Source organism: Dryobates pubescens, chromosome 10, assembly GCF_014839835.1.
Source record: "Dryobates pubescens isolate bDryPub1 chromosome 10, bDryPub1.pri, whole genome shotgun sequence".
Classification (NCBI taxonomy): Eukaryota; Metazoa; Chordata; class Aves; order Piciformes; family Picidae; genus Dryobates; species Dryobates pubescens.
Genome location: NC_071621.1, coordinates 26,130,270 through 26,274,448, shown reverse-complemented (window position 1 = coordinate 26,274,448; position 144,179 = coordinate 26,130,270). Strand labels below are relative to the sequence as shown.

At 40.2% G+C, this 144,179-nt stretch overlaps 1 protein-coding gene across 1 annotated transcript; it reads left to right on the top strand.

Moving 5' to 3' along the window:
- Positions 1-28,004: 28,004 nt before the first annotated feature.
- Positions 28,005-122,513, top strand: ZMYM2 (zinc finger MYM-type containing 2). The gene is made up of 26 exons (XM_054164568.1): positions 28,005-28,074; positions 29,087-29,144; positions 33,453-33,509; positions 48,317-48,410; positions 49,764-50,623; positions 57,930-58,215; positions 62,728-62,893; positions 63,734-63,946; positions 75,224-75,374; positions 76,143-76,258; positions 82,279-82,395; positions 82,990-83,140; positions 96,381-96,553; positions 102,108-102,273; positions 103,145-103,179; positions 105,804-105,933; positions 106,102-106,217; positions 107,067-107,238; positions 108,928-109,035; positions 110,864-110,958; positions 111,927-112,095; positions 112,993-113,144; positions 117,268-117,382; positions 118,472-118,723; positions 119,081-119,201; positions 122,103-122,513. The coding sequence occupies exons 5-26, from the start codon at positions 49,774-49,776 to the stop codon at positions 122,293-122,295; spliced, it is 4,047 nt and encodes a 1,348-aa protein (XP_054020543.1). The 5' UTR covers positions 28,005-28,074; positions 29,087-29,144; positions 33,453-33,509; positions 48,317-48,410; positions 49,764-49,773; the 3' UTR covers positions 122,296-122,513.
- Positions 122,514-144,179: the final 21,666 nt, after the last annotated feature.

Sequence of the window (144,179 nt, the reverse complement as noted above, 5' to 3'; positions counted from 1 at the left end):
GCTCTTCATCTGTTGCCATTAAAGACACTGTTTGTTTGCAGTATTAATCATGGCAATATCTGGAAAATTCATCTTGGGGTAGATTTTGGTCTCTACTACTCAGCTTTTCTTACAAAGTTAAACTGACTATGAATATTTAAAACACTAGCTGTCACATCTGTGCCAGCAGACCTGATGGTATAAACATAACAGTGTGGAGAAAAAGGTGCTTAATGCAATGCGAAGAAGTGATGCGTATTTGTAATCATCCGAGGATGACCTCCTCGTGCGCTTAAAGTGGTTACACGCTCATGTCATTGCACTGCCATCTGGTGGCAAACACTGGAATCACAACTAGAAATTCAATAGAATAAATCGAGTGAAAACTAAAGATGGAAAACCTATAATAAAATCATCCCAGAATTGTTTGGATTGGAAGGTATCTCTGGTTTCCAATGGGTTTTATATTTTTATACTTGGGGGGCAAACCTCCTTATTCTGATCTCCTCAATATTAGCAGAATTCATCAAGATACACATGGAGATAAATGTGTGTTAATCACACTTATAAAATAATTTGTAAAACATGATCTGACATGGTTAGTATTCACCTCCATGCAAGCCTATTAGCAGATTTTTTTCATGTGACTGATAACAAGTGTTTCAGAATATGTTAAGTTAGTATTCAATTAACACTGATTTCAAGGAAACAAGGTCTGAAAATATCAGAAAATATATTTGTCTGTGAAAGTGTGCAGTGTAGATGGACATATAGGCTAGACAAAAGTTGCCTAGCTTATCCAAAACTACATTCCCCACTAACATAACTGGTGCTTACAATACACTTCAGTTTTAATATTTTTCATCACAGTGTCTTTTGCCTATTCTGTAGAAGAATTACAGTTCAAGCATTAATTTATCTCTAAACAATCATTCGGTGTACTGTCAGCACATCAGGCAGTAGAGCTTCCTGACTGACAGGGATTAGGTTAGGAAGAAGAGGCATCTTATCTGGAACACTTAAACTGGCTGGCAAAGACCCGGAAGGGATGATCTAGCTCTGAAAACGAGTAGTGCCACAAATGCATTGTATTCAGGTAATGTTCTTCTGAGCTGTTTAACACAAACTTGAGCGTTTGCAATTTGCCACCAAGATGGGCCATTAGCTCAACCAAAACACCCCACCGGCCCCCGAGGCTTTCCTGTTTGCACTTTAGGAGTCTTTCTCTGGCCCCAGGAAGCCTCTCCATTCCTCTGAAATCCTACTGTGATTCAAGGTGTGCAGGCAAACTTAAACCAGCTTTGATACTTTAACACTGATGTGAGATGTACTGTACTGCCAAATCATAGAACCACCTGCTACTCTTCATCCCATACTTTGCATACCATGAAGAAGAACCCCCATCAGTCTGCTCATGATTATGGCCTCCACATAGCAGCTACCATCCAAATAAACACACTAAGGTAATGGAAGAAATCTTTGCAGTGCAATCACTCAGAATTGAAGCATACCATTGATACAATGCTAGGTAATTAAAAATACTAACCCCATATCCATAAGGTATTTTCTTCCTTAGTACTTGTGACACCATTTATGATGCAAGAAGAATTTGCTGTTGGGATCACATGAGTAGAGAAAGAGCACTGTGAAGATAAGTAGGCTGTGAACTGTTGAGAATAAAACCTGTTAATTAGCACAAATCCTGATGCAGAGCTAACACCTCTCCTCTGCTCTAGGGAAAATTTATGTACAGGTAGTAGGGAGATTGTAACCTACGTCTGGAGCATGGGTTCAGAGTAGGAGAGGGCTGTGGCATCACACGGAGGAAGTGTGATAAACAGATGTTGGTCGAAGACACTTATGAGAGTATCACAGTAAACATAGAACCATGGAATCATAGAATCAATAAGGTTGGAAAAGACCTCAGATCATCAAGTCCAACCTATTACCCAGCACCTCATGCCTAACTAAACCATGGCTTCAAGTGCCACATCCAGTCCCTTTTTGAACACCCTCAGGGACGGTGACTCCACCACCTCCCTGGTCAGCACATTCCACTGGCCAATAACTCTTTCTGTGAAGAACTTTATCCTCACCTCGAGCCTATTATGTAAGACTTACAATAGCTGGAAGCATGGGACAGCTTGCAAATGCTGTTAACATCTAATTCTCAATAACTAGATAAGCAGGAGACATGCCTAGCTATTACACCATTGATTTGGAAGTAATGGGGTTCCAAGCAGTGACAATCTTAGTTTCTTTTCATGGAGACGTTTTTTTTTTTGCCATAATGGGCCATTCTTTTCAGTGATTCCCTGTTGCCCTAATGATTTTGAGCAAGAGATTTCACTGCATTACCAGGTAAGAAAGAAGCTGGAGTTTGAATGAGTGTCCTGTCCCCATAACAATCCAACCTGAGGAATTTGAGGAAGAAGCCTAGCAGATCCTGCTGCAGTTTAAAATTTTTGCATCTGTGTCAGCTGTCTCTTTTCTAAGTCTTGCCAGTTTTTCAGTACACTGCTCACCAAAGTGGATTTGAGCTAAAACAGGAGGCTGAACTGGAATAAATAAGACATGGACACACATTTCTTGCTCCTAGCCCTTTTGGGGAGTAAGGTAAAGTTAACTTGGCAAGGAGGTAGCTCATCTACCAGACATGCAGCTGAGAAATGTAACACACTGAATTGTGATAGTAAAATTAACCTAAACTTTTACCCTAGTGAAAACATTAAATGTCATAGTCCATGTAATAGTCCAGTATGGTCCATTTTACCTCTTTTCAGACCAGAAAAAAAGAAGGCCACAGGCTCCCCAGTTAATCTCTCAAACAAATTTTAATCCCCAAATAAATGAGTTTAGCTCATTCATCAAACAAATACAATAAACTATTCTACATGCCTGCAGGTCAGGCAGCTTTGCAGTGATAGCTTGGTGTCAAAGAAAACCTCTTGCACTTAAAGACAACTCTTCTGTAACCAACTAGCTTCTAGTTCTGCTGAGACCCCACCTTAGCCTAGTAGTAGGGAACTGTTGCCCTGAGCACTTCCCTGCATCAGTGAACTGATTAGTTACAGGCAAAATAAGCTGCTCCCAAAAGTCCTCATGGTGCTACTTACACTGTATGATAATTACTGCAAGTCACTGGTTAAATCTGTAGCATAGCAAGATTGCTTCGTTGCCCAGCAATGAAGAAATCTGTTAGGAATTGTGCTGTTTCGTACAGAAATCTAAAACATAGCTTTCCCATCTTGCCAGCTTCTAGATAAGACTAAATATAAGAGCCTTCTTTGGTTGGGGGTTTTTTTTTTGGTGTTTCTTTGTGTTTGGTTTGTGTTTGGTTTTGGTTTCTCCTGATATTAAAGACTGTAATAGGGACTAAAGTTGGGGTTTTATCTGAATGTCAGACCAAGCAAAGGCAGATACTTCCTGTGAACACATTTAATGCATGACCCTATGACCCAGGGCAATTTATTTAAGTCAGTATTTTCAAAAGCAGGTGAGCAAAAACAGAGGCTAAAATCAGTGGAAGTGGTAAGTACTTATGTAGTGGTTTGAGCCTTAACTGGGAGTTAAGAGCTCAGATGGGGGCAAGGCTGAGAATCTCTCCCCTGCTCCCCCCCTAGGGAGGGGAGGTCATTCTGCCCCTGTACACTGCACTGGTTAGGCTGCACCTCGAGTACTATGTCCAGTCCTGGGTCCCTCAGTTTAGGAAGGATGTTGACTTGCTGGAATGTGTCCAGAGAAGGGCAACAAAGTTGGTGAGGGGTTTGGAACACAAGATTTCAGAATGGGCGTTAACCCACCACAACTTACTACCTCCAAAAATAAATCCATTTCTATATAGTTGTCTATGGGACATACAGTTTACCAAAATCTTGATCTTCTTAATATCTCAGTTGCTGCACTGGGGGAACTGTTTATTTGCTTCGCAAGGGTAATGTAATATGAATTAACTTTTAAGCACTGTGAATCCTCAAAGGAGAAGAACTCTTCAAGTATCAATTCCCAAGATTAATAGCATATTATCACACACAGAATCCCCGTTATCCTATGGTGTAAATGTGAGCAGGACAAATCCCCAAAGCAAGTGATGTTCATTAGATGTTCCAATTCTGAGAAAAATTAGGACACTGTGGTAATTTCTTTTATCAGACAAAAGACTTAATGTATTCCTTGTAGGAATAGGACTGGAAAAAGTTAAAAAAAAATATATAAATTAAAGCCAGATTCTCCTACTACAACTCTGCAAATCAGCTTACATGATCATCTGATGCCTTACAGAGTCATCCTCCATACAACCTACTTTGCCATGTACAATGTACAAAGCAAGACATGTGGAAAAACAACAACCTGAACAACCTGTACTGTTTGCATGGTAGGACACACACATGCCTAAGCTAAGGGTGTGTGTCTAGTGGCTGAGCATGAATGCCTCAGCTGGTCTCCGGGGGAAGTGAAATTTGACAGTAATGTGATGATTCAGAAGCACCTGATACCCAGTGAGATTCCATGGTCCTGGAATGTCTGAAGTCCTGTTTCCAATTCCTTTGGACATAGTCAAACCAAATTGGAACTATATAGTCACAGAAAGTTACTAACTCAGCTATTTTGCGGAAGAAATTAGTTGGTTCACACTCAAGGAAAAACTGTGACCAGAAGACAGCCCAATCCTGACAAACTGCTGGTAAGATTCAGAAAGCTGCAAGGAGAGTCTCCTCAGATATGTGCACAGACATTCTAAGGTATGTCAGACCTCAATGAAGACTAAAATAGAGAGGCTAACTTAGCTGGTGAGTAGGAAGAATAGACTTTTTGGCATCCAGGTGCGATGGGATACTGCTATCTCTGAACCTGTGTATGGAAAATAGGTCTGGTAAGAGAAGGTTGCTCTATTTGGCTACTAATAACTTGATGAGTTCTGCCTAAGCTCTCTGAGGCAACATGTTTGTTTTTTTTCTTCAGTATTTGTCATGGCTCAAAATAAATTAAGAAATAATTGTGTTTATTTTGAGTTTTGCTTTCTCACATCACCGGGTGGAATTTCTGTATGAGATGATCCTGGCCTAGGTCACCTAAATCTGGCTGGTAGCCATACTCTGGCAACGTACAACTACACACCACAGCAGAATTTAAATCATAGAATGGTCTGAGTTGGTCTGACCAGACTGCTCAAGATCTCATCCAATCTGACTTTGAACTCTTTCAGGGTTGGAGCCTCCACAACTTCTCTGGGCAGCATGTTCCAGTGTCTCATCACTCTCACTGTAAAGAATTTCTTCCTAATGTCTAATCTAAATCAATCTTCTTCCAGTTTGAAGCCATCAGTCTTCAACCCATCACTGGAAGACTGCTTTAAGGTATCCCCAGAGCTTTCTCTTCCCCAGGCTGAACAGCCTCAACTCTTGTAGTCTGGTCCCTTAGGGGAAGTTCTCCAGCCTTCTGATTACCTTTGTGGCCTTCTGTTGGACCTGCTCTAACAGTTCCATGTCCTTCTTGTGTTGTGTGCTTCTTTTGATGTAGCCCATGATACAGTTCTAGGTTGCAAGCACATTCCTGGCTCATGTCGAGCTTCTCATCAGCCAGCATTCCCAAGTCCTTCTCTTCAGGACTGCTCTTTATCTATTCTCCACCCAAGCCTGTGTTTGTGCTTGGGACTTCCCCAACCCAGGTTCAGCACCTTGCACTTGGCTTTATTAAACTTAATGAGGTTGGCATTGGCCCACACCTCAAGCCTGTCAAGTTCCCTCTGGATAGCATCCCTTCCCTCCAGCATGATGACTGCACCACACAGCTTGGTGTCAGTGTCAAACATGCTGTGAGTACACTCTATCCCGCTGTCCATGTTGGTGACAAAGATGTTAAACGGCACTGGTCCCAGTACTGACCCCTGAGGAACACAACTCATCACTTGTCTCCACTTAAACATGGCACCATTGACCATCACTCTTTGAGTGCAATAATCAAGCCTATTCCTTATTCACTGAGTGGTCTACCCATAAATAGGTCTGGTAAGAGAAGGTTGTCCTTCCAGTTTAGAGACTAGGATGTTGTGAGAGACAGTGTCAACCATTTTGCACAAGTCCAGGTAGACAATATCAGTTGCTCTTCCCTTGTCCATCAATGCTGTTACCCTATCACAGAAGACCACCAAATTTGTCAGGCACAATTTGCCCTCAGTGAAAACATGTTAGCTGCCACAAATCACCTCCTCATTTCCCATGTGCCTTAGCAGAGTTTTCAGGAGGATGTGCTCTGTGATCTTGTTGGGCACAGAGGTGAGAATGACTGGCCTATCATTCCTCTTTTCCCTTTCTGAAAATGGGGTTATATTTCCCCTCTTCCAGTCAATGGGAACTTCACCACATTGTCATGACTTTTCAGATATGATGGAAAGTAGCTTAGCAGATTCATACATTGTTTCCTCTAGGGTTTGCCCTGAAAAGAATTTGAACATAGGCAAAATTGGCCATAAAGACAGCTGCAAGACTGAATATCAAAAGCTAAGCAGGGAACTAGAGTGTTGTTAGGCAATTCTTAACCATCAAAATGCATCTTCTTTCTAGTAACAAGTCATGGGACCGGAAAAAATGGCCTCAAGTTGCACCAGGGGAGGTTGGATTGGATATTCAAAGAAACTTCTTCACTGAAAGGTTTACCAAACATTGAAATAGGCTCCCCAGGGAGGTGGCTGAATCAATTCCCTGGATGTGTGTAAAAAATGCGTAGATGTTGTGCTGAGGGACATGGCTTAGCACTAGGTATGGTTGGACTTGAAGATCTTAAAGGTCTTTTCCAACTTAAAGGATTCTATGAGTCCACAATCTTTACAGGAGATAAACATTAGTTTAAATTTGATGATTAGTGGACTGACCAGAGAATGAATTTTCTGCTTTCAATAAGAATAGCAAAAGAATCATGAACAGTATGTTTGAATCAAGATAAGGCAAAGGAGACTCTGCTACCGTCAGAGACAAATACCTAATGCTATTCAATACACACAGATAATCATTTGGTGAGTCCACCTGTCACTTTGTAACACTGAATAGTGGCAAAAGGCATCTTTCCAAGCCCCACTGTCATATGAATCATAGGAGGAAGATATAAATGGGGATAAAATGGAAATAATTGGAGAATGGTGGCATCCAGCACATCTGTCAAAACAGGTAAGACCAAGTGTAGAACATGGACAATAGAGAACATAATGCAACATAATCTTCCCTGGTATGGAAGGAAAGGAGGAAGAAGGTACTTGACCAGTGCATGGAACCATCATGTGCCAACCTGCAGGGCAAGTGCACTGAAAGGATGAAAACCTTAATCTAACAGCATGGCAACATCACCTTCACTTCTTTGTTTTTCTGCTGTTAGTGGGAGATGCCCCAGAGTGCTTGGAGGATGAGGAGACAGATGGTCAAAATACATTGGGGACTGAAATTATTCTCTCTGGCATAGGCTGCGCACTAGTACCCTCCATCCCAAGAAGCAGTGACTGTCACCATAAAAGACATAAAGATTAACAATATAAAGAAAATACACTGCACAGAAACTGTCCAAATGGACAGCAGCATGAGCTTGGGGAAAGAGCTGGGCTACACAAACAGCAATATATCTAGCTGCACGTGCAATAAATGGCTAGCTTGGCTTCCCAAGTGAACCACGTTCATGCAGTTACTCTGTGTATGCTACAAAACACACATATTGTTTTATGTATATGGTAATTCTTTCCTTTATTCCACATCCACATAGACCTGCATCGCATCACACATTTCATATTCCAATCTCTTACCATAGACTGTCTTTTAAAATGCTTTTTTAGCATGGATGGTCTCATTCTTTATTTAATTGCTACCTTTCTTCTCCTGTTAACTGGAAGCTTATCTGTCAGCAGCGGCTGATGTATAAAGTCGCCTGTAAGCAACCTCATGAATAATTTATCCCTTCCACAATGCGGGTGCCTCCCCTTCTTCCCAGTGGGCTGCGATCACTGGCTGATGTGCTTTTCTCTGCCATTTTACAGCCGTGTGCCATTGTTCCTGGCTGCTTGAGCTCACTGCCTGCCGGCCTCGGCGGTGGCCACCCCGAGAAGCCCAACCCACCCGCCAGCCACAAAGCTGCCGCCACAGCTCTCAAAATGGAGGCCCGAGGGCAATGGTGGCTTCGCTCCCATTGAGAACTATGTAAAATGGCCGCCATTTTTAAAGAGGGCGCTCGGCGTGCCAGGGCCTACAGCTTCAGCCTGTGCAGAAGGTGGATGTTTGCATTTGGGAAGAAGAGAAATGGTCATCAATGAAGAACAGGATATGGTGCTGGAGATCTGAGTGGTTTTCAACAGTGCAGGAATCGGAAATATCCTCCTTGTTGCCATATTAGGACAAAATTGATGAGAGTAAGCCTATACATGGTATAAAACACTGAAGATACAACAAGTTTTAACTTTTAATTCACAGACTGCATTGGGCTGGAAAGGACCCTGAATGGTCATCTACACTAAACCCCCCTGCAATGAGTAGGGGCATCTCCAGGCAAGATCAGATCAGGAAGATCAGGCTGCCTAGGGCCACATTGAGTCTGATCTCAAATGTCTCCAGGGATGGCACCCTGTACTCAAGAGCACTGAAATCTTTGGAACTATGCTCTCAGTTTTATATATAAAGAAGTTGGATTTACACTGATATGTGTGTTCATGTCTGGAAACATCAGGGCCAAGTGCTGTCTCCCAAAACAGGATCCTTTCCATCTTAGAGGGAAAGTAAGGAGTGGCCATCACTTACCTTAATGGTGGCTTGGCCAGATTAACCAATGTGTGTTTACTCTTACAAGATATTTCTCCAAAGGGCAATATATTTGAAAGGCAATAATGTAATTTTGCAGATTTCCTTTTAACCTTTCACAGAATCACAGGATCAACCAGTTTGGAAAAGACCTTAGAGATCATCAAGTCCAACCTGTTACCTAATACCTAACACTTCATGACATCTAAACCATGGCTCCATGGCTCCAAGTGCCACATCCAATCCTTTTTCGAACACCTCTAGGGATAGTGACTCCACCACGTCCCTGGGCAGCACATTCCAATGGCCAATTATTCTTTCTGTGAAAAACTTTCTCCTCACCTTGAACCTAAACTTCCTCTGCTGCAGCTTGAGACGCTGTCCCTGGTTGCCTGGGAGAAGAAACCAACCCCTACCTGTCTACAATCTCCTTTCAGGTAGTTGTAGAGAGCAATAAAGTCTCCCCCAAGCCTCCTCTTCTCCAGGCTAAACAACACCAGCTCCCTCAGCCTCTCCTCATAGAGCTTCTGCTCCAGACCTCTTACCAGCCTCATTGCCCTTCTCTGGACACATTCAAGTATCTCAATGTCCTAATTAAATTTCTTACAAGGACTATTCACCATATCCTCAACAGAGGTGTTGCAGTCATCCTTGCCTATCCATCATTGCCTTGTCATGTGTCATATCTCAGCGGATGTGGGTACCTTGCTGGATGTGGCTGTAAGGACAGGTGCCCAGTCAGCCAGTGTCCTGCCTGGTATGCTGGGTGGTCTGGGGAAGATCATGAAAATGCTTCAGATACACCTTCAAACATACCATCATCTCCATGAGGGAATTGGATTTTAGTAACAGTTTTTGGACCAGCTTTCACGGTGCAGTTGTAGGAATATTCAACGCATCTTGCAAGTTAGATGTAGAAGGGTGAAACAAGCAATTTGGTTTTATTCATTTAATAATATCTCTTGTTAAGTACACTGTATTTTTTTAAAGTGTGACTCATCAGAACAACTTCAAAAGGAAATCTTTAAAGGTTTTTATTTAGAAATTAAAATCTGTAAAGTTTCAAAGACAATATAAATTCTAAGGTGCTACATGTGCACTGTTAGTTTTTAGGCAATGAGACTATTTGGAGTGACGTTTTGCAGAAAGGGATAGATTAAAAAAAAATAGCTAAAAACTCTGAAAAATAAATTCATTAAATGTTTCTTAGAAATATTCTTAGGGCAGACCTTATTGCTGTTTACAACTACCTGAAGGGTGGTTGTAGCCAGGAGGGGGTTGGTGTCTCCTCCCAGGCAACCAGCACCAGAATGAGAGGACACAGTCTTAAGAAGCACCAGGGGAAGTTTAGGCTGAAGGTGAGGAGAAAGTTCTTCACAGAGAGAGTTGTTAGCCATTGGAATGTGCTGCCCAGGAAGGTGGTGGAGTCACCGTCCCTGGAGGTGTTCAAGAGGGGACTGGACGTGGCATTTGGTGCCATGGTGTAGTCATGAGGTGTTGAGTGACAGGTTGGACTTGATGATCCTCGAGGTCTTTTCCAACCTTGTTGATTCTATGGTTTATCCAAGTAGCTCATGGAAAGGAATTTTGTTGTTCTTTTTTAAGATTGCCTCAAGCTAATCCTGAGAGTGAAGGAGAAAAGCAATGTGTATGTTGGGGAAGCTAAGTGGAACATTTTTGGTAGATATATATATCCTCAACTAATTGCTTCTTTCTGAATTCTGAGTCAGATATTATGTGAATATACAATTTCTATAATTCAATTTCATTTAAAACTGCAATTGCAACCTACTTGAGAGCAGATGTTGATTGATCTCATGGAACTAATTTTAAATCCAATATTAATTAGTGAATTAAGACTGTATAAAGTTCAACTGAACATATTTAAAATTTAAATACTTTGGAACAGGTATTAAGATGCTTATAAGGAGTATCACTCCTAAGTGATACTACAATGTGAAACATTACACTAAGTATATCAGTATACCACTGTGTTTATCTGTGACCAATACAAGTACTAAGGATTGCATTGTAAGATCTTGTAACATTACACACAATTTTATTTTAATAAATGCAGAAAGATGAGCATTCAATTACACTCTCTTACGCTGACAGAAATTGCTACTTTTTAGTAAGACATCAGTTGCCAGGATGTAGGCTGAAACATGCTGGGTTTAATTTAAAATTTTATTGCCAGATTTCACACTAAGCAAGAACTGTTTCTTGCCAAGTGAACTTTCAGAAGACCATACTGTGTAAGATGGGTGATACTATATTTGAAAAATACACATAAATCTGTGAACACAGACTGCAGTCCATCCAGACAGTGTGAATGTTTAACCTAGAGAAGAGCTGCCTGTGAGAAGCACTGTATTTGCTGTTATAAAACATTCTTTGTGTATTTCAATATCACTTCAGGGAAGCCTATCCCAGCATCCTCAGATGCAAATCATTTTGAGAGTGTGACAGAAATTTTGGTTAACCAGGAATTAAAAATACATATATTCCATATTCTGATATGAATCTCTTTTCCCCAAAGAAATGTTTGAGGATCAGAAGAGCAAACAGTACAAAGAGGAAAACTAAGCACATTGTAGAAGTGTGAGAAAGGCTCTAGGTAGCTTAAATGAATAGATGAATGACACAGAGAGATAAAGCTTGAAGTCTCCTATTCACAGATCACATGGGTCTTCTTGATATGCAAAGTTATTTGATGTAGAATGACAGGAATTGCAGTTAAAAGTAGTTCAGAGATCATCACTATACAATCAGCTAGTTGAGCTACACAGTGAAATAATGAGGAAGGAAGAATATCCATCAGCCTGCTTAGCTGCCACTCCTGGAGACAAGAGCTGCTGCCAAGTTGACATTTTTATAGGAATATGTGTTTTGCCTTTGTATTTTTCTCCACTGAGCAGGTTTAAAGATCTGTGTGGATCCGTTTGGGAACTGGTCGCAAAACTATCTGCCTGCAAAAACACTCAGCTATATCTACTCAGTATTCCAAATACCAGGTGTTCCCAGACAAGGTGGGTTTTAAAGCTACACATTTCTTGTTAGTTACAATTACAGAGCCATTTCTACTGAACTTAGAGACGGAATGGGACTAACTTGAAGTAAAAAGTAAGCGTGGTTACTTAATTGACTGTTAAGTGGCAGAATATTAAATCTTCATTTACTCAGCTGAAGTTGAGACAAATGTCCCAAATTCCTGGTTATTTCACTGGAATATATTATATTTACTGCAGTTAAATATGCCAGTCAGATCAATCTTACCTAAAGAAACTGTGCTGCTACAGTTGTAGAACTGTTGTCAGCACAAAAGCTTCCATTGAGATTCTGCCTTTAGTCCTGTTTTGTTTCATTTCAGTAGGTCTGTTTGAATTGAAAAGTTGGACAGGCTAGTTCTGAATTTCAGATGCTGAAGACAAAGGAAAAAGAAACCTAGTGCTGTGCAATATTGACATGTGCTTTAAAATTGTTTCAACCCAAAATATTCATGTTGTATAGAACTATAGTCACTATAGTCTGATTGCCAAATACTGTGTAGCATCTGGACCTTGGGGATGCAGTAGTTCAAAAGGATCTATTTCTATCTTACTTTGCCTTCCACTCTTACAAATCCTGGGAAAAATAATGAATGGAATGTTTTACATGAACAGAGGTTGTAATTAAGTACCATGAGCACCATAAGCATCCTGGTTGTTTACTGGAATACTTCTGAACTTTTGTTCCAAATTTGTACATGTTGGATCACCTTCCAGTACAGATTTAATCCAGATCAAGCATGAACACAGCACTGCATTTCCATCACACTACCAAAGCACTTTGTGTGACAGTTTTAGGCTGTGCCTTTAAGGAAAGGGTCAGTTACTGAACATTCTGGCTGAATGTTTTGGTGTAAAAAGGAAAACCAAGAGAATTCTAAACGAATTTCATTGGTAGATTGGTAGCAATGTAACTTTGAGGATTTTTAGGTTTAGTTCAGTCTGTGCAGTCTGAGTCTGTTTCAGTCTCAGTCTGGACAGCTATTTTCTTTCTTCTGTGCTTGGTGCTGACATTGGACTAATGAGATATGAAACTAAGTCTTTTCTTCCCTTAACATGCGCTTTGAACTAACAGAATCTCCCTTAATAATTACTTTTCTCTCTAACCCTTTTTGGGAAAAAAGGAGGAAGGGGGAAAAGGGGTTTTGGGGGGGACCCTCCTCCATCGAGGCAGGGGGTGGGTTTCTGTGTTATGTTCTTTCCTGTATATTTTCGTATATACTGTAAATACTGTATATTGTGTATATATTAATTGCATTTCATTCTGCTTGTAAATACAGCTCTTTTCATTTTGCTTCTCTGACTGAGTTAGCAGTGTTGGGGTGGGGGAGAATTGAACTTTCCTCACTACCACAACTTGATAGAGTGTTTCTGTCTTTTTTATGGTGGCTATGCTTTTTTCATACTGTTTATAGGAGAACAAAATATGCTTGATTCAACAAGTTCTCAAAAGTTCCTTGGTGAGACAATACCTCATCTAATATCAAATCCTCTAGGGCAGAGTTAATCTTCACATTCTGACATACACTTGAAGTTCCATGGTGAGTTTATGTGACCTCAGGACTTTGTTTCAGGTGGCTGCAATGTTTTTCATCCGGTACTACTGTATTTCCTAAAAGAGGAGAAAGTTCTTCACTGAGAGAGTTGTTAGCCATTGGAATGGGCTGGCCAGGGAGGTGGTAGAGTCACTGTCCCTGGAGGTATTCAAAAAGGGATTGGACGTGGCACTTGAAGCTATGGTTTAGTTAGTCATGAGGTCTTGGGTGATAGGTTGTACGTGATGATCTTTGAGGTCTTTTTCAACCTTATTGATTCTATGATTCTTTGATTCTATGACCCTGAGAAATCCCTTTCAGCTGTAGCATTCCATGTCTTCTCCCCACCCTAATTAGTTATGATTTCAGCCTAGTGAAGCAGAGGACCAGTCTCTGCCCTCATTACTCCACCTTTCCAAACTGCCTCAGAAATATCTTTTTTATTTTTAACATGAAAATTGCTTGCTCAGATATTTTTAGCTGTCACTATTCAGACATAATATTTATTTTCAGCATCCTTCTTTACTTTAAGGATTAGGACATCCTGGAGAGGTCTTAAATTAACTCCTATAAACAATAGTGCTAAAGCATGTTTCCACAGATAGAAGATTATTGTGTTAACTAGCTTGAACTAGCTGGCTTCATACCACAAAGGAATGGAGCACAGATTGCTTTCTCAAATGGCTGAATGAATCACTTCACTAATCCATTCATGGCAGGAGGGTAAGAGGCAGATGTGTCACTTTGATACCATTTCCTTGAAAATCAGCTGGAACTCTTCATATGTGAACTGAGCCATTGTCACTTATGATCTGTTCAGGGAATTCTTGTTCTTATTACTTTCACTCTTTCCAGTTCTTTGCATGGAATACTTCAGACCACGTTAGACGCCTTTTGCACCTAAAGATGCAGCACAGTAGTCAAAATGGTATTAATTATTCATTTTCCGATCAGTATCTGAAAAGCACCAGAGTATTTCTTTCATGTGCTCAAAAGAGCTGGTATGGCATACTGTCACATGCAGGCCCTTTCTGAGCACTTGGTGTGCACAAACTGCTATGGAGTAATAAGCTGAGCCCAAAGATGTAAGATAGTTTCTTTTGCATGTTTATTATTATTCCACAATTATTATTTGTGAAAGATACTTCACTGTCTGTAGTGATGACTGTCATTTTCACCACTCCCATTGGTAAGTTTCCCAGGAATAACTGTTCTGGTCCTTCACACTATCTTCCAAAGATGGAATAAATTGTTCATTTAAGCAAGTCCTTTTTCTCATTTCTCACACATGCCATGTGTGAGCCGACATTAGCATCTGGTTTCACATTGCATCTTTTTGTTTCCATAGGATTCAGTTTGTGCCATACACAACAGATGAGCTGTTCTAGTTATGTATCTTGATAGTCTTACCTGCCATCACTGATGGCAAATGTGAGAAGTCCGTTAGTCTGCTGGTCATTAGTTTTTATCTCTGCATCTTTATCAGCAAGTATCCAAAAACATTTGTTTCTCCGATTGAACATCTGCGATTCCAGGTGTTCCCTTTTTCAATTGCCATTCAGATTAGAAGGTCTAAGTCGCATCCCTCCTAGTTTAACCTTCAGCCTCTCATTAACACCTCTGCTGAGGTGCACTTTTTCTGTCATGTGGTAGATAAAACAGGGCACCTGGATCCAGCTACCACTCAACACTGGAGCTGTCTCCAGCCTTAGAAACTAAAATTTGTTGGTGTTACCTAGAGGTGAAGTAAGTTGTTCTACATTTCAATACTGGTGATATTTTTCCACTTCTCAGAATTCTTAGCAATGCAAACATGGTTGTGTGCTACAAAGTTAAGAGGTTTAGAGTGAAAAAATCTAAAAGCCTCTAGTATCATTTTAAGATATTTTAAAATGCTGCTTATCTCATCTCCTGAGGAGGATGACAAGGTATATGCAAATATGTACTATGATATGAAAGGATCATTTCAGATTACAAAAACTTAATGACACCTAGGAACTTTGGTTTGCTGAGACCAATTCAATTCCTGTACTGTATAATGTTTCAGGGTGCTTGGTTGCATGGTTTAGTTGATTAGGTGGGCTGGATAATAGGTTGGACGTGATGATCTCGAAGGTCTCTTCCAACCTGGTCTGGTCTATTCTATTCTATTCTATTCTATTCTATTCTATTCTATTCTATTCTATTCTATTCTATTTGTTCTGTCCCATTCTTAGGTAATGGAGCTAGTGCAATGACTAAAATTCCCAGAAACAAACCTAAACAAATCATACCATGTAGTTCAAGATGTCTAAAGACTGCTTTTCATTGATGGAATTAATCTTTATTCGTGCCATAGTACACAGAGCAACTGCTTTGTTATCTTTGAAATCCTTTGGTTTGTTTGCTCTACAACCATACTCAGCTGCAAAATAAATTTTGGAGCTGAGAGGTGCTGTTGCTCACTTGTGCCACTGAGAAATCCAAGTACCATCAACACATTAAGGATTACATCCTGTTAGGTCCTGCAGTCAGATTGCTCTGCACGTCACTTTCTAGCCTAATAGCTCAGTAGGCATCACAGCAAGTCTTCACAAGCCCACAAGTTACAAGGTGGTCTCAGAGCTTTGCCTCCTATATTTAAAGGAGATTTACCCCATACATGTCACCTGCACTGTAATTCTTTCCTGTTCATTGCTTTTTACTTGTAATGATGCTCCTGACTTTTGCTCTCGAGTCCTTACTAATATTCTTGAGATTTGCCTTCTGGTCCTATATTGTTTCCCCTTCTGCTCCAGTAGTGGCACTTGTTTTCAACCACATCTCCCCAACTCTCTGCATATGCTAGAACTTTCTTAGGTTCTTTTGAGCTTTGTCAGTGGACATGCTCATGACTCACTACTTAATTTGACAAATCCTTTGGCAGTTCTGGCTTCCTGAATCCAGCATCTCCATTTACAATGAAAACCTGTGGGTTTTGCTGTGTCCTATTTTGCAGGATCTATTGCTTGTTGTGAAATTGTAGCTGCAAATATTCTCAGGTATTACTACATGAATGATTTAAAGTGTTTTAATTTCAAAATGCTACTTGTAAGTGCTTCAAATATCCACTGGCTTGGGCTAGACTTATCTTGGAATAATGCTTTGACAACAGAAAATAAGCAAAACACATGCAGTATTTTAGGCAAAGAGGGTTGATCTCAAGACAGTATTATTAACCTTGTGTATGAAATGAGAACTCTACAAGTGCTTAACTTTGATGTTTATTTCTCTATAATAAAAAATATACTGGATTAGCTTTGTTCCATATCCAACCAGTATCACCCCCTGCTTTTAAAAGTCCTGTGCTATGCAGAAAAATTCATAGTGTTGTGGTGTTTTTTTAAAGGTTAACTAATTCTGGTTCTCTCTGGAGATATATATATATATATATATATATATATATATATATATATATATATATATATATATATAAATTATGAACACAGTTGGATATTCTTCAATCATTTACTATCAAATAGTACATGATTCCTTCATTTCACAGCAAAGAAGTGTAATCACGGGTCCCTGAGCCAATGCCAAATGTACAAGACTAACACTTTGTCAGCTGGATTATACCTGAGAATATTCAATACTTCTTTCACAGCAGAAAAACCACAAAGAGATGGTAACTCTCCTCCAGAAGTTCCACATTCTGAATTCCTTTCTTTCCAGTTCCTTCTACTCACATCTAAATGAATAGTAACATAAAACTTATGTCTTCATCTGACAAATGGATTAGACCACATGCAGTTTCAGTGTCATAGGATATTCTTCCATTTTTCTGCCTTGATTATGGTTAAGCTACCTGGGCCCCATTAATTAAGGAAAGAATATCCAGGATGGCTGCAGTAACTGGAAAGCCAGGAAGTGCTGTTGTGTCCTCTCCTGAATGATTCTAGATGTGAATGATGTGTGTTGAAAAGTGATTTTGCAGAGCAAAGTTTCCAGCCCAGGATGTTTCCTCACAAGTTTCCTTGTAGCTTTACTTCTGCTCTGTAACTTTACTTCTGTTTTACAAACATAACTTGACATAGAGTCAAACACTCTTAACTTTTTCAGCAAAATGGACCTGTTGACATTTCCCCATTAAACTAAAGGTCTATAAATTACAAAGAGTTAAAATTTATGACATTTGGCTTTGCTGTAATTGGATTTATAATAATGTATTTTTTAAGTTCAGCTGAAGCTTTCTCCTGGTTATAAGCTTGTGTGATATCAAAGTTCTACCTCTCCCTTGTCTAACAATTGGTATCTCACTTCTACCTGAGTAGAGAAAGAAGCCTCAGTGGGTCACTTGTTCTCTAGCAGAACAATGACTTTGGGCTGGTTTGGGTCATTTTGACAATATGGTCAATGTTAGGGATCTTGAAATTCTGAATCTTTAAATGCCTGGCACAAGGATAATTACATTATCCAAAAGTCACAGCAGAACCCACAGAAACCTTGAAATCCATGTATTTAGCTGCTATGATCCATGGTAATATATGCAACTCATTTTCCACCTCTGTCCTTCAGGATTTCTATCCACTAGCCTACATATGCAAAAGTTCAAGTAGTTGGCTGAGAGAATATTCGGGGAGGTATCACGCTATTGCCAGATGCAAGAGAGGGGATCCTGGGCTAAACAGACCTTTAGTTTAACTGCCTTTATGTTTCTATGTTCCTGTAAACTAGAGATTCTGTTACACAACTTAGCTTGTGACTGATAAATTCTTAGCCATAGTGATATGCTCCAGTGCAAGGTGCAGACTCTGTCATTGTTCCTGAACGGTTTGCTGTAATGCCAAGAACTGAAAGCAGGGAAGCAGTGCCAGAATATGGGAAAGTGAAGGGATATGCTTGAGGGGACTCAATGCTTAATGAGATAAGGAAAGGATGGGAGCTGGAACCAGGTTTCAAAAAGACAGGGACCTAGAATGTAAGACTCAGATGTGCCAGAACGTGCATCTTCAGATTGGAAGTTAGAATATATGTGACAAAAAGGAAAGCTGAGATGTAGGCTGTAGGGCAGGCAGTGATGGAGTACACAAAGGAATGCATAGTCCTTCTGAATGCAGATTAGGATCCAGGATTCCTAAGTTAGTTGGTAAAGAGACACCATAAAATATTAGTTTATCTCACTCTAATGACTGAGCTGCACAGAATTCATGATGATAGTTTTCTCCTGCTTTTACTTGCTATTAGCTTATGTCACCAGAACTTACTCTACAAACTCTTAAGTCCTGAAATCTCTGGATGAGCCCTAGGGATGTGTATTTGCTTCAACAAGATAGAACTTCCAATGGTTTGTTTTTTTAGATTGCTTTTTAGGAAGTTATCTCCTAAAATTAATCTGAAGAGTGTTAATGATTACAGAGACTAAAATGTTAAAAACTTAGAAAGCACCAGAACTCAAACTGCTTGTGAAAAGTTAACTCAAACTCCTGGAATATATGGACTATGATACAGTCTTTTATTTAAGAGATCACATACTATTTTTATCACAGGCCATCCCCCCCTTCAGTACACAGGATATGTAGTGCTCAGGATATGAAGTCATGAAGTAGCCTGTTGTTTGTATGACCCTTTCTTCATGTGGTAAGAAAACTACAGAGTACAGCGACTAAGGCAGATTTGAAGAAGGAAAGTTTGGTCATGTGTGTTGTAGAGAAGAGTATCTCCTGAACATCCCTCTCCTTGTCTCATTTCAATGAATTCTTTGTGGAGCTGAAACTGATTTAATTCAGATTTGGGATAGGTAAGAGAGATGTGTTTTTTACTCCCTAGATACCCAGCCTCATGCACTGGAAGCTTCTCAACTGCAAGTGAAGTTTATGTCAGATGCCATTCCCAAATTAAATGTAAATGTTCTATATTTGACAAACGTAGCCACCCAAAACAGGCAGATAAACCAATGGTTTTTTTTGGCACTAATGTAATTATACTTTCGTTCTTTGTGCATAAAATGGGGATAAATGGTCTAATGTTTGTGAAGCTGACATCTGCCAGGGATAGGCATCAAAAGAAACACAGAATATCCTGCGTTGGAAGGGATCTATGAGGCTCTTTCTAGCATGAAAGTTAAACCATGTCTTTAAGAGTGTTGTCCAAATTCTTCTTGAACACTAACAGGCTCAGGTCCATGAGCACTCTCTGGAGAGCTTGTCCCAGTGCTAGATCACTCTTCCAGTGAAGAACTTTTTTCTAATATCCACTCCGAACTTACCTTGATGCAGCTTTAAGCCATCCCCTTACATCCTATTGCCAGATACTAGTGAGTAGAGAGCAGCACACCTATCTCTGCTCCCTCTCATAAGAAAGTTGTAGACAGCAATAAGGTCACCCCTCAGTCCCCTCTTCTCTAAGCTAAACAAACCTAGATCCTCAGCCATTCTTTGTCAGTCATGGCCTCTAGTCTCGTCACTATCTTTGGTGCCCTCCTTTGGATATCTTCAAATATGTGAATATCTTTCTTACGTTGCAGAGCGCACAGTACTCAGGGTGAGGCCACACTAACACTAATAGAAGGGCAGTTGCTTCTTTTGACCAGTTAACTATATGGTGCATAATGCACTCCACAATGCATCTGGCTCTTTTGGCTGCCAGGGCACATTATTGATTGATATTGAGCTTACCATCAACTAAAACCCCCAGAACCCTTTCTGCAGGGCTGTGCTTCCACCCCAGCTTCTTCTGCCCTAGAACATTCATACACCCAGGATTACACAATCCCAAGGACAATTTAGAGAATGAAATAGTGTTTCTTAAAAAATACATGCAATAAATAATATGGGAATAAAAGGAAATGTTGAAGGGTATTCATGGATGTCATTCACCTTATATGCTGAATGAGAGAGGTGATATGAAAATGAGTATTAGTACAATTTGGGAATATGACATAATGCATATGCTCAAATGTACATTGCCAATTAATTACTAGTTCAAGGGGTGGAAAGCATAGGAGCAAGTCTGAAGGTGGAATCACAGGGTGAGGAGTTTGGCTCAGCAGAAGTTGACAGAGTGGGATGAGGAACTGCCTGTTGAGCTGAACACAAGCAGCAGGACTGCTCTAGAAGACAGCAGCTCCGTGGAGTACAGAGCATGGGAGGAATTTCTCTAAAGCCATGTCAAGAACTGGCTGTAATTTTCATAGTTGACTTCTAAGAACTGAATTGAAGTTGCATAGAAATGTTGGGGAATTTCCTAACCTGTAAACATTTGACTTTGCAAACTTACTATTGCTTCAATTACTTTCTTTTTTTTGTGTGTGTGTAAAACATGTTCATTTATAACAGAGAGCAAAAGAATGGTTCAGAACAAAATGAAGTAATTTTTGTGAAATAAGACTACAGTTTAAGGGTAAGAGCAAGAGATTTAAGAGACCTTAAGAGACACTAGAAAGTTAAGAGGGAATGCTGGGGCTTTGGAAGACCACAGAGGTAAAGAGAAGACCATGAAAGATTCAGAACTGGGGGTGGGAGATACACTGGTGAAGGGGCTGAACTTGTGGATCAAGCACTGGTTAATGCAATGAAGAAGGAAGGAAGGAAAGTTTTGGTTATGTGGAAAATACACTGCAATATGATTACAGATGTTTAAAGATCACAGATTTTAGTTTTTGGTACACAAGTAAAAAGTCCCATTTTGCTGTCAATCTAAAGGAAGAAATGGTAAGGTTGGTAAGGACTCTTATGAGAGTCTCATCACACAATCCTGTCTTCATGGAAAGTAGAATTGGATCTTTCCTATTTGCAAGGTTCCATGCAGCACATACTTTGAGTTTTATGGTAAGGGAGAGACTGTGCCCTTTAGCATATTCCCCCATCCAACTTATAATTCAATGAAGCCCTGGTGGAAAGATTCTGTTGTAAATTTCCTGTCTCTTGCCATAAATAATTTTTCCAAATGGCCTTCCAGCATATAAACCAGCAAAGCATTAATCCAGTCTGAAAGTACTGATAGGCATGGCATAGTCCTCATCCAACAGGAATGGAAGAACAAGTTGCCTAAAATGGCAACTTTGTTCACTGCTATAACAGGCTCAGACACTTTGAATGATGCTGAAGAAAAATGGATTTGCTTTGAAAATGAAAAGGTTTGCAAAAATGCATGCTTTTCCCAATTTTTGTCTATGAAGTATGTGTCAAAATATTGTCAAAATTATCATCACAGAGATTTCCAGCAAGAGAGTCTTATTATGATTTTTAATAACTTGATTTTAAAATCAAAATTCCTACAAGACATGTCTTGAAGAACGTTTTCAAAGCTGTCCGATTTCAAGCCTTGTGAAACAGAATTCACAGCTTCATATTGTGCAGTTTGTTGCATTTTGTATGCCTGTTTCTCTCGGCCAGCTCTAACCAATGCTAATAACCAGTTAAAAACTACATAGTGGATTTTACTGGCAGAAGCCAGATTACCAGTCAAAACCTACTCATTCCTTTTCATATATGCAGCATCACTTTGATTTATGCAGGCTAGCACTGCAGTTTCACAAATGGGATACACATTGTTCCCCTGTGCTTCCCACTGCACCCCCTTATTCTGACACTGTCATTTGTCTGATTGCACATGGAGCAAGATCAACATATTTGTCCAGCTGGAAATTCACCAGTTTTAGCCACATGAATGCTCCTGTCAGCACAGAAAGGCAACAGAAATTTACAGCCAGTCATTGAGGGGAAGAGAGGACAGGACCAGGACCGCTACTCTCGGCAGCAGCTTTATCATGTGCAACTTGGCTGTGGTGAAACCACACATTAAACCTCATGGAGCCAGATCTTGTTCAAGCTCCTCAATATGAGAAATATCAGGAAAATAAAGGAACATTATATGCCAGACGTAATTGAAGAAACCAAAGCTGAGGGCTGCTGTATACTGAAGCCCTTTCTTCCAACATTGTTAGAGATGCCACAGGAGATCTCCAATCTGCTAAGTAGGAAGATCCTGTTCAACAGGAGACTAAGAAAGTCTTGATTTACCAAATCCAGTACTCAGTTAAAATGTGTGATCACATAGATTTTGAGAGCCACTAGTGAAAACCTAGAAGGAAACTGGATTTAGAAAAAATAAGGAATTTTCTTTATATATACACGAATACATACACAGATGCTGTTCCAAAGATAGGTTATGGTAAGATGATGCAACAACTCCCTCCTGCTGAAATGGATGGAGTCATTCTGTTCTCCTTCAGGCTGCACACTCTTCTGTGCTATCTTTATGGGTACCTGTCTGACACGTAAAGTCACTTCAACTCAATAAGGTGGCAAAAAGGTATTAGTTTTTTACCTTCATTGGTTTAATAGGTTGGAGAACAAGTTTTTCTAAGGTAGCAAAGCCCCAGATATAGCTGAATGTCATAGCTGACAGCTTTTCTCAACAAAATGTTACTAAACTAATGTGAAATCATGCAATTTTAGACTTGGCCTTACAGTTTGAGGACAGCATAGAAAAGTTAGTTGTAGAAAGTTATCCTAAAGTTGATTTGGTGCAAATTAATTGGAAAGAAAACAAAAGCAAGTCTGTATTTAAATATCTTGATTTTATAAGGCAATTTTTGGTAAACTGAGGGACCTAGTTAATCACATAAACTGAACTGAGAAGGTCAGGAGTTTGAAACAGAAATGATTTGCTGTTTCTTTCTAATACAGTGCACAAAAAGGATAATGGAGATTAAGTAGAGCACTTTCAGGGAAAGGGGGACTCCTTAGCCAAAAAAACCCAAAAAACCCAAACCCCACCAAAGAACCCTGCTACATATTGAGAAAGCACATCATATTTTCCAGAGCAGAATGAAAGTAATGGCAGCAGACAGTACCAAACAGGAGAGCTTCAAGTAGGAGAGTGTCTGCTAGTACTTTTCTTTGAAGTTATTCTTGGGATTGATCATATTTTTTTGCAAAGAAGAGAAAATAAGCTTATTGCATTGGCTGGTTTCACAGGATTCAGCAGTATTGTCAACACAGCTGCAGTGAGATGTCATATGGAAAAACAGTGAATGACCTTGGTTATTAAACTATGTGAAACAAAACAAATGGCTATAATACAAAATGTAAGGTCATGCACTTGGAGGCTAATATTTTGCTGTTAACAGAGAACTTTACCAGTAAATAAGTAGTGTAAAAAAGAACACAGATCCTAATAGAAGAGATGATGGTTATCTAATGTAGCTGTGTAAAAAAAGGCCACTGCACACTCAAGACTACAATATTTCATGGATATGTGAAAATGCTAATGTACACAATGTAGTAATCAGATGTAAAATTAATATTATGGGAATTTGAACCCACATTCAAGACAACTTAATTCAGATTGGGATAGATGGCTAGTAGAATGACCACTGGGATGAAGAGCTGTTGAACAAGAGACTAGGAGATCTTTGTTTAGTCTAGCAAATGGAAGGCTGAGAGGGCATATGATTACTGTCTATAAATATATCAAGGGCACACACCAGGGAGGGAGAAGAGTTATTTAAGCCAAAGGACAAATGCTAGCACAAAAGCGAATGGATTCTTGAATAAACTTAATCTGGAAATTAGAATGTTTCTAACCACCAGAACAATGAAGTTCTGGAATGGTTTTGCAATAGGAGTAGGGGGTAGACATATCAAGCTACCATTAAGATGGAGGTAAAAAAAATTTTGGAAAGGATTGTATGACAGTTTCCTCTAACAGCAAGAAACTGGACTCAGTGATCTAGGAAGTCTCTTTCAGACTTAAGGTATTATATAGTATTTTGCAGTATTATTTCCTCTCCATAAAGACAGTAATTTTTTTCCAACTAAAATCCTGCAAAAATATTTTGCAAGTAAAAATTCTGTTGTAAACTTACTGCAAATGATTTCAGACTAATACCATATTGGGCATTACATTCTTAGTCTTTACTGTATTACAATGTCTTCTGCAGGAAGGTTACCAAGTTTGGAACTCAAGTCATTCTTTCCTTTTTCAAAACTGGAACATGGGATGTCACACAAATACATGTTCATGTGATGGACAGTAGTCTTCCAGGACAGTGTATATTGTCTCATTATTTGACCTTTTGAAAGATCACTTTTGGTTAAATAAGCTGCAAATTAAACAGCTGAATGCAATTCATTTATAGATAGGCATCTATTTGTTTATAAATATTATGAAAAGCATAGGTAGTTCAACCACCATAATGGAAACCACAGGTAATGTTCTGCAGAAAGCATTTTTTCCCCATTTTTTTTTGTAGTATGGGTTCTGTTATGTACAGTACAAACATACATATACAGATGGTATCTTTTCAGTGAGAGCTTTAATCTGCAACAATACCTGTAATGTTTAATAAAACTCAAAAACCAAAACACTGATAGAGTGTTTTGATATATTATAAAATCAATATAATATTGATATAATATTATAAAACCAAATGATCAAGGTCTTACTTACAGGTGACTTAAGATTCTAATTTTTCCTTTGCTAGGTTTGGGTTGTGTTTTTTTTCTAATCCTTTTCCTTCCATTACTATTTCTTGAACCTGTATTGGGCAACCAACTAGTAGACCAAAACTCCATTATTCCACAACCATGAAAACACAACATGTACCATCAAGGAATATAATTTGTCAACTATTCTTCTTTGTGATGGCCAAGGAGGATTAAGCCTAAGTAGACAAAGTAGTGAGATTAAAGGCAAGAAAGAAAGAGAAATATTTGGCAGAAATGATAGGGAAAAGAAGTAAAGAAAATAATACAATTAAGAGGATAAATAAAACTGTGTAAGGTAGAGATTATGAGGTGTGTGGAGTGAGGCAGTATAGAAGCCAACAATGACATTAAATAAACGTTGGGGCCACATACTTTACAAAGGATTACACTCCGTTTTCCACAGGTGGTAGAAACACAGACATTTCTATAACCATAAGTTTTATCTGCATTCTAAACCTATTTCTTCCAATCCAATCTTCAAATCAGTTATAATAAACTTTGCTCTAAAGGGCTTCATGAACCTCTACTTTGCAAGTGTTAAATCTATGCAGAGACAGATATCTTGATTGAGTGTTTCATCTTTGTTCTTCAGAACTATGTTCTAGACACCCAGTTAGTTAATGTAAACCTGAACAGTGTTCAGGCTGAGGAAGTTCTTCACTCAAAGGAATATGTTTCCTTCTAACATAGATAAATATGGCTGATAGAAGTAGGTAACCTCAATTCCTGCCAGACATAAACTCTTTAAAATACAACAGACTAGTCCTTCTCAGTTCAAATACAGTTGACTGCTTTTTTGAGAAAATTTTACTGTGTGACAGAAGGATGTCACTCTTCTTGTAAGTCACTGAGCATACTGTTGGTTCAGCTTTGTTGAATTTATCTACTGCCAGTTGACATTTTTAAGTAAAGTTGCTGACATCAGGCCTGCCCATGAAAGCAATGGTGTGCAGCCTATAAATACATCTGTTTCAGAACTCTGGTGTTCATGAAAAGATTTTACTGCTTAGTGTTTGAGCTAATGCTAACTCTTTCAAACCATGAAAAAGAATTACTCTATCAGGATTATTCTTTAAAGTAATCTGAGTTACAAATGGCTTTACAGATGAAGAGGCATTTACATAGGTGGCTGAACATTTTCCTTCTTTCTCCTGATGCCAGTTGAAAAAATAATGGAAAAAAACATGGTATATGTCATTATTTTTGTCTACAATTGAACAGAAGAATCAAAAAATTGTTGCATGTCTACAGGGGCACAACAGTTCTCTGGAGTTGTTGAGTTTTATATATGAATACATTTCAGTACAGTTCCAAAATTGCAAGCAAAACCATTAAAATTTGTTTGAATGGTATAAATTAAAACATTAATGAAAATGGTCTGTTGGCACATTGCTACATATGTAAGTCCTGGGTAACAGTTAGTATCTATTGCTTGGGCAGTGCTAAGAGGAAGGTGCTCTCTGGTTACTTTTTTAATGACTAGTAAGAGTAGTAAGTTTCACTTAATGTATTCTAAATTGGAAAAACACTAATTTTCTGTTACCTATCTCTGGCTGCATCGAAGTTTTCAAAAGCAGGTGCTTAGGTCCTCTTGAATTTCTGAACTTCACCAGAACATAAATACTCATGGACAAGTCCTGTTGCAGAAAAGATGTCTTCCTGAGTCACGGAACTAGAAAGGTTGGAAAGCACGTAATGTGGATGATGACTTAACATGATTTTGACTTTTACCAACCAAAAAGACATTCAAGGCTAGGAAAGCAAATGGTCTTGAACCAGCTGATCTGATGAGCATAAGAGACTCAGTGTTGAAATTTCAACAGCTTTCAACAGCGGCTGATCCCGCGGGAGGCTCCCGGCTGGAAATGGCGCCAGCGGCTTGAACCCGGCTCCTTGCGCATGCAAGAGGCTCTCTCCAGGGAATACTGCTCCGCGTGGTGGACACGAATTGATACCAGCTAGAAGAGGCAGGGCGGGTATTTACTCCCCTTCTCTCCCTTCTCTGAGCAGAGGAAGATGACTAAATGGGGCAGCACAGGTCCAGTACGCAAGACGGGAATCAGGGTTCCCGAGGTCCTCGAAGGAGCGGGCGTGAATGCCATGGCCAGCGCGCCGGGAAGGAGCCGCGCAAGCGAAGTGCGCATCCTCCATTTTGGGGGAGGGCGGGCGGAGAGCTTGGCTCGGAGAGCTTGGCTCTTAGCGCCTGGCCGCCGTCACTGGCCGGAGCGCTCCTCCCCACTCTTCGGCATTGCCGGGGGGCAACCCGATTCCTCTTCCCGCGGGAACCAGGCAGAGGCGCTTCAAATGGACGCCCCGCTGCGCCTCACGTTGGTTCAAATTGGTCCCAAGCTCCCCGCAGCAGCTTCCGACAAAATGGAGGACGCCACCACTACCACTGCCACCACCACCACCACCAGCTCCTCCAGGAGCCATGTCGGTGCCTGACATGGCGCCCTCCCACGCAGCGGGTGGGGATAGGAGGGCGTCCGAGGGCGAGGGCCGCAAGCAGGCGCAGCTCGGGGGGGCAGCCTGCGCAGGAGGCACCCTCATTGGGATACATCCGTTCTCTCCCTTTCCCTTGTGGGAGTGCTTCCATATTATCCATTCTCTGTCCCTCATGGAAATGGCCCCAGGTTCAAAGCCCCGCTGGGGAAAAGGAGCAAGTGGACACCTCTCGGAGACCTGCCAGCTCTATTGCTGGGCGGCGGGGGGCGCAGAGAGAGATGAACTCGCGCCCCACAGCGAGGGCTGTAGCGCCCACAGGGACTGAGCGCAAGGCTGAAATGGTAAGCGCAACCTCCTGGCTGGTGGCCGACCCGGCTCAACACACAGCAACACCAACTTCTGCAAGTTGCTGCCGTCTACACGCTGTGCAAGGCGTGCAGCCCTCAGGCAGGGGTAACGAGCCGGTGGGCAACAATCCGGGTTCCTTAGACCTGATGAATCTCAGTGGGAAGAACCCCAGGCATGGCCAGGAGGAAGATTGGCAGTTTATAGGGTCAACCGGCTGCGGGCGGCTCTGATAGATGGGAGGGCCACCCACTCCGCTAGCCCAGCGCGAGAGCCCGCCCTCTGGGGTAGCCAATGGCGGGGCAGGAAGGCGGATCTCCCCGGAGCTCGCTTGGCCCGGTTCCTCCTCCCCTTCGCCAGCAGCTGCGCTTCGCCCGGGACTGGACCGAGTTAGAGTTGAGACGCCGGAGGAGTAGCGCAGAGTGTGTGCGTCCCCAGCGGCGAGGCGGGGGGTGGGAAGGTGGGGTGCTATCCGTGCCTACGAGCGGTGGGGATTCGGGTAAGGTTGGGGTGCTGCACCTCGGGGGCGGGCTGGCGGCCGGTTGGCGGCGCGGAACTGCCCCCAGGGCGGGGATGGAAGAGTAGCCGCCGCGTCTCTGGTCTACCCGGGCTAAGTACCCCACGGTGCCGTTGTTGCTGCGCCGCCACCTCGCGCGGCGGCAGAGGGGGCGCGGGCACCGCCGGGGGCAGCCCCACGGTTAAGCATCGTGGCGCGAAGGTGGGCGGCCGGGGTAAACGGGGGCGCCCGGGGACAACCCAGGGCGGGGGGGGGGGGGGGGGGGGAGGACAGGGGCATTTGGGGGAAGGGCCGGGTCTGTTTTAGCGCCTCCTATTTTAACTCCCTCCTTGCCTTCCCCACCGGGCCCTCGACTGTTGTTCTGCCCCAATGCCTCCCCCACCCACCGCCCTCGCCCCCCCCCCCCCCCTCCCGCGGGTGCCTCCCTCTCCTGCCCGGCGCTCCGCGGATCCTGCCGCCGTCGCTGCTCCGCTCCCGTATTGTTTGGCTGGGTCTCTCTAATGGCGGACAGGAGGCGGCAGTGCTGCTGGCCGACTGCAGGGGGGCAAGCCCGAGACCGGGGGCAACTGCTGTGAGAGCGTGCGAGAGGCCGAGGCTCTCGCCCGGCGCTGAGCCGCCGCCGCTCAGGGCCTCGCCACCCCTCGGGGAGCTGGTTCAGGGCTGCTTAAGGCAAGTTAAGAGGTAATGTTTGCACCCCGCCATGGGTGCCGCTGCTACCTTTCCCCCCGCACTCGAGCAGAGAAGACGCTATTCCTGGGGCAGCTTCCTGTCCTCCCCTTCTTCACTCGGGGGCAGGCTGAGTGGGTTTGCTTGAGGAGTACCCCACTGCCCCTGAGGAGGGCAATTTGTATTTATTCATTTATTTAATGGGTTGGGATTAAAGGGGAGTGATGGGTGATGCAGGCGTTACCTGCCCTGGCAGGCAAAGGAAATGCTGCCTGGGGGCGCTGCCTGCTTCTCGCTGCCCCACGTTAACCCCCTGTCTTTTCCTTAGGCTCCGGCCCAGTTTGGTGCAGCCTTGGCAGAGACCAACAAGGAGAGGGAGCTCCATTGTGAGTGCTGTTTATGTATTTGTTTCTGCCTCTGCTAGACCTGCTTGGGGAGGGCTTGACCCACCCCCCTATATTCTCGGAGGGCAGGGGTAGAAGGAGGGGCCTTAAGGGTTGGGTGGGGAAATTCCTGGGTCCAGCAGCTGCTGCCCTGGGGCGAAGCCCCAGTAATGGCTGTGAGGCGGCGCCTCCTCGGGGTGGGCGCTGCTGCTGCAGACGTCGCTCCTGCAATACCAACTCCGGCAAGCAGACGACGGGCTGCTGCCGCTGCTCACGTTACCCGGCCCTGTAGGGAGGGCGAGGGCATATTTCGGGTGCCCTCTAGAGTTCTAGAGCGTGTATTAAAATCTGACGAGACATCTTTAGCCATCTTCAATTTTCCCCCTTGTTTCTCCAATCCATGGCCTGTATGCCTTCTAGCTAAGAAGAGGAGTGAAAGGTTTAAAATAACCCAGTAATTCATGGAGCATACTCAAGCATCTCTCCTTTGTGTATTCAGACAGGTTTTTTTATGCCCACAGATTTCCAGTTAGTGTGCCTTGGTGGGGCTTCTGGGCCGTTTGCTTTGCCCCTTACTCCAAAAAACCTGGAGGTCACTGGGGAAACCCACAGTTTTAATAGTGGGCATTTTTGGTGTTTCATCTGTGTGAGATTTTTCAGAGCAGGTTATGATCTCTGTTGGGTTAATTAAGGAGGGGCTGATTACCAGCCTGTCCGTAGGATTTGGGATGTAATTTGGCTCTGGATTGTGCGTCTTTTAGTAATAGGGGTTTTGGCTACAGGAAGGCTTTGGTAATGGCAGGGTAGTGCAGCAGGGGAGAAGGAAGGCGGTATGGGCTTGGGGAGCTCTGGAGCCGGGATGCGGACGCGGGTCGTGGCCGCTAGAGGCCGCCGCGGGGAGCGCAGCGGGCCCGCAGGTCTGGTGGGTAACGTGCAGCCGGAGAACAAAACAAAAAGGCAGCGCCTGGCTTGCGCTCTGGGTTCTTCGCTTGGCACAGGAGAGACTCGTGTGTTGCAGTCTTCCCCGCCACTTGTATCCTGACATACTGGTTTTCTTCTTTTCTCCTCCATTGCCATTCTAGGCAGTATACTTCCCATATTTGTGTAGCTTGCAACTTTCTTTGTCACTTTTTGGTGGCTTGTACACAAAGAATAAAGTGGCTCTCTGCAAAACCTCGCTGCTTTGGTGGAAGGTGTCAGATTTAGATTTATTCTGAGATGCTAGATTTGCCAACCTCATGGAAAATGCAGAGAGTTCATAAGCCCTCTTATTAGCAAAGTAGCCTGTTCCAAACGTTGACTTCCTACTATCATTTCAAAATTTTAATTGAGAGGTTTTTTGACTCTTACAGTGTCTTGGATGTAAGGGTACCATCTAATTTCACTTCTGGTTCATTATACATTCTAGTCTAACAGCTGTTCTGATGCTTCATGTTAAAAGTTGCTTCCAAGAGTGATCAAGGCAAATAATGCTTTGTAAAGAGGGAGGGTGATGTGTTGGGAGTGCAAAATGATGATGTGTACTAGAGCTGGTTTGAAAAAATTACTGTGGGTTTTTGAGACTGCCTAAGCAAAGATGAGATGCCAAGAACAGCTGTATAGCTAAGATTCAGTAAACCTCAATATGCAGTTGCCAGCTGTTTGTGAATTACACTAACATCTTGCACAAAAGTATCCTAGTAGATGCCACACCATCTTCCTCCAACTGTGATGGTGGTGGTACAGCCTTTTCTCTAGCACGTGTTTATAGGTAAAAAATAATGTGCTAGACCATGCTGTTGTATGTGGGAATATAATCTGTGTTTACTGCTGTGAGGTCAGCTCTAGGAACCAAACTCCTCAACCACAATTGGTGAACTAAAAGTGATGGTGGGACATTATTAGGTAAACTGGCCAACTTGTTTTAATAAAAGAATGTCTTAATTAGACTATCTAATACATTTGATTCATATTAGTTATATTTGGGATCAGAGAGGATTAGTGTGATTGCATTCTAGTGTTGCCTAACCTGGAATAATATCCTGAGAGGGATTTGTATTAGCAAGAATGTACAAACGCCAGTGAAAAAGTGAAAGCGAGTTCCTTTGTCTTCTACAAAGCTTGTTCAAGTATACAAAGGGACCTAGGACAAAAACTGGTGCAACCTCTTTCAGATTTTGCTGTATTTCTTACCATTTTTTTGTCCAGTAGCATCATGAACAGTCTTGCACGCTTGCAGTAGCTTTCATTTTTGTCTTCATGACTAAATACCGTATTACCATAGTTGTGGTCTTGTCTCAGTTTGCAACCAGTTGATACGTTCTGCAACAAAAGCCAGCTGAGGAGTTGTGTGAAAAATTTATGTCAAGTGTTATTACGAATGGAAAATTGACTGTTCATGGAGAACTGTTCTTTTTTTTCCAGAAGACGTGTACAATGCAAATCACAGTGAACTCAGCCTGGCTGTGGTGAGGGATTGAAAATTACTTTAGAACAGCTCTAAAGGCTTGTTAGCTGTCCATTCTGAGAAATTTGAGGTGGTAGTTGCCTCATGAGATTAATAAAGCTCTGTATGATACAGGAGTTTTGTTGTCCACTGAAATGGTTGAGGTTAATTGGGTTTCTGCGAGATTAGAGTTCTGGGGAAACATAGCTCTTCTTCCATACTTTTAGGCTACACTAGGTAGTGCTGTCAAGTATGGCTTGCAATAGATGGTATCTTGATACATGAATGATCAGCTCAATTTAGATGCTAATATTAAAATTATTAACTTTGGCCTAAGATTTGTAAATTTGTCAGATAGTGTTTTGTACTTCTAAGAGACAGTCTAGGTAGAAGGGAGGAGTATGAGGCTTCTGGAATGTGGTTGCATGGTACATCTTCAGTTAATGCTTGTGACTGTTGAATTTATATCAGTCAGAGCTTTATAGCTGCACAGTGGCTCCCAACTCCTCCTGTTTGTCTCCTGTGCCGCATGCATTTGTGTAGGTGCGCTGCAGTTGGGCTGTTTATCCTGCTGCTTTTCTTGGAGAACTCCTAATTTCTGTGGAACTGTTCTTAGGTTCTAGGACATTAAGAAGTCTTGTGTCTTTGCTGCCATGTGTTTCCCCACTGAGATGGCTAAGGAGCATTCATTGCTGCTCTGGTTGACTTGGTTGAATATGAGGCAGCAATGTACCCAGGAGGCTAAGAAGGCCAATAGCATCCTGGCTTGTAACAGAAACCGTGTGAGCAGCGGGACTGGGGAAGTGATTGTGCCCCTGAACTCAGCACTGATGAGGCCACAGCTCAAATACTGTGTTCATTTTTGAGCCCCTCACTGAAGTGTGTCTGGAGAACAGCAATGAAGTTGGTGAAGGGTCTAGAGAACAAGTCTGATGAAGAGCACCTGAGGAAGATGTGGTTGTTTAGTCTGAACAACTATGTGAAAGGAGGTTGTGGCAAGGTGTCCGTGGCTTCTCCCTATTAACAAGTAAATAGGAGAGAGGAAATGGCTTCAAATTGCCCCAGGGAAGTTTAGATTTTGTATGTGGAAAGAGCTGTTAAGTATTCGAACAGGCTGCCCAGGGAAGTGGTTGAGTTGCCATCCCTGGAAGTAATTAAAAGACTTGTAGATATGGTACTTAAGGATGGGGTTTAGTACTGGACTTGGCAGTGCTGGATTAGTGGTTGGACCCAGATCTCAAAGGTGTTTTCCAATCTAAATGATTCTAGGATTTCAGTGCCACTTAATTATACTTAAATCATTTTGGCAATTTAAGGTGTTTGTCTTCTGTGAGCTTCCAGAAATTGCTCATTTTAAGATAATAAATATTCTGTGAAACTGTGTCATTGTAGTTCAGTGTGATTCACACAATCAAATTACATATGCATTTATATGTCTGTATGGATGAGAACATCAACACTTGGAGTAGATGAGATCACTGGCTGTACTTTATATAGACAGATTAGATCATAACTGTCCATTGAGGAATTCTCATGTCTTCTCCTGAAATGTCTCGTGGATTTGATGTGTCAGTGATGGTGTTTGTTTTTTTTTTAATACCAGTTTGCTCTCAGAATAAAATTGATTCAATCTAGTTATAATACAGGTGTCAAATTCAGGTGTTTGATAGTCCAACAAAAATTGATAGAGGTTATTCAGTTTTGTGATCAGCTGAGAATCTCCAGTGACATGATTGCCATCAATGTATCTTTAAACTGCTCTGTGTTGGGAGGATATTTGCATTTTGTAAGTTTTTCCTAATGCTTAAGCACTCTGTCCTTGTGTCTCCCAAGCTTTTGGAAGCCGTTTTAATGGTAACTTCTTTGTCTGTCCTTTTCACCATCAGGCACTGGAAAATCTGATGGGGATGATAAGGGTTCATCCCTGAAGCAGGAGTGCAGAAGTTCAGTACTCCAAATGGAGTAGCTACAGTAATTGTTTGAAATGTACTTGGGTGTTACTAGTGCTCTTCCCAGCCACAATGAGTGTCAGAAGCCCAAGAGAATTGTTGTGTTTTTTTGGTTTGCTTTAAATATGTCTGAGTTGAGACTACTTAATCATGCATTCCTGTTCTGCAGAAGGGATAGTGTCAGTTCTCTCAAAGAATACGTTACTGCTTTACCTAAAATAAATGTTAGGCACTTTGTACATAACTATACATTAAGGTTCATAAACCTTTTTGCTTAACTCTTACAAGACTATGAGAGTCCTTCAGTTTGTATCACTGTAACTTCTTAAACCCTTAATACTTGGGTTCATGTACCTAGTGCTGTACTAAAGTCTATGAAGGCATAGTCCCTAATGTGTATTTACTGACAGTTAAGCAGGGTATCATCTTAATTCTACCTTTTGTTTAATACATTTTGCCAAGTGGTGATGTGCACTTGCCACATACTCTGTTAATTGGTAGGAGAGCAACTGCTTAGGTACTTGTACCATAGTTCACCCATCTGGCTCTTGTGGGGCCATCAGAGAGAGGGATCAATTAGGAGGGGACAGTGGTGTTATGGAAGAGTTTGTATGAGTTTCTACATGCAGTTTCCTCAGTTATTTTGTTGTGAAAGATGGCATTAGAAGAAGATGGTGAAGTTTGGCATATCCCATAGAACAACTATGTGCATGCTGTTCAAATTTAGGCCTGTTACGGCTCATAGTCACTCTTAGGAACATGGACCTGTTTGTTTTCCACTGGCAGCTTTTGTTGGAAGCATATTGACATGCTGTGTTCCTTTAGGCTCTTCTGTGCAATGTAACTGTATTGAACTTTAAACAAAAACCCACTCAACTGTCTTATTTTTTATTTTCTTTAACTTCTGCTCCTTGAAAGTTTAACCTTGGTGAAAACCTTAGTTCCTTCTGGAGTTCCATTTCGTTAGATCCCTCTAAGACCTCTTCAGTTTGGCATTTGTCCCTAGTACCACATCAAATTTCTCTAAAAGCCATTTTGTTAATCTCATTCATAAACTTAGCTATCATCTCTGTATGGATGACCTTCAAGTCTCTCTTCTGAACTTGCTGCCTCCTATGCTAGCTAAATCTCAGTGTGTGAGCTTCTGACTCTGTGGATGTCTGACCTTTAGCTCCGGCTACTACTGCAAAGGCAATTCTTCCTCCCCCAAAGGAAAACTCTTCCTGCTGTCACTTGTGGACAGCATTGTCATGATCCTTGGTTAGAGTCCATAGTCCAGCCCTTGCTCTAGAGACAGCACAAGCTGCTTTTCTAACAGGCAGCAGACATCTTCCATGTAGGAAGATGTCTCTTGGTAGACAATTAAGTGTTCATTATTTAGTTGCTAATCAGTGACATGACTAAATCTCATACCTTGTCTTTCATCTCTGTATCTTTTAACAGTTTTTCTCATGGTTGCTGCAAAAATGATCCTACTGAATAGGTACCGTTTCAGAATCCTGAACAAGAGTACTTTCCTCATCTTCTACTGTAACTGTCTGGTCTCTTTACATCTTTCATAACCATAAAAATAAAAAATTACTTATCTTTCAAGTCAGGGTTCAGCTGTGAAGGATATTACACGTTGTTGTTGTTGTCAATGAGAGTTTAAGTGCTGTTTAGAAAGTGGTATCATGGGCAGGTAAAGACTTAAGATCCTGTGATGCTTCTGGTGGCTGGAGATGTTCCCTATGTGCATCCTTTAAAGCACTTGGAACCTGGTTATCCTAAAGAAGCTAACTTTAGGAAACAAAGCCTATTAAAGACAAAACCCACCTCTGTGCCTGTCACCTTGGAACTCAAATGCACCATTCTTAGGACAAGAGCTAATTCTAATTTGGTTATGGTGGTGCTGTTTCCTTGTATTCTCCTCTTTGTCTGTCCATCTGTTATCCCTCTATATTTAGGTTGTTAGCTCTTTGAAAAGTCTTACTCTGTGCAGTGGCTAGCATATTGTGGTGAGTAACTTTGGCTCCTGGGAGCCTGTGATAAGAGTTGCAATATATGGGTGTGGTATTGGTATATTTTTTCATTTCCTTTTGCCCTATGGGTATATGTATGTGGAAAGAGGAGGAAAACCCAGCAGTCTGTCATGCCTGAAATAATCATTATGGACACAAATTGATGATTAATATACCAACTTATATTAGTGTAAGAATTCTTACTTAGTTGGAAGAATTTACCAGACCTATTTCGAATTAATAACCAGTATTTACTGTGTGCATTGGTTGGGGTGTGGGGGGGTGGTTGGAGAGGGTTGTCTGTTTCATTTTGTTTGTGGTGGTTGGTTGTGTTATTTTATTTATTTTTTTATATGTTTATTCAAGGTGAGGTTTTGTTCTAGTGATGGTGCCTCATTAGAGTAGCCAAGTAGTATGCAGAAAGGCCAGGTAAGAAGTTCTCTGTAGCACATAAAATAATTGCAATTTAGAAGTGACAGAAAATGGAGGGTGCAGCAAAGGTTGGTTGTTTTTTACCAGGCACAAATGGTGGATACATGTTGGAATTGTTGCCATTGTAACTGTTTGTCTATTGTTTGTATATTTCTATCTGAAGAATTAACAAACAGAAATACTGAACTGGTCTGACTAATACAGTTTGTAGTACAGCAGTTATGATCTGAACAGAGTTCAGCATTTTTTAATGATTAAAAAGAGTTGGGGAGTTTGGAGGAGACTAACAAGAATGACCTAAGGAGTGGAAAACATGCTTTCTATTAACAGACTTGAGAAGCTCAGTATGTTCCTCAAAAGAGAATAGATTAGTGTGACGTAGTCCTGGTCTAGGAGAGGCTATATGCCCAATAACATACTAGATAACAGGATGCTTTTCCTACCCCACTGCCCCACAATGTTAAAGGCTTAATTTCCAAGTGCTGTGTATTGCCTAAATGATACAAATTCAGATAGGGACTGCTGAGTAGCCTGTCAGGAGTTGGGTTAACTAGGAGTTGGGTTAATTCTCCAAGGCATCACTTTCTTCTTCTTAGGCAAAAGTTAAAGGAGGCTTTGGAAAGCTTCCCCCTAGCAAAGCTAAATAGTTCTGGTTGTTTTGGTTCTTGCTTTTGGGATTTTTCTTAAAGATGTGGAATACACTTCATATTCTCCAGGTGATTATTCCATTTGCAGATTGAGACTTAAAATATTGGCTTAGAACAAATACTGTTTTGTGAGGTTACATTCAAGTAAGCATGAATGGTTGCATGACTGTCTAAACCAGCCTAAGTTAGAGATGTCATTGTTGTCTCCTTGTACCAGCGCTGGCAGTTTATGGTTCTTTTTTGGCAGTTATGAATCGTCACAAGGAAATTTGTGGGGGAGCTGTGTAGGTGTTGGGTGTTTGCTCTGGTTTATGTATTTCAGCTTCCTACCATGTTAGCTCTTGTGGTGGACTGAGTGTAAGCAGCTAGAGAGAAGAGTTGTGCTGGAGAAAGTGGGAGAGAGTAGTAGGAATTCAAAACCACAGTAGTCCTGCCCTAGGCTGGATGTGGTTTATTGTTGTGGAATTGCAACTACAGTATGCATCTTACTGTTCAGAAATGAAGCTACCTTTTGCTTTTTAAAGCTAGTTTGATAAACTGGAGTATTGGTTGTATAATGTAACTTGCACCCAGTCAGCAAGTGCAGTGAACTGTTTCCATTCTTTCCTCACAATCTTAGCGCAGAACCTGAATTGTTTTGTAGTTCCTTTTTCTTTTCCCCACCTTCCTTTGTTACATAATTATGTTTATAATGCTAAGATTTTCTTTCCTTTGTTATACTGGTAGCTTCATTGGCTGTTTACTTGGTCGTAGTGTGTGTGGGCTTCCTTCCTATGTGTAGTATGGTATTCACATAAATACTTAAATTGGAATTTGTTTTCCTTCTTCTGAATTTCTAGATCTGTTTAATGGCAAACACTGCAGGTAAATTTTGTTGAAGAAGTTTATCCTTACTGGGCCAAAAATACTATGTTGTCAGCCAATACTTGAGTACTTAAAAGGGATGAAAATCTGATTGAGACTAATAATTGATGTTAGTTATTGTTAAAGACAAGGAAAATGGTCTGTCTGCAGCTGCCATGTTCATTTGGGAGCTGTGGCAGAACAGTTTTTCCTTTAAGCACATGCAGAAGTATAAAGTATTAAAAAAGCATTACAGCAGGAAGACTAGGATTGTGATCTTGCCTCTTATGTGGCACTGGTGAGGCTGCATCTTGAATCCAGTATTCAGTTTTGGGCCCTTCACTCACTGCAAGAAGGACATTGAGGTGCTAGAGTGTGCCCAAAAAAGGGCAACAAAGCTGGTGAAGGGCCTCAAGAGCAAGTCTTACGAGCAGTGCCTGAGAGAACTGGGGTTTAGTTTGGAGAAAAGGAGGCTCTGGGGAGACTTGATTGTGCTGTACAATTACCTGAAAGGAGGTTGTGGAGAGGTGGGGGTTGGTCTGTTCAAGTGATAGAACAAGAAGAAATGGCCTCAAGTTGTGCCGAAGAAGTTTAGGTTGCCTGTTAGGAGGATTTCCTTCTTTGAAAGGGTTTTCAGGCATTGGAATGGCTTGCCCATGGAGGTGGTAGGGTCCCCATCCCTGGAGGTACTTCAGAGTTGTGTATGTGCAGTGCTTAGGGATATGATTTAGTCAAGGACTTGTCAGCATTAGGTTAATGATTGGACTTGATCTTAAAGGGTTTTTTCCAACCTAGGCAATTATGTGATTACTAAAAAAAATAAACTGCAATGAAGCCTTGACAAACTGGGTGTGCTGTTAAACTTGGCAGTTACCAGCTATTGGATGCAGTTACTTGTTTCATGGGCTGTACATGCACAAATCAGACTGCATGCCAGTTTAAGATCCAAACAAAACCAACAAAGCAACCAAATAAGAGGAAGTATTTATGAAGAATAACATTTAAAGTCCTTGTTGATGATTAAGTAAAGTGTTTTCATTTCCAGAATGTGGAAACTAGAGCACAGGAGGTTTCACTTAAACGTAAGGAGAAACTTCTTTGGGGGTGACAGCACTGGAGCAGGCTGCCCAGAGACCTTGTGACGTCTTCTTCTCTGAACATGTTCCTGTGCAACTTACTCTAGGTGTACTTGTGTTAGCAGGGGAGTTGAAGAAGGTGATTTCCAGAGGTCCCTTCTGACCCCTACTATTCTGTGATTCTGTAATAGCACAGACTGGGCACTGATAACATACAAGAGGTTAATGCAAGCAGAACACTGGGCTTAATTAAGCCAGACTATAGACAGCAGTAAGAGGGAAAAGATTGTTTTCCACTGTTTGTAGATGAGGTCTCACAAGTATCAGTGTTTAGTCTAGTTTTGGATAGACCCTGTTATAATAAAAATACTGATATAGTGGAGTGAGCCCAGTGGAGAGCCATCAGTTTAGAGGGCTGTAGCATGTAACAATGAAGGAAAAATTGAGAGAATACATAGAATACATAGAATAAACCAGGTTGGAAGAGACCTTCAAGATCATCGCGTCCAACCCATCACCAATCCAACACCGCCCAAGCAACTAACCCACAGCACCAAGCACCCTGTCAAGTCTTCTCCTAAAAACCTCCAGTGATGGCGACTCCACCACCTCCCCAGGCAGCCCATTCCAATGTGCAATCACTCTTTCTGTATAGAACTTTTTTCTAACATCCAGCCTGAACCTCCCCTGGCGCAGGGATGGGTGCATACAGTCTAAAGAGAAAGCTGGAGGAACATCTTACAGCCATCTTCAACTAATTAATAGGAAAGCATAGGGGAAAATTTAGCCAGGGTCTTCTCAGAGATGCACATTGATGGGATGCCAGCTAATGGGCCTAAGTTGCAACAAGGGAAATTCCATATAGTTCAGATAAGCAAATACTGGAAGAGGGCATCCAGAGAGGCGGGGAAATCTGTATGCATACAGATACTCAAATTTCTGTTGGATATGGCCCTAACAAGCTGACTTTAACTTCAAGGATGGATCTCATTTCTAATTTGTCACTGCTCTGAGATGTGGGTTTGATAAGATGTTATCCAGAGATCCCTTTGAATGTCAGCTGTTAATTAAACTTGCAGAGTTTCGGCTAAGTCTGGTATCATTTAGAGACCAAGAGGATGCTCTCTATTGATGTGCAGTGCTTTACTGTAAGCTAATTTGAACTGTTTCCCTCCCACTACCCCCACATTCCATTAAATCAAAAATATGAATTTGTGCTATTGATGGAAAAACGGTTAATAAAATGTAAATATGTGAAACATAGTTTAAAAGCTACTTCCCAACATTACCTTAAATATACTGACTTGTTACTAAAAAGTGTATTTTGCAGGACTGGTTAACCTCTTAACAGAATCAGTGCTATTGTAGTTAATAAAGCGGTCTGTTTCTGAGAGGTACATCTGCGTGGTGTGCTAGATCAAGTAGATCTGTTCCTGCACCTGAGATCTCTTCCTCTTTCCTGTCTCTGGCTGTCTTTTTTTCAGATTTGTGGTTTATATGTGATTTGCTGTACCTTCAATTTCTTGTAGCTTTACAAATTAAGAAGGCTGCGTGCTACTTCTGTATACAGATTAGTATAGTCACTATAATCATGATACAGGTCTAGCCTTTGCAGCTCTGCTTCTCTTATCAAAGACAAAAATAGAATGATTGCTTACTTTACAGAGACTTTTCTCATTAGTGTCTATACTAAATCTGTAGCATTTGCTGTAATAAATCTGTAATGGACTGCTTCCAACCATACTTTGTAGAATCTGTAATTAAATGCTGTTTTAAAAGGATTAGACATTTTGTGTATTACTGTGTCAATTTAATTTCTTGAATGCTAGCAAAAGCTAGTGACTTCATAGATTTGAATTCTATGGCTTTGATATATGTGCTGTGACCCACTGGCATTTACCAGTGGGCTGTATTCCATTGCCTGGTCCAGACATCTAAATAATTTTACAGTTCTCAGGTCTCCTTCTGATCTAGCCATTCAGTGTGTATTTTTTTCAAAGTATGTAGTTTTTTCATCGTTAAAGATACATCAAATGACAGTTTGGATGTATTAAGTCCACTTCCTACTACTTCTTTTAGTTTTTCAGGTTTTTTTACTTACCCTTATTTTCATATATTCAGCATACTGTTTCTCTACTGTTGCTGTGCTGCTCCCATTCCACTTAGGTCATCTTTCAGGTCTGTTGCTGTGGTCTAGTGTTACCTACTTTCCTGGAAATAGATATGCATTTGGATATAAGTAATAGATAAGCATTTAGATGTAACTTGTTCTGTGGGTTCCTTGGTTCTCTGTCTTGTTTCTACTTTCTATTCCATTTATGGTAAAGGATATCCTGAAGCAGCATGTTGCTGCTTTAGTAGAAAGCTAGAATTTACTGTCTGCCACATTACACACAATGGCATTTAAGACTTGAAGTGGTGCTGTATTCTTCTTGATCAGCACCTTTTCATAATTAAACAGCCATGAAACACATTGAAAGTCTGTGTATGAGGGAGACAGGTGCATTGGTATTGCTGCCCTAAAACTTATTCATAGTAGTCAACATGGTTTCAATTTGCTGTGGATTGATGTGCCAAGTCCTGCTTATGGTGTTTGGTGTGGATATCCTTGTATTCAAGGTTTACCCTGAACAGAATAAAGTTTGAGATGACCCTGACTTTTTACTATTTTCCTGCATACAGGGGAGCAGTTCTTAGCCTATCCCTTGGGTAAGTCTGCTCAACAGTGCTATGTTAAGTGAAGGTATTCAGATGTTCCTGGAAATAATCAGTTGGAAATCAGATGTCAGAATTGACATGAAACACTGGTGGATGCAGTGCAGTTTAAATGCTCAGGAGATAGGAAAGATTGCATGTTTTCAGTAAACTTTAGTTTGTGTGTAGTTCATCATTGGAATAAACCCCAAACTTACTGACTCAAGCTGCTTCAAAGTATTTCTTCCACTATGTAGATCGTGCCTCTTTAGTGTTCTTAGTTGCTGTCTTTGCTGGATTACAGGTCTTTGTGTGCTTATGCTATTCTCTTGTATTTCCTGAAATGTGTGATAAGACATGGTTTGGGTGTTACACAGTGACCGTTAGTAAGCCGGTATCTTCAATCTGTACAACTCCTTTGAAAATCTGGGAAGAGAATAAAATTTAAAGCAGCTCCAAACCTACTGGGAAATAAATGAATTCAGCCTAGAGACGCTACTCCAGAAGTAATGAGATCTCAGGCTTTTGTAATGATGGTACTTTGACAATAGGTAGGTAAAATTTGTGGATTTAAACTTAGTACCTCATTCCTGAAAGCACTTACCTGTCTTCTGAAAAAAACCAGCAATATAAATATGTTGATGGGTTAGTGTTAAATGTCATTCACAGTCTTGGTTAATATTTATAGTTGTACAATATTTTGAGACTTCTGTTTCATTTTGGTGTTGTGAATGTTTACCTTGGTCTAAAGTCATGTGCTTGCAAGTATTTATGTTGAACTTACTGTCATGGTTTGTCTGCAAAGACTGATGAAATAGTTGTATCACTGTAACCTTGAAGTAGTGTCTTTTTGTTTGTTTGAAGTCTTGAAAGTTTCAGGTAACCTACTGATTGTGACCTTTGGATATACACTTGTTTTAATATTCAGTCTGTCACTGTTACCTTGTCAGTTGGCATGTGCATTTTGGAGTGTTTTATGCAGGGTAATGCGGTTCAGTCTGTGGCTATTGGCTTGTCACTACTATCTTGTCTGCTGAAATGATCTCTACACTGAAGTTCAGCTCTGTGGCACGACCCATATTTTGTTCAGGCCGCAGCTGTTAGTGTTCTTGCACAGTTTTTTTGTTTTGGGGAACTGATCCAGCAGGAAAGTCTCAGTCAACTGGATAAACTTTTGTGAGGATATGTGTCTGGTTGCAGAAGCAGCTGTGCCACCTGATACCATAATAAAGTGAGTCTGTAGGCCTTCAAAAGTCTTACAACTTCTGAAAAAGTCAGATGTAAAAGTTGCCAGTAAGTGAGCTACCACATACCTGAGCACAAAATACTAGGGTTGATGACTAGGTATCCCTCAGAAAGAATACAAGGAGGAAACTCAATGTAAAGAAAATGCCAAAATACCCCACCCAATAAAAAATGCTGAATGTCTGTAGTGGCAGTGTTTTACAAAAATGGCTTCACTGAGTGGTTAGTTGAGGTAAGTGTTTTATATCTGATGGCCCAGAAGGGCCCTACCAGCTCCTTTTTTTCTGCCATGGAGTTCTGCTTGAAAAGGAGTCTGTCCACTATATACATTTTCACTACCCAAAGTGAGACTGAACTGCACTAGCAGCATTCAGATTTAGTTTAGAACTGGCTTAAGCTGCAGCCCTTTTAAAATGGTTTATTGTTTTTGCTTTTCTAGTACTTTCAAACTCTTACAAGTGGGTATAGTTGGGCTGTTAGACCACCTCAGTGACAATGTAAAGGAGCTACTTAAAGGTGATTTTGATTGGAGTGGTTTACTTTTGGTGTGAACTGTGACAGTCACCCACTGGGATTCAGTTGATGGTTAATACCTCAAGACAGCCACGCTATGTAGTTTGCATCTGGTTGTGTAGGGAGTGAACATTCCTGAGTTGTACCAAGTTGTTACAGCATACTATTAAGCTAGGGAGCTTCTTGGTAGCAGCATACAGTCTTTATAGTAGACTAAGTTTTTGATCATTAGACTTATAAAGAGTTGAGTGATTAAAAATTGACTTTCTGTAATAAGAAAAGATAAGAACCCTTGTAAACAGCCAAGTAAGGAATTAAATGGTGTTATGGTCAAAGAAATGTCGGGGTCAGGAATTATCTGTGTAGTCTGACAGACCATCAGGATGTGTTCAGATTAGTCTCTTAGCTGATTATTTTGTGTAAATATTGACATGCATCCCCCAGCTGAAGTCAGCTTGACAGTCATAGGCCAGAATTCAGATCTTGGGTAAGTGAATAAAGCTTCTGTGAAGCTAGTGATCTTTCTTCTGCATGCAAGAATACTACTATTCCTCTACTAGGGTAGATTAATTTCTATACTAGGTTAGTAGATAATTCAGTAACCTATTTGCAACGGTGATATCAAGGAATAGAAACTTGGCAATTACTGCATATTTTTTCTGCATCTGGGTTGTTTTTCAGCAATTGGCTGGCTAAGAACTTCTGTAGAGTTGGCTTTGGACCACTGTGTTTAACAGTCTTCAGTGCATTTATTTCTACAGCTGTGACTCAGATCTTAAAGCTACTTAATTACGTCGCTAGGTGCCTTTGTGTTTTGAGAGACACTGGTCATAACTCTGCATCTTTTTTTTCCCTTTTTCTTCAATTTGTCATCTTCCTTGAGTTGTCTTTCTTCTACAGGAGGATTTTCCCTTTCATATAAATTTTTCATGTAACTCATCTTTCCCTTTCTCTGACAAGGGAAGTGACTGAACATCTCATGATAAAATAACGTGGTTCACAAATGTGTTCCGCATTGTTCATGATTCTTCTTTTTATACTGTTTGTTCACTGATGTATGAGTATCTTTGATTTGAAAGAGTTGTAACCTGGATCTTCAACTTCCACGTTAGGATAATTGCTATGTGTGTAGTTACTGTTTTCTGCCTGCTTATTACCTTGCATTTATCACTAGTGATTTGGCCTACCATACTCTGTGACCATTCAGTACTGTGATATTCTTCTGTAGTTCTTTATAACCAGTTTCTGTTTGCAGCTGCTGTGAATAATTTTGTGTGATTAGGAAACTGTCACTTTGATAATCACTATGGTTGATTTATGTATGTTGACCTATATAATTTTATTTTGGACCCCCTCTGGTAACTTCTCTTTATTGTGACAACAACAAAACCCACATATTTTTCTTTTCAATTACAACTCCACTGGATTTCTCAGATCTTCATTAAGATCATTTCTGCTGCAGTTTTCAATGAGGAACATGTTAGAATGTCTTTTGGAAGTCTTCAGTACTGTATACAGGTTTAATCAGGGTTGCTCACAGGTACATAAAGCTTCCAAAAGATCTCTCCAATAGTCCTGTGAGGCATTACCTTTTCTCTGTACAAGCCATGTTAACTATTTCTCCTTACATACTGTTTTTCAGTTGTAGTTTTTATTAGTCTGTTTAGTGATAGAGGTAGGACTCTAGTTTGAATTAATTGGTAAGTAATTGGTTACAGATACTGAAATATAAAATTGCTGTCTGTAAAAACCTTGAGAATGCTGTGTGACCCTGGCAATTTGTTCTAAAGTTCTCTTCTGTTAGCATTTGATAGGACATTTTTCTCCTGACTTGACCCCTGGAAAGAGAGCTTAGATGTGCTCTTCCCTGATTTTATTTTTTTTTTTCTCCTTACTGGGAACTGATGCAAAGAATGTCTTCCATGTTTTCTACTGTATTTCAGGCTTCTTGGGATCTCCTTAGGAAAATGTTAATGTATATAATGTTAGCAAAAATTGACATTTTGGACAAAGATTGGCTCTGCCATAGCCAGTCTTGAACACTGCCCAGTAAAAGGGAAGTTTAGTATGTATTTGCCCTATTTTTCACTTCTCATGCAATTCCAGCATCTTTGTAGCTTGGAGACTTCATGACAGGAGTTTTGGAGGCCTTTTAGATAGGTTTTATACTTAATATGGTGAATTTTGAAATGGCTTCATGCTCTTAAGAAGCTTTTGTATTTTAGCTGTTCCATTTAATTTAATTAATATTAATTTAATAAATTTAATTACTAGGGTTCCTCATACTTCCATTCTCCTTTTTGAAGTAATTAATTATTTGGGTTTTGTTATTTTTAAAAATATTTTGTTATTCCCCTGGGATTTCATTAAATATATGATGTCTGGATAATTACGTCTTCAGCTGTGTTGTGTGGCTTGACATTAAGAGATTGTGGTTTGGTTTTGTGGTTTGCTTGGGTTTTTTTTTGTTGGTGGTGGTTTTAGTTTGGTTTTGGGTTGGGGGTTTTGTTTTCTGCTCTCTTCCCCTAGTCTGCAGAGAGGTAGTTGATGTCTTCAGTTACTACTTTTGTGGTCTTTCTTTCCCTTATCTCTCAGATGCTATCACTCAGTGGAAATGATTGATAGTATACCATTAATACATTTGTTTCTTTTAGTTTGGGTATGGATTTTTAATACCTGTTGAGGTAAATAATTTACTGTGCTTTCCTAGCACAAAATAGTATTCCTTCAGTGGGTAGATGAATCTCTGCTTCCTTATTGAGACAGTATAATACTGTCTTCTGAATCTTGTTGACTGTTCAGTTTTGAAGATGCCTCAGTCATGTATACTCTCAAATGTGGTCTTTCAGGTTTTTGGTTTCTTAGGCTTCTAGCCTTTATGTGGAAGCACTTGGATATGCTGGTCTTACTTTGGGTGTGTTTCAAGTGCACTGTGTCAGTAGAAGTTAGTTTTGGCTGGATTTCAGTGACTCCTTTAGAATTTTGTGACTTTGCTCCAAGTCTACTTTATCATGACTGCTCTTCCATCACCTTCATCCCTAGTGTTACTAATGTCACTTAAGGCTTTTAAATTCTAGTTTCTGCTTTTGCTAAAATGGAGTTGATTTAAAAAAAAAAAAAAAAAAATTAATTCTTCTTTTTGCTAGAGACTCACCCTACCTCAGTTTCTGGAATTCATAATAAATTTAGAACTCCATCATTCAGCGATGGAGTAAAGACCGGATCTGTGAAATATTACCTAGCTGTCTTAAAAGCTGTAGTATTTGCCATACTTTTAGAGAAGGGCCTGTGTTTTACCTTTTATTTCTTCCAGCTATTAAGCTGTGAATGAAGCTATGGGATTGTAACTATTTCAGCATGAAAACATTCATAGAGTGATGTAGCCTAATTTAGAAGGAGGACACAAAGCCTGGTTTAGGAAGGTGTGTTGTATATTGGTGGTGCCTCTGTTTCCCTCCTGTGGTAATTTTGGTGCTTGTGTGCTAGCATAAAACCTTATCTTTTACTGTCACCGGTTGTGAAGTGTTTCCTATTTTCAACCTGTTCTTTTCACTCTGTAGGTCATTCTTTAATTATTGGTTTTTTTAGATATTAATTCAGAAATACTGGTGGGGACATTGCCTATGTAGGTTTTTGGTGTTTCTGCTTGGTACTGGCCTTTTTAGAAAACAAAGTCTTGGCGGGGGGGAAAATGTAGTAGTTTTGTTGCTGAGTCTTGCAGAAGTAGGAACTGACATTTGTGAGGAAATATGCAGATTTTACTTAAGACTATGCAGTAACAGTTAAGCACATGATATTTTATTATATTTACATCATACCTAATAATTTAGGTCATGAAAACCTGTTTTTTAAAGCGCTGTAATGGGAAAAATAATATATTTAGGCAAAAAGATAGATGGTTTGAATCTTACTGTTGCTACATACTATGTGCATGTATCATATAATCCAGCACAAGTCTGTCTTTCTACTAAAGATCTGTAAAACCAGGAATAGCAGAGGTTTGAGTCAGGCCCAGTGTATAGTCTGGCACCTCGTCTTTGCTCCAATCTGTTCAGGTGTATTAAAAGCTTTATATGCTTGTGATGCTTTTGTCCTTGTCAAGAAATAAAATATGTGGAGTAAACCTGGGAAACTTAAAGAATCAGTGAACTGGATTAATTCTTTTCAGCAAGAGGAAGTCTAGGGAAATCTAAACTAGAATTACTCAGCCCTAGAGGGTAAAATAAGATAGGTAAAAGAGAATATTGGATTCAATTAATCATCAGTGTAACCGACTGATTTCCAGGGAGGTACAAGTCGGGTCCATTCATAATATTCCCCCCCTCACCTCATGAGAAAACCTCTTTCATTCCAATTGAATGTTACCTTTATTGCACTTCAAATGCTATTACGTAAGGGCATTTGGCTGTCAGGCTAACATATGAAGGAATTAAAAGGTGGTCGCCTCTCTTCTAGGATTAATCTGGTTCACAGCTTTGTTTGCTTGTCCCGTATCACTCCACCCCGACTCCTGCTCAGTTAATGGTCAAGAGGGCTTGACTAATGTTGTAAATGTGCAGAAGAATATTTGAGCTTTATTCTTTGGGCCTCTTTACTGTCTAGGGATTTTAAGGACTGTCCTCAAACAGTAGATCAGTTGATGCTCTCTATTTTAAAAATGCTGCCAAATCTGGGGAAACTAATGACGGTTATAAAACCTTAAGAATAAATATAGCCTTGAACTTTGAATGTTTTCAGTCCCTTGTGAATGATCACATGTGCTAATATGAGCTATGGATGCTTGAACCTGTGTGAAGGGTCACTGAAGTGCATGTATAAAATTTGGAAATTACTAATATGGGTTTATATTGCATTCTAAGTCTGGTTTATAATGTATATTCTGTGATTTTGCTTTTGCTGTATCCTAATTTTAGCATAGTGTAGTCTGATACAGGCATCAAGTGGGATGACCTAAAGCTAAGAAATGTTACTGCTTGGGTTTCTTTGAATCATTTATCTGTGATAGACTATTAAGGAAATACACTACTTACTTCTAGTATTTGATTACTTAATTGTAGTTGTGTCTGTCTGTCTCTACCAAACACTGTGGTTTTTTTTCCATCTCTCTATAAAGCATCAAAGCAAGGATTCTAGAAATGTCACAGAGTGGAGAAAATTCAAGCAAACAGTAGTATTGTTACTTTACTCATGGCAATGGTTGTACAGACTGACATTGTCTCCTTCTGTAGGATGATAGTGATAAAATTCAGGTTTGAAAATTTAGAATTGGTTTAATTAACATGGTTGATAGGAGAGATTTCAGGTGAAGAAATTGTTTTGGACATCTAATGTTTGTTTTAACCCTGTTTCAGAACACACTGCTTTTGTGGAGGGTAGCAAGTTGATACAAGAAGAGCAGGTTCCCCACAGAAAAGAAACTAAAAGCTCTTGGAGCAGCTTATTAAGGTAAAGAGATTGCAGTGGATTTCTGGATGGGTAAGTATTTATGAGCAGGGTATTTCTACTTTTTCTATTTACCTCACTTTCTAAAGGATTTATTTTAAAAATAAAAAGAAAAAGGCACAGAAGGCTACTTCTGGCCTTTCACAAAAGCTCAGTGATGTCACACATTGTTGCCCACTCCAAGACATAACCAAATTACCATGTGGTTACATCTGTATTTTTGTGTATATCAAGATCCATCTAATTTACTGATTTGTAGTACAGATGTTTTAAGAGAGCTCTTAAGTCCTTTAGCACCAGTTATGTATCAATTTGGAATTACAGCTACAGAAATCATATATCCAGGTTGCCTTTTTTAATTCATTTTATTCATTTTTTAATTCATTTAATTCATTTTATAATTGTAAATTCTACAATGAATTCAAGCGACTCCCCAGACTGAACAATTACTAAAAGCAAACAGAATCCCCCAGGAAGTACAACTATTGGGAAGTAACCTGAAGGAAGCATTTTTTACTGTTAAGAATAGAAAAGGTAATTGTTGAATTCTGCAGTGTAACGTGAGGTAGTAAGTCTGGGCCTCAAATTTGTTGTGTCTGGTAGTGACTAGAAATGAGAGGTTGGTGTGCACCTTCTGCTGCTCAGTAATGGATCTGTTCTTGTCATGTGCAGTGGTTCCATATCCCTTTTGCTTACTTCTGCGTTCCAGTAATACTGGGGCTACCTAGGGGGCTTTGGCAGTGGGGGGTTAGGAGAAAATCAGTCCAAATTCATAATAATTAACATGGAAAACTATACCTTTTCCCCCCTTTTTGTCCTATGAGTATGCATTTTAGACTTTCACTGTGTAAATCTGCTGATACTGAAACTCTAAAGATTTCTGAGGGTGAAATTCACTAAAAGTTCTAATTTTCTTTCTGCATGTCTTAACTTTTTATCTTGCTTTGCAGTCTGGCAAAAGCGGTGTTACAGGATGATTGCATGCAGATATGGGTAGGAAAGGGGCTGAGAAGTCAGGATCATGTAACAAATGCCACCAAAATATCTATTTCCTGTGTATGTATCTGTTGCTAAACTACAGTATGTAGCTCTTGTTTAGAAAATGTTTGTGATGGCAAGGTGCTTTTGGGTTGGTTTTTTTTTTTGCTACTATAGGGTTAGTGTGTAAATGAATGTTAAAACATTCAAAGAGCATTGAGAAACTTTGTTTTTACTTTACAAGATCTCAGGAAGAAAATAACTACAGAATTAATAGCTCCAGGTTTTACTTTATTTTGAGGAACAGTTGCCATGAAGTTACATCTTAACTCTGAAGTTGGGTGTTTTTTTTCTTGCTTTATGTTTTTCTTTAAACAGCAGATTTGGAATGGATGCGGGTCCTCTGGGAGGATTAGAACTGTCTGAACATACTTCTGATCTACTAGGGAATCCCACCATGGCAGCAGGTCTTGCAAACGTAGGAAATACATTTGGTGGTCCTCCAAGTTCATTAGTTTCTAGACCTAGTAAATTCCAAAACTCGGCTATAGAAGATGATGATGATGTAGTTTTCATTGAACCTGTACAACCTCCACAAAATTCTACATCACTGATAGCAGATCAAAGGAACACTACATTTACATCATCCAAAAATGAAGAACTTCAGGGGAATGACTGCAAAGTGCTTCCTCCTCCAAAAGACTTAAATTCTCAGAAGGGGAGTATAAGTGAAACTATTATTATTGATGATGAAGAAGACATTGAAACGAATCAAGGACAAGAGAAGAATGCTTCCGGTTTTAATGAACGAAGGCTTCCAGAGTGTAAAAATAGAACCAACGATATGGAATTCTCAGCTTCCAGTTTTTCGAGAAGTAAGGTAAATTCAGGAATAGGTAATAGTGGTATTACCACAGAACCAGACTCTGAAATTCAGATTGCTAATGTTACTACATTAGAATCAGGTGCTGTGAGCTCTGTGAGTGATGGTCATTTAGAAAATGCTGAAGGGCGTGACATGAACTTAATGATTACACATGTAACATCACTGCAGAATGCCAACTTGGGAGATGTATCTAACGGACTGCAGTCAAGTAATTTTGGTGTTAATATGCAAACATACACCCCATCTTTGACTTCACAGACCAAGACTGGTGTAGGACCTTTCAATCCTGGTAGAATGAACGTGGCTGGAGATGTATTTCAAAATGGAGAATCTGTGACTCATCATAATCCTGGTAAGTTGCAACCCTGAATATTTCCTTTAAAAATGGGAAATAAATAACAGGATACTTGATTAAAATGGTTTTGGGAGTGGCACTGCTTATATTTTTTTTAATCTTAATTTGTGTGGAAGATCTTGGTTCCCTTCATCCTCATCACAACCTTATCTTTGACTCCAGAATAGAATTTGCTCAATGATATAATGTGCTAGGTAGGTAAACTATCCCAGTTAAGTAGTTAGTACTTCCTTCAGATATTTTGAAAAACAATTGTTTGTTCCTAGAGCAAAGCTTCTTTATGACTTTAGTGTACCCCTTTAGCTGACACAAAAAAAGTTCAGTGTATCTGTGTAACTTTATCTTTTTGTGGTGTTCTATGACGGGTATAACGCATCCAATTTAGGTATTATTTTACTGATCTGTTGTCTTGCCATCTGAATGTAATTTAACATGCATAAAACGAATTTGAATGTCTAATCATTAGTTTTAAGTAGCTGGTTCTTGAAATTCATTGCATACTGAGCAATTCTCAGGATTGACAATACTTAAAGCAGAGTCCAAGTTACTTGTGGGCTTGTGTATTCTGGCAGTAAGTTATACACATTTTATTATTGCTGTTTAGTTGCCTTGGACAATATGTATTTATAGAATACAATATTAATTGGTTTGAATTAACTGGATTTGTTGTATATCTGTGTAAATAGCAGTATATTATCTGCTGATTTAACAAGTAAACAGGTATTGCTAAAAGCTAAATAGAGCAGCCATTAATGGGCTTCTGAAATTGCTATTCCACAGAATTTAAGATTTCCAAGTTGTAACAAACTGGTACTCTGCTGCCCTGGTTGGCTAGAAGAGGCACTGGAAAGCCAAAGTGCCAATTTTGCTATAAGTTCAACTCAAGACTGGTTAGGGTCATTTTAAATGGAAAACTTAAAACAGTTGCAATCCAGGTGCAGTAGACCTTTGTTAATGCAGTTTCTTAACTTACTCATACCATTATTAAAACATGGGTTATTTTTTAACTTGTTTTTCAATGAATGTTTCAATAGCAGAGTTCTTTAATTTGCTTATATATAGTAATCTGCATTTGTACAGAAGTATGAAGCTAAACTTCGAGTGTTAGGTTGTGGGGTTTTTTTGGGGTCTTGAAACTGATTTAGAAATTTGATTTCTGAAGTTGAAAGCTGCATTTTTTTACCAATCTGTATATCTCAGTGAATAATCTAGAATCTCAGTTCCCAGTCTTTCTTTTTAAGACTAACAGTCCCTCTCCTGCTAGTTAATCTTAGGCATGTTGGATGATAATTGTGTTACTGTAGACGGTCAAGTTGTTGTGGCTGAGAACCTCAAGCATTTGTTACCTAAAAGTAGTACCTTTGTTTTTCTTGAGGAAAGTGCATCATAAAAACATCAGGATGTCTTTTCCCTTAAACTACTGAACTTCCATTTTTTGGTTGCAGCTAACAGAGATGTACCAGAATTTTGCTGATGAGAAGTCTGATAGGCTAGGACCGTAGCAGTATTGAAATAGGTTGAGCTCAGAGTGACAGGAATAGTGGCTGGAAGTCTTTTTAAGTACTTGATGAAAAGAGTCACTCAGAAGGGAGAGGGGAAAAGAGTTTCCATGTGGATATGAGATGTATTTTAAAGTGTACATATATAGGATTCTTTTTTTATGGCTGCAGTCTTTGTATGTGAAAAGCAAAGAGCATTAGGTTCAAAAGGAAGCAGGAAGGGCTGCACAGGTAGAGGGGAAGGAGAAAAATACCACATGGGAGGAATTAGAAAAATGGAAATGAATGTGAGAAGGAAACAGGGGGAGAGTGAAAATGGCTATAGTGGAAATTATGACCAACCAAGAAAAAGCTTGAAATCCAGTAGCTGCATACTATGTACAGGTTTTGGTCCTTACAAAGATGTGAAGGAAAAGTTTTCAAGATTTAAGTTTCAGTGTTGTTCCGTAGAGGTTAACCCTGCTTGTCAGCAACTTTGGTAATATGACAGGAGGCATTTGATCTTGATTATGTTTAATAGATTCTACACAGTTCCAGTCTAAGATTGGGAAGGGTAATATTTTTTGTGGATCAGCATTGTTCCATCTGTTCTGATTTCAAGATTTCCAAAACAATTCCCATGGACATGGAGACTCCTGCTTTAGTTAGTTTAAGCCTAATGGTGTTAAAAACACTTCGATTTATGTAATTTGAAGATCGTGGATTAAAACCCACTGCTTGTAGCTCAGAAATAGGATGTAAGAAGTTGCATAGCAGACTTTTTCAGATACAGTATCACAGTATCGCCACAGTTGGAAGAGACCTCGAGGATCATCGAGTCCAACCTGTCACCACAAACCTCATGACTAGACCATGGCACCGAGTGCCACGTCCAATCTCCCCTTGAACACCTCGAGGGATGGTGACTCCACCACCTCCCTGGGCACCACATTCCAATGACTAATGACTCTCTCGGTGAAGAACTTTCTCCTCACTTCAACTCTAAACTCACCCTGGCGCAGCTTGAGACTGTGTCCCCTTGTTCTGGTGCTGGTTGCCTGGGAGAAGAGACCAACCCCTTCCTGGGTACAACCACCTCTCAGGTAGTTGTAGAGGGCAATGAGGTCTCCCCTGAGCCTCCTCTTCTCCAGGCTAAACAATCCCAGCTCCCTCAGCCTCTCCTCATAGGGCTTGTGCTCAAGGCCTCTCACCAGCCTTGTTGCCCTTCTCTGGACATGTTCAAGTGTCTCAATGTCCTTCTTAAACTGAGGGGCCCAGAACTGGACACATTACTCAAGGTGCGGCCTAACCAATACAGAGTACAGGCACAATGACCTCCCTGCTCCTGCTGGCCACACTGTTCCTAATGCAGGCCAGGATGCCGTTGGCCTTCTTGGCCACCTGGGCACACTGCTGGCTCAAAACAACAAACCAACATTCCTCATGTCAAATCTGAATCTACTTTTTCAGTTTAAAAGTAATTCTCTTGTCTTTTTGCTAGAGGTAAAAAGCATCTTGCAATCTTTCTTAAAAGCTCCCTTTATACCATCTTCTTGGAGCCATCTTCTTAAGGCTCAACAACCACAACTCTCTGCCGCTCTTTGCAGGAGAGGTGTTCTAGCCTTCTGGCTTTTTTTGATTTTTGTGCCTCTCCTCTGGATTTGTTTTAGCAGTCCCATGTCTGTCTTGTACTGGGAACACCAAAGTTGAATACACTACTCTGGGTGAAGTTTTACCAGAGCATAGTGGGAAGAATCGCCTTACTTGACCTACTGGACATGCTGCTTTAAATGCAGCCCAGGATACAATTGTCTTCATGGGCTGCAAGCACGCATTGGTGTGTCATGCCCAGTTTTTCACCCACCAGTATCCCCCAAGTCATTCTCTGCAAGGCTGCTCTCATACATTGTTTCTTCAGTTGATACTGAATATCGCCCTGATCAAGGTGAAAGACCTTGCACTTGGCCTTGTTAGGTTCATGAGGGCCTGTTCTTAGAGCCTGTCAAGGTCCCACTGGATGGTGTCCCTTTCCTTTTATCAGCTGCACCACTAAGTTTAGTCTTAGTATAAATTTGCTGAGAGTGCACTTAATCTCCCTATGTCATTGATGAAGATACTAAATAGTGTAAGTCTCAGTAGAAACACTTAAGGGACACAGCTTGTTACTGGTTTCTGTTTGGGCTGTTAACTCTAATTCTTTGGACGTAGCCATCCAGCCAGTTCCTTTCCTATCAAAGCCATGTCTCAAATTTAGCCGCAAGGATGTTGCAGGAGACCATATCAGAGTTCTTGGAAAAGTCACAGTATCACCAAGGTTGGAAGAGACCTCAAAGATCATAGAGTCCAACCTGTCACCACAGACCTCATGACTAGACCATGGCACCAAGTGCCACGTCCAGTCCCCTCTTGAACACCTCCAGGGACGGTGACTCCACCACCTCCCTGGGCAGCACATTCCAATGACTAATGACTCTCTTGGTGAAGAACTTTCTCCTCAACTTGACTCTAAACCTCCCCTGGCACAGCTTGAGACTGTGTCCCCTTGTTCTGGTGCTGGTTGCCTGGGAGAAGAGACCAACCCCTTTCTGGCTACAACCACCTTTCAGGTAGTTGTAGAGAGCAATGAGGTCCCCCCCTGGGCCTCCTCTTTTCCAGGCTAAACAATCCCAGCTCCCTCAGCCTCTCCTCATAGGGCTTGTGCTCAAGGCCTCTCCCCAGCCTTGTTGCCCTTCTCTGGACACGTTCAAGTGTCTCGATGTCCTTCTTAAACTGAGGGGCCCAGAACTGGACACATTACTCAAGATGCGGCCTAACCAATGCAGAGTACAGGGGCACAATGACTTCCCTGCTCCTGCTGGCCACACTGTTCCTGATGCAGGCCAGGATGCCGTTGGCCCTCTTGGCCACCTGGGCACACTGCTGGCTCATGTTTAGGCAACTGTCAATCAGCACCCCCAGGTCCCTCTCTGTCCAGGCAGATGAACAGAAGTCTATGGAGATGAGTTTTGAGTGTTTTTGGACTGGATCTTAAGTTTGTTTTTTCTGAATGAGTTGTAGTTTTGTGCATCAATGCTGCTCCAAAGTCAGAGCAAACACCTACTACATTGAGGATGCAATTCAGAATATCACATATCTGACCAGGTCATTAATGCAGATGGAGCTGAATGTTTTTCAAGTGCTGCGTATCTCTCTAAAACCTACTACTGTTTTCTTCCCCACCTCTGCTCCAAGTCTCTTTTTAAAGACATCCATTGATTGAACCTGTCTTTTGCCTTTTTTTTTTTTTTTTTTGCAAGATGACTCCACAAATAAATATATTAATGCAAATGAGAGTAAGAAATAATTTTATAGCAATTTAGAGCAGAAATAAGTGAGACAGAATGAGAACACCCTGAATAGCCATTGTAGTAAGAAGAAATTGAACATGAAACTAGTGTCTCGTAAACATGGCCATTAAAGAATTGCATGTAGGAACCTGAAGAATCAAGACATAAGGGCAGTGAGACATAGAAACTTACCAGGAATCAACTAAGGAAGTGTGATACACCTTCTCAGTTCAATGACATGGAAATCAGATTTTACAGGTCCTTTGCAGAGGTGGCAGCCTGGTTTGAAAGTGAGGAGAATCCCAAAGTATTTTGAGGTGCTGCCAGGATATAAATACTATGTGAGGTAGTAGACATAGAATCTGTAAGATTGGAAAAGACCTCAAAGATCATCAAGTCCAACCTGTCACCCAACACCTCATGGTTACTAAACCATGGCTTCAAGGGCCATGTCCAGTCCCTTTTTGAACACCTCCAGAGATGGTCACTCCACCGCTTCCCTGGGCAGCACATTCCAATGGCTAACAACTCTTTCTGTTAAGAACTTTCTCCTCACCTCAAGCCTAAATTTCCCCTGCCGTAGTTTGAGACTGTGTCCTCTTACTCTGGTGCTGGTTGCCTGGGAGAAGAGACCACCCCCCACCTCTAGTAGTATAGAAAAGAGACCACCCCCCACCTCTAGTGGAAGAGGGCACACAAACCATGTGTATTTTTCTGCTTCCTCTGCCCTTTTTAGTCCTCCCCTCTTCATTCCAGCTCTTTGCTTTACCCTCAAGCATTACAACGGGTAAATTTCCAGCTTGTCTTGCATGTTTGAGAAATAGGATATCCTTGAGAGCTGCAGTAACACTGGGAAGTGATTTCCTACTTTCTAAGGAGTGTACATTTTTTGGTGCCATAACATGAGCTCTTGGAACTTTGTCTCTAAAATAAATTTTAAAACTATGCATCAGAATATGTTGCTAATAAAACCCTCTTAGGGAAAGAGACGACTTTATAAAGTAGTATAAGGGAAGGGTGCCTTCTATTTAGTGAATGATTGTGGACTAAGATAATGTCTCTTAAGCAATAAGGTATGGACAGTTGCAGATGTCAGGTTAAGATTTTTGCTATCTGAAGTTACAGAATTCAAAATATTCTTCCCTGGTTTTGTTTATTAATGCTAGTTGTAATAAGACTCCAGGAATACCCAGAGTTACTGCAGTAAGACAGTCAAAGCTTTAATATTTTTATTTAGTTCATGTTAAATGTTGTGTTTAATCTTTACTTAGAAGTAGTTGCACAAGTACTATTTATGCAAGTGTTGACTCTTCAGTAAATAAGAGTAAAGTACTGTTTGAGATGCTGGGAATAAAAAGGTAAGTCTGAAGTGCTGTGACAGTGCTTGGGATGTCTGACACACTATTGAAAATGTGCTGAAGGAATATATCATTCCTGGCATTTTTCAGAACGTCAGTGTTCCTAAATTCTGGAGATAGTTATTTAAAATGAAATCTTAAATTCCAGAGGAAAGTCTAGAAATAACATTTTATTGGGGGATTCCCCCCAAGGATTATATAGTCTGCTCCAAACCAAGATACTGAGTATGTGATTTAACAGATGCATGCAGACTTTCGAGGTGTGCTTCTCTTGGAAACAGTTCTACCAGTTGTGCAAGTTACTCTGGGATGCTATGCTGCAAAAGAATGGGCAAAGATGACTTTGTGCCATAGTAGTCCAAAAATACAGATGGAAGGCTAGAGAGTCTGGATTACAGTGGCATGAATTTATGTGCTGCCAGAATTTAATGAACTATTATTTTCTCAGTTCATTGATTTCTGCTGGGGAAGACTTGGAAATCTGATGACTTTGCCGGTTTGCACATTTAGTATTCATTGCATTGAAAAGGTTGTTGAGAAAAACAGGAACTCTTACAGGAGTCGGTAACAGATGCAGATTCCAGATGAAGAGCTTTGCTCTGACTGCAGTGCTGTTTGCTGCAGGCTGGACCAGGAAAAGGAGTATGGAGAACATCAATTCTAGGGCTTTTCACTGAGGCTGGATGTGCATGATGCTTATTAAAGCTATGGTACTAGTGAAAATCTCATATTCTTTCGCATTTGCAACATTTGCATCTCAGGCTTTAGAAACTGCATGTTCTCTGTTGGTCTTTATTTTTAATTGCAGTTTTGTTTGTCTGAAGATAACAATTGCCAATTTACAAACCCAGTTCAAGTGAACTGAGGTCTGCAAAACTTGTCAGTAGATGCAGGATGGGGCCAGCCTGAAATTTGTTCATGTTCTGAGGCTTTGTAACGATGGAGAGTGGTACCGTCAAGCACTGCTTTACTTTAAGTGTAAATTTCTGAAATATGAGCTTTCTTCTGTGAATTTTTAGTTCCAACAGAAAAATGATTTCATGATCATACCCATGAATATTATTCTCTATATATGTACATGTCTGTTCACTTTTATGTATGTTTGTTGTTGTTTGTTTGTTTTTGTTTTTTTTTCTTCAAGATTCTTGGATATCCCAGTCAGCTTCCTTCCCTAGGAATCAGAAGCAACCAGGTGTGGATTCCTTGTCACCTGTAGCATCACTTCCTAAACAGATTTTCCAGCCTTCTGCCCAGCAGCAGCCTTCTAAACAGGTTAAAGTCACATGTGCAAACTGCAAAAAGCCTTTGCAAAAGGGACAGACTGCCTATCAGCGAAAAGGATCTGCTCACCTTTTTTGTTCTACTACCTGCCTCTCATCATTCTCACACAAACCCACTCCAAAGAAACTTTGTGTTATGTGCAGAAAGTAAGGGATTTTTAAAACATTTTGATTCATATTAGCGGCTAAATCCAGTAATACTTGAGATTCTCATACACGTATGATAACTGCTTTGTTAATGTTCCAAATATGACTATATATTGTGTCACTTTGATGTTGTTTGGAAATGTTGAATTCACTCTGTCTGCTACAACAACAAAAAATTTACCAGCTTTTGAATTTGAAGTGTGGCAGATTATTTCTCTGAAAGCCAATACATGAAAAATTACTGATTAAAAAAATAATATATGCTAGATGTCCAAGTAAGGTTTATACCATGACAAGATACTCTTTATACCTCAAGTTCTTCATCAGAAAAGCAGACCATGTGTTGTACAGAAACTCTTCCTTGTGATTGATGAAGATATAAAGTCATGAGGCTTTAAAAGGAGAAATTGGTACTTGCAGGAAGCTGGAAGAAATTTGGGAGCTCTTCTGCTGTTGGTAGTGTAGTGTAGGGAGAAGAGAAGCATTAGACTTTCCTCATAGTTTGGGGCAGCTATGATGACTTTTGAAGCGAAAGATATGTTAAATGGGCAGCAAAGAGTAAGTGACAAGCACAATTAGAGGCTTATTTTAAATTACTGGTTAGGTTCATTAATTCCCAAACTTAAAATTGCCAAAGATGACTTCCATAATTGTACTCTTGTAGTGTTAGGCATATAAAATAGCTGTATTGTATGTCTTCTTTCAGTGTACTGAGATCTTTGCACATATTCACTGCCCACCCTGCAGTGACACTAGTTAAACAATGCATTTTCGCTGAACTTCAGTGTGCTGTGTGGTGAACTAGTGGCTTTTCTTCAGATGTAAGCTACTGATCTGAATATATTTTTTTTAATTCCCTATTTTACTGAAACTCAGTAAAAGTAAACTCTAGAAAGTATTGCTGTCCTGTCTATGCATTGTTTGGTACACTGAAAGTCTGGCACATTTAGCTTTTAAAAAAACCACCTATTTTCTCAGCCCTTGTCTCAGTAGAGCTGTCTGCCCTTTCTGTTGGCTTGTATGTGTTTATACACTGGTTTGTTTGGGTGGTTTTTTATAAGTAATCTTGCGACTACCATATTTAGTTACCTGTATTACATAGAATGATGAAGATTGGATTAATCTTATTTATGCCCAAAATCTTAAACTCATGGGTAAATGTCTGCTGTCTTGTAACTTTAGAGATTGTAAGAGGGTACATACAAACCAGTCCTAAATGAAAAGACTCCATTTTTTGGATGAGGAAAATATTTATTGCTTTGGGGGCTTACTCAATTATTTCCTTAGCGTATCTGATTTATAGAGAACCTTTGTGAAGTCACCTTTGGCAGTTTTTGAGGTGATGTTGATCTTTGCTCTTCCACTAGTATGCAGTTGCTTGCTCAATCACAGTTAAATAGAGGGCAGCATTCACATGAAATTGTTCCTCTGTAGTTTGGCTTTGTTGTGAAGCCAAATCTTAGTCAGCCTTCTTTTGCTTTATTGCTATAGCTTTGTTACCTGACAGTAGGAAGTGAGATACTCTTTGCTCCATACATGTTTTTATGTTCTCTTTCTACTAAAAGAGACAACATTGTCAGATAGCAGTTCTGGATTTTGCTAAAGTTCCTATATTCTTTCACTGCAGCTCTTTAGTGTAGGTTGGATAGATGGTGATGATACTTTACAGGTCAGACTTTAATAGGTAATGCTTAGATTTTGTTTAAATATGTAGGTTATTTTAAGTGGAAAAAATTGAAGCCAACAATAACTTCTTTAAAAAGTCAGAATTCTTACATATGTTATCATACACCACTTCCAGCAATTTTCTGAACCTTTGTAACCACGTGAATACTGTAGGATTTATTATAAGAAGGAAGGTATTTTCCTTAGTGTTTATAGTTTTTGTTGGCTGGTGTTAATCTTTTTGACTTCACCTTTGTCCCCTTTGATACAAGTTAATATGTGCTTTGATATAAGTTAATCGTGTTTATGAGTTGTGGTGTAAGCTCCTCAGGGCAGGAGTTCTGGCTTTGTTTTGCATTATTGAAGTGATAACGCTCCCCAACACAAATCCTTGCTAGCTTGCCAAAGGGGAAGCCAAAATCTGGTTTTCCTTTGCTGCAAGAAGACAAGTTCATTTTGAAGGGTGCCTGTCTAGGGAAGTGTACAACATTTTCCTAACATTTTCAGCTCGTTCTTGTCTTAAGGTTTCTAGGTACGAGTGTCGGCTCCAACTGGCAATCCATTGTGATGTCAGTAGATGAAGATTTTGTCCAATACTATTTCTTCCCTCCATAACTTTATAAAACAAACAACCAACCCCCCCCCCAAAAAAAAAAAAAAAAGGCAAGGCAAAGGAGGAGACTTTTATTTCTGTACTGCTTCTGATTTGTGATATGTGATAGCTAGGGATTAAAATTCAAGTGAGTTCCCTGGTGAGTGAAAAAGGGGCAACATTGTGCCCATTTTAAAAAAGGATAAAAAGGAGAGCCCTGGGAACTACTGACCTGTGCAGCCTCACCTCAGTGCCTGGGAAGATCATGAAATAGAGACTATTAGAAGCTATGCTAAGGCACATGGAGGACAGGGAGGTGATTCTAGACAGCCACCAAGGGCAAGTCTTGTCTGACCAACCTTGTCATCTTCTGTGATGGTGATTGCATCAGTGGAAAAGGGAGGACCTATAGATATCATCTGTCTGGATTTTTGTAAAGCCTTTGATCCCCCACAACATCCTTCTCACCAAATTGGAGTTACAGATTTGACGGATGGAGTGTACAGTGGACAAAGAATTGTTTGAATGGTTGGATCCTGAGGGTAGTGGTCAAGAGCTCAGTGTCCAGATTGAGGTTGTGGCAAGGGGCATCACACAGGAGTCCTTACTGGAACCACTGCTGTTTAGTATCTTTATCAGTGAGACAGGCAGTGGGTTCAAGTGCACCCTCAGCAAGTTTGTAGATGACACCAAGCTGATTGAATGGGGGGGATTGACATGCCTGAGGGATGGGATTCTATCTAGAGGGACCTTCATAAGCTCAAGGTGTGGGTCTGTGGAACTTAATGAGGTTGATGGCCAAGTGCAAGGTCCTTTGAGTCAGGGCAATCCTTGATATCAGTACCAGCGAGGGTATAATGGGAGATGGCAGCCCTGTGGAAAAACACTTGCTAGATGAAATGCTGGATGACTTCTTGCAGGATTTATTTAGGTATGGAAGTCCATTTGCCTGAAGGGTTTTTAACTGAATATTTTCAAGGAGTTCTGTTTTTAGAAGAGGAATTTAGACTTTGGGAAATGTCACTGGCAATTCTCTCAACCTGGAGAAGAGAAAGCTCCAAGGAGACTGTAAAGTGGCTTTCAGTAATTAAAAGAGGCCTAGAAGGAAGATGGGGACAGCCTTTTTTTTTTTTTTTCCAAGGACATTGGGTAATGGTTTTAATCTATCTACCCTAAATCTACCTTCTTTATAAGGAAGCCTTTTTTTTTTTTTATGGGGATGGTGAAACATTGGAACAGGCTACCCAGAGGAGGTGGTACATGTCCCATCCCTGGAAACACAGAGTGTCAGGTTGGATGGGGCTTTTGAAGAACCTGGTCGTGAAGATGGTCCCTGCTTATGGCAGAGAAGTTGGACTAGATGACCTTTAAAGGTCCTTTCCAACCCAAACCATTCTATGATTCTTTGAGTGAAGCCGCCTTAGAAATTACCTCAGAAGCTAGGGAGAACTGATGACAAAGGTGCAATGCCAAGCATGGTTTCAGCAACTTTGCAGCATGTGCAGCATACAATTGAGAATCAAGCAAGTCTAGAATTAATTTCAGTGAAAAAACAGTTGTCTGGTTAAAAGGTTTGTTCTGTTTCAGATTCATTTTATTGATGGTGATGTGTCTGATTTAACACATTACATTGGTGTGATTTTTGAATGAGAAAGATTCTAGGCAAGTTTGAGGTAGAATTTTTAGCATTTGGTTGTACTTTGGAGAAAACCTTCTCTATTCCTCTCATTATCCTGAGATTAATACTGGAAATGGTGGAGAGATATACAAATGAAGACCATTTCTTCTGTATAAAGAAAAAACCACCTCCTTCTACAAATCTGAATTTTTCATATGAAACACAAATACAGCATTTGTGTAAAGTGGCAAAAGGGCTAGTTCAAGTGTGCTTTGGGGTTTTTTTGTGTAAGATTGTGTTTGTCACAGCTGGAAACTAATGGTGTGCTAACATCAATTCTGAAAACAGAGGGAAAAAATAACCACCACACCCCCACCCCCACCCCCCCAAAAAAATTGTATGCAGGGAAGATATGGTACTTGTATTATTCTCAGTAGCAAAAAACGCTCTTAAACTTGGTGTTTTGCATGGAACAGCTATATATGCACAAACCAGATTTGAAGTGGAAGCATTAAAAGAAAGAATAAATGTACTATATGAGAATGTACTATAAGAATAAGGTACTGTATGTTCTTGTTGAAATACATGCTGTACTTGTAGGCAAGCACACTACAGGTTTGGTTTTTTTGTCTTTCAGGGATATAACAACAATGAAAGGTACCATTGTTGCTCAAGTTGATTCAAGTGAGTCTTTCCAGGAGTTTTGTAGTACATCATGCTTATCCTTCTATGAAGATAAACAGAGTCCCTCAAAAGGAGCTTTGAATAAATCAAGATGCACTATCTGTGGTAAACTAACTGAGGTCTGCCTGACTTTTTGTTTCTCCCCTCTCTTCTCTCTTTCCCAATAATGATAATATGAATGACTTAGATTCTGAAATAAGAAAACTGAAAATAAGGACATTTGAAATACGATTCAGTGTTTTCATATGCAGTGAGATACTAAGGTATGCTGGCTTAATATTCATGGAGAAAGAATTCTAAAAGGTTACTATCTGGGGATTGTTTCAGAAATGAAGTGCTGTTTTCAGGTATCTTGTTGCTACTGTCAACTATTTTATTAGGTGTAGAATCTTGTAATTATAACCCATGTCTCACACATAGAAGAATTGCTACTGAAAAAAGTCAGGACTTATTCTTTACTTCTTTTCATGTATGTTTTGAAAGATTATGCAACTATTTTGAGAGATACATAGAATATACATAAATTCTCATGAATATATTAATTTAAGCCTGCTGTAATTCAGGCTACTACTTTACACAGCATATGTCTCTGGCCAGTCTTTCTATGCCACATTGTTAGCATGTAAATTGAATATTTTGTAAAACTGCATGAATTGACCTTCTGCTCTAATAGTACAGTTGTTACATTCTTCCCTATCTGATCTTTGCTTCTAGGATACAACAGCAAATGGGCCCAAGATTTATTTTTTTTCCCCTAGAACTTGGGAGGCAACAGAAACACCTATTTCTGTTTCTGTATTTCATGATCATTTCAAACATACCTGCTCTTAAATAGTGAGCTAGTATGATCTGGTTTTAGTTACTTTACATCAGTGTAAGAGTTCTGCCTTGTCTAGTAGTTTCAGGCAACTTTGTGCTTGTGTGCTGATGGGATACTTTTTTTTGTTCCTATCTTTTAGATTCGTCATGAAGTTAGCTTTAAAAATATGACTCATAAGCTGTGCAGTGACCATTGCTTCAATAGATACAGGATGGCAAATGGTTTAATAATGAACTGCTGCGAGCATTGTGGGGAGTATTTGCCCAGTAAAGGAGCTGGAAACAATATTCTTACTATTGATGGACAGCAGAAGAGATTCTGCTGTCAGAACTGCGTTGGTGAATACAAGCAGGTAATTACTTTTTTACCTATAAATTGAAATTAAACGTTGTTATTCCTTCGATTTATCCTGTTACTCACGATTTTACTTCTCTGTAGAAGTCTTAAGTAACAAAGACTTGTAAAAATAAAAATCATGCCAGCAAGGCCAAACTAGCCAGAATGGACCTTTTACTGCTGGCTTTTTTTGATGTCACTGTATTAACAATAGTTACTTTTTATTAATGAAAAATATAATTGAAAAAAAACCCTCTGGTGTTTAGTTACATTTCTTTCTAATGGTGTATCATGAGTGTATTAGTAGTAAACCTGACACACACAGACTTACTGGTCCTTAAGCAATGTTCATTTTTAGATGTAAAAACTCGCCTGTATGCAGTTGAAATGTGCAAAAATGTGCAGAGCATGCAGATTGGACATTGCTGTGAGAATGGACTTCCTGGTACATGGTGGCTGTGTACCTGCACAGTGTCTCAGCTCTTCCAGTGCACAACACAGGATTTCAGATCTTACTGTTACTTTCACTCTTCCATCTGTTAAACTTCATGCTTTCATATTTATTATTATTTGGTTTATTTTTTTTTAATTTATTCTCGAGACAGTTAACAGTTGTGCTTAAAAATAATTCCAAATCAAGAAATTTGATACTGGGGTCTTGCATATTACAGAGCCAGCTTAGCTCTGAACTAATGCTGGCTGGAAGGTTTAAATGTTAATCACAGCACTTATGGTATAATAGGATAACTCTGAAATAGTAAATATTTTGGGGGAGGATATGAAATTTTGGGATCTTTTTCTTTTGGGTTTTATTACTTGGTACATTCTGCTCCAAGTTTATAGGGACAGCGTTTTGAAAGTACTGTTTTACTAGCAAGAAATTTCTTCACCTGACTGTGAAGTTCACACTTGAATATCTGAATGACCTCAGTGCTGCACATTGCTTTGGATTCTTTCTTCATCCCTTTCTATTTTTAAGAAACCAAATAATGCAAGAGAAAAGGGGAGTGCAGTACTGAGTAGTTTTAAGTTCAGTAATGTTGCATCATGTATGTTTGTATTTTCTCCTTGGACGTTCAGTTTCGGTAGTTTTGGGGATGACTGTGGTTGTGTATATTCTGTGTGCAAACAGCAAATCTGGAAACCTGTGTATGTAAACAGCATCACTGAAAACATAACATAAGCATTATTCTTTTGTCACAGCTATACCAAAAGGGACAGGATAGGTTTCCAAGATACTAAAAGCATAGGCATGCCCAGAAGCCGTGGAAAGACTTGAAGAAACATTGAATACTGTCTGTCGAAGAAACAAAAAGACATGAGATTAACTTTGAACTTGAAACATTCCCACACAACCAGTATAACATGCACTGCACATGGAATTGTGAAGTGATCGTGGAATTTTGAGAGGTCAAATGATAAATGTGTATTGAACTCATAATTGCAGACTGTACTCTCTTTGTTCGGATATTGTTATCACTTTTTTTCTTTGTTTGTTTAGATATGTATTTGAGAGCCAGAAGGATATGGGTAGCAAGTTGTATGTTGCTGTTTGATATGGGGAGGAGGAATAGTTTGCAGTACCAGGAGCCTTCACAAGTAGCTTTGGGTATTGTGCATTATTGTGAGGATCCTTAAAAGAACCTTAAAAATGGATGCACACTGTTTTGGTACATTTAGTTCCAATAGACTTCTAAGCATGTTCTTAATTCTTTTGTGGTTATATTTGTTAGTGAGGAACTATTACAGACTCTGAGAAGCTTAAGTGCTAATGTGCATCTGGTTTGAAGTGGTGATTCAGTAATCCTTACCTGGTAGGTTTCAGATGTTCTTGGGGTGTAAGGTTTTGGGATATTTTTGATACTAAGAGAAACTGAAGCTGTATAATTAGGAGGTCTTTAGTGTATGTTGCAGGTGTCAAAGTTGTTCAGGACACAAATATTTGAGAATATTTAGTTGTCTAGCAGATTTAGTTAAGTTTAAAGTTCCATTTTCATTAAGTGGTGTGGGTTTGTTTTGTTTTGGTTTTTTTTAACTGAATGTTTTCAAGGAGTTCTGCTTTGAAAAAGGGAATTTAGACTTTGGAAAATGTCGCTGAATTCTCTCAGCCTGGAGAAGAGAGGGTCCAAGGAGAACTTAGTGACTTTCGGTACTTAAAAGGAGCCTAGAAGGAAAATGGGGACAGTCTTTTTAGAAAGATCTCTTGAGAGCTGGACTAGATGACACAGGTCCCTTCCAAGTTAATACCATTCTATTGAGTCTGTGAACTCATTGGGCCACAACTGGCAAATTACAGGTTACTTTATTCAGGTGTAACGATGTTTTCTTGGAAATTTTTTGTTAGGCCTTGCTTTTAAAGGAGAGCTGATGAAGGAGAGAATATGGGAGAGTTGCTGTTACATACTGGAATTAAAGTAATGGAGTTACACAGGAAAAGATGATGTATCATTTGATTTCAGCATTATGTTGTTCAACTGATAATTGTGTGTCACATAACAGTTGTGCCAAATGTTTTCTTACAAACAGTTGTAAAATACTTAGGTCTTCCTGGTTTGAGCTTTGTATTAAGCAGTTGCCATTGTAAATGTCAAACACCTATCAATATGCTATACATTGTAGTAGTAATAAATGAAAACTGATTTCTGTTATTTGTACCTATTTACAGACTTTATCCCTTTTTTTATAATAAATATTACACTGGTTTGAACAAATTTTCAGTAAATTATCATGGACAATTTTTTTCCCCTGGAATAAAAAAAATTGGAAGTGGTAGGTAATTAAAATTACTGTGGCTTTCAGAGTGGCCACTGAGTGCAAATTATCACTGCAAAAGGTTCCTTTCCTCTTCTTTAGACTGTTGGTGGGGGTAAGAAACAGTGTTATGCCTGGGATGGGCAGTAGGCTTTTTTTCTGAACTATCTAGGTCACCTTTCAAGGTGATGAATGCACTTAGCTTTCTATATACCTGTTTCAGGACATGGTTTAGAATTGAGACACAAACAAGCTTGAATAATGCATCCAGTGTTTTTTCTTTTCTGAGAGCTGATGGTTGGTGATAGTTCACCTAAAACTTAAGTAATTACAAAGTGTAGGTTTCTTTTGTATTAGAAAGCTATGAAAAATAATTGATTCAAGAATTAAAATTGGACACAGCCTAAATAATGCTCACTGTGGTTATATGCAAGTGCACGATAGTTTCCTGATGGCACAGGAGCGTGGAGCATGGAGACAGCTTAGCACTAGTCAAGCTTTTAAAAAACATAGTAAAACAACACAGTTCTTCTTCCAAAAATGAAACACGCATGACAACTTAGGTGAAACAGCAAAACAACCCCCCTATGGAAAGTGGTTATTTTTTTGTTAAACCTGAAGAAGAATGCTAGTACTAGATCCTAAATTCTTTGCATCTTGTATGGAGATTCAAACTCTTCACTTGTAGAAGGGCAAGAGGGACTTAAAATTACACTACATAAAACAAAGAAACCATTTCTGAACAAGAGTGAGATCATATCTGACAAGGAGATGGCTAAATTGTGTTAAATAATAGTGTTAAGTGAGGAATATTTTCTTTGACTAGGAATTTTATATAATTAAAATGATAGCTTGACTGTGATAAAAATTACATTAGTGGCTAATTTAAAAATTAGTATCTTGTAAGCACATTGAAACAGGCCCCAAATATGCCTGCCATGAAGACATTACTCCAAAGCACATGCATTTGTTGTTTAAATTTTTCTGATACTCTTGCATGTTTTTTGCGTACAAAATTCCTTGACTCCCTTTTCAAGGCAATTGCAGCATTGTGGGTGTCCCAGTTTGTTTTGAGGAACAAGTCCATTCTGTGACTTGTCTTGTGCAACCAACCATACTTTTCAATTTTCAGCTATTCATTTAAGGTAAAATTGAGTCTCTGTACTTTTGAAAATACAGTCTTTAACTGTACTTACTGGCCCGATCAGCACTGCAGCTGCCTGCCCAGAGAGGCTGTGGGGTCTCCTTCCCTGCAGACTTCAAAAAGCTCTCCTGGATGTGTTCCTGTAGAGCCTTCTCTGGTGAACCTGCATTAGTTAGAGAGGTTGGACTAGATCTCTAGAGGTCCCATCCAATCCCATCCAATCTGTGGTTCTGTGAGCTCTAGCAATTTCTTCATAGACTTTTTAATAGCTCTGGATTGGAGTACTGGGTGAATGCAAGCCAAATGAGTACTTTTCTAGTTGGAAAGGATATTTGCAGTGTCTCTTCATCTAGTGAAACTTCTTCAGTACTAAGTAAAAGTACATCTGATTGACTTCTGTGTTTACATGAAGATTTGCTGCTGAACATGCTTTAAGACTAATTAGGTTATGCCATCCCTTTAATCTGTTCACTTACAAGCAATAGAGGAAAAAAAAGCCCCCATAACCAAAAATCTGTCCAGCAGTTTTGCTTCCTTAGTTCTGACTGCTGCTTCTTGTCTAACAGCCGCTTTGGGGAACTCTTAAAACTTGCTTCATCTGCTTTAACTGTACAGTGGTTTAGAAGCCTTTCCTGTATACTGTGATATGCAGATTGGTTCTGTAACTTGAGGTTCATTGCTTGTATATAGACTTTGTATTTAGTCTCACAAAACGTACTGCCACATACTAGGTTAAATCTCATTGAACACTGTGGTAGAATGCTTGTTACCTAGTACTTCAATGGAAACATTGAGGGTTTTCTCCTTTGTCTTGTCCCATGCAGCATTTGTGCTTTTTCTGTGCTTCTTTGTGATCAAGATGCATCTGTCCTTTATGATAGGAAAAGTAACTCCACAATCCGCTGCTTCCTGCCACTCTTACTGCTTTGTAAACCCTCATTTCCATGTGTGGTTGAAGAGTAAATACTGTTGACAAAACCAGTAATCATGAGAGTTGAGGAGCTGCTTTACATAGAAATATTAGAAATACTGATTTTAAAAAAAAAAAAAAAGTTTTTTTAATTTCTGGTCACTTTTAAAGAGAAGTTCTGTGGTTTCAACTAGTTCAAACTAGTTTAATAGTGGAGTCTCTTCCTTGCACGGCAAACCACTTCCGTCTCGTTTCAGGTAATACTTAATTTGGTATTAAGTACTCTGATTAGTACTGGTATCTGGTACTATGTAGACTTCAGGTGGAGATGGCTAGATGCTTTGTACCCTATCTACTGTGGTGAAATAATAGGAATCTTTTATCAACCAAGCAGTAATCATTTCGCCTTTCTTCCTGCTTAATGGTGTGGGGGGCTCTTAGTATTTATGCCTTCAGTTTCTTGCATCTCTGATGCAAATCAAGATCTTCTAGAAAGTATCCTGTGTTCTACCTCTTACTTCTGTTTTCTGGAACCATTTATTTTACAGTTTCTTCTTCAAATATCTGTCTTCAACTGCAGAATTTATTTCTGTTCAAGGAAAAACTTTATGGTGAGCTTTTTCTTATAGACATTGGATTATCATTCATAGCAAGGTTCAGGATGTTATTTTCTCAATATTTTGAAAGGTAAAGTAAGATAGGTACATCAGAGACGTTAAAAACAACGTGGTCCTGAAGAAAAGTGCTTAGGACCATCAAAATTGTGATCTGTGTGGGAAAACAGAATTCTTGAGAAGAAGTGAGGAGATGATATGCCTAGGTATGAGCATTGCTATACCTGGAATAATTGGACAGAGTTGAGGGAAACATGGAGAAAAAGCAAAACTGGAACAGCTGACACATTCAGTTACTGTAAAAGTATCTTGCTTTTATGGCAGGGGTTTTCAGCTCTGCTTTTCTTGAAGGCATGAAGGCAAGTGTCTTGATAGTAGTAACAGAACTGGCAAAAAGAGGGAACTTTGGCAGATGGAGATGCCAAAGGAAAGTTACCAGGTGTGTTACTGATTTGACTGTTCGCAGAGCTTAGCTGATGGACTGTAATCAATTACTTCAGCTTTTGCTCTTACCACTTGGGCTTTGAAGGTGTTACTCATCTTAATATCATTCATTGGAGCCAGGGAAGGGTTTACATTTGTTATTCTTGATGGAGAGATGATTTGGGGGCAGTATTTTGAAAGACTGAAAAAATAATACAGTTTCTTCTTTGCTGTTGCAGATTCTGCTGACATCTGGTTCTTTTCTTAGACGTACGTGTTCCTTCTGGATCCATCTGGACCATCCTTCTTTGAAATAAATCTGAAGTAGTTTAGTTGCTGTTTTCTTGATTGCTTTAATGAATCTCTGTTACCATAGAATTCTATGTATCTTTGCTTTTCTACTTTTAAGAAAATTCTATCTTCTTTACTTTTTGTATTTGAACAGAAGTTCCATCCCAGAATATTCTTTTTGAGAACTTTTCCTGGTATTTATCTTATATCTGATCCGAAACTGTTACTCTGTGAAGCTACCAGAGTGATGCTCTTTGCCCAGATGGAGAGGTCCATACCAATCTGTTTTACCATGGGCCATATGAGTTTATAACTGCAGAGTGTTTCCTTCAACTGCAAACAAGTGTTTAGGCTGCTACATAGGGTTTTAGCCATCAGCTGGTATTCTTGTGTTCTGATTTGACTGGTTAGCACATAGAAGTTGCAGCAAGAATGCATCTTAGGGTGCAGGCGTGTTTATCCTGCTCTCTATCCTGAAGGCACATGAAGCAGATCATACAGCTTTTTTTCAGTCAGGAATAAAAGCCTGTAGCAGAGAGATGCTTAGATTCAAGGCACTGATGGCTTTATTTAAATAATCTTGCACCCAGGAAGTTCAAGAGCAGAACCTTTAGTTAGTTTCAGTTGTAAACAGAAGTGAGACTTAGCTTCTAAAATACCTTTAAATTACAGTGTTGGTCTGATACTTACTTTGGGGCTTGGTCTTTCTTCTTGGTAGGAAGTATACAATAAGAGCTCTAGCCTTCAGCTTTTGTGATCCTTCCAGAAGATGTAAAGGAAAATCAAGATTCCTGTTAAAATAATTGTTGTTGATAATGGCAAGAACAAAAAAATCCTCAGAAACCCTCCAAGTGATTTTTTTCATTTGCAGGGATTGTTTCTGGAATATGTCCAGTTTATCTGTTTTGTCTTGCATCTTGATGGCCACTTCTACGTCATCAGTTTGAGTTAAACACTGTCCTAGTGGACAGAATGGAGTGTCTTTAGAATTAGTAACTTGTAAGAATTTCCAGATCTCAGTAAGTGCTTCATAATCTGCCTTTTCTCACTTGTCTATCATGAGATACCTATTGTGAAGTAGAGGTGATTTCTAGTAGTGGTGTTCTAATGAAATACCAAACAAGTCACGAAAGAATGAATGAGTTTAGAATCAAATACAATAATAGACTTTAGGCTTCTGTATTTTGTTCAGGCTTTAATGCTTTGGAAGAGGTCAAATATGCGAAGAGATCAAGCCAAAATTGGGTCATCTTGGTGGAGAATCTAGATGGCATAGTGATGTAGAAGTGTAATCAGAAAACTTGATGTTGAGCTTTTGCTCAGAGGCCATTTGGTCTTTGTTCTCTAGAAGTTTTGCCTCTGGATTAGCTTAATTTTTTTTTATTGTACTTAGTAACATTCAATACACCTTTCCTTACTAATTTAATAGTGGTTTTACTTAGGTTTTGTTACAGTTTCAGTTCTTAAACTTGCATATATTTTCATAGGACATAGTAGATGTGAATTTTCCAGAAGTTATGCATGAACAGAAAATGCTCGATGCGTTTCTCTGGTGGATTGGTTCTGAGTTAATTCTGTCTTTGGAGGAAAGTTGAAATTGAGACTAGTTTGAGTCTGCAGTTTTAGTCTCTAATCACTTTTACCTACCACTGAAATATCATGGAGAGCACAAGCCATTACTTCACTTGAATAGAAGAAAGTAGCAGGGTCACCTGGAGAAGGTAATCCAGGAGAGTGTCCATTTGACTATTGACTATCTACAAGGATGGGGACTGCAGCTTCTTTGGGCAGCCTGTTGCAGTATTAGCAGGAAAGGACTGTAGCCAGAAAGGTCAAGGGAAGTGATTTCTGTGCCATGCAGGACAAAGTTGGACTAAGAATTCTACAAAATGCATGATGGAAGAGAGAGCCAACAGACACAACTTGAAAACAAAACCCAAGATAGAAGGAAAAGCTTTTTTCCCGTGAGGGTAGTGAAATCCTCCGGAGATGTTTTGGGATGCGTGTCCTTGTAGATGCTCAGTTTTGCCTGAATAAAATCCTGGGCAACCAGCTCTGGACCTGCTTTTATCAGGAGGTTGCACTTGATCTCTGGATGTCTCTTCCAGTCTGCATGATTCTGTAATTCTGAAACAAAGAATGAAGCAGTGATTTATAAATTAGAGAGTCAGGGAGATTTTTGGTTTTGTTCTTGTTCCTTTTTTACTTAGTAGTGAAGATTTTTGTATTCTTTGTTCTGTTTTTCTCTTTACCAGTGAAGTTCTTTTGTCTCTTGCCATGAAGTGCTGATGATACTGACAATGCTTTACATTTTCCCTAATTTCTCTTCTGAACACCAGCTTTTTTGAAGATGGTTAAAATATTCTTTTAAAAGGAACAATGATCTGTTGTAAGAAAATGAGAAGAGCTGTTCTGGTTCAGAGCAGGGATTGAGACTATACAGTGTATGTAAGTTGGCATGCAGGAAGGGGGAATAACTGGGCAGGTACTTGGGATATTTTTCCCTGAATGGTCTCCTAGCTTCTTACTCTCTAGAGATCAGGGGCTCTTTTGAACTTTATGCAATATTCCTGTACACTATTTTTAGCAAGTCTCTTTAATTTGTGCTTTTCCAGTGTGTTTGTGAACACACTAAGCAGCTTTTTCATCCATGACACTCTTCGGTGAGAAATTCTTCTGATCTGTTTATTAGAAGAGCTGACTTCTGTTGTTTGATTTGAAACTTTCTCTGTTGATAGTAATGTGATTTCCTTTAGCTGTTTTTATGAGAAATAAGCAGTTTCTCTATAGTGCCCCACATTATACCATCTTTGATGTTGTCATTATCCTCATAAGCTATCTTTTTCCAACGTCAAACATAGTCTTGCTTTCTAAACAGTGCTCTTTGGACCCCACATATTACTGTAGTTCTTTGTTTTAGTGAATCTTCTGTTTATTTATTCCAGATAGGTATTAATGGAGAAATTATTCTCAAATACTAATTTTCTACAAAATGGAATTACTACTGCAGATTCTTAGAGATGAAAGGTACCATGTTCTCAAGAATGAGTAAAAATATAAGTTACTCGAAAACCTTGAGGAAAGAGTCTCTCTGGAAAGCTGACACTTTAGAACAGGAAAACATTACTGGTTTGCATTAGGGCTATCTGAAAATACGCAGGACAGTACAATGTTGGGTTCTCTGATGCTGTCTGTGGAGGAAGCCATCAAGCTATATAGACTTAAAATAAATGTTTGAGACACCTATGTAATTGATGATTAAAACATCCCTGTAAGTATTCATAGAGCTTTTTATGATAGTGTTCATCTCCTTGGTTTTGAGTGGTTGGAATACTCAAAAGTTTGGGAGTGCTGCTAAGAGTAACAAAGAGAAAAGGAGAGGATGATGGTTGTAAAGGTTTTAGAAGCAATAAATTTGAAGAAGCTTCAGGCCTTTTAAGTTTTGGGTTGATTTTTTTTTTTCTTTGCTGATATTCCATCCCCTTCAGTTGTAACAACATACTTTAAAAATATAGAAATGCTCAAACCCTCTTAGTTGCTGTGACAGCAAGAAAATGAGAACTTTACTGTTAATGCTTTTGTTTTTACCCACAGAATCTTCTGCATCCTTGGGAGCGTTTTTTGAAATGTATGTTCTTCACAGTACTGTTAATTTAGGTCCAAGTTTACTAGGTTATTACTAGTTATTAAAGAAAGATTCTTCTTGGTGCTTTTAAGTCTGAAACATCTGGGGTGAAATCAGTATTACAAAGGATGCTTGAAATTCAGAGGTGATGGACATGCTGCTGCACATCACTTTGTGTACATGATCCTTTTTTGATGTCAGTTAAATAATGAGATATTTGAGATGCTGGTTAGCCAAAGCTATTTCTGCTTTCAAGGGGTTCATGTCAAAATGTCTGTTAACACAATGAATCTTTCCCTGTTTGTGCTCTGATCAGCTTACTATAAATAAATCTACTATAACCTGTAGTGTTATCTCTTGAAGTCCTTATGGCCTCAGTTTGATTTGTCCTTTCAGACCTAGACCTTGTGAAAGATTCATTTAGCTGTGCATTGTTTTTTCATTGTATTCCTGAAGCTCTTTGAGGGGTTTGGCAGCATATTTGCATCAGTGCTTTTAAATTCACATTTTGATTTATTCTAGAGATACAAAGGCTACTTGTGCATGCAGACTTTTTAGTGGTTGCTGTCCATTAGCCCTGTTTCAAGAAGTTAAGTGCTTTTTAAATTGTTCCTCTGAACAAAATGAAATACCTATGAAACATGCTTTGCCTTTCCTTCTCCCTTCAGACCCTGAAGAGAGGAGGTGGAGGTAGTACCACAAATCATTCCCCAACAGAAGGGAAGAAATATTAATTCCGAAGTGTCAATAGGATATTTTCTAGTACTTAGTAAGTAGAGAGTATACCTGATAGGAGACTCATTGGTGTTCTGATGAAGAATTCTGTGATCACTGTCACGGCCATAACCTCTTTCTATGGACAAAGAAGGTGCCTGGACTGTTTCTGGTTCTTGTTTTGTTTTGTTTTTCTGAAGCTTGCTTTATAGTGCTTGAGATACTTGTCTAACACGATGTGTTTAATATAGCTAGTAGGTCTGATCGGTGGATTTTGTGGGTTTTAATGTTGGTGTTTCTGCTTGGAGCAACTTTTCTGTGCTTTTGTAGAATGTTTGTTCCCTTCTTTGGAGATCTGTTGCTTGGCTGACTGCTGTGTTGCAAGATACCGGTTGAGTTCTGTTACCAGGCTCATGGAGTTTGAGTTCTTCATTGCATCCAATAAGCAGCATAGAAACTCTGTAGCGTTTCCTTTTGATGGAGGACTGGAATTAGGAGACTTATAAAGTCAGAGGTTCTCTCAGTGGTGCTGTTGGCAAGGAAGTGTGTTCCTAACTAAAACATCATAATGTTTAGGGGTTTGTCTTTACACAGAAGTTTAGCTTTAGGCAGCTTTCCTACCAAGGACTAGAGATGCAACCATAATGCTACAAGTGCTCTTGAGAGGATGGATGATCGTGAGATTCAGTTTATATAGGAAGGTCCTGGTGTGGATGCAAATTGAGGAAGTAATTTTTTTTGTTTGTTACACCATAATTTAAAAGCAAAAGGCAAACATAGCTTTTAACTAATGCATTGTTTTGCTTCGTTTTATGTTGTAGAAATATGGCAAATTAACATCTTGTAGTGGCTGCAGGGCCCAGTGCAGGTTTTTTGACATGATTCAGTGCGTAGGATGTAATGGATCTATGGAGCCATACTGCTCAACTGCATGCATGAACACACACAAATCAAAATATGCAAAATCACAAAGTAAGTGAAAAGGATGATAGATTTCCATCTCTCATAAGAGCAGATTTTTATTTTTTTTGGAAGTTAGAACACTGGGGTTGGTGGTTTCATTTTAGAATTTATCTATGTAGATGTGACTATAGGGTTTGTAAGTTACTGGGGGCAAAAATAAGAAAAAGAAAGTGATCTTACATTCAGTATTAGTAAATGGACCCAGGAAGGATCGTTTTCCCCACTGGTCTTTTTGCTTGGTGTCAGAAATAGTTCTCAACTACCTCAAGGCTTTCTGGGAAAACAATGTTAAGATGTGATGTGCTCTGTGTCATAGAACAATAGTACAGTTTTCATGCATGTGAATTAATACTCTCTTGTCTGTGATCTAACCCCACCCCATTTTATCTCTTCAAGCAACAACTGGAGAAGGATAGAGGTAGTTGTATATGGGTATTCTCTAGGTAAAATTTTCCTCTGGGTGAAGGGATCTGATAACAAACTCCAAATGTGTGTTCTTCAATGCGTTGAGCAGCATAGATCTCAGGTTAGCAAACACAAAGTTGAAAATAGTAAATTTTGTAGAAGGTGCAATTTCATGTTTAATGCTGATCCTAATGGAAGAATTCAGCAAAACCTCTGCAATTTCCTGTGACTTGTAGAAGCTGACTGCAGAGCAGATAACTCTTGGCTTTTTACATTGCAAGGGTGGGAAGAGCTGACCTGTAATCCAGAATTACTGTTTTTTTCACTACTATTTTGTGTTTATTTTGTTTGTAAACTGCCTTTTTCTTTTAGGTATGGGAATTATTTGCCACTTTTGTAAACGAAACTCTTTACCTCAATATCAAGCCACAATTCCTGATGGAAAACTGTACACCTTTTGCAGTTCCAGTTGTGTAGCTAAATTTCAGGTTAGCTGTTGTGTTAAAATTTTCCTCCATAAATCTTTGTGTGCCTGTGTTTGTATTAAGTATTTGCATATTAAGCTAACTTGCCTGTATATCCTTGTTTGTGAGTTTTAATTAACATAGATGCTTCTGGCTCACAATAATTTCATTTTCCAAAGTACTATTCCATAATGATAACACTAGGTGCTACCTTATGTCCAATAATAGCAACCCATTTCTCCTTGATTCTTCAAGAAAACACAAAGCAGTATCAGTGCTCATCTTATTCTTACCACCATAGCCTCTCTATGGTGATGAACCTTGCTGTTTTGCATTGTACTAGACACAGTAACAATTCTCACATTGAATACTGCACTAACAAAAGTGAGTCATGGTGAATAGTGACTGCCTTTGAAATGAAAAGTCAGTTCCAAATCCATTAGAACATTTATGGATAAAACTAGCTGTTTAAATTGTCCAGAAACCAGAGTGTTGCAAGTCTAATTATAGGATCACTGGGAGAGTCTGCTAAGCTTGTGGAAAATGTCATGGTTTTAAATGATGTAGAATATCTTCTAGTGATTAGGTGATTAAGGAACATTTGAAAAGAACAGGTTTCAATTCTTGTATGTAAAAATTGTTTTGCCAGATGTGTGTTGTAGAATTGGTAATTGCCTCCTCGTGTTGTCAAACAGTTACACCCATTCAGGGTTTTCCCATTTGTCATTAAACTTTGCTGTTTTCTGTGATCTGGAAAGCAAATAAATTTCTTAATTGCTTCCTTATTATACCCTGAATAGGACTACCATCATGTAGTCCTGTTCTGTGCTTCCATCCTGACCAGTTCAGTGGATGTCTGTCAATGGAACTGATTAACAAAATAGATGCAGATTGTTAGTATGTAATGGCAAATCTGTAGTACTTACTGTAAACTCATTTGGCCTCTATTTTATTCTTCATGGTCTTACAATTGATTGCAGCCCCAAGAGCTCTCAGAACAAAATTTTCCTGCTGAGTGAGGAAAATAAAGCTAGCAAATGACAAATACAGCCTGGGCCGCCTTAGATTTCCAGATAAGTCAACATTAAGCAACATTATTGACTATGACTGCCAGATCAGTTGGTGCTTGTTGTTGGTTTCTGTTCTTGCTGGTATATTGCTGTTGCTTCTCTTGCAGTTTGTTCTACATTTAGATGTTTCTCTTTAATGTTCCAGTGAAGTTTAATTAGAGAAGCCATAGTCTCTTGAGTTTTTGGTAGAGACCCAAAAACACGTAGGTGGCCACTTGCTTCCAGTTAGTTTGCTCAAACGTCTGTTGGATTCTAACTTTTTGATAGTTTTCATTCATTCCCTGTATAGAAGAGTAATGTTCTATTCACCAGTAGGTTAGAGTCAATTGTATGAGAACAGCTTCTTTGTTTGGGTCATACAGTGTTCAGGTGGAAAGAACAGTGTAACCACATTGGACTGTGTTTCCTTGAGACTACTGCTATACCTTAGTGGCACAGAAGGGACTGAACCTGAACCAGAAAAATGGTTTAATCCCTTTGGTCAATTGCAGTGCTTTCCGTAATGATATTTTGAAAACTGAGCTGATACACTAAGATACTCTGTATTTTTCCTTGTTTACTACTGAGCTAACTCTTGTTTTAATTTTCTGGCATTACATTAATCTCTTTCTTACTGTGCCTGTTCCTGTCCTTTTTCATTGTTAGGAGTTATTGTTCTCAGAGTAATTACTATTTTGGGTCTGTGTCTCCTTTCTGCAAAAGTTCTAGTCCTTTTGGTTTACAAATGAGTTAGAATATTTAAATTCCCCATCTATTTACAGTAGTTTATGGTTGGTTGTTATTAATAACTTTTTGCTTCTAGGTAGCTCTTGGTTTACTGTATTAAATTATCTGAAAGATTTGGTTGAGCCGCTTGTGTAACTTATGTCCAAAACTATTACCTTCTTCATGTGGACACTGTGCATTGCTATTCATCTTTGTAAGAAAGAAGGTAACAGAGGGGAGAATACCCTTCTTGATATGAATCTTTGGTTTGGTAGTTGGTGGTAGAATAGCATGACTGTATCTTGTCTTTTTTCATTCTTTGTCTTGGAGGGTGTTACTACAGAATTCAGGACAGAACTGTTCCAAAGTTGTAGTGTTTTGCTGCCAGTACCTTTACTGAGTCAGTTGAAGATCTTGCTCTGAACTTGTCTTTTAAGGAAAAAGAGACTGCTAATTTATTTGTTGTGTTCACGAAGGCTGTAGTTCTAGTTAGCAAGTGTGTATGTGTCTCCAAATACAAGCTGTCTTGCAAAATTTGTGCTCCTTTTTTTTTTGAGTGTATGGCTATAGTTGGGGAGTTGTAGGACTGATCCATGTATGAATTGCAAGTACAGTGTGTTTTTTTAGCAGGTTACTCATTCTGGTTGTTCGCTAATTAATGTTCATTCATTGTCGTTATGGCATATATAAGTGTTATTACATACCTTACGTCTCTTTCTCACACACATTTTAAAAAAGGAGTATGTTTTGGCAGGAGGCATAAAGGAATTTAGGCATGTTTCTCATAGAAATACTTCCCCAAATTTGATTACAATAAAAATAATTGAGACTTCCACCCTGACGTTGGAAGGTCTCTGTTTTTCCCTGAGTGCAAGGCAAGTGCTTGGTTCCTTCCCAGTTAATTAAGTGCAGTTGATATTGCTTGTGGAACAGTCCTGGTAGGTGACCATTTGTAAAGGGTTCCTCATATGTTTGCTTATATTTCATGTTAAGAATAACAGGGAAAAAAAAATAGCTGCAGTCTGGATGCCCTTCCATATATACATTTGTGTGCTGAAGTGTTTTGACATTTTGTGTTGCTGTGGGTAAGGATAACCCCTCTATTGCTAGTGTTCTGGTGGCAGGCACAGGCCAGGAGCTGTACCACTGCGCTGGTCTTCTCAGAAGAATCCTTAAACTGTGTCTGCCTACTGTTCATTAGTAATCTGGCAGCTTAAAACAGTTTGAGGTGGTTGCATTAAAGGCTAAAAACCACTTGACAATGATTTTTTTTTTTTGTTTTTTTCTTTGTTTGACACTTCCTATGCTCTTATTGTTCAGGACAGACGCAGGAGAAGTCAGATTAACCATGTCTGTTTTTTGATTGAATTTATGATATTCAGAAGAGTACATATAGATGATTTCAGAGTTATCTTGGATATAGCACACCATTGATAAAACCTTGCTGTTCAGAATAACCTGTAAAAGATTTTAATGAATTTGTGATCTCGTAGTGGCATGATCTTTTTGTGTGTAAGAATCTTCAACTTTACTCTTTAAAATACTATACAGAAGTAGTGTGATGGTTTAACCCACACACAGTACACAAAAGCTTGGCTGAACACAGTCTGGGAAGCTAAATGGAAAGCTGTCTTTTACAAGCAATAGTGGAATGCAATGAATATATACATAAAGACACAGTATTTACAATATTATACAGGTTTTTACAAAAAAACAAACAGCACAGAAATCCAACTTGGGCAGGAGGATTCTGCCCCGCTTTCCCCCAACCTCTCCCTCCCTTTTCCCTCCCTAGTTAATGAGAAGAAAAAAGAAAAGGAGAAATGTTAGAGGGATTTTTAGTTAGCTCAAAGTGTCTTTAAGAAGTTAGTATTGCTTATCTCAAGATTATTAGATGATAAGAGATCTCTCTCTGTCCAGAACAGCAGCATGCATGCCAGCAGAAAGAGACAGAGTGAGAGAGAAATGTAAGATTGTAAAACTACATCCCACTCATCTGACCAATGAAATTGTCTAGAACAATCTTTGTTTTTCTTTTTACACCAACTGTACCTCCTAGCTTAAAGGCACAGCCTTGCTTGGTGCCATGGTTTAGTTGATTAGATGGAGCTGGATGATGGGTTGGACACGATGATCTCAAAGGTCTCTTCCAACTTGTTCTGTTCTGTTCTATTCTATTCTGTCACAAGTAGTCCTGAATGGTAAGCAGGATGATATAAACTTTAAAGAGGCGTGCAAGATCATCTTGAGATTAACGGCTGGTTTTACAACCATCTCCTGCTTGTTTTAGAGCTTTGAGTAATATGAATTCAGTCCTTTGCTGATTTCTGTGGGACAATACTTAGTTGACCATAGGAGTTTATGATTAGAAACACTGGTTTTATTTTAGAAGCTGTAATGCTTAAATTAACAAGTTTTGATTTGAAACAGACTCAAACTCCATTATTCTCACCTCTTTAGCTTTTGTTACTGTTCAGTTACCAGCACCCTGTAGGGGCTGAATTTCTATCCTAGTGACCAGTTGGGAAAAGAAATAAAAGAAACTAATGTTAGGATACTTGGAAAACGTGGTTCACTTTTAACCTGTAACCTTCACAATATAGAGTGTGTCACAGCTGATTTTCATTTGCTGAACACTTAGTATAGTTTGTCTTCATTCCTCCCTCTGTCTTCAGTTGTCACATCTGCTAGTTCTTTAACATTTTCTTCATTCCTGAACTGGAACTGGAAGTGGTGGGTATACTTGCTTCTTGATTTCTTTCTGTTTTCAACCAGAACCTCTGGACTTCCACTGTGCTTACATAACCCATGTGGCAGCATGTATTGAGCATGGTGTTTACTCTGTGAAGAAACCTGCAAGTGCAGAAAAACACAGATAAGTTCCCGTGTTAGTACAAGTCTTCAGCTCAGAACAGCCAAGGTCTAGTAAATACTTCTCAAGTACAGGGAATTTTGCTAGATACAGTGGGAAAAATATGACAGTACTGTGTGGGCATCCCTGTTGAAGTTTTTATAAGACAAAGGACCATTAGCATAATGGTGGCATTATTTCTGCTGAATATGGCATTTTGTTATCAGGTCCTGTACATGGTTGGGAAATGCACATGATTGTTTCATGTCTGCAAAGCCCTGATAAAGAATTAGTGCGTCTACATAAAATGATACGGTTTGCACTGCTAGCTAGCACTCAGCTGTTCTGCTCCACTGATAGAAGGGTTTATATTAGTAAGTAGTCTCATTGCTTTTTTTATTTTTTTATTTTTTTTTTTAGTGTACATGAACCCTTAGTAAAATGAGAGTCTGAAGACAAGTATCCTGTAACAGAAATGTTTAATCTTTTCACTGTTAGAAAGTAGAAAAGTAGTAACAGATCTGTCTGAGGAGAACTTCTCTTTAAATACGTATGTCTTATTGCAAGCGCTGTGGGTAAGTTTGTTGAAGACAAAGACATTTGTCCTGGATTCTTCCAGTGGCTGGGATTGCTACTAATTCAGAGTTTGTGGTGAACATCACATGTGTAATACACTAATTGCTGTTTGATCTAGGGAACATGCGAAAAACTGTCCGGGGGGCATACAAAAAGACTACAGATGCTTTAAAACCGAGTTCTCTATCTACTGATAGCATCAAAGATACATAAAGTGGATTATGCATTTACAGAATTACATTTTCATACCTACACATGCAATCTTATAGGATTTTTTTCTCAGTATGAAGACCCTTAATTGTAGGATCTGGCTGAATGGTTGCACCTTCCTGTCATGGTGTTTGAGGCCAGCTAGGGCTATTACCTAGTTTCTCTAATATGAGTAGATGCAGGGTTTAAGCAATGAAGGCCTTTTACTTTGTGTTTTCAAGTGGCATGCTGAGGTAAGATGTTGATAATCTACATTGTTTGTAGGTCTTTGACTTTTTGTGACTAAGGCAAATTGGGAAATGTATTTATCAGAAAATACATGTTTTATGTTTAACAAAGTTTGGGAGACTTTGTTTTGTTTTGTTGGTGTTTATATTTACTCTTAAATAACAGGCATTAGAAAGGTAAGGTAAAAAAGTACGACCTGAAGTAATTGCTGTGGAAGCAAGGATAAAGATTTGGGATGAGGAAACGTACAATATCAAGGGAAAAGACTAACCTGTTGTGCTTTTGCCAGAAGTGCTCCTAAGCTTCTTTATAAACTCCCATTCTGAAACACTATAGGCCTAAATGAAAAGACACATTTTACTGACTTTATATTTTAGCAATGTGTGTGTGTGTTTGTTTTTCAGACTCTCAGTGTGCAGTCTTCAACAAATGGTCAGTTCGTCTCTCCCAGTGATATTCAGTTGAAATGTAATTACTGCAAAAATTCTTTTTGTTCAAAGCCAGAAGTACTGGAATGGGAGGTAAGCATTTGGGTTTTGTTTTTTCCTGTTACTTTTAGATGGCTAGCATGTATAGTTTTAAAGCTGTATCTTCAATACAGTTTTTCTGGATAGCTATTGTATAAGCTTAAAAAAATCAAGTTAATAAAATCTACCTGGTTTTGTAGAACATCAAGATAAAAGCAGAAGTCTTTGCCCATAAACAACAAACAAAAAAGCATCTGTGGAATGTAAAGAAACTTGTAATTTCTCAGATCAAGTGGAAGCTTGAAATCTACTTTCATCTTCAGTTATTGAATGAGTAGACACGATAGATAATTGTTACACATCTTTATGAACTGCAAGAAGTAACTGAAGATTTTGTGCTAAAAATGATTGGCATATTTTCTCTGTAGCATTTTCATATGAAATTGTATTTGTAGCATTCACTGTCAGGTTGAGTGAGTTTTTAATTTTTAATGTTATAAGTCATGCCTTAATTGTGTATTAGCACTTCTGTTTAGTTTGCATGTTAAACTTGTTATCCTAATGGCAAACTATTGAAGTTACACTATCCAGACCTTAAGATTTTTATCCCTAAGCCCTATTCATGATGTTTTGCAACTCTGCATTTAGAACAAAGTGTATCAGTTCTGCAGCAGAGCGTGTTCTGATGATTATAAGAAACTACACTGCATAGTGACATACTGTGAATACTGTCAGGAAGAGAAAACACTGCATGAGACGGTGAATTTCTCTGGCATCAAAAGACCCTTTTGCAGTGAAGGTATGTATTAGTTGCTTTTTTCCTAAGGTTGATCATTGCACTTTTACTGCATTTGACTTGCTATGTTAATATTTAATGTCAAATTTTAAGGTAACAACTCATTCTCTTGTACTTGAGGCTAAATCAGAAGTTTCTTCATGATTATTAATGAAGCACGTGTGCTCGTGAATTTATCTGTACTGCTTTTGTAGTCTTCAGTTGAGTGTTTCACCTTTCACTCCAGGTTAAGGAAAAGGGGACAAAGGTGTGTCTATAAATACATACATATATGCATGTATGTGCATGTATATGCACCAAAAAAAAATTTGCAGAAATTCCCTTTTTTGGTTGGTTGGTTTGGTTTTTCCCAAATTTATGCTGAAGAGCCTGTACCAACACTAACTGTATTGAGGAACACACAGTTTGACAGATTGCACTGGGTTGGGAAGAACCCTCAAATGTCATGTTGTCCAACTCCCCTGCAGTGAGCAGGGACACCTCCAACCAGATCAGGCTGCCCATGGCCACATCAAGTCTTATCCCTAATGTTTCCAAGGACAGGCCCTCAACCACGGTCCCTGGGCCAGCTGTTTTCTTTGATTAGTAGTACGATGGTGGAAATTCTGTGTTGGCTTAGAGTGGTTATTCAAGCAATAATTCAAGTGATGGCTGTTGATACATGTTGACTGCTGTCATTATAATATACCCTACTAATGATTTGGATTTTCAAAAAGAAAACAAACTAAAAAGGAGGTAAATGGGCATAGATATCTTTAAAGTTTGATTATAATATTGTTTTAACAGAAGCCAAACATGGTCTTAACAAGAACCCATCATTTCCACTTCTGGTGAGCTGTGCTTTGGTACTGGTGTTTAATCTTGATCTTAGAAGTTTAACTGTGAATATAGATTACCTATCTCTGGGGAATATAGTGAATATTTTCTTTCTGTAGCTATACTAATAATGCTTTCACAATCATTTGATAAACCCTGATAAAGATCTCTGTTTTCAAGCAGATTAAACTGCCCATGTGCGAGTTTACTAGCAGCAGGATCTAGTAAAGCTGGAGATGGGTGGAGTTGCAGGGCTAGAGGTAGCCTTCCCTCTATGCTGTTCCCTTATAGCTCTGGACTTTGCAGTCTTGTTTCTGATGAATGCAGTGTGGTGGGTTAGATTTCTTCACCATCATTACTTTCTTCTTGTGTCCTGGACTGCAGACTGGTAGCCTGGGGCTGGGGTGAAGGACAAAGCAAGACCCAGTTTTACAGTGTGTCATTGCAGCACTCAATAATAATCCAGTCAGAAACCGTTTCTATAAATAAAACAGTTCCACAGGAATTATTCAAAGATAAGAGCAAACTTGGGCGGGGGGGGTGGGGGTGCTGGACATGACAGTAAATGCTGGTATTACTATAAATACATACGACTTCCTTGTGTTAAAGCTTGGTGGCTGTCACAACAAAATGAGTAAAATTCACAATGCGAGCAGTGCCACATTACTATTTCCATAGAGACCTTTCTGTACGAGGAGGCTCAACATATGTGTGTATTCCCTATTTGAAAATTTGAGCAAGGAAATAAATAAAAACATTCTCTCCTGCATGAATACAATTACTAAATGGGGGGAACCCATTGCTTAGGACCAGAGTTTTCATGTGTTGGACTGCCAACTTAAGAGCAGAGATTATCATTATGAGGATAAATAATGCCAAACGTTACCATTGAAATAAAGTTTATTGGCTTACTGTGGGGATCTGAACTGCTGAGTAATAGAAGGTAGTCAAAAACACCCTTAAGTAGAATGTAACTTGGATTACACACATTGATTAGCTGTAGCTTAGATCTGCTTTGTGATGCTGTGGGATAGCTGCTTAGCTTACCATGGGACAGGAATGCAAGTTTATGTGGTGCACTTCAGGAGCATTCAGGTATTCGCAACCAAGAGATGTTTATGTTATCTCAGGAAATGAAGCTCTGCAAAGCTGGCCTGCCAGATGGCTGAAGGAGGGAGCCTTGTGAAGATAAGATGGCCCTGTTTTAGCTAAAACTAATGAAGCAAGGTTAAACCAGCAAAACTACAGTCTCCAATCCTATTTCAGAGGCTACCGTGCTTGAGAGGAGACCTCTGCCTGATTAACTGCAATTTTAGTGACAACGTTGGCACCCATCCATATGCTAATGAGCCAAATGGAGTATGCTAAACATACTGGACTCTATTACTCAACTCCACCCAAATCATGCTAAGTGTCGTCTAGAAGGCAGAGACAGACAGGGTTAGGGCACTAAAAAAATGAGAGAAGGACATCTCTCTGGGTGGGTGAAGACTGGATTTAGCAAGTATGAGGACAGTCTATGTGCTCTGCTCCTTTCCCAACACAGGGATGCCTTCCTGGGAAGAATTGCATATTAAATATATGGCTTTTGCTTCATTTCTACTCTGTATTTGACCTATTGCAAAGATTTATGTCTTCAGCTTTGTTGGATATTGCCCAGGATTTATTAACTTGAGCTCAGCCTTGCAGTTTGTGCGTTTATCACTGGCAATCCCAAATCTGTTACATCTGGTCCTTTAATAAATTTGACCATTTAATTATTTTAACTTTATGAACCTGTGCTTTGTTAGAGCACTGGAAATAAAGAGGCAAACATTAATTTGGTCAAACAGTTCCAGTAAGAGTCCTGGATTCAGAAAGACACATATTGGGATCTTACCCATAACGTAGCACATGTATATGTAAAAAAAGCTGTGTTACTCAATGAAAAATAACTACTGACCTGGACAGAAGCTCTGTAAGAAACAAACTTGGCCCTGTGTTTTAAAGGAAACCCAACAATTGTTATTGCTGCAGAAACAGTGGAATCTGAGAGTTAAAGAGTGTTTAGAATCTGCTGTGGAGAAGAGAGGGCCAGGTGTTTAGATGGATTGAGTGGAGGTCAACAAATAGAAGTTCTGTCATCACAGGTCATAGCTTTCTCTTAGCTCTTTTCCAGGCATCCCGACAGTTTTCCCTTGATGTCATAGTCTTTTTCCAGAAATGTCCCAGATGTTTGAAAAGCAGAAAAACTAGTAGATGTACTAAACAGACTTGTTGGATATGGAGACCATGCTGGTTTTGATACTGCAAAGCATTCAAGAGAAGTCACCGATATAGATTATTTTGCTGAGCATGCAATTAGTTGTCACCATAAGACAATGTATTATGATTCGAGAAGAAATTATGTGAGGGGCTCAGAGAAGTTGCTGGCATTTTTGGAAGAAACTGAACTCTCTAGGGAAAACATTGTAAAATTTCAGATGTGTGTTTATAAAAGAAGGCTCCTAGACAAAATCCACAGAAGTTAAACAGGTGTTTGAAGTTTCTGCAAGAGTTTCTGATGGGAAAACACGTGTAAGATCAGCCACAGATACCCCTTGACTTCTTATGCCTGCTTAGCTGGAGTACTGAAGATGCTGTCATTCCCCTGCTCCCATTCTTCATACCTGAAGGGTTTTTTTTAATGTGCACATTGCATGCATATTTACACACAAATCTTGACACCCACATCAAGGTCTCTGGGATCAGTATTTCTGTGCAATCCCATTCTCTCTTGAGATGTTTAAAAATAGTTACAGTGACTAGCTGAAACTTTTATTGCAATAAAGTATAAGTAGAACTGATCTATAATTTGTGCTAAACACACCTATTAACTTTTCAGAGGAGTACAGTGTGCTTTTTCTGTTTAGTGTCCAAAACAGGGATGCTATGTGGAGGATGAACACCCTGAAAGGACTAGTTGAAAGCATTTAATGTGTTCCCCTGGTGCTGAGGCTTTGGAAATTAAACTGTCTGGTGTTTTGACACTAGAATGTCTCATTCCAAAATACCACTATCTACATTAAATAAGATCATAGAATCACTAAGGTTGGAAGAGACCTCAAAGATCATCAAGTCCAACCTGTCAGTCACCACAGACCTCATGATTAAACCGTGGCACCAAGTGCCACGTCCAGTTCCCTCTTGAACACCTCTAGGGGTGTATATGACAAAACAAGAAGATCAAAGTTCCTTGTGGATTTTTATGTTTGTATAGTTACATGAATGACAGGATAGGCTGTGGAAGTTTTTAATCCTTAGAAATCTTCCAGTTACTGATTTGTGGTGTTTTTTAATATCTATCTATCTAGATCTCCCTGTGAGGCTCTAAGAGAACAACCCCTTTTTTTGCCATTCCAGCAATAGAACTATTCTAGGATTAGTATCACCATATTTTTTTTCACTTGTAGGCTTACTTTGCATTTAAGTCATCTTTTCAGTAGAACTAAGTGTTATGATTTAAGTAGCACAGGCTTTTTAATTTTATAATGTGAATGTTAATACCACAGATTCATAGCCAGTAGCCTGCTTTTCAGAAGGCCAGTAAGCTGGGGAATAACTCAAGTTACGTGATGCTTGCAAGTTTCTTTCAAGTGTATAAAGCAGATAAAATATAGCTGTGACACTAGCAACTCTACAGTCGTCTTGATGGTGTGCTAATAACATTTTTGGGAATTGTGGGTTCTGTGAATTGAAATCAATGCAGGCAATTCTGATGTTTTATCCAGGAGATAACCCCTTTTGAAATACTGCAGAGCTGACAAGTAGAAAAAGAATTTAGGAAATTAAGTTATTTCAGAACTGTGTGCACCTAGAAAAGGTGTCTATTGAATTAAAAGCACTGTAGATTTTAGACTGGCAATTTTCCAGTCACTGCTGCACGGTGGATTGATCAATAAAGTATGCTGTGAAATGTTTAGTTGATTAGATTTATATGAAAACATTACAGATGTTGGGAATAGCCTAACCATAAGTGTGTTAAATTTTATACATGTGTTTACATACAAATGTTTCACCTGAAATTCATAGTGGTTCCTGTTACCAACAAGTTTCAAAACTGAAGTGTGAGAGCAAGCATGGCTGTGATGGTTACAGCTGCTGGGCTTCTCTGATGGGTGAAGGACTGAGGAAAAGTCGGTTCACTGGCCCTGCTGCACTGAGCTGCTGTTTTTCCTAGGTGAAGGGGGTTGCCATCAAGCCTGCTTAAACCTCTTCCTTCCTGATGTTTAGTTTCATTTTTATTAAATGTGAGAGCTACAGAAAGTGTTTAAAGACAACAGGGCTTGTAGTTTACATTATCAACTATCTATTTTTAGAGACACTGATATACCTTGTAAAAATATACAGAATTTGTGCTACCATACGGAATTTTTTGAAGGCAATAGTATCACAGTATCACCGAGGTTGGAAGAGACCTCAAAGATGATCAAGTCCAACCTGTCACCACTGACTTTGTGACTAGACCATGGCACCAAGTGCCATGTCCAATCTCCTCTTGAACAGCTCCAGGGACGGTGACTCCACCTCCCTGGGCAGCACATTCCAATGACGAATGACTCTCTCCACAAAGAACTTTCTCCTCATCTTGAGTCTAAACCTCCCCTGGCACAGCTTGAGACTGTGTCCCCTTGTTCTGGTGCTGGTTGCCTGGGAGAAGAGACCAACCCCTTCCTGGCTACAGCCACCTTTCAGGCAGTTGTAGAGGGCAATGAGGTCACCCCTGAGCCTCCTCTTCTCCAGGCTAAATAATCCCAGCTCCCTCAGCCTCTCCTCACAGGGCTTGTGCTCAAGACCTCTCCCCAGCCTTGTTGCCCTTCTCTGGACACGTTCAAGTGTCTCGATGTCCTTCTTAAACTGAGGGGCCCAGAACTGGACACAGGACTCAAGGTGTGGCCTAACCAATGCAGAGTACAGGGGCACAATGACCTCCCTGTTCCTGCTGGCCACACTATTCCTAATGCAGGCCAGGATGCCTTTGGCCCTCTTGGCCATCTGGGCACACTGCTGGCTCATGTTTAGGCAGCTGTCAATCAGCAGCCCCAGATCCCTCTCTGTTTGGGAGCTCTCCAGCCACTCTGACCCCAGTCTGTAGCTCTGTATGGGGTTGCTGTGGCCAAAGTGCAGCACCCGGCACTTGGACTTGTTGAATGCCATCCCATTGGACTCTGCCCATCTGTCCAGTCGGTCGAGGTCCCTCTGCAGAGCCTTTCTACCCTCTAACTGACCAACATCTGCTCCTAACTTGGTGTTGTCTGCAAATTTGCTGATGACTGTCTCATCCCTCATCCAGATCATCAGTGAAGATGTTAAAGAGGACGGGGCCCAGCACTGATCCTTGGGGCACACCACTAGTGACTGGCCGCCAGCCGGATGTGGCACCATTCACCACTACTCTCTGGGCTCAGCCTCCAGCCAGTTCCTAACCCAGCACAGAGTGTTGCTGTCCAAGCCACGAGCTGATAGCTTAGACAGCAGTTTGCTGTGGGGGACAGTGTCAAAGGCCTTGCTGAAGTCCAGGTAGACCACATCCACAGGCCTCCCCACGTCCACCAGACGGGTCACCTGATCATAGAAGGAGTTCAGGTTGGAGAGGCAGGACCTGCCCTTCCTAAATCCATGTTGGCTGGACCTGAGCCCTTGGCTGTCCTTCAGGTGTGCAGTTATTGCCTCCAGGATAATCTGCTGCATCACTTTCCCTGGCACTGAGGTCAGGCTGACTGGCCTGGAGTTTCCGGGTTCAGTAAAGCAACCATTTTATGAATAAACAATGCCTTAACTGCAACTTCTGATTGTGTGCTGCTTTGCAATAGGACCTCTCAAAGCTATTAAAGATTAGTAAGTAGAACAGAATGTGGTTAGGGCAATGAAAATATAATTTGGTAAATGTAAAATCATATGACAGATAAATGTTTTGCATTAAGGAAAAAAAAAATCTTCTCTTAAAAGCTGTCAGTTTTGTGCTTCACAGAGCTGTTATCTCCCTCTCTGCAGCTCAGACAGTGGTCTACCGTGTTAAAGTAACTTGTGCTTGCTCTGGTACATTGCCAGCTACATTAGATAGTTTGGTTTTACTTCTGACCAATTCCTTTGGTAGTAGCCCTCTGAGATCAATTGTAACATGGTATTTCAGCTTCCATGTGGCTTTCTTTTGAAGGTTTATTTGGTGTTGAGTTGGAATAACCTGGCAAAAGGGAACAACTAAAGCAGAAAATGTCTGAAATGCTGTAAAATATATGATCCATAAAAACACCCTTTCACAACTGCAAGAGTCATGTTGGTTTTGAGGGAAGATACTCCTTTGCCAAGTGGAAGTCAGCCTCGGAGAGATTTTGAGTTACTGAAGCAATACAATCTTGGAGTGCTGTAGGTGAGGGTTTCAGTGGGACAGGGGATTTGGAGTACCTCTGCTAGAGAGGCAGGCTGAGGGAGCTGGGGTTGTTCAGCCCAGAAAAGAGGAGGCTCTGGGGAGACCTAATAGCAGCCTTCCAATACCTGAAGGGGGCCTACAAGGATGGAGAGAGACTTTACAAAGGCCTGTAGTGATAGGACAAAGGGCAATGGCTTCAAAACAGGGGAGTGCAGATTCAGATTGGATGTTAGGAACACATTCTTTGCTGTGAGGGTAGTGGAACGCTGGAACAGGTTGCCCAGGGAGGTGGTTGGGGCCCCATCCCTGGAGATACTCAAAATGAAGCTTGACGGGGCTCTGGGCAACCTCACCTAATTGAGGATGTCCCTGCTGACTGCAAAGGGGGTTGGACTAGATGACCCTTGGGAGTTCACTTCCAACCCAGACCGTTCTATAATTCTATGAAAATCCAAGCATTGATCAGCTACAGTGGTCCTTGTTCTTCAGGGTTATTTCCACTGTTGTGTCTTTGAAGAGGTTTGAGATGATTCTTTCAGTGAAGACAGCATTAAGTGTTGCATCTAAGGGGTGATGGCAATGTAAAGTGCTGAGGTTATGAGCACGTAAGAAGAAAGGTTATAAAGGTATTCCTTAGTAACCTGAAAAAATAATTGACTTTAAAAGATGTAAGAACAAGCAAAAGCTGAGTAACTGGATAGGAATAAGAGGTAGGGTAAATGGAGGAGTTAGTAGTTAATACCAGACAGTAGCAGGATAAACTGAGGATGTATAAAAGTTGAGTTAATAAGAAGATCATAAAAGGAAAACAAGGAAGTGGGACACACAGCTTCTGTTACACAAAGAGGATGGACTCTATCTTAGTGCTAATCCAAGCAGAACCCAAAATTGGATGCATTGGATAATGATGTTCATTGTGAAGCCAGGCACAGTGGATTATAGAATGTGGATAGGGAAGAGATGACTTTTGCATTTAAATATATACAAAGGGAGACAATAGAAAGATGTGTGTACAACATAGCTCCAGAAATCTTCAAGACCTAACTTAAGATGCCATAGGCTATTTGATCCTACAGGCTTGTGATAATAGGTCTGTTCGTCTCCAGATTAAGTTGTTAAAAGATAACAGTTGAAGTTATTACAAGATGAGACCAGTCTTGTTTAACATCATGGACAGTGGCATTGAGTGCTCCCTCAGCAAGTTTGCTGACAACACCAAGCTGTGTGGTGCAGCAGACATGCCAGAAGGAAGGGATGGCATCCAGAGGGACCTTGACAGGCTGGAGAGGTGGGCCCATGACAACCTCATGAGGTTCAACAAGACCAAATGCAAGGTCCTGCATCTAGGTCAGGGTAATCCCAAGCACCAATATAGGGTGGGTGGTTACTGGCTTGAGAGCAGCCCTGAAGAAAAGGACTTGGGGGTGCTGGTGGATGAGAAGCTCAATGTGAGCCACCAGTGTGCACTTGCAGCCTGGGCTGCATCAAGGGAAGCACAGCCAGCAGGTTTAGGGAGGTGATTCTCCCCCTTTACTCCACTCTGGTGAGACCACAGCTGGAGTACTGTGTCCAGTTCTGGAGCCCCTGTTACAGGAAGGATCTGGAGGTGCTGGAAGGTGTCCAGAGAATGGCCATGAGGATGATTAGAGAACTGGATCACCTCTCCTGTGAGGACAGTCTGAGGGAGTTGAGGCTATTCAGTCTGGTGAAGCAGAGACTCGAAGGAGACGTTATTGTGGCCTTCCAGTATTTTAAGGGGGCCTACAAGAAAGCTGGGGAGGGACTTTATGAGGTGTCAGGTAATGATAGGACTAGGGGGAATGGAACAAAAATAGAAATTGGTAGATTCAGATTGGATGTTAGGAAGAAGTTCTTCACCATGAGGGTGGTGGGACGCTGGAACAGGTTGCCCAGGGAGGTGGTGGAAGCCCCTTCCCAGAAGTTTTTTAAGGCCAGGCAGGATATGGCTGTGAGCAACCTGATGCAGTGTGAGGTGTCCCTGCCCATGGCAGGGAGGTTGGAACTAGATGATCCTTGAGGTCCCTTCTAACCCTGACAATTCTATCGTTGTATGAAAAAACAGCAACTCTGTCTCTGGCTTGAAGGAGGACAAGGCTAGTGAGTACAGCATTTCAGAGGTACCATCTAGCAAATACAAACTTTGTTGCTTTTAGGATAGAACAGTTAATTTCTCTAAAAGATGCTATTCTCTGTGGTCAGAAGAGGGTGGTGGTGAGGACTTGGGAAGTATTTCCAGTTCAGCATGCCTTATTCACAGTTGCTCATTATGTGAATGTGCTGAGTTTCTCACAATTCAGATAGATGCTGTTGGTAGAATAGTATCAGCTGCTTAGTAGTTTGCTTGCACTGAGTCATCTGCAGTCGAGTGAGGCATGTTTCCTACTCTAGGTAGTTCTGCAGGGCCAGACCTGGCAATTTTTTGGTCTGCCAAGGTATGGAAGCATTCTTGACCTGAAATATGACCAAAGCAAAGCTTTAGAGGAACTGCTTATGTGGCTGCCTGTCAGTGAGCCTCTGTTGCATGTGTTCAGATCTGTATTCTCTCTCTACAGTTTGTGGGGAACCAAAGTTCAGGACTGTTAGAAGGGATAGGCTTTGTGTTTGGTTTTGCTTCGAAGCCAGAATTCTAATAGCATGATTTAAGATACTCTACACTGATTTAACAGAAACTCAGCTGCTACTTTTTTGCCCAGTTTAGATTGAATTGGAGATAATTCATCTGACAGTGCTTCTTAGAGGTCTCTGAGACTGTTGATATGGGAGTGATATTCTGTTAGAACTTTGCTAGAAGGCATAATGAATTATCTGTGGAGCTTCAACCAAATGACTTGCACTTACATTTTTCTTTGAAATTAGGAGCTTTTTTTTCCTCTTAGAGTAACTTGAAAGCACAAAATATTTCTGTCTGGTCACAGTGAAACTTCAGCAGAAATGCTGAGGAACATAAGATTGTATACATGTCTTTTTGTGCAAAATGTTGGTGCTGTCAGCTGTTTGTCTTAGCTAGTGCTCATACTTCAAGAACCTCAGGTACCCAGGTGAGTTAGGCTGGCCAAGCCCTCAGCATTTTAGTGTTGATATCATAAAGATCAGACAACCATTGCTTTTTGTGTTACTTATCCTCAGCATCCTGTCAGTCAAACCCCACTTGTTGATGGTATCTACAAAGCCAGCATGGAAAAAGACATTTTGTTTTCCTTTTGTCCAAAGTGATAAGATCTTGAAGCAACCAAATGTTTCCTGGTCAGGTGGATTAATTTACCAGTTACAAAAACATTAAAAAACACTATTGCCAAATCTGAGGAACTTTGTGCAGTATGTTGCAGAAAGTCCTGTACTTCAATATGAGAAGTCTTCAGGATTGTGAAAGTCTTTTGTCAACATGCAAAGTTTTATAAAGGTGGATGTTTATCTTCTGTAGAGATCTCCTTCAGCAAGAATCCTTACAGTCAGTTATCTCTAAAAAAATGCAGTGTTTTGGCATTTACTCTTACTAGATGGAATTTTAAACTTTTTGATTCCTCTTAGTTAATGTTCACTGTTCATTATTTTCCATGAGTCACAGCAATGTAGGAGATCTTAACTGTAGAAAGAAAAATTCCTTGCCTTATAACTTTATGTAGGCTATTTAGCCAGGTGCACATAGCTTACCTGATTGGTAGTAGAGTACTTCTGCTAATCTATAGTCTCAAAATGTTGATGCAGCATTAAATGGTTCCTCTGAGATGTGACTGAGAAGGAGGATACATTGTGGTGCTGAGCTTTCTGTCTTTGGAGTTGCAAAGAAATTTAGAGAGAATAGAATGGGTTGGAAAAGACCTTTGAGATCATCGAGTCCAACCTATCATCCAGCCTGCTACTATCACTTCTCTTGTCCTTGGCCTGTTCCTGATTGGAATATGTATAAAAATATTGGAATATGTGTAAGAAATGTTTCATTCTCCCAATCAACAAGCTTCTATGTTTTATATGTCAGCTTTCAACTGAAAACAAAATACAAAACTTCACTTCTAGCTAACTTCAATACCTCCAGATTTTTATTATTATTATTAACCAGGTTGGAAAATACCTTTGAGATCAAGTCCAGCCTATCATCCAACACTATCTAAGCACCTAAAACATGGCACCAAGTACCCCATCTAGTCTCTTCCTAAACACCTCCAGTGATAGTGACTCCACCATCTCCCTGGGCAGCCCATTCGAATGGCCAACCACTCTTTCTATGCCCCATACAATAATGAGAGATTCTGGCAAGAAATTCTTAGTGCTTTCATGAGTGCTTTTAATTAATAGTTTGCTCAAACTGCTATTTTCAGGACTATTTCTTGCAGAGCAGTGTATATAGCATCCAAATTAGTTGCACTGTAAGGATGATGGTTTGATTTGGCTTTTGCATCTGCACTGCCTGGTTTTTTACTAGTAATTTTCAATGCATTGTTGTTAATGAATCAGATACATAACTAGAAAAAAAAAAGAAGCTTGACACAGTTATTACCTATGGTGTCTTCTTTGTACATTACAATTCTCTTGTTTTGATGATAGAAAATTTCATTTGTTAGAAAAGCTTTTAGCATTGTAAGCTAAAATTCCTCAATATGCTTTTGGTTTTGGATGATGCTGTCTGCTGCAGCTTCCTCTTGCATTCTTGTGCTGTTAGTTATTTTAAAATAGTATCTCAATTTCACACATAAGAAATTCTACACTAATAGAGAAGAACAGAAGTAATTTAATTGAAATTACTGAATACATTATAATATTCTGTATGTCAGAGGAAGTATGATACATACTGAGCTTCATAACTTCCTGGAAGTACAGAAACTTTCAAGTGTTAGACTGTATGCCCTAGCAGTATGGGCACTTGAAAGATGTACATTCTGATCTTGGTGGTACTGTGATACTTGGGAGATCATAAAAAACAGGTGCAGTGCCTTGAATTAAAGGCCCATATAGATGTTACCTCATCCCTCCTGTGTTTCACATAGACAGTTACTTCATCCTCTCATGCTGTTCTCTTCTCTGAAAGTTAACCACAATTACAGAGATACATAGATACATAATACGTAGAATCATAAGGTTGGAAAAGACCTCAAAGATCATCAAGTCCAACCTGTCATACATGATTTAAGCATCATCTTGATTGACCCTAGATTTAAGGTAGTTTTAAACACTTTAGATGCTGTGTGAGAGTAGCAAATTAGAAAAGACATTATTAAATGCATTCTAGGATGAATACTGTAGAATGCATTTGGTATGTTAGAATGTCTTCTAATTTGCTTGAGGGAGGATCAGGCTACTGAAGTATATAGCTCTCACTATGGCAACCTTTGTATTGTGACTGCAAAGCAAAAGAAAAAGGAACAGCAACCCAACCAACTCACCTGATGTGAAAAGAAAAAGTAAATTCATTGTCTACAAACTCTATACGTGTAAACTATCCCATAATAATTCTCAGTATTGATCACTGCTTACTTTGTGGTTATATTTTTAAAGAAACTCCTCAGTTATTAGGTCATCATGTACCTATTAGTGTTCTTAAAAACCACGAGTTTTCTTAGTATTGTATTAATGTGAACAAAAGTAGTAATCCTTGTTGATCGCTGAAGGTAGATACTGGTTTTGTGTTGTCTAGCTTAAAATTTCTGCACATCATTGTCTGGGTATCTAGCATTCGGAGGATGTGTCACTGAGCAATGTAATTCCAAATCAGTGCTTTTGCATGGGTCTGTATGAAAAGAAAATTATGTATTTTTTCTGACTGTTCATTCAGGGATTTGATAAGAACAGAGTCAAGCATAGTGTTTTGAAAAAGATGCAGACATCACATGATACCATAGAGTTGTGCAGGAAAAGTACTCGGGTTAAAATGTCTTGAAATATAGTCTGTTATGCAAACTGACTTTGTCTGAAGCTCCAGTGGTTGGCTGCTGTTGTATTTAATTTAATTTTCAGTATTTAACTCTTTTAACTGTGATCTCTGTAAAAATTACTTTGTTCCTAATGTTTAAAATCTGTTTCCAGGCTGCAAGCTGCTATATAAACAAGACTTTGCAAGACGGTTAGGACTGAGATGTGTTACTTGTAATTACTGCTCACAGCTGTGCAAAAAGGGAGCAACTAAGGAACTTGATGGTGTAGTGAGAGATTTCTGCAGTGAAGAGTGCTGTAAAAAATTTCAGGACTGGTACTACAAGGCAAGTAACTCAGAATTTTTGATGAGAGCTCCACAGTTTAAAAACCCCAAAATGCACATGAGAGGATGTCTCAAGGACTATGCAGCAAACGTGGCTTACTCCAGCAGAGCATTTGCTACACAATAAGCAAATCCAGTAATTCCATCATTTGAGTTTTCTTAAATCCTAGGGCAGCATTTTACTGTCTGATTTTTATTAATTCATTTGGCAAGGAAGTCTTGAGTTACAGAAAAAGAAACTCCTGTGTGTATTTCTTACTTTATAATTCCTTTTTTTTTTTGTCCTCAGTCAGTACAATATTTTTCTTGTCAAAATGTATTCAGAATGTTGAAAACACTGTTAATAGCAGCTTAGATGGTACCTTGAGTTGACTGATGATGAACTAGGTTAGCAGAGATTTATTTTGTGTGTGTGTGTTCCTGTTTTGCCTCCTTTTTTGCCTTTTCCCTTCTTTCACAGTTTGAACTACAGAGGCGTTGATTGTTCAGTGTTTCCTAGCGGAAAGGATGCCAAAGGGAAAAGCAAGACCAAATGGATTTCTAATAAGTTTAAATCAAACAGATGGCATCTGTTTCTAAATCTCTGGAAGCTTAACTACCTTGTGAAGCACAACCAGCAAATATTTCACGTTAAGAGGTTTTGGGTTTCCATATTTTTTTGAAAGAAAGAAAGGTGAAATTGAACTGGGTTTAACCTGTGGTTAGTGCCATGGATAAAAATTTGGTTTCTGTTGTGAACATCCTGGAAAGCTACATTGAGCTGCACTTGTGGATGCAATTGCACATACACAAAAAAAAGGGCTAGATACAATTCTGTAATTCAAGATGATCTACCTACCATAAAAGAACTGACTCTCCAAAATACCAAATATGTCTTCAATGGCTGGTTCCAGAAATGTTACAGCCACCAACATGGTAGTCTTTGTTTTGAATAATGTATGTAGGGTCTGGTTAGACATTCCTGAAAGAAAACTACTGAAGACCAGAATATGTTTCTTCTGTCTCACGTGAAAATAGAGTGATGAAACTTGCCTGCAAAATTCTTACACTTAGTGAAATGTTAACTTCATACAATAATATTTAATCTATCTGCCTTAAAATCTTGGGGTGTGGGGTAAAATTTATCCCTGCAGAAAAAGTGCCTTCTGATAGAGAACTTAATAAAAGTTTTGGTGTGCCTTAGCAATCTCTTGGTGATTCAGCAAAGAGTATAGCCTGGGTGTGTGCATAACAAACCAGTTTCATGTACATACAGTTCTATGGAAGCTTATACTGATTCAGGATTGAGAATGATTTGAAAACTCCTGACTTCAGGTTATCCTTCTGCTCTGTGGGATAAGACACTAACTGAATTGCACATTAAGTCTGTATAAGAAACACTGCTTGGTACAGTGGTGCAGGAGAGTTAGACACAGTGCTGTGAGAAGGCAATTTAATCTGAACAGACTTACTGATAACTAGTGACTTTTGATGATACTGAAGTGCTAGATTTTTTTTTTTACCTTTTTGAGTCTTACACTTTTTAGTGGAATTAGTGTTACGTGATGTTGAATCATTTGTCATTTATTTTCCCCCAAAAAAGTAGTTTTTAAAGCCTGTGCCTAAGGTCTGGTTGTAAAAGTTAGGCATTTATTACACAAGGAAGACGTGTAATAGGTATTGGGAAAATTGTGTTTTGCTGAAGTTGTCTCTTTTGTTAAATTCACATCCTTACTGATAACTTTTCCCTTTTTCATGAAAGTCATTCCAAATACCATGAATTTGGTAGCACATTGTTACCTGATGTTCTTACCTAGCCATAAATAAAGATCAAAATATAGGAAGGCACAATAGATACAGACCCCTCCCCAAACCTGTACTTCTTTTGCTGTTTTGTCTGTTAGCTTCTTAAGTACAGTTACTATGTATGAGCTTTGTCTCATTTATACAATGTTCAGTGTTAACTTGAAATTTCAGTGAATGTATGCATGAAGAGAAATAAGTAGCAATAACCCAGAAATGTTTTAACACCAGCATTGTGTTCATTAAACAAGTGTTTGTCTCCATCTTCTTTGTCTACTTTTTTTATGGACACATCCTTCTCATTTAGTATTATCTGGAAATATCTTTACTTTTAAAAAGGATTATTATGGGAGAACTTCCCTGAATGCCAAAATTCTGTTCTCAAAAAGCCAGAAGGTGGTAGCACAACAGACTGTCTAGAAGTATTTCAATCACATCAGACTCATCTAGAAGTGTTTTTCAAACCTAATATGAGGGTTTGAAATGTGAAAGAATAGTTCTAATCATCTGTTGGGTGACAGTTATGAGTTAGAATCACGTTCTCAGGAAATTTCTATTACTGTATGGTGTCCATACATTTCTAATACAAGAAGTAAAATGGTAATATTTTTGGTATCTGGAGGTTAGCTCCCCAAGTTGTTAGTGCTCTTCCTGTAAACTTCAGTAGCGTGCAGTAGTTTGGGTATTAAAGTGGAAAATGCCTGGGAAATTTCAGTACACTTACGTAGCCTGATGGTTGATGACAGTTTTCAGTCAAGTGATGTTACTTATACTAGAGCATTGAAAGTACCTTGAAAAAAGTTCTGAGAACAATACAGAGATCTGCTTTTCTAAATATACATTGTGAAACGTTACTGAAAATACTCCAGCTGAAGTGTACATACAGGTCGTTCAAGGCCACAGCTGGAATATTGATTAGGCTGAGCACACACAGTGCTGACTGCATATTCAGTGGAGGTCATGTGTTTTCAGCAAAGGCCAAGCAGGCGGTGGGGAGGTGCAGTCTGAGGCACAGAAAAATAATTGTCTGGTGAGTTTAGATAGCAGTGATTGTCCACAGTGGTACAATTTGAAACAATGGGGCTAGCATTAATCTAAATGGTAAAGGCAGCGAGACAACCTTGTGGAATTTCTCATCTGAATTTAGCCACTGTACTGTTGGGCATCTCAATTTCAAGTTTCTCTTTTGCTTCCTATTTATTGCAGATTGAACGTAGAATAGACAGCTGAGCTTAAGTTAAATTAATACCAGTCCAGAACATTGTAGAACATTTAGAAACAGGTCAGTAGAGGATTAAAAATATAAATAAAAGCCAAAAATGTGAAAACTTTGGGGTTTAAACCAAGTGTGGGCTAACATTAGAAAGTTATACTAATTGCCATGCCCACTTGAAGATGTTGAAGTTGGTCCTGGGGAGAGAATTGGACGAAAAAGCAATTCTGAGTGGCGAAGGAGTTAGGTGCAATTGGAGCACAGGGAATACAGAGCAAATGGAAACACAGGGATAGAGCTGATGTGGAGGCAGGTGGTTTTGAGAGTCAAGTAAGATAGAGTGTCACTGTCCCAAATGAAAACACACAGAAAGCTGAAGGAAGGAGCAAACAGAAAGAAATCATGACTTCACATTTTCAGTTAATTTTCATAGTCAGGAAAATATGGAGAGCTAGCAGCTAGTAGGAAATCCCAGTGCATGGAAAGGTGTGTAGTATTGGCTGGAAGCATGATTATGGAAATAATAGAATTACAGTGTAGCAAGTGTAGAGATTAGAAGTGAATCATCCCTGTATGAAGGAGTTCTGGGCTTGCTAAGGAATTGTAATTTCCATGTGGAATCAAACAAGCAAACAAACAAACAAAAAATCCCCTAAATACCTTAGTAGCAACCCAGGAGAGACAATAATACACTTCTTCAAAGGCCTAAATGAAAGAGCAGAACCAGGAGAGGGAAGCAATGGTTGCAGGAAAGCTGTAGTTGCTGCATTTGATGAGGTTTGTCACCTTTTCCTAACTTTTAAGGAGAGAGAAAATGGAGCGAAAAGTGGTGCTTCAATACTCAAGCAGTGTGCAGCAGACCAGAATAGGTGGGCTTTTCTGTACATGGGTCAGCTCTCATTCTTAAAAAACAGTGTTAGGTGGGCTTGAGATTTAAAGCTAGTGAATTATACATGATCTTTTTTCTACTGGTGTTTCACCCCTTTGATGCTTTGGAAAGTGTGTTTTCATTTAAGGTGTGAATTCACAGTTTCCCTGAACTGATGAATCTAGGCTGTTGTGGCAACACTCCACACTTCATCTTCCCCACTCCCTTCCAAGAATACAACTTGCTCTTGTGTCCCACTGAGAACATCTCTGCTTCAAAGCGAACTGTGGATTTGCATCAGCAGAAAAGTCAAAGTGACAAATGTAATGACAGTTGAGGGGAGATGGGGATAATGCAGTGCTGTCAAGGTCCTTGACCTTATTTGTACTGCAGGTACATCAGCACTGCTGCTGACACCTTCACAGAGGAGGGGGAAAAGTACCACCTGCCTTTCCAAGGGCACCTGGCACCTGGTGTGAGTTGATCCTGAAGCCACAGCTTTATTTGCTCCCCATTTGAAAGTGGTTACACTGTCAGAATTGAGTCTTTCCATAGATGATCTTAGAACTGAGAGCTGAACTTCCTACTTTGCCAGAGGATGATGCTGGACTGTTCAAGTGCAGGGAAGGAACATTTAATTAAATTTAAACTAATTGCCCTGTTCATACTTTCCTCAGAAGAACTGCAGTTGGAACCTTTTTCGTTAGCTGTTGAAGCCTTTTGCTTCACTACAGTGTTGTGTATGATGTTACCTATGCATGTTTTACATTCCGTATTACCATAATTTCCCTTTCCTCCTCCTTGCTAGATTATTAGGTTGGCTTATTTTGGATTCCTGAGCATTTGTTTGTTTGTTTTTAAGAACTGCTTTTAGGATGGACGTTGCAAGCTGTGTCAGGGGGAGCAGCAGTGCAAACAATTGTTTGCTCAGTTGAAGATCTGAAACCTAGGCTCCTTCTATTCAGATAATTACATCAGCTATCTTAGAAGTTATTCTATATTGGAGCAAACCAGTGTCTTAGTGATGCCTCATGAAATTAACATGTAGGCTAGTGAAAGAAACTCAAATGTCTAGCTAGGGATACAGAAGTTTGGAGTTTCAAGTTAGATGCTAACTACATTTTGTGGAAACTTCCTTAGTTTGAGGTCTGTTGTTTATAAATTACAGAGAAACTTTGAATCTAATTGGAATATAAACTGTTGTCAAGCTACTAAATGAAAATATACTAGTTATTTACATTAGAGGGCTCTGATACCTGGAGATTCTGCTTGCCACTTAAAGCCACCAAACTTTGGGTGGTGAAAAACAACTCCACTTATCCTTAGTTCAAATAATCATTAAAGAGACTCAGTCCCTTTATGCTCTTGTTTCATAGAATGCTTAAATGGAGGCATAAAATTGAATTTTTAAATACTATTTTTTTCTGACTGGGAGTGAGCAATTTTTAAGGAGTTAGTGAAACAAAATGGATTTATTCTGTGTGTTAACCCCCAGCAAACAATTGAAAATAGGTGAGAGATGTGTTTGTATACACAGGTCAGAAGGTAGCATAACTATCACAGCCTAGCCAAGCAAGACTAAACTATTGGTTACAATGATTCTTCAGTACTTCTAAATCTTTTTAAATATAGAAATAATATTTTTTTTTTCAAGGCTTGTTTAAAAATGTTGAAATCTTCCTTTGCATTAAGGCTGCACGATGTGACTGTTGTAAGTCTCAAGGAACTCTCAAAGAGAAAGTGCAGTGGCGTGGCGAAATGAAACACTTCTGTGATCAGCACTGTTTGCTCCGTTTCTACTGTCAACAAAATGAGCCAAATCTGGCAACCCAGAAAGGACCTGAGAACTTACACTATGGTATGTGCTGCTTTATGGCAAACAGGATTCTTTCTTTTGAATGTAAAGTGTAAAACTGCATGAATTATGTGTTTGTTTTAATAAACTGTGTTAGAGATTACGCTCTTTTATTGTCAGAGGCCTCATTGAACTGCTTGCTATTTTTTGTTTTAGCTCTTTATTTCATAGCTTTTTCAAGACCTGAAACATTGTCAGGTAATCAAACAGTTTTGTAATCCCTGTTTTAAAAGCATATCTTTTTAGGTTAAGGGTAGTTTCACTGTTGTATCTTCATGGGGACAGAAAGTGTTTCCTTCCTTTTTCTTTGTGTCCGCCCCCCCCACCCTTTGTCATTACTTGTTCTGTGGAAACTCTTCACAATGTGTTCTGGTCACAGAACAGATAAATGCACTAGGAATGAAAAAGTAAATGGAATTAGAAAGAAGTAAATTAAATGGAAACTGAGAATGGAATGAAAGAGGAATACATTATTTTATTTTTTCTCTGTTGTCAATAGGTAATGTGTAAATCTGTTGATGAAATCTGAATGCATATATACATCATTTAAATAGCAAGTCAGGCAAAATCCAAATAAATCAGCTTTTTAATGATAGCAACACAGTTTCTCTGTAGGGCCATTTTCATATTTGGACATTTTGGTACTTGCTTTTCTGAAAGGGGCTATATTCATATCTGTATGGAGCATTGATCTAGCATTTGCCAGAGTGGTGAGGTGCCTGAATGAGAAGCCTTGGGTGCAGTTCTCACCTGTGACACAGTCCTAATCAGTGCTCTTAGTTTTATGTTATACTTCCTCAAAGCTGTCTGAAATTTGCTTTGTTTCTAAAAAGGGGGAAAAAAATATCTAAAACCATTTTCTTATATTTTTTAGATCAGGGCTGTCAGACCCCTCGATCAAAAATAACAGTAAGTACATATATTTAATATATCATAATTTCAAGTGTGAGATCCTGGTGACATAAAGGGATGCTATTAGAAAACAAAATACAGTGTCTTTCAATGAAACTCATCTATTGAGTTTTTTAGTCTTCATAACAGAAGTTCAAATTAAATCTTTTAATGTTCATATTTTCACTGTCTTCTGGGAAATCAAGTCATCAGCCATGTATTTGGGATCTATAGCACATGAAAATACTGCTTAAGTTGATCCACAAACTCTTACATTTATTACAGGATCATAGAATGGTTTGGGTTGGAAGGTCATCTAGTCCAACTGCCCTGCATGAGCAGGGACCTCCTCCACTAGATCAGGTTGCTCAGAGCGTTGCTGAGCCTGACCTTGAGTTATCTCCAAGGACAGGGCCTTGACTGTCTCCCTGGGCAACCTATTCCAGTGTTCTATCACCCTCATGGTAAAGAACTGTTTAGGTGTATTAATTGTGTATAGAAAAGGAAGATAATTTCACTGATCTGTTAGAATAAGGTTATATCTCAGCATTCAAAAAACTGAAAATAAAGCCTTAGGTCTGTAGTTATAATTCATAAGAGTAGAATAATTGATAGAATAGGAATAGGAATAGACCAGACCAGGCTGGTCTATCACCCAACACCATCTAATCAACTAAACCATGGCACCAAGTGCCTCATCCAGTCTCTTCTTAAACACCTCCAGTGATGGTGACTCCACCACCTCCCTAGGCAGCCCATTCCAATGGCCAATCACTCTTTCTGTGAACAACTTCTTCCTAACATCCAGCCTAAACCTCCCCTGGTGCACCTTGAGACTGTGTCCTCTTGTTCTGGTGCTGGTTGCCTGGGAGAAGAGATCAATCCCCTCCTGGCTACAACCTCCCTTCAGGTAGTTGTAGACAGCAATACGGTCTCCCCTGAGCCTTCTCTTCGCCAGGCTAAGCAACTCCAGCTCCCTTGGCCTCTCCTCATAGGGCTTGAGCTCCAAACCCCTCCCCAGCTTTGTTGCCCTTCTCTGTACACGTTCCAGCAACTGAACATCTTTCCTAAACTGGGGGGCCCAGAACTGGACACAGGACTCAAGGTGTGGCCTAACCAGTGCTGAGTACAGGGGCAGAATGACTTCCCTGCTCCTGCTGGCCACACTATTCCTGATCCAGGCCAGGATGCCTTTGGCCTTCTTGGCCACCTGGGCACACTGCTGTTAAGCCTACTATCAGCCACCACTCTCTGGGCTCGGCTCTCCAGCCAGTTCCTAACCCAGTGCAGAGTGCTGGTGTCCAAGCTGACTTTGCTGCAGGTGGCAGAGCGGGGAAGCATAACCTTTTGGAGGAATCCTGTCTGGGAGGGTGGGGGTCATGAGTGGAACAACAGCCTTCATTTTGAGTTTGAGTTTTTGTCAATTTGTCAAAAGTACTATTACCATTTTCTGTTGTTAGCTTACTATGTTTTCTGTGAAACTTAGTTTTATTTTGCTTGTCTCATGGAAAATCTCAGCAGTAGTTTTTCCATGGGAAAAATTGACTTTCATTGTTAATATGTATAGGCTTCTGTGAGGTAAATCTTCGATTTAAGTGCAAGTATTTTGATGGGACTATAAAATACACTAATGAAAAACATAGAAAATAAGATTGCTTAGGTAACTGGAGACATCAGGCGAACAACTGTTGTAACAGAGGGAGGTTTAGATTGGACATTAAGAAAAACTTCTTTACTGAGAAAGCAGTGAGCCATTTGAACAGGCTGCCCAGGGAGGTGGTGCAGTTGCCTTCCCTGGAGGTGTTCAAGGAGGCTGTATATGTGGCACTTTAGGATTTAGTTTAGTGGTCATGGTAGTTGGGTTACAGTTGGACTCGGTCTTAAAGGTCTTTTCCAACCTTAATGATTCTGTGATAAATTCTAATTACATTAGTTGTGTCCATGCATTTTTAAAGGTAATATCAAAGCTATTTGTAATACAGCTGGATTAGGGATTTTCTATATTTTAGAAGGTGTATGCCTCTTACAGGCTCCTGCTGTTCTTATGACTTGACTTTCCATATTTAAAAGGATGCATGAGGCTAATCTTACTACATATGATCAAATAAAAGTGACAGTCTGTTTCTTAAATTGGACTCTAAAACAGGTGCTCGGGGATGGAAACCATGGCTGGAACAAGAGGGTCCTTACCTGCTGACTGTAGTGATTAAGTTTGAGCATTAAGTGATGTTCCCCAAAATATTTTTTGTTGTCACTGTTGTAGACCCAGCAGGGGGAGCTCGAAGTTTGTATGTGAGGTATTAAAAAATTGTTTAGAGATAATATTTTTACTTAGAAATAACTCAGTTTTAAAGAATGTGATCTTTGGATAACATAGTTAAAGAAGGTTAGACCTTGAGCCAGAAGTTTGTTATACTACTTAGAGTGAATTCTTTTTACAGAACTTGTTAAGGTGCTAGCCCCAAAATGCAGAATAACTTGCAATTAAAGAATAATACTTGCTGCAGTTGCATTGTGCTGTGGTGATCTTCCTCTTCAGCATTTCATATATGAAAAGTATCAACTGATACGGTAAATCAAGAGCTTTGTGTTAAAATCAGAGTGGTACAACAGCACATTCTCTCTGATCTGCTCGTCTCTAGGGCTCAGCACCACCACCTTCTCCAACACCAAACAGAGAAATGAAGAACAAGGCAGTCCTCTGCAAGCCTTTGACAATGACAAAAGCCACGTATTGTAAACCTCATATGCAGACAAAATCTTGTCAGACAGGTAACTTGAACTGTAGTGGAACTTACACTTTTCTTCATTGTAAACTTTTATAACTGTTACTGTCTTGAAACATATTGCAAATACTCCACTTCTTTTTCATAAACTGCAGGAGTAAAATACATTTAAGTACCTGGCAGTGTTTGCCTTTTTATTTTTTTCTTTTAATAGAAGATGATTGGAAAAAAGAGTATGTCCCAGTGCCTATTCCTGTACCTGTCTATGTCCCGGTGCCTATGAACATGTATAGTCAAACTGTTCCTGTTCCTACAACGATTCCTGTTCCTGTAAGTGAGACTTCAGATTCATTTTTTATTTGGTATCCATTCATATGCATGTGTGGGACCACTTTGTGTTGTTGACTGCTCTTAGTCTGGTCAACCTAAAGGATTGCAGGATGCTCTGGCACTATGTATTGAAAAGCATTAGAAATTTGACAGTGGCGCTTAGTTTCTAAGTAACAATCGGGAAATCTACTGCCTACTTTCAGTGCAAAAATTTTGTGCTGCCAAGCTTCTTAGGAACAACTCTGAATTACACTTTCGAGTTTCCTGAATGAGCATTCGACAGTAAGATTTATTCTGCTGAGGGTGAAACTGAAACATTGTGTTGGGGAGAGATGACAGAGTGGGATAAACAGAAGGAAGGAAGAAAAGAAAAGGAACAAAATGAATCTTGTGCCAGCAAAAGAAAATAATAAGTTAAATTTGTTATGCACCAAATCTCATCCAAGTGGTGGGCAAAAACCTCTGAATTCCTATAATTCCATGTTTCACAAGCAAGCCACTGAAACAGGGTGCTGATTTGTCCAAACTGTTAGACTGAAATTATAGTCAGACAGATTTGAAGCTCCAAAATCCCTTCTGTTTTTACTTTGATTCACTATATTTCACTGGGTTTTTTTTCTGTATCTTTTCTCGCTTTCCTTTTGTTCTCAATCATTTGTACTGTTTAGATTTGTTTGGTTTTTTACCTAACACTTTCTGTTATCCCTCAGTGAAGTGATATTTTTCTAATCTATATTAACCCTGGTTTTCAGAAGCTGCATACAGTTTGTTTCTGTGTTGACTGCTGCTGCCGTTTTGTTGCAGCATGGGGTTTTTTTTCTGATTATCTCTTCTCCCCTGTCTGCATAGGTGCCAGTTCCAATTTTCTTGCCCACTACTCTGGATAACAGTGAGAAAATCCTTGCAGCAGTAGAAGACCTGAGGGGGAAAGTACCCTCAAATTCTCTGGAAACTGAGCTACTGAACTTGTCAGGAGTGGTACCTGACCATGATGGAAAGAATGAAAATTCGGATGTGACGAGTGAGTTTCTTACTGAGGTTTTGACTCTTTGGAGTGCTAGGGTGCATGTGTTGGTGTTTGTGAATCAAGAAAAGGGTTGGGATTTTTATTTTAAGGAAAGATTCTTTGAGTATGGCAGTGCTGTTACTGAGTTCTTACCCTAACTTGAAATCTTAATTACTGAAGTGTTTTTTAAAGGTCATTTCAGCAGATTTGAAATACAGAAAATTTTCTGAAGTCTGTTGTGTGACTTCAGCAAGCTGTACCAGACATTTGTCTTTAAAAATAAAAGTATTCCCTTTGCTTGTGCCAGCTTCTTGGCTGATAGCAAGAGTCATTCAAGACTGCAGGCACAGGTTTTTATTACAGCATAATTAAATTAATAACAACAACAACAACAATAATAATAATAATAAACCAAAACCCACACCACACCAAAACCCCACATGCAAATCCATTCTTTCTTCCAGAAAAATTCAAATAGGAAGTTTAGGGAAGCTGATCTCCACAGCTGTGTGGACACAGGAGGTATATCTGAACAAAGTGGAATATGACAGGCATATGATCTCCTTGTAGTAACATCTTGTTCAGCTCATTTTATGTTAGGGGAAGCCAGGACTGTTAAAAGTATTTCACAAGTGTGACTGGGCAACAAAACAAGGTGACTTAATGATGTTTTCGGTTGATCCTGAACTGTATTTATTATCTATTTGATGATAGTAATGCATCAGCTGATAATTCACTGGGGGGGTTTGATGCGGAAAGGGCTCATCACACCCCCTCACCTTAAAGCAAAGAACTGTGACACAGCCTTAGAGCTGAACATCAAAAAATTTTTCATGAGGTATTTTCACAGTGCCCCTCTTCCTGGGTTCTGCCTGCTGAAATTTTCAAGTCTCTTCTGTATACTCCTAGGAGAATTTGCCTTCTCTTCCAAACACTAACTTCTAAGGGTCTTCCTTGACTTGGGTTAAATTGTTTTGGTTTTCTTTATTTTGTTTTGGTTTTTTTTTCAAGTTCTTTCAACAGATGTTTCAAAGGGTGTTTATAAGTGACATGAACTTAGAACATGAACATAGGAGAGCCATGGTGCTGTATTCCCAGGAGACTTACTGTTTTCCAAACTTTTGCTATTCCCTCACTAAAGCTGTGCAGTATGGTAGTGCTGCATGGTTATCATTTGTGGTTCCTTGTTCTCTTTTGCTAGGTAGAGGTAGCTGAATAAGTAGATAGATGGGATCAGAGTTTGCTTGTTTGCAGAAAACTGAATTTGGAGACATCTCTGCCAGAAGCTGGAACGTGATCAAGCTTTGGTTTCTCTGTCTCCCTGTTTGCCATGTTTGCTTTTATAGGATCTCTTTCACGAACTTGAAAGTCTGTTCTGTTGTGGGCAGAATCATGTAGAAAAATAGACAGGTTTGTAAAGCTTGTTTTGAATTCTGCTTGGTTGATGTGATCCAGATGTGCCAGTATTTTATTTTCTATATAAGGACTTTGCTGACTCACTTTAAGGAAGAAGGACAGATGGACTATTATCTTTTCTGTTTGAAGGAGATCAGATTGGAGAAGTAAATCTGCGATCCCAAGGACAATGGATTGTGATGAGCAGAACAAGCAGCCCTAGAACCATTTAGCCTCTAAATGTTCTAATCCATGTGTTGGTTAAAATAATGAGAGGTTTGCCTTTCCTTTTGTTTTTTTCTTCTTCAGGTGTGATAGTTGAGTCAAATCTACTAAACTCAGAAACAGAGGCACAGACAAGCTTGCCTGATGTTCCATATGAACCAGACCTTGATATTGAAATAGACTTTCCAAGAGGTATTTCTTCTGTCATTGTAATAAATACTTTAAAATAAACATTGTGGGCGCTGTATTTTTGTCTCATCCTTTCAGAGGAGCTTTATCTGATTGCAAGATCCACTTGACTGAATATGAGGTAAAACTTTGCCATGTCTTTAGGGCCTTCTGATTTAGTTCATCTTTCTAAGTGCAGAGTTTGTAACAGAATGCAAAAAAAAAGGAGAATTAACCTTTCACAATCTTGGCCTCACCACTTGGTTTTGGATGTGGATTTAGAAAAGCTGTTTGAAACACTCAAAGGCTTAGATGGCCTTAGATGGAATAGACTAATAAACACATTCTTCAGTCACCAGGTGTTTCTATGGAAAATGGTTGTTTAGATCAGAAGTGCCAAAAGGGTAAATTTCCCACTTAGGTTTGTAGAAAATCGCAGGCTGGTATGCTGCATGTAACTTGTGTTACCTCTTAGTATCTTGTTAATGTCCATACCTGTATCTGAAAAAGGCAGTGTTACTTGAATTAGCAGGAACATCACTACTTTGAGACCTTTCCAGAGAGAAGGTCTTAGTTTTATGGGCTGCAATTTCTACCACTCTACAGAATGCAGGCAGTGGTGTCAAATGTTTCCTTGTAACACAAATTAATCAATGCAAGAACCCTGAAATTTCCTGGTTGTAGCTGGTGTCTCCCTTGACACAGCTTCTCTTGAACATAAAACTGTCATTCCTCCCCCAGATAGCTTCTGATTTTGGAAGTCTCCTTTTGCCTGTTGTCATCAATAACCTGCACACAGGATGCCCAGACTTGGTTTCTCATTTTAGTGTATGTTTAATTTAAAGATCAAGTCTAGGGATTAGCATGACCTTAGTCTCAGGAAGTTTATTAGCCATATGCATACTATGTTTTTAACTCCTTGTTATAAGTGGAACTTGGTACATGAGGGGAAAAAAGGACCATGGAAGAAAGAAAATTAAGTGGAATGGTAAATAGCAGATTTAAGGGCTTCTGAGATAAGATTGTTTGTGGTAGCAAGAGAAGGACTGAACCATTTTAAATGATGTTTTGAGCAGTAAGGTGGTGAAATGCAAGTATCAGAAGGGCATTCAGATTTGAGTGAAGACATTGTTGGATGGCTAAAACGAGGCATGAGTCATGTTCAGTAAAATAAATGAAGGTGGAACTTGCAACATTTAATCCATTCATATGTTGTCTCATTCTGCTGTATTGCCTGTAGTAGTCCTTCATCATACCCTTGAAAAGTTAAGCAAATAGTGTTTTGACATGTTGCCATATACCTATTTAACAAAATTACTGTTACCCCCATCGTGAGCTAGACCTTTAGCACTTGTATAAATGCGGGCTAAAACTAGTTTCTCTGAGTTTACATGTTGATTCTTAATGTTTTTAACCGAGTATAATGTGCTGTATGAAATAAAAAACATCAATATAAATGATGGAAATGTACAAAGGAAAGTGCACATAGTAAGTTGCATTTTTATGCACTCTTGGCCCCTCATTCCCACCCTGCCTTAAACTTCTTACTACCAAAGACTACCGAGGCAGGAGAAATTATGTAAGGGTCTGTAGTAAGTAGTGCTGCTTGAAATAGTGTTTGAAAATGTGGAGCATTATGTCCTTTACAGTTTATTTAGAGATAAACATTTTGGCTTGCTTTCAAAATAACAGATGGATTTCCTCTTACTGAAATCCAGTCTTTGGTGATGTTTAGATGTATGCTTTTACAGACCCTTTACATTACTGCACACTGGTATAGTTCATTGTTTTTTTTTAAAGCCCAGATTATTTTTTAAGTGTTTAGAAATAAGTTCTGCTAATGTATTTCCAGCAACTGAGGAGCTTGATACAGAAAATGAGTTTCTGTTGCCTCCTGTTTTTGGAGAAGAATACGAGGAACAGCCAAGACCACGGCCCAAAAAGAAGGTAATCTTGTCATGTTATTCACATTTAAGTGGGCAAAAATAAGGTAGGGTTGGGTTGATTCTTCAGTTCTCATACTGCTCTAAAACAAGTTACTGCCTATTCATACATAATATCTCTATGATGTAAATTGGTATTTTTCACCTTCTATTTCAACAAAGCTGTCTTGGTTTAATTTGATGGCAGACTAGAAAAATGTTGGCGTTACCATGGCTTATGATGGGAGCTATAGCATCTCCTATAAAAAATAGGGGTTTTTAAAAAAACATTTTTATTTGCTTGTATTTTTTCCAGATTTTATCCCCAGTTGAAAATCTTAGTTTAGACATGGCAAATAAATTAGCCATATTCTTTCATATAGAAGGAAACTAACAGGAAATAGAGTTTCTAGTGCCTGCCACAAAGCTGAAATGGTTTCGTTGCAGTAACTGCAGTACATATCACAGGTTTAGAAAAAACAACCAACTTCTAATAAAACTTCCTAAGAACAAATGTGTCCTTTTAGTTTTTAATTTGGAGTCTGAACTGTTGGTATTACCTGGTGCATATTATCCACATACCGACTACTGGATGTGCTTTAATGTGGGACTGATGCTGTCTTTTCCATTCATGAGCCTAAAAGTCGACCATCTGATACAGATTTGTAGCATCTTCAACTTCCAGAGCATTAACACAATGAAATCCTATAAATACATGGAATTATATGGTTCATCATCTGATGATGACAGTATAGCCAGTATGGCAAATTACTCTGTTAAGAACCAGTTTGAAAGGTGAATTAGAAACATCTGTCATCTTAAGTAAATACTGTCCTCAGAAGTAGTTAGAACTACCTACTGAACCAAGCGTCTGTTTCTGTACACTGAACATTTGGTCAGTAGTTCAGTCTGCGGCTTGCTTACTCTGCCCAGCTTCTGTGTTGCTGCTGTTGTTGGCTGTCAGCAGTGGTAACCTCTTTGTTTCAATGGCAGGGGGTGAAGAGGAAAGCGGTGTCAGGATACCAGTCTCATGATGACAGCTCTGAAAACTCAGAGTGTAGTTTCCCCTTCAAATACGCCTATGGTGTCAATGCGTGGAAGCACTGGGTAAAGTCTCGCTGTTTAGATGAAGAGCTTCCAGAATTAGAGGAACTGAAATCAAGTAAGTGCTTCAAAAATTCTGGCATACAGATTCTTATTTGTTAGGGAGAATAGCTGTACTTGTCTGATTTTTTTTTTCCAGCTGAAATGTTTGTAGAAGTTTTCACACATCCCTGACGGTCCACAATGACTGGGATTATTTTACCACTGATGGTTTTTTTCCTTTCTTTTCCCTACTTGGTTCAAAATACTGGGCCTCACACTTCTCATACAAGCCAAGACAGCACCTTTCTGACTCTTTTGACTTTTCCTGACTATTTTGTTTGCATCCTGGTTTTCTTTGTATTCTAACTCACCTTGTAGTTCACACCTCTTTTGGACTTCTGCATTGCAAGGGATGGGCATCCTAATCTTTGTCCTGGAAAGAGATAATCATCTGAGGCTGCATTACGTGACTGTGGTGCTCTGACACAAGGTGGCCTTTGCTGCCATGGAGCCTTGCAGCTCTTCCCAAAACACTCCTCTGCATGTACATTTGTACTGGGAGGGAAAAGAGAGATTGCTGCTACTCCTGCTCTTCAGCTCTCACATGCATCTTAGCACCCTCGTGTTATGCTCTCGGATCCTTGGAAATTGCCATTTCCCCCGGAGGTCTGACTCTACAGCAGTGTCTTCACTTCAGCGTCTTGGGCCACTTCCGTGTCATCCTCAGCTGTGCATGGCAGTACCTTTCTCAGTGGGTGATACCGCATTTGGTGAACTCAAGTTTACTTTAGTAGCCTTGTTTATTATAATAGCAACTTAGCATTTGAACTACTTAGTGCATTTAGACTTGTTCATTGGTTGGTAGGGAGAACATGAAGCGAGTTTCCCATTTTCCAGTCCAAAAATACCCCACCCCACAATCACCATGTAATAATTCTGTTGTATAATGCAGCATTTTTTCTCTATTTTACAGCAAAGTCTGTGAAATTAAAGGAAGATCTATTATCACATACTTCAGCTGAGCTAAACTATGGGTTGACACATTTTGTCAATGAAATTCGAAGGCCAAATGGAGAGAGCTATGCACCTGACAGCATCTATTATCTGTGTCTTGGGATTCAGGAGGTTAGTAGAGGCTGTAGAGATGAGAAACAGAGCTGCTGATCTGACTGTAACCCATTTCAGTGCAAGAATGAAGATAGTGTGGATTTATTGGCTATGAGCTATTCTTAATATAATGGCTGCAACCAGAAACACAGAGAGACTGCTGTGTAAATCACATTGTAGAAAGCCGTCTGTATAGAAAATGAGTTTGCAGACCTATCCTGAAAACTCAAAAGCACACTGGTATAGTGTAATAATTTGATGTTCTTGCTGGGTTAAAGCAGGACATTTGCAGTCTAAAATGACAGTATTTCCAAATGCTGCACTTCATTTTGTTTGCTAAAGATGACTTAAAAACAGAGTGAAACAAGGCTCAAGCTCTAAATGCTTTCCTAATTCAGTTACTTAATATATAGTAGAAATAAGCTATTTGAAGTGTCTTTTGGGGGGACTCTGATTTACTGAATATTGCAGACTGTTAACAGGCAGGCTTTTTTTGGTAGAGCAAAGGAAATTCTGCTGTACTGTCTTATGCACAAACCCTGCCCCTGAATTGTAATTATAGGGGATTGTGAAGATAAAGGGCAACAGCTCAGACGTACTGTATGTGAGGGCAATAACGTATCACTGGGTAATTAGAAAAGCTGTTCCACAGATAATCTTTTAAGCAGAAAATGTATTAATTTTTGGTACATAAAGCAAAATCATGGATTTAAAAAACAGTGTTCAGAGATGAGAACAGAAAATTTCACTCAAGTAAAAAGGCAATAACAAATACGTGGACTCTGGAAAGCAAACTATTCACAGGCTTTGCAGTCCTGCTTAAACTGTTTTGTACTTAAGGCAGAGGATTTGAATCAAACAGCAAATTTGTAAATCAAAATCTTACTAAAAATGGTAGGTCCACTATTTTTTCTGTATTGCAAGTAAGCAAAGTTAAGGAGTCAGTTGATATCTTTACCTCATGGTTGTAATTTGAGAAGTGAACATTCATTGTTTGACATTTTAGTCAATACTGCTGTGAGGCGTGTTTCAAATTCACTAGCTGCCTGCTTCTGCACTTGCATGGTATACTGTCTCTGTGTCTTTCTTTTGAATTGGAATACTCATATTAAGCTGATAAGCAACACAGAGAGTGATGTCTGCATTTATAAAATGAAATCCAATTAATATCTTTCTTTTTTTCACCTTTCTCTTTGTTGCCTCATCTGCTGTGAAAGCTGGTTATGTGTAAAACTTCAGGTGTGGGGACTTTTTTTAGCACCACACTATTATCATTAGCCTTTTTACACATACATAATGCTGGAACATTGGAGGAACAACTTGTGGTCATTTTTCTGTATTTATTGGTTGTATTTTGTGTCCAGTATTTAATTTTAGGTGATTTTAAAGCCCCATTTCATTGGCTTGTTTGTGCCCCTGCTATTCAGACTGGTGGGAAGACAATGCCCTGCTCTGAGGAGTTTGTATTTCACAAAAGGCAGGCAGCAAGTAAGGGACTGAAATGTGTAAGCATGTGAGCTGTCGAGGATTGCATCCAGTATCTGTGTTAATGGCAAATTGTGTGTATATGGGTATGTGTTACCCTTCTGAAGAAGCAAGTTTGAACAGTGAAGTGGTACATTAAATACAGCATAGTTGCCTTAAATGTGCAACGAAACTCCATTGCCTTCTAGTATTTCCTTAGTCTGTCCTTCTGTCTGACAACCCTGACATGGGTTCTCCTGAAAAAGAATAAATTGTCTGCTGCTCTTGCATAAAAGGTATTTGCTCTGTTTAACTCAGAAGGGGCCAAGAGGAGATTAAATTATGCTATTTAATTGTGCCAGAGATCATAAATATTTTGCTTAGAGTAAGTTTCCCTTCAAAGGAGGAGAACGTGGCAGCCACAGTTAAGAAAAAGGCACTTTTTCCCTGCACCAGGATTAACTGCACTCACTATGTCTTGAGTACAGGCTCAGGTTGGAGGTTTTCCTTGTGGGTGTGTGATATGGTTTGAGCACAGGGAAAGCACTTGGGAGTCTCAAGGTTTTAAGTTGTTCTTTTGACTTTGTAAAACAACTTATTTTCTTAAAGAAAGCACTTGGAAAATCTTTTCCATCAAACTGGTCCCTGAGTCAGATGGTACATTTTCTCAGTTCAGGTTCATTTGCACCTGAAATTGTTCTTCTTCCAGCCAGAAATGGTTCAATAATGGTTTTGATAACTTTGAAGTACTGATCCTGAAAAATACCCCACTTAAAAGTAAAGGTTGCTGCATGGATAGGCAAGCATCTAGTGGAGAGTGTTCGCCTAGAAGAAGGTGTTAGCCAGCCTCTCTCCCCTGCAGCATCATGGCCTTCATTCTTTGTCCCAGTACAGACTGAGAGGTTTGGGGGCTGGGTTTGGTTTGGTTTGATTTTTTAGCATGTGGGGTTGCTTGAGCAAAATTCAGGTTTATGGAGCTTGGTGGATGTCTACCTGGAGGTGCTGTAGGCAGTAATTCAGCCTGTTCTCCACTGTGGGACTCGGAGGCATGTCTATTTCCTTCCTGTTCACTGCAGTTTTGGTAGTTTAATTTAAGCTTAATCCTGCTCCTTCTGGAGTTTGTAGAGTAGCAGAGCACAGCATTATTGTGTGGAAATAAAGGTTTGCAGATGCTTATGGGGTATTGTGTAGAAGGGGAAACTGCAACACATAGTTATTATGTAGGCTCTACAGTGCTAATGGTCCAGGGTGCTGCACAGAATGTGTCGGAGTTTAGCCAAACACTTAACCAGGAAGTGGAAATATTGTTAGTTGAACTCTCACAGGCTTGTGCAGGAATTGGTTTCACTGCCACTGTGAGTGTTTAATGCAAACCAGATAAAAAGAAGAGTCATGGAGGAAAAATGTGACTGCAAACAGAGGAGTAAACCACCTGAAGGTTATAGTAAGCTATATTGTCTGCTCAGAATTCTTTCTAAAATCAAACCTCATCTGTGTAGAAACAAGCACATTTGGGGGACTGTTTTGCACTGAAGAATTAGTTAAATGTGTTGTATGTCTCAAGCTGCACCAGGAGAAGTTTAGGCTCGAGGTGAGGAGAAAGTTCTTCACAGAGAGAGTTGTTAGCCATTGGAATGGGTTGCCCAGGGAGGTGGTGGGGTCAGTGTGCCTGGAGGTGTTCAACAGGGGATTGGACATGGCACTTGGTGCCATGGTTTAGTAGTCATGAGGTGCTGGGTGACAGGTTGGACTTGATGATCTTTGAGGTCTTTTCCAACCTTTATGATTCTATGATAAAATAATTATCTAAATGAAGATGTGTGGGAAACTTCTAGGAAGTGTATTCATTCCATTTTGCCTTATTTTAAAACCAAGTGCAAAGATAAGGAAGGCAAGATAGACTGAACCCCCTAGTATAAACAAGTGCTGTGTTTAACATTCCTTCAAGTATGTGTACAGAAATAAACACCCTTTCCAGAAGTGAGTACACTTTTTGTGTCTTGTCACTTTTATTGCATTCCCTAACAACAGGCTTGTTCATGCAAAGATAACACTGAAATGGAAAATGTAAGAGGCCAATCCTCCATTTCTTATAAGTGCCTTCAGTGAGGATCATGTCAAATACTAGTATAACCCTCCACCATGAATTGTTGGTAAAGGTTTGAAAGGGTTTGTCTGTAAGGTCAAGAAGGTTAAGATAATTAGATTGCAGAAAAGACAGACTTCTTGCACCATCCTGTCCACAACCCATTGCTCCCACTTCTATGTTGAAGATACTTTTGGTAGTGTTCAGAGTTCTCCTTAAAAATAGAAGAATCTTGCTGAGTGTTTGGGGTTTTTTTGTCATTGTTGTTTGGATACCTAGGTGGAGGAAAAGATAAATTATTTAGTTGTTGGGTGTTTTTTTTTTAAATGATTCCCCTTTCACTGACATGGGTAATTCCAGAAGAAACTGTTAGAATTGGTCTAACTGGTTATGAGTCACAGATTAATAAATTTACAACAATAAATCATATTTGAGGTAACTTTTAACTGCGAAGCATTGGAAAAGTGTCAATGTTTTGGTTTTAGACACTGGTTTTTCATAAAGGTGCAAGCATTGTGTTGAAAGAGAATTTCATAGCACAGGATTTGTTCTAATCTGGAACTGTAAATATTGTGTCTCTCTTTTCTGTAGTATTTATATGGAAGCAATCGAAAAGACAACATATTTATTGATCCAATCTACCAGACATTTGAGCAGGAATTAAATAAAATCCTCAGAAGTTGGCAACCCAGCATACTTCCAGATGGTAATTTTCTTTCTGGTCATGTATGATTGTCATCTGTTAATAGTTTTGGTTTCTTAAGCGTGTCGATACAGACAAACAGTTTATGCATTGAACTATTAATTGATTACAAATCATAGAGATATCATCTAAAGAGTTCAGTTAGGACTCTACCTGTTCTTACTGGTTTCTTGGCAATCTGTGCTGTTGATTTTGCCACCACCTGTTAATGTTAAATTGACTATCCACTTTTTTGAAGGAGAGACAGAATAAGCAGAGGCTTTTTGGCCTGGACCTTTTACCTGAGCTAAATTTCTTTTCTGCTCATTTTTCCCTGGGTGGGAAGTATGCCAGGCAGGCAGGCAGGCATTGAGTTCTGTATGTGTGGGGCTAATGAGCTATGTATTTTTAGTCTTTCTCAGCTAGATGGGGAGGAGTCCCTGCCACGGGGCTTCAGCTCAGGAAGATCATCAGTTTCGTGGAGAGAACAGGAGTTTTCCCCAGCAGATCAATGTTGGTGCTGACTGCAGAATCCACTGTTCTTCCACCTTTCTCACACTCTTTTCTTGAATGAGGGCTTGTCCTTACCAGCCTCTTTACTCTCTCTTCTTGAGACTGCCTTTTCTCTGTATAGCTTCTGTAAAGGGCCCTCCCTGTATCCTAGTATGGTCCAGGAGTGCTTTCCAAGTGAGATACCTAGTAGTAACAGGAAGGAAGGTATAGATGTTCAGAAGCCTTGTCTGAACAGAAGAAAATGAACTCAAAAATAGACTTCTTATAAAGGGATTAAGATTAGCACCTTGATTTTTTTTTTTTTGATAACATGATTGAGCTGCATGTAAGAAATGCTGCTGTAATTCAACAGAAAAGTGTTGTGTGTGATATTGCCTCTATTTCCCAGTCTATTTCCCAGTATTTCCCAGTGACTGTCTCAAACAGTGTCTGTGTCTTTAAGCAGTGGGTTTGGGGGTGTTAACTTATAATGAAGTATGCTTATTAGAGGCTTCTGGCAGCATTTTGTTTAATTTACAATAAACAGAAACTTACTCTGTTGTATCTGGACAGTCTATGGGCTAATTCACTGTATTTTCTGTAATGTTCTTTTTTTTTAAGGATCAATATTCTCTCGAGTTGAAGAAGATTATCTTTGGAGGATTAAACAGCTAGGATCACATTCACCGGTTGCTCTTCTGAATACTCTATTCTACTTTAACACTAAGTATTTTGGCCTGAAAACAGTGGAGCAGCACTTAAGACTTTCTTTTGGCACTGTCTTTAGACAGTGGAAAAAAAATCCTCTAACTATGGAAAGCAAAGCTTGTCTTCGATATCAAGTGTCTTCCCTGTGCAGAGCTGATAGTGAAGGTACTATAGCAGTTCCAAAATAAGTATTGCAGGAGCATCTACATTGCACTTCTTTGAGGGACATCTGGGCACCTTGCCAGGAGTCAGAGGTCTGCCTTTGCATAAAGTTTAGCAGCTCTCTGCTCTCAGATCTTTAATTGGAGCGTGTAGTCCATGGAGACCACAGGGTCTCTGTGTTAAGAGATCCTTTTGAGCCCACTGGTCTCCACGCTGCGGGTTGCATTTCCAGTTTTCTGATTACATAGTCATGGTGACCACATTGTGGTACTTGGCGGGCTGCCCACTCTGGAAAGTTTGCTGGAAAATGTGAAATAACTTCAAGTTATAGATTAGATGTTGTTGATTTTCTTCTTAAAGATAAAATTACTACTGGAAAAAGGAAACATGAAGACGATGAGCCAGTATTTGAACAAATTGAAAACACGTCTGATCCAGCTAGATGTCCTGTGAAAATGTTTGAGTGCTATCTGTCCAGAAGGTAAGTGTGATACAGGGTCTGGAGTACACCAGGTACAAAAAGAAAATGCTTTGCTGTAACCTGAAGCTTACTTAAGCCAATGGAATGGATTGAGATCTTCTGAAAAAATGAAAGCAGTGAAATCTCCAGTTCTGTATCTGGAGTAGATGTGCAGAATGCATGGGAGCAGCACAATACTTCAATCTTAATTGTCAAGGTCTCCATCTGGAATAACAGTCTGAATCTTTTTTGTTGTTGTTTTGCCTGGAAACATCAAATATCTCTGCAGAGAATTACCAGCAAGGGATCTGGTAGGTTTTTCTACTGAGGATTTTGTTTGTGAGGTCCCTGTCTCTTCAGTAAGAACTGGATTGAGACACTGGATTTGCTTTACATTGTCATCAAGAATCTGAAATGTAGATGCCTTTGAAATACCTAGTTTGAAAGCTTGCTTAAAATATTTTTAGTAGAAAAATAATCTAACAGTAACCCAACATTTAGATTTTTCCTTCCAGTCTACACAGACATTAACATTAAAAAGAAAAGCTTTACAATGCAGTAAAACAAATGGAGTGTGAGACCAAACGGGTTAGGAAACAGCATCTTACACTTAAAGGTGAAGAAAGCTTGCACACAGTGTAGGCAGTAGTCCAAGTATGTAATGTCACAGAAAGAAACAAAGAGCAGTTAATTCTGGTTGGTGCAGGGTTTGGTTTGTTTTGCCTTCACAGTATCTACTGTCATGGTTTGGAGAGCATGTATAGTTAAAAAGTTGAAGCTGGATTTTGAACAGAGTTACACAGCTAGTAGCAGGGATAGAAGAGATCACCAAGTCACAGAATGCCAGGTTGGGTAGGACCCCAAGGATCAGTTGATCCAACCTTTCTACATCATAGTATAGTTGATATGAGACGGCCCAGCATGCTGTCAAGGTGAGTCTTAAAACTGTCCAATGTAGGGGAATCTACTACTTCCCCTGGGAGATGATTCCAATGTCTAATTGTTCTCCAGAGTGAAAAAATTTACTCTGGAGTCCAATCAGAATCTCCCCAGGAACAACTTGTATCCATTTTCCCTTATCTTTTCCATGTGATTCCTCCTAAAAGGGAGTCTTCATCTTCTTGGTAGCCACCCTGTTACCCTGTTCATAAGGTCTTCTCTAAGCCTTCTATTCTCAAGGCTGAAAAAAATAAACTCTTTTTCTTTAGAAACACCTCAATTTTGTGGAAGAGAATGCACTTAAACCCCTTTGGAGCTTTGTTTGTGGTGTGATTTCAGGTCTTCCTGTCCTACAAGTACTAGTCATCATTGTTGACTAGAGCAGCACACTGCTGCTTCTGGTTCCCCCTCTAATAACATATACCTTGCATTTTTTATTAAATAGTTTTAACAAAGTATTTAGCACTGTAAAAGCTATTGTGAAATTTAAAGTAATGTTATAATTTAAGGTAGTATTACAAAACTATTTGTAAGATTTAAGGTTTGAAATATACTTGGAAATCAGTGGACAGTTGGAGCTGAAATTTCAGGATCTCCTCATTCACAGCCATGAGCACGCTGCCATTGCTTACTCCTATGAAAACACTGGCTTGCCAAAAAAAGTGAGAAGGAGGTTAAAATAGTTAAATTATTAGAATATTTTAAACAATCACATTTTGCTTCTGACTCTTGGTCTGATTTTAAGAGCAGAACAAATCAGCATTCACTCCAGCAGATGATGAACAACACCTGAAATCTTACCTGCCATTTTGAGAAGATAAGCTGGTTAAAAATTAGTATTTTTAACCAATGAAACACGAAATAGAATTGAATCCGGACATCTGCAGTATTTATAAAGGAGAGAGTATGAGTGAACACTTGTACATGCAGAATTGGAAATTACTTTCTATAGAGATTTGCCTAAATGGGCAAAATTCTAGATTTTAAGGTCTTTCCTTAAAAGGTTCTTCTCTAGTGGCTTAGAAGATGTGTCTGAGCTGGATTCAACTCTGAAGTACATTGGGTTGGGAAGGGATTTTAAGACTTAAAATGACCAACCCTGTAAGTAAAAGAGAAGGAAGAGGAGGGGAGAATCAACCAAGTTGGAAGACACCTCATCAAGTCCAACTGATCACCCAACACCATCTGATCGACTAGATTGTGGCACTAACTGCCTCATCCAGTCTTAAACACCTCCAGGGATGTTAACCTTACCACCTCCCTGGGCAGCCCATTCCAATGGCAAATCACTCCCTCTGTGAAGAACTTCTTCCTAACATCCAGCATAAACCTCCCCTGGTGCAGCTTGAGACTGTGTCCTCTTGTTCTGGTGCTGGTTGCCTGGGAGAAGAGACCAACCCCCACCTGGCTACAACCTCCCTTCAGGTAGTTGTAGACAGCAATAAGGTCTCCCCTGAGCCACCTTCTCCTCTCCAGACTAAACAGCCCCAGCTCCCTCAGCCTCTCCTCACAGGGCTTGTTCTCCAGACCCCTCACCAGTTTCATTGTTATTTCTGTGCCTCTCTCAGAACTACTGTACTTGATTTTCAGGTTGACCCCAGACTCTATATTCAGGGAGAGCAGCAGCAGGCAGCAGTGCAAGCAATGACTGATGTTAGTATTGTGTTTCTTTGCCAGTTTGTTGATAGAGCTTCCTAAATATCTAGAAAGTGCTTTGTGGTTTAGGAAGTCCTCGATCTGCAAATTCTGGAAAGCCGGATGAGTCTGCGGTCTCTTACGTGCTTGCTAAAGTCTCAAACATCTGCTTTTGGGCTGCTCTGAATATGCAGGACCGGCTGAGCTTGGCCAGCCTGGCACAGCTCCTTTGGTAATTTGCCGGGGTAGGTCTAAGAGTTTCATCTGTGCCGGATGTTGGGGCTGCTGACGTACAGTTTTGTCTTGCGAGGCTGTTTGTCTAACCCTCCCATGTTTTCCCCCTTGTAGCCCCCAGAATCTTAATCAGAGGACGGACATGTTTTATCTGCAACCAGACTGCTCTGTCTCTGTGGAGAGTCCCATCTGGTACACTGCCACTTCCCTGGACCGCAACACGTTGGAAAACATGCTTGTACGGGTTCTCTTAGTGAAAGATATTTACGACAAAGACAATTACGAACTGGATGAAGACATTGATTAAAACAAACTTCCAAAAACCCCATCAAGAAAACGAACAGCATTAGATATAGTCATGCTGCTAGACCTTTACTATGGAAAACATTTCAAGTTTACCCTTTGTTTTATGAGTTTTGTAGCAGTGTGTACCCTCCCCTGGGTATTACCATGTAAATAGCCCATGAGTGAAAGTTTCCATTATTCTGCATAGTGGTTTTAGGATACATCACAAACACATTTCAGATTATTTGATTATTTTCCTTTTTCCTTGTTTTTTTTTTTTCTCCCTTTTTTTTTTTTTTAATTATTTATTTGTCTAGGTATGTTTGCAACTTTTTACATTGGAAAATAACGAATGAGAATGTGCCATGTGTAAGTTGTTTGGGTTTGGTTGGTTGGTTGTTTTTTCCCCACCCCCCATCCCCCCCCTTCCCTCGTAGTAAGAGACATCCATATTGCACAATTCTGCTGTCGGAAGCTCCCTTGAAAGGAGGCTCTTTTAATGGGTTCTTAAACCGGATGGTTGTGTTTTGGGTAGCACTACTACTAAAGTTTAGAACTTGCTGTGTCTTTCAGAATTTTTAAATAAATTGTAAACTAATAGTTTTTTTACTTTCTAGTTACTGAAGCCTTATAAGGTTATGTAGAGAGATTCCATCTTATGTACCAAAAATAGGCAAAAGGAGAATGCTGTCAATATTGGTGTACTGTAATGTGAATCTATTCTGGTGAAAACTTCTTTTTTTTCTTTTTTTTTTTTTTTTTCCTTTTTTTCCTTTTTTTCTTTTTTTTTTGGTTGCCCTTATTAAAACCTTAGTGTCCTTTCCTTATTTGTGACTCTCTCTCAATTGCCCCTACAAATAAAATATATATATATAAAAAAAAACAAAAATAAATGAATATAAGCTTAAAGCATGTAGTCATCAAGACATGTATTTTGTAAAAAAAAAGAAAACCAAAAACCCTGGAAAAAAAAAAAAGGAAGGAAAAAGAGAAATGTCATGTCTGATGACAATGCTGTATAATTCTTTTCCATCTTTACTTCTCTGACCATAAATGCCAGTACCTCATATTACTGTAAATCTGTCCTTTGTAGCCTTAGAAAAGGGATTTTATACTGTATTACCGAAGGTAATATGGTGTGGTGAATTTTTACCTTCTGTTTGCCCTTAGGTTGCTGTATTTCAATACAGTCAATACTTGACTATGGGTGGGAAGATTCTCTTAACTAATGCCTCCATTCAAAAGCCATATAAGCCGTGAAGTTACAGAAAGCTGGAAGATAATTTTTGTGAAGAAAAGTCCTTGCATTTGTTCTATAGCCTTTCATTGTGCAAACTTTGCATACAGATTCTGATTTCCACGTGCAGGTTTAGCTGCTTACATTTTGTTATTTGCTCTTGTTTAACTGATGCAAGCAATATGGTGGTTCATGCAACAGTTTTGCTATTGTACTGGATAAAAATGTAGTAGAATATTCTACTATAAAGTAGTCATAAGTTTGGCTCTCCTAAATGGCATTTAGCATCTGTTGAGAGGAATCATCTACTAAAGAGGAAACTTTCTATGTATATATATTTCACCTGAAGATTTATTTCTTGCAAGGGCTGCATGGCTTTTTCATTTTCCTTAGCTTAAAAGAAGGCACATAGGGGTGCATCTTTCTATATAGAGAAATAAAGCTCCGGTTGCTTTGGTTTGTTAAGCAAATTTGTTTAAATTTCTGCTATTCTTGTGTGTCCATGAGTATGTATTAACTTTAGATACGCTGCTGTTTCAAAAGTAGATGTAGATGTGCATGTTTAATTTTCCATTGTTTTTTTTTTGTTCTGCTGGCTCTAGCCTTCCTGTGAAATGAAGAAATACTCCCCAGCACCAGTGAGCAGACGACTTTAACAGCTTCAGTGCTCTTTTCCATTTGACAGTGAATGTGTAAGAACTTGGTTCGTTAATGCTTGTTTTTCCAGGCAACAGCATTGTGTCCTTAACATGAAGTATTTAATTTAAACATGCATTGAAGTGTTCTGATAAATAGCAATAAGGATCGCTTGCAGTCTCTTCTCTGTAGCTGCGATTTCAGCGGGGACTTCAGTCGCTCCGTGATTGTGTCAGTGTTTAACCACAAACACACTGCTGTAAAACTGCAAACTTAAGTGAAGTTCAAAGTACCCTGGATCAGGACTGAAGTTGAGAATTCGTAATGAGTGCTTGGTCTTAAACAGTGTAAAGCCTTTTGCTCAAAATGCTATTACAGCTGTTTCTTTAATAGCAAGGTCAGTTTTTAATATGCTGTGCTAAACAATGGACATGTGTTACCAGCCTTATCATAAAATAATTCATGCTTCCTAAAGTTTCTCAGACACCACATTATCATCCTAAAGTTTTCAATTTTCTACCCAAGATTCATGTTCCATCAGTATAAAAGAGTCAAGTTTGGTTTAGAAATGCAAACAGGGCTGTCAAGATATTTTTTTATTCCAGAAGATGGAGCTGTCCCATCATCAGCAATTACGTGTTTCAACTAGTTGGTGTCTTAGATTGAGTGTTGCAAACTGCTGAGGTACTGCAGTCAAGAATGCACCATGATGTAACATACATGTTTTACTCCTAAATCTGAGGGGTAACGCAGAATGTGATAAAAAAGCCTTAGTCCTGGAGAAATAAAGGCATGCAGTTTTGTAATAATTAGGAGTTCAGGGTGAATGCATTTTCTTTTCCTTTGAAAGAGCTGTCAGGAGTTGGTCTAGAATTAGATAGGTGTCAAGGAGTTACCTGCAGGTCGCCGTGCAGGAAAACACGTGATACCCAGAGAGCTTCCAAGTTAATGACACGTGTCAGGAATCTGCCTTCCCTTTCCTCCTTTAGAGGGTGTGAACTGCCAGCCTGACGATTCAGGCAGTCCCTATGACCTAGTGCACAGCTCGCCTGAGAAATGCAGCATGGGGACTGTACTGCTTTGTCTGCAGGGAGCCCTGCAGATGGTGCTGGCAGTGCAGTCTAGTTCAGGCAGGATTTCCTTAACTTCTCAAACCATGCCAGCATGTGCTCTGCATCTCTTCAATTTGGCATCTAGTTTGAACCAATTCACAGGTGAACTAGTGGCCTTAAGATACTAAGGAAATTAGACAGCAGCAGTAGGCAAATTACATAGACAATATAGTTCACTGTGAGAAACTGAAAAATTAATTAATCTGCTTTTTTAGTAATCTTTTTCTATAAATAGTTGTGTGCAATCATTGAGGAAAATGCTGAGCTAAGCATAAACTATGGCAATTTTGTTGAACAGAAAGTTAAGTAATTTCCATGTGTACAGTATTAATTCTTTAACATGCTCACAGTCTGACTCTATAATGGAACAGAATTTCTTTTTCTTAATATCTGTGACTTGTTTTATGTGAAGCTGTGCAAACAGGAGAGGTGACTTTTCACTCCCAAAAGGAAGAGGTATATGGGATGAAAGAGAAAAGACACGGTAGGCATGCACTCCATTTCCATTTGCATTGGCCTTCTGTATTGTGTAGAAGATGTTTTTCTGTTTCACTTTCTCTTTTTCGTCTGTTCCTGTTAGGAATGGTAGCTAAATATATTAAATTTTTTTATAAACATTCACTTTTTAACTCCTTACACTCCTGTTGTGCATTATGTGATATGTGGTAATGTGTAGGACCACGTGTAGGACCAAGTGTGATGCCAAGTAAGTGGAGTAGGAGCTATTCAGTTCCTCTTGCACTGAGCATCCTGGGGACTCTCAATGAAACTGAAAATCAGGGCATTTAGTGCCAGGAAATTACTGAGATTCTTATTAAGAGAGTATTTGATCATGGTGTGTAAAACATGAGTCTCTGGGTTATAACAGCATTAAAACACTGAAGTTGGAGTTGCTGTTTGTTTATGGTTAGAGTGGAGCCATAGGGTTTCTGTGAGTCTCCTGAGGGCTGTGGCTGCTGTGCATGATGCACTGGTCCCAAGGGTTTGGTTAGGTGTGGCAACTTAAAATGTCTCAAGTGGAAAATAAGTCTTTCCTCTGGCAGCTTTTTAATTTGAAATGTTGAAACCTGAAATCCTCAGAACATGAGCTGCAGTGCAGATGCTTGAAGCCAGTGTGTAATGGGGTATGTGCTTCAACACTTAGGCTAGTGTGAGTGTCTGTAACACTAATTAGCCATCTCTTTGGACACCCACAAGCACAACAGGCATCTCACATATGCACAAAGATGATGTGGGGATTACTGCCTGCCGTTGTGCTGCTCCACCCAGCGCTGGCAGCCTCTGGCAAGCAAACTCTGCCTTGGCAGAGCACCAGCTTGCTGCGGGCACTGGCAGGCAGCATTTCCCCCTCTCCTGCCTGCAGGCAGGGCAGGACCCGTGCTCTCTCTTGCTCTTCCCTGTGCAATTAGGATGCTCCCAGCCATTTCAGGGCTTCTTGCTGTTGGTCTGTGATGGAAATTGTGTGACCGCAACATGAGCCAATTTTATGCTGAGGTGTAAAATCAATCTCAGGACAGTGAAAGAACTGAAATAATTTCATGTCTTCCTTATCCCTCAATAAGGCATAATTGCAACTTAATGTTACCTTTATATAACTCTTCTCTCCCCAGATCTCCCAGGACTGACAAAATACCAGAGGGGATTTGAATGAGACACTAGTGTGGTAAATGAGCTCCAGAGGGGGGAGAGAGAGATGTGATAGTGACTGAAGAAGCTGGTATTGTTGGGCAGGGGGAATGAGTACGAGGGACAGAAAAGAGTGATTGCATCTGTTTTGAAAAACTAACAAGGTTTAGGAGCACAGGTTTAATTCATACTCTCTGATCATCCCTTCTGAGCTTCTGTCACCTGTTCCAATTTCCTGCATAACCTGGCTTGAAGGATTTCACCCAGCATAATTCTGTATGCTGCCACTGGATGCGGAAATGAGGTATGTATTTGAAAGGGCTTAGTCTGGCTAGTTGCATTTTCAAGGTATCAGTATGTTGGTATTTCCAAATACATATCTCTGGGAAATATGTTTATTTCTTCACCCAAGAAGTAATTGTCATTATGGACCGAAGCAAATGATGCAGCAGTCACAGCATATTTGCAAGTGTATCATTAGGGAGTTTGGGAAAGATGCAGTTAAATCACTGTCTTGTGTCTCAAATACTGTGGTGTGAGGCATCACAGCACTTCAACCTTGTTTAATCAACCATTTTTGCACAATGAGTGTGTGTTTGTTTTGTAAAATGAAAGGACAAAATCTGAAGATAGCTGACACCTTGAAAGAATCCTTCAAGGACACTGTGGGTCATTTCCTCTGTTAACTGGCAGGAGGATGTGGCAGGGAGCCATAGGACAGCCCTCTTGCTTGTTATAGCTGGGTAAAGCTGCCCAGACTCTCGCTCCCCTCATGAAGCATGGTCTTGCCCAGGCAGATGAATGCTAGTGGTAGTCCTGGAAATACTTGTGAGCAAAACAGCTTCTGCAGATGTTCACAAAAAAAAACCCAAATAAGAAGCTCAAGCTCTACTTAGATTTCTCATTCAAGTAATGTTTCAAACTCCAGGGATGTAAGTATGAGTAAGACACGATCTGAGGTTTGTGTTCTCTGTGATGCAGTGTTGCTCAGAGAAGTGGTACTTAGGGCCATTTCTGGCTGCTACCCTGCACTGATGCACAGGGCAATGTCAAGGCATCAGCAAAGCTGCTATTTTCCTTGCTGACATAAGTGCTGAAAGCTTCTCCGAGTTGTTCCCCAAGTTTATAGTGTACTGGGTTTACCTGGCTGAATCCAAAATAGTGGAGAGTTTGACAGAAGGGCAGGTACTGAAAACGTGGGTTCCTCTGATGCTTACTGCTGTGCAGGAGGTGAAAGATTTGGAAAGGAGTCTGGATGTGAGAAGTCTGGGAAGAACAAAGCATAGCATTAAAGCAGCTCCTCCTTTGAGCTGTGGGTGATTCCTGAGTTTGAGTTTGTACACTTAAAGAAAACAAAACAACAACATACTTTAGCTGCTGGTTGTTCCCAAACACAAGCAGGCAGTTCTCTCAGAACTCCTCATCAAAGCTAGGTCCTCTGCCCAGTACAAGGCCAGTTATGTTTATTAGTATTTATTAGCATCTTTTTCCTTTATTTATATATGTATTTAAATAATTGAGCCTGGTTCACAGCCATGCAAGAGACTGTTGAAAGCATTAGTAGGTTGTGTCATACATTGTGCCTAGATACTTGTAAGTCCCCTGTTTTATTTTCACACTAAAATTCTGATTCATGAAACTGAAACCTCTGTGTCCTTTCTGGAGAACCAAGAAGAATGTCCTTGTCATTTGTGTGATTCAAACTGGCAGCATTTTATTTGTGCCAAACCACTAAAAAATGCCTTTCTGGTTTAACATACAAAATGCTATTTTATTTCTTAACATGTGTGCTGAGTTATCAGTGTGCTTCCTCTAGAAATGAAGGTGATTTCTGCTTTCAACATGCATTATCCAAGGAAACATAAGTGTACTATTTGCATTTATAGTCTTTCTTTTTCTTCAATACTTGAAAGTCAAGAGGAAGCTTCTCAGGGTAAAGCTGTGTCACTAAGGAAAAAGAAGGGGCCTGCTGTCATGGCAAAATCATCATCCTCAGAACCTCTAGAAGAAAAATCCCAGAACTCTCCCCTTCTCATTACATCTAAAGCCATTTACTATTTGTTGTTTCTCTGGCCCCAGGCATGACACCCTAGTAGGTAATATTCTGTGGTGGTAATCAAAAGAAGAAATATCAAAAGATTTAGTCTGATTTCCATTAACTAAAGAAATAAAGCTTTTTCTTTCCAGCTTTTATCCTCTGAGTTCTGGATGCATCAGTGACCTTATGGGGACTAAAGGTGATGTTTAAAAAAAAGAGAGACAAAGTATGAAGGAGAACAGGAGGAAGAGCAGTCTTTGATGAGCTTAGTGTCAGCTGGAGGAACTGAAAAGGAAGTAATTCTCTACCAGTGTGTTCATTCAGTTCGGGTTGATTGGTGGTTAAGAGCCCAGGCATCTTTCACAGTTGTACTGGCTTGTTCTTGTATCTCAGGCTGCACCTATAGCCAGGGTACTTGAGGTGGTACACTTCAAAGAATCTATAGATTGTGTATTTATACAATGTGTGGTACAGTTCAAAGCATCTGTAGATTGCACTGTGTATTTAAATAATGTGTGACAGTTCATCCAGAGCAATGATCGCATCACACTGAAGCAGTCATCTCTGCTGACCTTCAGGCAAAATGTATTTCTTGAGATAAAATCCCACCTCATCCCCAGAGGTCATGTCCTATGTTTAAAAAAAGTGTGCTCACCTGCAAGGGAAGACATTCTTATCTGTCATTGGTGTCTCCTCATGAAATAATGTGATTTCTCCTCCAGTTCTCCCTGGAGAATCCCACAAAGGGAGGGAGGAGGAGGTTCAAAGCAGCAAGTAACTCCTCACATTAACTAAATCCCCAGAACCACAGTGTGTGAAGTTGCAGTGCATTGCCAGAATAACAGCAAATCCCATGAAGTTCCATGGTACATCTGCAGGCAGTTTAACAAGGGACCAGCCTTTGTGCTGCAATTATTGCTAGGCTCTGATCCGTAGAAAGGTGTGAAAGAGATTTTCTGGAAGACTAAGGGGTTTGGAGCGTTAAGCTCAGTAGGGAAGAAGTGAATAACAAGGGATGTTTCCATAAGCTGTCAAGCAAAGGAATGCAAAACTAACAAAATCAGAGCAATGCCTGTGTGTTTTGTTACTCTGCAGAAACCCACTGGGATGCAGTCTCTTGATGGAACAGTGCTAAATCTGGGTAAGAGTGGATGTTTTTTTGCACCAGGAGAGCGTTCACAGAAACAATAGATTGTTGTTGTTGCTGTTTAAGAAAGTGAGCCCCTTCTGGTTGTTTTGTGGGTTTGGGGGTTTTTTGGTTGTTGTTGGTAGCAAGTATCCCAGCTCCTCCTTCTCCTGCAGCAGCACCCTGAGACGGAATTTTGCAGTGCAGAGAGAAACACATGAGCCAAAGGGCTGCAGAGAAATAAGACCATCTATGAAGTGGTTTGTGCTGTGCCTTTCCAAAGGCACAGCAGTTTCCAGCATGAGGAATGAGGTTCCTTAGTCAAGGGGCAGCTATCTCATGTTGCTTTTGTCTTCTAAAGCATGAGTCAGGAGGAAAAAGATTTCTTGATGCCACTGGGCCACTGGCATCCTCACTGCCGTCATGGACTAGAGGTGCACCAATGAGACCTGCATTTGGCCTGGTGGAGGAGGCTGGGAGCTGAGACAATGTGCAGCTGTCAGTGTTGGAGATGCCTGTCCTGGGAAATGTCTCTCCACCTACTCTTGTGTTTGGCTGCTTCTGTCATTATTTCCTTCTCACTAATGGAGCAATTCCTATGTCCTACTGGAAAAGATCCCTACTCACAAGTGGTGTCTCATCCCACTCAGTGGATAAGGGAGGTGAATTGTTATGATCCCCCTGGAAGAGGCTGGTCCTGCACAAACAATAAAGTCACAACACAGACTTGGTTGAACAATATGAAACAATGTATAATTTTTTTTCCTAACAACAATAAGCTATGCAGATGAAGGTGTTTTGACACAGGAGTTCTTTTCTTGCCAGCTGCTTTAAGGCACAGCTAGGTTATGTCCATCAAGAAGAGGAAAGGTAAGTGAGCAGCAAGAGGAAAGGATAGTGGCAGAGAAAGAGTAAGTTAATAAGATACCACCACCCTTGGATCCAGCAATGTCTCATGGGATCAGTCCAAATCTTCAGTTCTTCATTGCATCCCAGATCAAAATGTTACTGTCTCTCTATGCCTGTGGGGTATGGGTGGTGTCCACAGCTTACTTAGGAAGTGCAGGGAGGCAGTGCTAAATTGCATGAGCTTCTTCCAGTGTACTGTCCACTGTAGACCTCCTTGGTGCAGCTGACAGCACACGAAGAAATTAACTCGGGGGAAAAGACACGTTCCAGCCTATGCAGAACTTGCCTCTTCCTGTTGTTAATTTATTTGCAAGAAGCAGGTCTTGCCTTGAGCCAGAAGAGTAAGACGGCCACTGAGATATCCTGCGTCTGGACAGGCTTTGCACATTCAGGTCTTGGTGAACACACAGGGTTTGAAACGGGCTCCTAGAAGAGGTGAAGCAGTGACAGCTCCACCCTGGAGCCACACACTGATGGCTGTACCCTACTCACAAAGTTCCTGTAGTGGAAGCAACCACCAGGAGGCTTACCTCAGATCTTGCAGGGCTTGTAGTGGGAATCATGGGGCTGAGAAGGTGAGTGGTGTGAGATCTTCCAGAATCCTTAGGGATACATGTGAGCATTAGCCCAGCTTCATGTCAAGATGCCCCAGATGTTCGTGGATCATTCAGGTTGGGCATAAAGCTCTTCTATATGTCAACTGCAGAAGGTGGTCTGCCTTAACCTTGCAGACCTGGAGCATACTGGCCCTGGCAGGGTTTTTGATGTTTTATGGCATGGCCTGCAGGTATGACAACCAGAACCTGCAGTGATTTTCTTGTGTCTTGGTATACAGCAAGAGTTGTATCCTAATGTTAATAGAGAAAATAATAAAAGCAAAGGTTTTTTGTGAAAGGTTTTTTTTTCTATGCCCTGCAGTAGGTAGCCACATCCACCAGCTATGCCTGAGTACACTTATCCTGGTCTTTACATCTCCAACAAAATCCTGGCAGCTCCTCTGGCCATGGTGTTCCTGGCAGGCCTGGTTTATTTGAATGTAGGTCTGGAAGCTCTGCTGCAGCCTATTTTTGTGTGATTCATAACTTCCAGGGGAAATGGGCATTCAAAGCCTTTGAAACACCTTTACTGGCTCTGCAAACCGAGGTAGAATAGAACAGAACCAGGTTGGAAAAGACCTTTGAGATCATCGAGTCCAAGCTATCATCCAACACTAATCAGCTAAACCATGGCACCAAGCACCCCATCCAGTTTCTTCCTAAACACCTCCAGTGATGGTGACTCCACCACCTCCCTGGGCAGCACATTCCAATGGCCAGTCACTCTTTCTGTGAAGAACTTCTTCCTAACATCCAGCCTAAACCTCCCCTGGTGCAGCTTGAGTCTGTGTCCTCTTGTTCTGGTGCTGGTTGCCTGGGAGAAAAGACCAACCCTCACCTGGCTACAACCTCCCTTCAGGTAGTTGTAGAGAAAATAAGGTCTCCCCTGAGGCTCCTTTTCTCCAGGCTAAGCAACCCCAACTCCCTCAGCATTTATTTTAAAGTAAGCATTTAGGCAATCAAAATAATGCCCTTAATTACAATGTGATGCAGCACCTAAATTAATAGTGTATTAATTGCATTTTAAAATGGTGCATTGGAGCTATCTACTAAAATCCATACTGCTGCAACATGAGGCAAATGGTTTGAAATCTCTTTCTTTCATTTTTCCTTTTTTTTTTTTTCCCCTTCTTTTCTTCTCCTGACAAATTGGGTGCTGCTGGCAAGAGGAGAGCCTTTTTCTGCCATTGTGCACGGTGTCTGGGCCAGCCCCGCGGGCTCATGCAGCCGCACAAAGCCGGCAGCCCATCGCTGCCTCGCCTACAATGAAAGCCTGGCGTAGCCACATTCTTGTGAACTGTGGGGAAGCTCAGGGACGAGAGCAGTGCAGGCCTCAGAGTTTCACATCTCAGTGAAATGAGGTACATTAGTTACACAGCACTTTTAACAAGCAAAACATGTTCTTAAAAATAAATAATTGTGTCTAAGGTGGTGGATACTTGGGTAATGGATCCCCTAAGTGACTTGAAGATAACAAAATAGAACCATTCATTGTGTTTTTTTCAGACCAGGACACAGCACTGTGGTGGCTTTTGGAGTGAGAGAGGCTGAGTTATCACTCAGGGTTTTAAATCACTGGCACTGTCAGTAGCTACACTGTTAGGGCTGTGATTAAGGGCTGTGAGGAGGGAAGTCCCCTCTCATAATGCTGGAGTATCCCTCACAGTAGCTCACTCCCTCACCCCCCTCCAAGTTCAGTTCAAGTGAGCAGGCAGTTCTGGGGCATGGCTCTCTGCTCTGTAAATCCTGTGCAGGTACTTGAAGCATATGAGATGGCTCATACTGCTGGAGTGCCTGTCTCTCACCATAAACTCTAAAGAAGTCCAGATTTACTCTCATCTACCTGAACAAGTTGAATTCCATCCCAAACATATTTAAATGGCTGAGGTCCCAGAGTCTTCATTTCTTTCATCTCATGTACTTACTTTTCTAGATGTAATAGATGTAAACATGTAATACCCTTACCTGTCAAAATCAAGAAGCTGTCATGGAGGAGTGTTAGAAGACTATTTCTGTGGTAACAGCTGTGTCACATCTGGTTGTTTTCATAGTGCACGTGAATGTGAGTGTCCTGAGCTGGCTGCACAATGGCTTTTCTGTATATCTTGTGGGGGGGGAGGGAAACAAACAAGCAAACATACAAACAAAAATCCTGGAAAATCAAAGTAGTTAAATTTCCCTTCCTTGCCTGGGTGCTACAGGGTATGAGGAGGCTGGATATGGCAATAAATGCCACCATATATGTGCTTGAATACTGCTTGAAATGATCATTTAGCTATAGTTTTGCTTAATAAATGCTGATTCAGTGGTAAAATAATACCTCTGGGGGACAGATTCTGGAAGAAAAGTGGTAGCTGGCAAAAGGATATGGTTTTGGTGGGCAGGAGATTAGAAAGGATTCCTTTCTTGTGGGGAGGAAACATCTGACAGCTGTAGGGATGTTCACATTGATTCTCACACTGGGCCCTATTCATGTGTTAGAGCACTGCAGTGTAAGTACAAGCAAAAAGGAACAATGGCTGACTGATGCCCATGATGCTGAGTCCAGGTAGGAGGAGAGCAGAGCTATAATAGGACCGTGACAGCTATGGAAAGGCAGGATATCATCAGTCACATTGGAGGAATAGAGAGGACCCTCTCTATATATATATTTATAGGGCAGCTCTGAAACCTGAGCCCGAGAAGTCAAAATGAATAATATGTTAAACAATGTGAAAAAGGTCCCAGCCAAGCTGATCAGTCTCTACAGAATGAGCAAGTGAGATTTTGATTAATTCTGAAAACCTGAACAAAGTTCCCCCCAGGAGAGATGTAAAACACTTCTGGACTGTGGGATGTCTCCTGTTTTTCCTGTGTTCTCTGTTTTTTGGAGGGCTATGAGAGATTTGGGGAAAGCCTGAGTACAGTGTGGTTTTGCCAAGCATAAATAGCAGGCCAGTGGGAGAGACTTTGTTTCTTCATCCCAGAAGAAAATGTGAGCAGTTCAGAGAGGAGCAGCAAGCACTGTGGAGTTGGGGGTGGTGGTGTTGGTGTTAAGAAACTGAGGTGGTGTGATTCAGATTTGTTGGGATATTTCTCTGCAGGAAGGAGACCTGGCACTGAGTGGGCACCAGCCATCCTTGAGCACCTGGATTTCAGCAAAGCTGGAAAAGATTCGGTTCAGAAGATGAGTTAAATTGGCTCAGTCAGAGATGTAGCTCAGAAGTGTGCAGGTGGCCATGCTTGGGGTCCAGGAGCAAAGTTACAAGGACGGAGGGAAATTTACTCCCTCCAACCACACCATGCACCCACCCAACAGCTTTCATTCAGACCTGCTGCCCTTGTAAGTCCAGACAAAATCCCCATTCCTGAGGCACCGGGAAGACAGTGCCCACAGTGCTCTGAGCCAGCTCTGTTTCAACCAGGTTTGCCATGGAGAAGTGGGCAGCAGAACCTGTAATGAGATAGTGTGGACATCAGGCACCTGGCACTCACACTGATTGCCCCTTCAGTTTTGTCAGCAGATGACCCCATCAGACAGGCCACAAGGAGAAAAACAAGGGAGAACTGTAGCAAGATAAGAAAGGGCAATGCAGGCTTCTAGATAGACTTTTATTAGCGAGTGATGAGGGCAACAGGGAAGAAAACTGATGGGTGGAAACATTAAGATTGGTTAGGAGTTAACTGAGTAATGATGAATAATGATAACTAAATGCAAGTAGCAGAGAAATGGAAATGTTTAGAGAAATAGAAATGTTCAGGGTAAACTTCAGCCTGGGCTCTCTTTTGAGCTTGGGCTTCCTAACCATTTTCCCGTCTGGAAGCTCATGTGGAATGCCAGGGTACTGTGGGCTGGAGAAGCCCTCTTTCCCTCACCAGCAGCAGGACTGTCTGCCCTCCTCCAGTCCCTTAAAACCCCAGCATGACCAGTAGCCTCCCTGCCCCTCCACCAGCCTAACAGCCTATGACACAAACCTGCCAGCAGCTCAGCTCTAGCAAACTTATTCTGCCCAGCTTTAGACAGCGCCTTGCTACCTTTTATTTTCACACTGGTTTGATACACAGACCTCTTAAAGAGGAAAAAAGAAAGAGCTAAACTTCGAGCACAAGCCCTATGAGGAGAGGCTGAGGGAGCTGGGGTTGTTTAGCCTGGAGAAGAGGAGGCTCAGGGGAGACCTTACTGCTCTCTACAACTACCTGAAGGGTGGTTGTAGCCAGGAGGGGGTTGGTCTTTTCTCCCAGGCAACCAGCACCAGAACAAGAGGTCACAGTCTCAAGCTGCACCAGGGGAAGTTTAGGCTTGACGTGAGGAGAAAGTTCTTCACTGAGAGAGTCATTCATCATTGGAATGTGCTGCTCAGGGAGGTGGTGGAGTCACCATCCCTGGAGGTGCTCAAGAGGGGATTGGACGTGGCACTTGGTGCCATGGTTTAGTCATGAGGTCTGTGGTGACAGGTTGGACTTGATGATCTTTGAGGTCTCTTCCAACCTTGGTGATTCTGTGATTCTGTAAACCAAGAAATACATGGTTTGGTTGATTGTGTCGCTCCATAGAGACATGAAAACTATTCTCCTCATGTTATCAGCATGCTGTGTGTAACTCTGAAAGTGCACTTTTGCTTTATTGTAGCTTGATTTCTTCCTAAGCAGTATGTCACCGCTGCATTACCTATTGCAAGCCTAGACAAAAAGACTCAATCAGTAGCTTTCAACCTTCTGATATTTATCCTCCTCATATAGCAGTAGTACGCCAGTAAAGAAAATAACCACCACTAAACAGGGATAGTGCGTAAAGTATGAAGCTGATACCATATTAACTCAGGTTGTCTTGAGTGGTGCCCTGTGTTTCTGCTCACTGGTTTAGTTGTTCAGCTCATTTTAAACACATCAGGACATTTTTTTGGGAAGATGGAGATTTCTATCAAGCGGTGTTGGCCAGACTCCAGATTTCTTCTATTCATCTAGAGCTATAACAGCGCCGAACACATAGCTGTGAGTGTGAAAGCAATGGTCACCCCTGCATTTTTGTTTCTGTTCAGTCCTCTTGTCCTTTTAGACAGCATAATAGAAGCGCTGCAGTAAGCAGGGTCAAGTAGGATATGCCAGTGAGAAATGTTAAAATGAGACTATAGGCTGCGATTACGGGCTCTAATGGGCGATGAATCCTTTCTAATCACATGATATGAACTAATGTCACCATTTATTACAAAAACAACAAAGTGTTCAGCTACAGGAGGACTGGAATGGATGACAACTGCATTTTTAAAATGCTTTGTTTAAGCAAGGACAGGGTGATCTTTTTAGATAACTGGGGAAAATGAAGTCAAAATAAGTGCAAGTATTTGCAGCTGGTTTCAGTTGGAACAAGTGTCTTTTCGGGGCATGAGGATTCATCTCTGCAAAGGGGTGTGCCAGCAGTGTCCACCTCTATCTCTGAGCTCAAGTGAAAAGCTAAACTTGCTTATTATGCTAAAAAAACAAATGGCATTGAATTCAGGGTGTGGTATTAAAGGTGCAAATATAAAAAGTTCAGCTCCAGTTCTCGTCTAAAACGATCTCTAGAGGTTACTTGAGAATAGTTTTCTTAAGCTCTAGACTTTGCTTTATGCCAAAATGTAGGAGGAAGAGTCTGAAAAGACTGTTGTCAATTTTGACACCTCTTCAACTCTCCACCCAGTCTTCCAGTTACATGTATCACAAAATATTTCCAGTGTTCAAGACAGTCAGGAAGTATTGTGCCTGAAGGAAAGGTATGTGGTCAGATACTCCTGTGCCATATCATCACTGAGAAATTGTGGTTACAATATAGTCACCAGTGTGGGGGACAGCTTGCCTGGTCTCCCCTGTTAATCCAGATCCTAGAGCTGCCTCATTGAATATATTCTGCCTTAAATGACCAGTTTAGCTGATTTCTTATCTAATTTAATTCAGAGGACTAGGAAAGAGCAGTAACTCCTGGTAGGGGGTATTATCAGTGGCAAGCACTCATTTAACTCAAACTGCCAGTTTGGTAATAAAACTGGGGACACAATCTCTCTGGGCAGTTTTTTAAACCACTTGGAAGTCCTGGTTGGAAGCACAAATGAAGTACCATGATTTCCACTGCCATCTGCCACCCCGACCCAGGCTGTCATGCCCACCTCATGTACTGCACAACAGTTCTGAGTCCTCAGCTTTCTGGAGCAGGAAGCTGCACTACTCATCTGCATCACCCTGCACCCAAATCATGAAATTTTAGCTGAACATCACTACAAAATTACAGAGACCAGCTGTAAACCCCTCTGCATGGACCAAAGTGTGATTGGAACCTCAGCAACAGGATATTGGGTCACATGTTTGATGTATGATTGGAACCTCAGCAGCAGGATATTGGGTCACATGTTTGATGTATGATTGGAACCTCAGCAACAGGATATTGGGTCACATGTTTGATGTATGATTGGAACCTCAGCAGCAGGATATTGGGTCACATGTTTGATGTATGATTGGAACCTCAGCAGCAGGATATTGGGTCACATGTTTGATGTATGATTGGAACCTCAGCAGCAGGATATTGGGTCACACGTTTGATGTATGATTGGAACCTCAGCAGCAGGATATTGGGTCACATGTTTGATGTATGATTGGAACCTCAGCAGCAGGATATTTGGTCACATGTTTGATGTATGATTGGAACCTCAGCAGCAGGATATTGGGTCACACGTTTGATGTATGATTGGAACCTCAGCAGCAGGATATTGGGTCACATGTTTGATGTATGATTGGAACCTCAGCAGCAGGATATTGGGTCACATGTTTGATGTATGATTGGAACCTCAGCAGCAGGATATTGGGTCACACGTTTGATGTATGATTGGAACCTCAGCAGCAGGATATTTGGTCACATGTTTGATGTATGATTGGAACCTCAGCAGCAGGATATTGGGTCACATGTTTGATGTATGATTGGAACCTCAGCAGCAGGATATTGGGTCACACGTTTGATGTATGATTGGAACCTCAGCAGCAGGATATTGGGTCACATGTTTGATGCACTGATTTAGACAAAAATTTAAATAAAAAAAATCTTGGGTTGAAAAAACAGCTTTTCAAGACATCTTGTACAAAGTTTCTGAATTGGGAAACATAAATTTATAAGAGCTGTAAGATGGCAAAATGTCTTATGGGAAACAAGAGTATGACAGAGTGCAAGAGTTTCTTCCGTTTCCAGAGCTGCAGGCTCTGAATAAGCACAAGTCTCAACTCCTGCACAGGCCCTTTCACAGAATCACAGAATCACTGAGGCTGGAAAAGACCTCTGAGATTATCAAGTCCAGCCTATGAACTAACACCATGACATCAGCTAAACCATGCCACCAAGTGCCACATCCAGTCTTTTCTTAAAGACTTCCAGTGATGGTGAGTCCACCACCTCCCTGGGCAGCCCATTCCAGTGCCTAATCAGCCTTTCTGTGAGGAAGAGTTTCCTAATATCTAACCTAAACCTCCCCTGGCTCAGCTTCATCCCATGCCCTCTTGTTCTGTTACTAGTTACCTGGGAGAAGAGCCTGACCCCCACCTGACTACAACTTTCTTTCTCAGCATGTGACCACATTTTCAGTTTCTGGAGGGAAGTTCTGCCTACAATTGTCTGGCTTTGTTGTTACAGGATCTTCGCTGGTAGATGATACAAATATTGCCAGGGTTTGCTCTGTCTTCAACGAGTCACAGAAGGGTTGAGGTTGAAGGAGACCTCCAGAGATCACCTGATTCACCCTCCTTCTAAGGCATGGCCACCTAGAGCCAGTTGCGCAAAATCATGCCAAGATGACTTTTGAGTATCTCCAGTGACAACCTCTCTGGACAACCTGTGCCAGTGCTTCATACTCCTTCCAGTGAAGAAGTGTTTCCTAATGCTCAGAGGGAAGCATTGGCATATTCTTGCACCTGCATGCTCTTCTCAGAGAATCAGCATTAAAAAATGAGTAGTCTCAGTTGTCTAACACCCACCCCTGCAGTCTGTGGAGATTCACAGATTCACAGATTGCATTGGGTTGGAAGGGGTCCTCAAAGGTCATCTTTGTTCTACCTTGCCCCTGCAGTGAGGGGCAAGGCTTCCTAGGGCTGCATCAAGCCTGATCTTGAATGTCTTCAAGGATGGGGCCTCCACTACATCTCTGGGGAACCTGTTCCAGTGTTTCACTACTCTCATGGTGAAGAACTTCCTCCTTACATCCAACTTAAATCTACCCTGCTCCAGTTTAAAATCATTGCCCCTTGTCCTATCACTGCAAGCCCTTCTAAAAAGTCCTTCCCCAGCCTTTCTGTAGGTCCCCTTCAGATATTGAAATGCAGCTATAAGGTCTTCCCAGAGCCCTCTGTTTTCAAGGCTGAACAACCCAAATTATTTCAGCCCATATCTGGAGATATATAGTTTGCCTCTCTCAGCTCATTTGCCTACATGACACTGTTTACATCCTCAGTGCTCATGCTTCAGTTCTTTCTACTTTACACTGAACATCCATTGCTCATGGCAGGTCTTCAAATTCTTCTTCAGTTTAGGACTCCCCTCTAAGATTACTCTGGCTTGTGCATTAGGGACTTGCTGGCACATAATTCAGATGAAAGATGACTACAGTAATTGTCATGGGACAGTTTGACATGTCCCTAGCTAGGTAGTGAAGCTACAGAAACACATCAAGGATGTTTAGAGCTGTTGTAAGGGATGGAGTGGTACACAGAATCAGGGATGTTATGATTAGTCAGAAATACTTTTTTTCATAGGTTGTTTTCTGCAAGACTTCTGTTTCACCCATCATATACAATTTTCTAAGTCATGCTTGCTGTATTTTCAGTGCTGTTATTTGTGTATAAGCAAGAGCTTGGGCAAATGACCACAGCCTGTTCTTAAAAGCATGCTGTTGAAAATATCTGTGTACAGCACAGAGCTGCTCAGCTGCAGAGATGAAAGAACTTAAAGATGAAAGTCATGGCTCCTTTTGGCAGATGGGGAAAGGGAGGTATTGGGCAGTAACTTTCTCAAGGTTCACGGAAAGGCATTAGAATCATAGAATCAACAAGGTTGGAAAAGACCTCAAAGATCCTAAGTCCAACCTGTCATCCAAGACCTCATAACTCCTAGACCATGGCACCAAGTGCCACATCCAATCCCCTCTTGAACACCTCCAGGGACAGTGACTCCACCACCTCCCTGGGCAGCACATTCCAATGGCTCTCAGTGAAGAACCTTCTCCTCACCTTGAGCCTAAACTTCCCCTGGCACAGCTTGAGACTGTGACCTCTTGTTCTGGTGCTGGTTGCCTGGGAGAAAAGACCAACCCCCTCCTGGCTACAACCACCCTTCAGATAGTTGTAGAGAGCAATAAGGTCTCCCCTGAGCCTCCTCTTCTCCAGGCTAAACAACCCCAGCTCCCTCATCCTCTCCTCATAGGGCTTGTGCTCAAGGCCTCTCACCAGCCTTGTTGCCCTTCTCTGGACAGGTTCAAGAGTCTCAATGTCCTTCTTAAACTGAGGGGCCCAGAGCTGGGCACAGTAAGCAGCTAAGCATTGTTAAGAAAAGTGAGATTTCATAGATGTTTGATTAACACTAAGCTTAAAGAGAATGCACTCGAATCCAGAGGGATCATTTTGGAGAAGAGGCAGTACAAAAGCAAGCTGCTACACTTCACAAGAAGGGCAGTGACTGTCAAAGGTTGCCTGCTGTGTGAATCCAGTCTTGGGAGGAGGTCATTTTTAGAAAAGGTTATGTTGCCCAGCTAGCCCTCTTCAGATGTAACTGCCTGAAGGGTGGTTGTAGCCAGGAGGGAATTGGTCTCTTCTCCTAGGTGACCAGCACCAGAACAAGAGGACACAGTCTCAAGCTGTGCCAGGGGAAGTTTAGTCTTGAGGTGAGGAGAAAGTTCTTCACAGAGAGAGTTGTTAGCTGTTGGAATGTGCTGCTGAGGGAGGTGCTTGAGTCACCATCCCTGGAGGTGTTCAAGAGGAAACTGGATCTGGCACTTGGTGCCATGGTTTAGTGGTCATGAGGTGTTGGGTGACAGGTTGGACTTGATGATCTTTGAGGTCTCTTCCAGCCTTATTGATTCTATGATTCTATAATGCAGACAGGTCACAATTCCTCACCTTTCTGACATGAACTCAGAGATAAAGAAAAATGTTCAGTCAAGAGATCAGCTGGATTTTTGATACTCAGAAAGTGCTTTTCTAGCTTGGTGTCCTGCACTTTGTGGTTATTGTGCTAAACCGATAGCTGAGCTTGCAGGGGTAAGGGACATGAAGCTGATAATGCTTCCCAGGCTCACTTCACTGTGTCATTCATGCCTATCTCTGGGCAGCACAATGATAACACAGTGTTATATACAGAAGGGGAAATAGTTGCTTGGTGACTACCCTACATTTTGGATTTAACCATTTAGCTCTCCCTGGCTATCCATGTTTGGTGCGTGTGTAAGCGACAGTCAGCAGCTCACAGCTTTGACACTAAGGCAGAACTTTATCGTAGTTTCTTATGTGCAAAAAAATTATCTTGGCCTGAAAAGCAAAGCTCTAAAAATTCAGTTTCCCACTACTGGCCAAAAGACCACCTAGCCAAGTGCTGCTGCTGCTGCACAGCAGAGGGCTCTGTCTGCAATGTCAGCATTCACAGAATCACAGAATCATAGGGGTTGGAAAGGACTGCAAGATCATTGTGTCCAACCTCCCTGGCAAATCAGGATCATCTACAGCAGGCAACACAGGAATGCATCCAGAAGGGTTTTGAAAGTCTCCAGAGAAGGAGACTTCACAGCCTCTCCGAGCAGCTTGTTGCAGTGTTCAGTCACCCTCACAGTAGTTTTGCTCATGTTGAGGTGGAATTTCCTGTGTTCCAGTTTGTATCCATCCACCCTCCCCCTGTCACAGGGCACCACTGAAAAGAGGCTGGCCCCTTCTTGCCACCCACCCTTAATGTATTTATAAACACTGATCAGATCCCCTCTCAGCCTTCCCTTCTCCAGGCTAAACAGCCCCAGGTCTCTCAGCCTTTCCTCATAAGAGAGATGTTCTATTCCCTTAATCACCCTCATAGCCCTCCTTTGGACTCTCTGTGGTATTTCCCTGTCTCTCTTAAACTGGGGAGCCCAGAACTCAATACCATACTCCAGATGTGGCCTCACCAGGACAGAGTAGAGGAGGAGAACCTTCCTCAATGTGCTGGTCACACTTTTCTTAATGCACCTGAAGATATCATTGGCCTTTTTGACCACAGGGGCACATTGCTTTCTTCAACATCCCTGGTGAGGAGCCCTGCTGGGACTCTTTGCAGCCAAAAATTATCATTCTTGGCCAGTAGCTGGAAACAGCTAAGCATAAGCAAGTTCCCTTTACTTACCACAGATACTAATTTGTTCTTTATCTAGGACAAAGTGAAAGACCCATCATACAGTTCATGGAAAATCTGGCAGAGGGTCTCAGTGTGACTGGACTCCTGCCATAGGCAGATAAGCATCCTGAAGTGAGCAGGTTCCAGTGTGTGGGGATGTGTCAACACTGCAGCAGAGAGCAGAGATGCCTGAGAGCATTAACTGAAATAACCTGGGGACCAGAGCAAGAGTCTGCTCAAGACTCAGGACTTGATGGAACATTTCATTCAGAAAAGACATATTTCTGAGCCATGAAGAAGGCAAAACACCTTTCCAGCATGCCATGTCTGGGTGGTATTAGCCAGCCTATCAGGAAATATGTTTTTAATTTTTACAGACAAAGCTCTTAATTTGTCCTTGGAAGTTGTCCCAGAACCAAGCAGGCTTCCATGTCTGGATCTCTTAATGATATGAGTTTATCTGTAAGCTATTTAATATGCATGGGCCTGATTTTTTGTTTTCCAGAACTGACCTTATAGGGTGCAACCCAAGCAGCTTTCAAGTTTGCATCTTCCAATATTGTTATTTTTTAAGCTATATTTTAAGTGTGATTCAAGAAATCCCGTATGAAACTCTGCTTAAAATTAGGCAAAGGGAACGTTCACAGTAGTGTTGGGCTGAATCAGCATACTGGCACATTCACATGAGTAGCACTTGGTCCTAAGTGAAACTAATCTCTCAGTTTTATAAGTAACTCATATGTAGGTGGTGTTGAGCAGTTCTAAGAGCAAGCATTTTGAGAAGCTGGAGATTAGTCAGAAGCAGAAATCAATGCTGACTTTCACCAGGCCTGGAAACCCTTATTATCCTGAAAACTCCTTGCTGGGCCTTCACAAGGGCTAAATTTCAGCAACTCAATCAGCAGCAGAAGTAACTTAACCTTTGTTACAGGGCTCCCTACAGGACCTGAAGGCAGGCTGGAGCAAGGAGGGGGCCAGCCTCTTCTCCTTGATGACAAGTGACAGGACTAGAGGAAATGGTTACAAGATGTGTGATGAGGTTTAGGCTGGATATTAGGAAGAGTTTCTTCACTGAAAGAATTCCACAGTGGAATGGGCTGCCCAGGGCAGTGGTGGAATCACTATCCCTGGAGGTGTTCAAGCAGCCTGTGGACCTGGAGCTTAGGGACATGGTTTAGTGTTGACCCTTCAGTACTAGCTAGAAGGTTGGACTGGATGATCTTTGAGGTCTCTTCCAACCAGATATATTCTGCGGTTCTGTGATGCTCCCAATCCACCCAACTGAGTG

What these genes read in the sequence shown, in the direction of transcription:
- ZMYM2 (XM_054164568.1), top strand. Translation starts at nt 49,774, where the DNA reads ATGGATGCGGGTCCTCTGGGAGGATTAGAACTGTCTGAACATACTTCT. An exon ending in CCCCTCGATCAAAAATAACA is followed by an intron (nt 103,180 to 105,803) that starts GTAAGTACATAT and finishes GCTCGTCTCTAG; the next exon opens with GGCTCAGCACCACCACCTTC. An exon ending in CTACAACGATTCCTGTTCCT is followed by an intron (nt 106,218 to 107,066) that starts GTAAGTGAGACT and finishes CTGTCTGCATAG; the next exon opens with GTGCCAGTTCCAATTTTCTT.